Here is a 116596-nt window from a genome sequence, read left to right as displayed (position 1 = left end):
TGGTCAGGTCTAGGTTCAGCAACAGTATGTGCTCAAAGAATGAGGTCAACTGACTACCTGAATATACTGAATGACCAGGTTATTCCATCAATGGACTTTTTCTTTCCTGATGGCACAGGCATATTCCAAGATGACAATGCCATGATTCATTGGGCTCAAATTGTGAAAGACTGGTTCAGGGAGCATGACACGTCATTTTCACACATGGATTGGCCACCACAGAGTCCAGACCTCAACCCCATTGAGAATCTTTGGGATGTGCTAGAGAGGGCTTTGCGCAGCGGTCAGACTCTACCATCATCAATGCAAGATCTTGGTGAAAAATCAATGCAACACTGAATGGAAATAAATCTTTTGACATTGCAGAAGCTTATCGAAACAATGCCACAGCGAATGCGTGCCGTAATAAAAGCTAAAGGCGGTCCAACAACTTATTAGATTGAATAACCTTTTTTTTTGGTGGCAAATTTTTTTTTGGCCAGGCAGTGTATTTACAGTTCTAAGATGTCAGTTGTTTTATTTATTTGTTTTTATTAATTAATTAATCAAGGACCGAGGCTTTCATACAACGGTTGCGTAATTTACAGAGGAGGGTAGAGCACCCAGAAACTTTACTTTTCAAGTAAGAGTAAAAAGTAGCCATACAATAAATTACTTAATTAGTATTTTATAAAAAAAAAAAATAAGCTACTCAAGAGCTGAGTAATTGATCATAACATATTATATTCAAAATAATGTGATACATACCATGCAAAGTTTTGTGGATATTCTGGTATTCTAAACAATATAATAAACAAATTTAAATTAATAATGTGATTGAAAAATAAAAATTTCTTTGTTAGTTTTTATTTGGATCCCCATTAGCTTCAGAATAAATTAAAAGCTGTTCTTCCTACAATTTATTACATTACTACACACTATACGCACAAGACATTTAGACAAAATTTCATACATATGTTACAATTAATGCCAATGATGATTAAAATAATACTAAAATTTATAATAAACATAATTAAAATAAAATATTGCTACTCCAAATAGATCTATATCAAAGAACAAGCAAACAAGAAGTATATCTCCTGAATTAAATTAACATTAACTATCTAAATTTCTTTGAAGGTAATACTTCTTAAGTGAAGAATGTTTTGTTGATTGGTCATATCATTCACACATTGCCTTGTACCAACCTCAACATTTAATTGAATTAGTTTAATCTCTAGGTAAAATAAAACTACCTCATAAATTATTTCTCGTTGGATAATGATTCCGTAAAAATTCAAAAAAATATCCACTGAACTTGGTTTTCAAGATTTGAAGACGTTTCGCCACCTCTCCAGGAAGCTTTCTCAATTCAAATGTCTGGATCCGCAGTGAGTTTGAGTCTTATATAGACAACGCCTTGTATCGCTTGGAAACATGCAATGGAAACCGATGAATGGGTCGTTAGTTCCATCGTTAGCCTGTAATATCTGAACCTGTCTATGATTCTAGGGGTCGGTCGTTAAAGGGGGGATTGTCATTAAGGGGGGGATATTTTTTTGTGGATATTTTTTTGAATTTTTACGGAATGACTATGACCTGGATGACTGAGAACCTTCATCAGCATGTTGGATAATGATGTGTATCAAATTAAAGGGGGAATAAAAATTTCCTTTTTATGATAAAACTTATCAAAACCAGTACATCCAGTGACAAAAATCACTCTTTATTAGTTTTAAGTCAAAAAGGCACAGTAGGTTTATATAAGCTTTTGTACAAATATAGAGCTCTCACTTTGACATAAACATGATCTGAGGGGTGCATTAACTACATGAAACTGTTGGTTATTTAATGAAGTTACGCATCGGGGATGGAGTACCCAAACACTTTACTTAAATAATATTTAATTAAGTTAAGGCAATTTTATTTGTATATCACAATTCAGTACAAAAATCTATTTAAAATTATTTGCATAAATTAAACAATAAAAAATAGGAAGAATATCAAAGCAGAATAAAAGTAATTTCATATAAACATAAGTAAAACCAATAAAACAGTTGGACCACAAACTTAAATTCCCTATACCTCAGTGAACAGTTCAACTTTAAACAGTCAAAAATTTTAACTTTGACTTAAAAGAACTCAGGCTTTAAGCACTTTTACAGTCTTCTGGGAGTTTTTTACAGATCAGTGGAGCATAGAACTAAATGCTGCTTTTCTTCGTTTGGTTCTAGTTCTCGGTGGACAAAGTAGACTGGAACTAGAAGACCTGAGTGGTCTGGGAGGTTGATACACTGAAAACAAATAAATAAAATTATAAATAAGGAGGAGCAGTAAAAGTGCAGTAAAACTACTCCTAAAAGGGGCGGATCCATTTGTCCATTTCAATTTTCCTATTCTAAGCCAAACCAAAACTTTTTTAATGGTCCACTCTATAAAGCCTCAAACTCAAGACTATTTCTGACATTTTGAATTGAAAAAGCTTCCTGAATGGGAGCGAAACGTCTTCAAACTTGTAAACAAAGTCCAATGGATTGTTTGTTTTTTTTTTACTTTTTGGAAGTACTCCTAAAGGCAGATTTTTGTCAACAAGATACTCAACCCCTCTCTAACCACTTATTACCCACCTATGGTGCTTTATCCTCTGTGCCACCCCCGTGCCTCACCAGTGTCCTTCAAAACCTCCCCACCACAGTATATATGACCAGAGAAGATAGAGCAAACAGAGCTTTACTCAACCTCCATCCTTTATATCGACTGCTCTGAAAATGTGCTCCTACTCTTACTCAAAATATCATTCTGTCAACTCAGAGTTGAGCAAAAATGCTCCTGAACCTGAAAAAATACTCTCTATTCTTATTATTTTCTAATGCTAGAGTTTAGGAACAGTACTTAGTAAGATAAGGCTGTTGGTCTGGTGTGGTACTGATAGTTATGTTAATAGAATATATGACCAAACTGAATTTGTTTAGGAAAAAGTGTAAGAAATTCAACCTTTGTGAAAAGGTGAATGCATATAGTCGCAGCTGACATTTTATTAAGTGCATATGATAAATAACTACGCTTTAGGAATAATGGTAAGTTTTTGTTTGCTTTTATCACTTTGTGAGTTATACACTTAGATTTGCACTTAAAAATGTATTCTCTGAATCATAGCACAATCCCGCCCCCTGGTGGGAAAGTCATGAAAGTATCCTTACTACCACCTTCATAAACAAAGCTAAAGCTGTCAAATATGAAGGACCAACTCTGCCATATTTAAAAATAAATACAGAAATAAATAAATGCTCAATAAATGTATAAGCATACAATTAATTGCCAACAAAAAAGTGAGACATAAATGTATATAACTCTTAATTAGCTTCTTTATTTATTTGCCTTTGTAATATTTACCTTATTTATTTTTCTGTCCTTTATAATCTTCAACTTTATTTTTTAATTACTTATATTTTTAGGTATTTATTTATGTGCATGTTATAATATTTTTGTCTGTTTTATTCTTCCTTTGTATTTTTTTACCTTAGTTATTTCTTCGCCGCTGTTTATTTCTCTCTGCCCTTTTGACATTTCTGCCTGTCATATTAACATTTCTGTATGCATTTCTGTCTCATTATGCAAATGAGGAGGGGGGGTGTCCTAGAGAGTCAACTTCTGCTCATTGGTTGGCTTGGCGGTCCATCTTCTTAACTCACAGAGCTCAGAGTACTAAGTTAAATGTTCTCTTTTCTGTTGCTGTTGTTCAATAAAAGTATGTTTTAAGATCATTGGAGGCGAGAATCTTAAACTTTTAAGCATCACCATATGGCCCCTTCACAGATTTAATGCGTAATTTAAAAGAAAATGTGACGAACTTGAGAGGACTGCGGCAACCAGCAAAGCTCCGAAGCTGACGGCAGCCAGGTCTAACCACAGCCCATCTGCAGCGGCCCTCTCTCGAAATAGCCGTGTGTGAAGCGTGTTGGTTAGCATTTTACTACATCGGTCGAATCTACAGGAGGAGAGTCTGATGTCGAGTCTGAAGTCATTAGAACTTGAGTAGGGACTTTGCCAAACTTTGCCAAATACAAAAAAAAATCGCCATCATAGCCTGGCTATAGACCTGGCTGCCGTCAGCTTCGGAGCTCCGCTGGTTGCCACGGTCCTCTCAAGTTCGTCACATTTTCTTTTAAATTACGCAGCTCTGTGAGTTAAGAAGATGGGCCGCCAAGCCAACCAATGAGCAGAAGTTGACTCTCTAGGACACACCCCCTCCTCATTTGCATAATGAGGCAGAAATGCATAGAGAAATGTAAAAAGGGCAGAGAGAAATGTAAAAAGGGCAGACAGAAATGTAAAAAGGGCAGAGAGAAATGTAAAAAGGGCAGACAGAAATGTAAAAAGGGCAGAGAGAAATGTAAAAAGGGCAGACAGAAATGTAAAAAGGGCAGAGAGAAATGTAAAAAGGGCAGAGAGAAATGTAAAAAGGCAGACAGAAATGTAAAAAGGGCAGAGAGAAATGTAAAAAGGGCAGACAGAAATGTAAAAAGGGCAGAGAGAAATGTAAAAAGGGCAGACAGAAATGTAAAAAGGGCAGACAGAAATGTAAAAAGGGCAGAGAGAAATGTAAAAAGGGCAGACAGAAATGTAAAAAGGGCAGACAGAAATGTAAAAAGGGCAGACAGAAATAAACAGCGGCGAAGAAATAACTAAGGTAAAAAAAATACAAAGGAAGAATAAAACAGACAAAAATATTATAACATGCACATAAATAAATACTTAAAAATATAAGTAATTAAAAAATAAAGTTGAAGATTATAAAGGACAGAAAAATAAATAAGGTAAATATTACAAAGGCAAATAAATAAAGAAGCTAATTAAGAGTTATATATACATTTATGTCTCACTTTGTTGTTGGCAATTAATTGTATGCTTATACATTTATTGAGCATTTATTTATTTCTGTATTTATTTTTAAATATGGCAGAGTTGGTCCTTCATAGTCAAAGGCATTTTCAGTTAAATTAAAACGAAAAAACTGTATTGCTTACAAAGACAAATAAAATGTAGCTTATTTTACAACTATAACGTTGTTGTAGATGTTTATATCTGTGCAGGAAGGTCTGTCTGCATCAGGAGAAGCTTTTTTAACCAAAGACCTGGTTGCAGTTTTCTGAATAGGATGCTCACAGTTATCCATAATGTTCTTAGTTTTATGCAGATTAAGCAATACCTCTGTGAAATCATCATCTTCAGATGTTCTGGAGGAGTTCATAGAATAGAGGCAGCCTTCAGCAGCTTGCTGAGCTTTTTTAGGTCATTTGCTCTGATGCTTTTATCCAAGCAGGAGATGTCAGTGAACATTACACTCTCTACAACAGATAGATCAGCATAGCGCAGACACTGAAGAAACTAAGGTTCCTTAAATGCAGTCTGCTCTGCTCATTGTAGACAGCTTCACATACATACTGTCATACCAACAAAATCTATCTGCATGAGCAGAAGCTCATTATTTAATTCAAATTTAGGCAAATACGAAAGTAAAACAATAATAAAAAGAAAAACTTTTGCCAAATTGTTTTAGGACAAGCATTGCCTGGAGTTGAGAGCTGACAACCACTTGGGGGCGCAAGAGAACAGGGGAACTAATCCCACCATTTGCACACAATCATGTTTCTTTGGGGTTAAAACAACTACAGTTTTTCAGGAAGGAATGGAATATAGTTAAATTAAATATCAAAATTATTGTATAATATTTACATTTAATTTATTTTTGTTTATTTTGACTAGAGAGAATATGGATGCTTATTGGTAATTAATGTAAATCATGAAAGCCTGTGGTGCTACTTAAATGCAAATAGACCATTCAGGCCAAGGCATCCTAATTACTCTGATTAACTGAGGCTGCTATATCACCTCAACAGGTGCAGCACAGTAGTCCTCTGCATTTGCTTCTTTTTGTATCTCTGCTTCTGTCTCCTTGAACCCCAGTCGGCCTCGGCAGATGGCCGTCACACTGAGACTGGTTCTGCTGGAGGTTCCTTCCTGTTAAAAGGGAGTTTTTCCTCTTCACTGTTACTACAAGCATGCTTAGTGTGTGGGATTGCTCTCGAGTCAATGAGTCGATGGAATGAGTTGGTTTTCTTAGATAGAAAAGTTTAAATCCATCTGCCTGTATGATCTCTGTAAAGTTCCTTGAGATTACATGTGTTGTGAATTGGTGCTATGTAAATAAACTGAATTGAAATGAAATTGAATTGCAAGTAATGGCTGAAAAAAAGATATCTGTGGGGATCCACAGTTTCATATTGCGGCTGGTCAGCCATACCTAATCTTTAGGTTTCAATGGTGATATTCATAGTATTACCTAAACCATAAAGCACTATTAATACACATTGTGAAAAGTGTAGGAGGAAACTGAATGATGTCAAAGAAGACCTCTTACCTGGTGCAAACAGTGAAAAAAAATCCTAGGCTCACCACAAAGGCCATCATGTAGAGCATTAGTCTAGCTGGTAGAAATTAACACAGACAGTTCAGTGAAAACTGCACACCAAGCATGAAAGCACTTCTCACAAATAGCCTTAACCACGTTTGCAAAATCCTAAAGTAATTACAAGTTATATAACAATATTTTATAGATCTAACCCTTAAATGAGCACCTTTATACCCAGAGTAACTCTGGAGGAGCTGCAGAGTTGCAAAGCCATGCATTAGCATGTTTAGCCTAGATAAAAAAAAACAAAGTGTGGTGGAAAACTACCAGTGTGCATCATTCGAGACACTATTGACAAAGTAAAACTTGACGGCTGTGCGGGTCTTTTCTGGAAGCCAGTCAGACTTGATAGGTAAGTGGTTAGACATAGAAAAGATGCCAGCCCAGGTGGAAAAGCTGTTTGAGGCTACAAAACATTTAGGTCTGGAAGAGGGGGGTCACAGTGATAAGATGAATGTTAAAGCTCACCCAATGATCCTTAGCAAGTACAAATCTGAAAACTGAGGCCTTCATTTAGGCTCAGCACTTGATGGGGCTAAATTCAAATACAAGAGCTTTGCACAATTTTTATTTAAAACAAATTTTAAGAAAAAAATTTAACTTTTGCTTTGGATTTCAAACTATGGTCGTCTCTTACATAAAATTAATTTAAAGGCAGCTATGTATTTAGCTGTAGAAAAAGAACGAAGAAAGGCCTTCTGTTGTAGAACATGTTCAAAAGATCTTAATTTAAAAAATTTTAAACTTCAATTTTTTTAAAGGGTACCTTTTTGGATTTCTGTCTTCTGTATCATTTCTGATAGCAGCAGACACAAACCCTTTGCCCAATCCTGCTGTGTTATCCAACCTAACCTGCTGGGAGGACCCCTGCCAGCCACTCCACCCCTTCCTGCCTGTGGATGCTGTTTGGCATTTTAAAATGGGTGGAGTTCAAAACAAAGCTAAGCAGCTGGAGCTGATGAATAATGCCAACCTGTGAGGGGGGCAGGGCAGGCTGGGTCAGCCACATCAAATAGGGATATGTCACAGGAAGTCCTCCTGAGCAGAACATTACCAATTCTCCGCCACATGTAGATCCACCTGTAGAGACAATGTCAAGGTGTGTGTGTGGCTGAATTCAACTAAGACATAGTTAACATTTATTAGAATCATAGTACTAGTTGTAGCGGATTGATTAGGTGCTGTTTGATGATTATGACTGCAGTATCATGAAGGTAGAAAAAAAATACAGGCTAAATTAAGAGTAAGCATATCAAGCACACAAGCTCCTCCTATATTTTCCTTTTGGAAGCATCAACAGAAGGGCTTATGTTAATAAAACCAGGAAACCACATATTCTTAAACCTCTGGGCCCATAACTCCATGTATTGTTTTCTCTGTGATTATGTGAAAAGATCACAGATTTAAAAGCTTGATCCAAAATACAGCAAATCAGTTGCAGTTACTTTCCTCAGGCCATCAGACTGCTCTTAATACAATTTGCCAAACACCGGAAATTGTTTTCATTTTGCTTTTTTTTCCCTTGCACTAGTTTACATATATACATATATATAAAAATTGTTTAAAGTATTTATCAGCATGTCAGTGCTTCTCAATTTTTAATTCTGTGTAGTTTGGTTGCTAAGCAACATCATTTTGCTGCAAGATTCATCACTGTTGTGTTTTTTTGTACAATGACAATAAAAGAAAGCCTGAAGTCTAAGTCGTACTAAAGTGAAAATGAGACGAAGATGGGAGGAAGAGTTTGGTCATGTTTTACCAGAAACATCAATGCTGGTTAGCTCAACACTAAGTGGGAAAGATACTTTCAACAGATAAGATAAAGAATATCTGGAAAAAGTGGTTAAATCATTTTTTCCACAGATACACCATTTGGATTGGGTCTACACTTTGACTGGCCCAATTAATCTGAATGCAGTGTGCTACTGTTGTTCAGAATTGCTGTCGTGTTATGCAGTGCAACCCTGCCCCATTCTCAAATCATTTTAACAAGTTTTCTTTTAAGATGGCAGATTCGTGCTGGTTTGGGGTCCCTAAGCAGCAGTTTGGTGCAGTTATGCCTGGGGTCAGCTCAAATTCTACTTCCAGTGGCATTCACAAGATATGAGGACTTGAAGACATCATGAAAAACATACAGAGGCATATTGTCCTTGTTTTTTCACTTTGATGCATCCACAGAATTAAGATTTTAAACTTAAATAGGGGATAGATTTTATGCTGGACACAGGACGACATCTTTACATCATAAGCTCAAGCACAACATGTTAGTTTCACCGTTAATCCAAGATATAACGGAGAATCTCCATAGTTCCTTCTTTAATCCAGAGATTATCTAGTCAGCTCCTGTATTTTTTTTTTCCAATTTACTGGGGGATATTAATACAATTCAATTCTGTGCAGTGTAGTTAATAGAACAGAGAAGCTCATAACTCCTAAATAAATAAAGCTTTGATTCTGACTGTGGGTGATGTTTCTGCGACAAAAATCAATTAATAATTTTTTTCCCTCAACTAGATACACAGTGCATGTCTGAATGAGGACAATCTCCGTTGGGTCTCATGTGCAGCTTTAAATGTTCCTTTATTAAGTGGAAGACACTGGGTATCCAGCATTGATCCAGTAATAACAGGGTACTTTTAATTCAACAGGGTTTTCAATATGAACCCTTTTCTATGGCACATGCAAAGTTACATTTGTTGTTTGGTACTTACTTTTAAGCAGGTACCATCATAAAATATAAAAAAAATTTTTTGTTCGTTTGTTTTGAATGTATTTAAACACAACACATGCCACAATTAAGGAGGAATGTTGAACATTATTTGTGTTACACCATGTTGCTCAGGATTTACATGTTGGATGTGTCTCATGGCTGCAGAAGTTCATGGAGTAACAGTGCAGGAAGTCAACAAGTATCATCCTGTTAAATTAAACAAAAACATATAGTAGTAGGTTTCTATATACCGTAGGTAAAAAAAAATTGTTCCTAAGTCAGATGAGCAAATTTCTATCAGAAATGTTGATGTTTGACACTAACCTGCATAATGAAGCAGACATAATCCTTTGCACATTATACAGAAAAAAATCTTTCAATGTGTATTAAACCTGATCTAAAAAGTGAAGCTAAAAAGTGAAATCACCAAATTAATCACTTCCTCTGCTGACGTCCAAATAACTCAGCCGCTTTTCTGCAAAGTTACCATTCTGTTCTCAGAGTCACAAGGTTTCAAGTTAAACTCTGAATAAAAGGGTGAACTACTGACTGAAAAGACTTTCCAAAAGTTTGAACAAATATCACATGAGATTTTCTCATGCAGCATCCTTAAGGGACCCCCAATCCACATCATTTTTATTCTTTGCCTTTTGGCAGTGAGGTTTCTAGACTTTCTGCTCTAATTTCAGCTGTCAACTTTTCTCTTAGACAGAATGCACATTGAAATTTTTAATTACCCTTAAAATGAGGTTGGTAGAAATGTCTCAATACATAAAATACATGACAAATCTGTACTTTAAAAGACAAAATGCTAAAAACAGATACCCTCAGCTGTCCAAAATTCATCTTATCCTAGGTATTTATCTCTTCTACAAACTATCTTGTGTTTCTTTTGTGTTGGCTGTTTGATGCTTTGCAAAAAAAAAAGAAGGTGGTCAGTTATGAGCATCTTTCAAAAATTGGCCACTCACACCGAGCCTGGTTCAAGTAAAGGTTACTTCCTGTTAAAAGGGAGTTTCTGCTCTCCATTGTCGCTGCATTCATGCTTGGTGTGAGGGATTGCTGTCGAGTCTATGGCAAAATTTAATATCGTTACCACAAACTCATCCAGGAGGAATGTGTCCTGCAAGTCGTTGACTCAATGCAGAGAGCTGGATTCCTTGAAATAAACGTTTTATCAACTGACTGTACCTTTTTACATTTTATCTGTAAAGTGCCTTGATGTGACTTGTTGTGAATTGGTGGTGTATCAATAAACTGAATTGAAGCTAAAAAAAAAAAAAAAAAGAGTTCTCTGGTCAAATCAAACCTAAATTGTACCTGACCTACATACAAAAAGCTATTTGTGTCAGAAAAGCTCTGATAACATTATCCTGGTGAAAGGTTTTACTTTTTTATTGAGACAAAAGTGTAAACATACAGCCAGAGCAACAGTTTAGGTTGTAGCATGTTGGTGTGTTTTATGTCCAAGTAAAACATCAGCAATACAACCATCTGAAAACCTGTGATGATACTTAAAAATGTTAGTTTATCAGATGTTATTGTAGGAATATTTATTTTCAAAGAATGACTTAAAAAATCTGTTCCAGATGTGCAAAGTTTATTTAGATATGCCCCCTATATATTTTTTTACAACTCTTGTAATAGGTTACAGGGTAAATCATTCACATATCCAGTTATAACAGTGAGCTTGTTCACTTATCTTTGAGCCGGGGTCATATTTAATTGATTATGGCCATATTAGAAAACCACCACTTCACAAGCAAATCTGTTTGTTTGGCAAGGATTACAAGGCATAACATGTTGGTTTGTAGTTTTTGACCCACGTGCATTATCATATGGAGAACTTGTGAATTGTATAATTTTATTTAAAAAAGCAAAAAAGGATCTGGAAGTGGGAGAATTGCAGGAAGTCAGTTGAACTTTCTGGTTGGTCTGAGGAGAGAAAGCAGACTGATCCGGAAGGAGTTGGATGATGACAACTGGAGGCTGATTGATTTGGTTACTTGAGAGATGGAGGGAGGTAGCAAGGATCTGAAGGGGTTTGATTCAGCGGGTTTTGCAGACTGAACTTCAGAAGTCCGGGAGAATATGAGCGAGATCCGAGGGAGGTGGTACTTAAAAGAGAGGATGATTTCAATACAAACCTATCAAATAAACCTTAGATGATCCATATTCATTTGCAATTAATTAATATTGACTGGCAAAGAGACTGGTAAATTAATAAAGCTTATTTATTTGAAATAAAAAATTTTTTTTTATTTACTTAACATTAATGAAGCATACTTACGGTACTCAAAATTGATACTAATGAGTGTATTTATTTCAGATCTATAATTTATTGTGTGAAATGCATTAAGGTAACCTGATTATTATGCAATTAAAATAAAATAAACTTTTTGATAATGAGTGACTGCACCACTTTATTCTAAATACATAAACCTGAAAATCAAATAAACCATAATAAACTAAGCATGCATCATGTAAGGTTTATTTCATCGATTTTAGGGCTGCAACTAACAATTATTTTTGTAATCGATTAATCTGTTGATTATCATATCATAATCAATAGAAAAAAGTTCCGTAAAGAAGATTTTTACAGAATAAAACAGGATGAAACTAAAACTTCCCACTTGTGGAATTCTGTATACAGCAAATTGACCGGCAAAAGTTTTTTTTATTATCCTAAATGCTAAATATTTCTTTTTTTGTTGTTGTAATTTTGTTATAATTACTGCTCTAAGAGGGTTGTTTTTATAGTTAATGACTTATTTTAGAGTCTCTATACTACAGTAACCAATAAATCAATTACTAAATTAGTTCAATAATTGATTCATTGTGATTAATCTTATTGTTTTAGCCCTAATAGATTTGTGTAAAAATTTTCTTTAAAAAGTATATTAGAATTTGCAATAAAATTGCATAGCTAAATCTTAAAATTTGGGTGAAATATTTTTGAGTGTACATAAGCCCTTCTATACTTGGGTGGAGCTAGATGGGGGGACAGGGGTGGCCATGGCCACCCTTAGCCATTTTCCCCCTCTAATACAGACAATGGCAGCAGTAATACTCTCAAGGGGCACATTAAAAACATTAAAATTTTTCACATACTAACATTTACTTGACAACAAAAAGCACTGTGGCTAATTATGCACATCAATATACTAACATTAAAGATAATAAGTACAGAATTCATGTTCTTTCCATAACTAGATTGTATGTTTCATGGGGTAAAGAGAAAATGATGTGTCTCTGTAAGTCATCTAGGAGTCTTCAGTGCAATTATAGATACATAAGTATTTTAATAAAAACGTATTACATTATCAATGCATGTAAATATTAGTACTTGTAAATATCAATTTTATCCATAAGGATTGTTGATAAACATAGGTAAGTAAAGACAATGGAAAAGATGTGCCCCAGAACTCAAACCTGAAAGGATTTTATCCACTATACCTTTTATCTAGAAAGCATGGATGTTTAAATGTATGCCCCTATTTGTTAGCAAAGGCTGTAGGAAAGTAAAGTTTGTCTTTATTTAGAAAATATGAATGTTTTGCTCATTAACTTTCTTGTTGGAAGAGTGTAGATTGACTCTGAGGTTCTGGTGCCACCCCTCAGTGTATATTGGTTATAGCCTGGCCCCCCTAACAAACATTTTCTGGCTACGCCTCTGCTTCTATAGCTAAAACCTTATAGCCTTCTTTATCTATTGCAATAAAATTTGATTGATTCAGACACATTTTTAAGACATTAAACTTATCAGTGATAAAACGTGGAACATTTTGTTGATATTACCAAAGATTATGTTTATTTCTGAACCTTTCCAAACTTGTGCAACGTTTGCTTAAATGATAACAGCGATCAAATGTCTTTTGATAGCGAGCCTTGTGTTGCGTTCAAACACATCAGAGTTTGGACCAACAAACATTTGTTAACTAAAAACCGGTATGATTTAATTGCAAGTAAGCCAGTTGTTCTAGTGATTAGAGTAAAATTTGTATCATATTTTTGAACGAAGTTAAAATATAACATATGTTTATCTCCTCCTATGTTTGTGTATTCTGATTACCGTGTGTTTTTCACGCACCGTGAACGCGCAGAGCTGGAATAAAGTCATCCCGGTGACACTCCCCTCCCTCACTACACCCAGGGCTGGAGATAAAGTAGACCGAGCCTCTCTCCTCCCACCTTTTAGTGCAGCTAGCCGGAGTACAGGACGTATCCCTGCTCAAACCCACGGAAAGAGAGGCAGACGGAGGAGTCAGCCACGCTGAAAGCAGGACGGCTATTTTTCGCTTACTCCAAACCAGCCCAGTAGCTCGCTGTTTTTTCTTTTGTTCTCGTTGTAAAACTTCGGCTTTGTCAGCAGTTTGTCCCCGTTTGGGCTCAACTTTTTACCGAGCGGACAGAAAACAAATGAACGTTCCCTCAGAAACACAGGTGAGTGTTGGCTGATTGGAGCTGATTTCACATTATTTCCACCTGTATACGTTATTTTCCAATAACGTACAAGGACTTGTGTAGTGCTGGCAAATTCATTGTAACCATGGTAACATGGGCTAACATTCCTGTAACTTTATACGGTGAGTTAAGTCTAATCCTAACCTTGCAGACTACAGGCATAGTTGTACTGGTAACCCTATCAATCAAAACAGAATTGCAGGGCTTTGAATCCATAATGGTGTGTCACTAAGTGCTTCCCATTTAGACTGATCCATAAAATTAGAGAAACCAATCATTGTTTATCATCGATTAGCATTCCTTTAACAGCTTCTGCACAGTTGAAAGCCATCGGTTTCTGCATTATTTTAATCACAGGAAGAAACTTGCAGAAGGGTCCACTTGAGTCCAAGTTTGAACTGGTTATCAGTTTCATAATATTTCAAGGTTTTATATTACAATTTCTGCTTTCTGCTTGTTTTTAGCATTAGGATAGTATTTACTTTAAACATTTTTCAAAATTGTTTATCTTCTAAAAAAATTGAATTTTTTATGGAATTTATCTAAACTCTTTTATATATATATATATATATATATATATATATATATATATATATATATATATATATATATATATATAAAATATAATTTATTTTTTTTTTGTTTGAAAGCTGCCAATTATTTTCATCCAATCTTGCATGACAAGCTCAAAGGGATCAAACGGTAACTTGGCTGTGAGGTGGTTAGCCTTCCTGTTATCAGCTGCAGTTAAGTTTCCTGTTCAAACTAGCAGCCTCAGAGCAACATAGACATACCTCTGCACATTTTAATTTTTTTTTAAATAAAGCTCCTTTGGCATTTTTGCGTTTTTTTTTTTTTTTTTTCTTGACTTCATTTTAAATTTTTCATTTTTAGGGCTGTTATTAATGACATTTCCTTACTTTCTACCCTCAGGAATTAGTGGTAGGATGAAGAGGAATGTTTTGCCTTTTAAGGGATGTGTGAAAATGGCAACACCTGAGACAGTGATAAAAGTACATAACATCTGCTAACACATTTATTTCAGTTTCACATACTTTTGTATATAGTTGCTTAGCAAACAGGCATGTCCTTGCGACAACTATTTGTTTTAGTTCTGGAAGTCAGCGGGAAACCACATCCACTCCTCCTGTCCTCAGCATATTATTTCCAAATTCAGATCTTTTGTAATCTAAACTTCTGATGACTTGTTAATTCACTTATTGATAGACTTGATAATGATGGTGGTTTTTTCTATCATTGCCTGTTGGCTCTGGTTAACATTCCAAAGCTAAATGGTGGTAATTTTACTCTCGGAACACTGGATGCTTTGATTTGGCATCTTTGTTAGTTCACAACCTAAGCTCAGTCTAAAGGAACATTCATTAAATCAGGGGTGCTTGTGGGGTAATTATTTTAACAATCTAATCAGTTTTCTAAAGAAATCTGATTGGTTTTCGTTATGATTGTCTAAATTTCTTGTTTTTGTTCATTTTTTCCCCCAAATATCCTTATGGTCAAAGTGAAGCCATCCCCAAATTGTTCTGTTTAGAAAGCTTACATTTTTAGCTTAGGTTAAATCTTTAGTGCTTATTAAGAAAGCAGTTTGGATTCTGGTGGCACACGTTCCTTTCTTTCCTTGTCCAGCCTGCAGGCACGGTGGAGGACAGAGAGGACTGTGATGTCAACACACAGATGGTGGTGCAGGGCCCTCATGCAGACATACAGATGGCACCTTTTTTTTTTTTTTTTCTCAAACTATCCTTGTCCAAACAATTTTTCATTCCCTCTGGCCTTAAGGACAACAAAACATAGGGCACTAAAGTGCGAGGATGAGGTGGTTGGTTTGTCCATGACCTCCAAATCTCCCACCTCATCTTGACATGCCATGATTGCTTTTAGATTTTAAATTTAATTTAAAACCAAAACAGAATAATTGAGGTAAAAATTGTCTGAACTCCCGACTAGGTCTCATGCTCCTCTTCTCTTATTAAAACATCTGCTAGCACACAGAAGTTTTACACCAAACCTTTTGGAGGGTGTTCTGGAGAGTATAGCGTCAATGTTAACCCATTCCAGAACCCAGAAGCAATTGAAACTATTTGGATTTTCGGGTAAACTATTCCAACAATAACAACACAGGATGGCTGTCTTTTTAAAGCAATACATTTGGAGAGAAGGATGTGGGCAAGCATCAAGGTGGATCACAGGTTTATAGGTAAATGGGTATTGAAGAGAAGCAAGAAGCTACATTGCTGATAGCTGACGTAAAGCCTTCAATGTAGTTCACAAGGCTAGTTTTAATATGTATTAATAGGTCAAAGCTACAGGCTTATATAGGTATCATTAAATATTGCTTACTTCCACAAAGTCTTTTGACTTTTCTCCATATTCCAAAACGTTTTTCTTCTTCCATGTCTCCTAATAAACAATATAAAGCTAATGGCTTTCCTGTCTTCTCAGTGTTTGGAGCTGGTCATGTTACAGTAAACAATGGGCTGCTCTTCCCCGCCAAAATCCCCCCACTTCAACAAGCAATAAAAATTCATTTCATTTTTACGTCACAGAAAAGGATTTCTAAATGTTTGTTGGAAGTCATTTGGTAAATGGTATTCATGCTATTTCATTATGTGCACATTTTATTTCTTTTAAACTTAATGTTTTATGCATATGTTGCTATAAAACGTACCTCTCTAATACGGTGGATCATTGTGACAAAAACAGAAATTAAATGTTGACAGAAAAGAATAAAGCCCCTGTGTAGTATCTATTATACTGGCAGTATAATGAGTTGATCTTTCTGACATCTTGTCAGAAAAAGTTCAGCTACATGACATGAACAGGTGTATGTATTATAAAAAGTAATTATCATTTAACATCAACATTGTCCCTCTTTCTTATACACTAGATAAGAGGATTGTTGATTTAAAAATATATATAGTTGGTAAATCGGCAAAAAAAAAAAAAAAAAAAAAAAAAAACCTGAGAGCTTGAATCAGTAGATTAGACATCAACAATGATGCCCAGCTAGTGCATGTTTGTCCATGTCCAGGAGAAAATCTTTGGAGTTTAAAGTAGAGTATTATGGAAAATAAGCACCATTAATATAAAAGCACTTATCTCTCAACTATTACCTGCTTGAACCGCTTTGTGACCATGTTGGTCAAATAATTGCTATGTTCTCCTGCGGCAGCTAAATGTGGGGGGGGGAAAGCTGGCAGTCAAAGAGAGAGAGGGCACTAAGGCCCAAAGCTTAGCTGTTCTTGTTATGAAAGCCTGAACAAACAGTTTGAAGGATCTTCAAATCCAGAGGAAAGTGAAGCCTCAAATTCTAAGAAACCTCTTTATTTTAGGCACTGATGTTGGGGCACAGTTTTACACCCAAGTTTTTATTTTATTTTTATATGTATATATATTTTTTAAAGGAGGACAACAGTGGCTGAGTTTGGGAACCAAAACTAGAAAAGTGATTGCACACAATGGCTTTACTTTAGTAGATTATAGTGCTATTAACCTCTTGTCTCAAGCACACAGTTATTTACGGACCTTTTCTAAACGGTTTGGTCAGAGATGCTTAATTTAAGCTGGCCACCTCCGGATATGATTTTGAATTTACAAATGTACCCGGTATTGAATAATCAGAGTCACAGCAGTTTTCCTGGTTGTAAACCGTGCAGCTGGTTATGTTACTTATTACCTTGGCCCCTCCGGAGTAAAACTGTGGAACATAAGATCAAATCTCCACAGGACTGGTAGATAGTGCTGTTTACACCCATTGGCCGTATCCGAACGTCCGTCCTAACTCTCATTCACTATATGGAGCGGGGACTATATAGTGGACTTTATTGTGAACTCTGTTAACTGTCCGTTTGGACAGATGATCTTACTTTTCACTTCCCATTGGTCACGTGAGTCCGCCTCCCCGCACTGTTCCTTGTGCCATCTTTATTTGTCACTGCTGTTGGGAAGAGACAGCACGCCACTGTGAGAGCCAGTCGCATGATGGAGAACCTTCCGGTATATATCTACTCATCTAGTGACCAGAGATGATCACTACTTTAAAGGTGCACTGTGGGAAATTTCCACTACTTTTTCATTCACTAGACGTTCGGACACTGATCTAAAATGGTATAACCACTACACAGTGCACTATATAGTGAGTAGGGCAAACATTGGGACACAGCCATTGTTTTCTCTGTTTCTAAATAGATGCTGTATCAGTTTGCCAAGACTCAAGGCTAGATCAGTCAGTCCTGCAGTTGATGTAGCCCTCTAATCCAAAATGAACAACTCATATGAAATTAATCAAGACTGTTCTTGTGTTTACAGAATTCGACCTGCTAATTTTAGGGACTCCCAGGGCTTTACTTGGTGCTCTCTATAATTCTGACAATATTTAACAGGACCTCGGTGGTTAGACTTAAATTTCATGAAGGAAAAATTTAAATTGGAATTTCTGAACTCTGAGATGGAAGTTTACAGTGTAATTTCAGCCTGAATTAAACTTCCGTATTGAAGATGGGGAGCTGCTCACATCAACAGTAGATACACCTACCTGTTTTCAGATTTCTTAACATGGCTCATCTGGAAGTACAATCTTGTCTCTTTAGAAACATAATCCTGAAATCCTTTTCAAATTAATATTTTCATCTTCAAATAACAAATCTAAGTCTCTGTCCCAATAGTGCTTACATAGTGATTTTTAGGCCTAAAGAGACAGCTTTAATTTAGTTCTAGAAGCACTGCTCGTCCTCCTCCCTTACCTCCAGCACAGACCCAGGTCTGTCTGCACACTACCCAGCATTGGTGCTTTCTGTGGGGGTGGATTTATATGGAGGTTTCACCAAATCCGACAGATCAAGACGCAGCTCTGGATGAACCAAAGTGGAAAAAAAATTTCAGAGCTTTTGGGGCTTTTCCAAAAACTGATGGTCTTCCCGAGACAATTCAAAAGTTGTTCATAAGAAAAAATTTAGCAGCAGTCCGTGATGTTAGGTTTCACCTGTGCTTTTATTGTTAAAATCCAGACAGTGAGACCTTGACAGGAAATGCTATGGGGTTGCCTGGGGTAACGGTGGCTCTAAAGTGAAGAGTCTTGGAGTTAATTTACTAAATATTAAACAATCATTCCAGCCATTAAATAAGATTGCCCACTGTTATATTCAATACCAGCACAGGAATGACATGTAATGTTATGCAATAACTTTATATGTGGAAACAAGCACAGCACTAAAGTCTGCTGGAATGGCAACGTCATCAGCCTCAAATCTTAAAAACCGAATTGGTACCAGCGATAGTTTTACCTGCACAAATCATGTAGCACTGAAAATGTGGACTAGATCATTTTGATTCAGTTCAGAGCTTAATGGGGGGATTGTTGACCTCTTGGTGACCTAAAGATAATCTTGAATATCTCTGAAACAATAGGACACATCATCTTTTTATTTTTATTTTTTTTTATTAATCATTTTAACCTGCTGTAGTTAAGCAAAAATCATGTAGTCTATTTGTTGGTTTTTATTCTAATTCATGGGTGGGGTGTCACAGTCGTGCAGGTGAAGCTCCTCCTATTTGGTGATGTGGTTCAGGGTGTAAACAATTGGTGTAAACACTCTGCATCTGAAATGCAGAATGGGGAACTTCGCATGGGGCTTGCAAATATCACAGCGCACACAGTTTGCTTTAAACGCTGAAATACAAAATAAGCCAACAGGATGTGATAATGTAATAAGTCTTTGTGTAAAATTCATAAAGTCATAGATGACCTAGCACCTCTTTGATGCAGGTACCTTTCTCTCAGTTGAGAATTGTGACATCTGCCCCCACAAGCCACATTTACTGTTTGAACCAGCTCTATGTTGTTTTTGTTGTTGTTGTTGTTGTTTATTGAATTCATTGAAGGTCTTTTGTTTTGAGGTTATTAAATGGTTTTCACTTTCAACTCTGGCCTTTAACTTTGCACACTCTAGAAAGGTCACTGAAGTCAGTTGAGTGGATGCTCCAGGGTGTACCACAGAGCAGAATACAGGCGCGAGGGGATCTAGCTTTAAATCTTGGAGCTCTTGTTTTTAGTCCTGGGAAATCATATTTTATTTTCCCATGAGATCTAGACCTCCGTACACACATGCCCTTATCCAAGTTGAATGGAAGGCGTACAAATGTACAATGAATGGAAGACTGTGTTCCACTCATTAGGGTTTATAACCATCATTAGCTGCAGCAACATTTGGCATGATGGTTGAAAGGGTCACCCTGTCAGCTCACACAAGAAGTCTCAAGGTTCTTCTCCTGTAAAGCTGCTGTGGCTGATGATTTCTGGAGGTTTTAGGCTTTGCTTCCACAGTTCCACCAACGGACTCGCTGAATAATGTCCTTGATTACTCGTCTTGAGGATCAGAAATTCATCTTCTTTCTGATACACTGCTGCTTGTTAGATAAATTAGCTGTTGATAACTGAGAGACTGTGGCTCTTGCTAAAAATGAAATGGCTTAAACCGCCCCAAGGGCAATGTGATGGTGTTTTGTTTTAGCGGCTTCAAGTAGGAGTGCACTATTTCCACTCATAACATGACCCATTTACACCCCATTGTTTTGCCTGTGTTAAAAATGGTTTCATGGCTTCTTCTCTCTTTTGTTTTTGTGGTTCTGTTCTGATAATGGAAATAAATTACAGTAATGTTGCTTCCTTTTCCTGCTGTCATTGATGCACTGGCTAAATGAAATTTTCTTGGATTATTGCTGAGTCATGTATTTTCAGATTGATTAGCAGTCAGTTTGAAGAGAAAATTGTCAGATTGTTTACTGTCTGCCCAACTCCATAAGATGGGCTTACTTCTGCTGTTTGCTATTTTTAGTGTAGCCTAAAGAAGTAGCTGTATCGGTAACAGAGATTTGAGACTTAAACTGTCCAAATGCAGCGTGTGTTAGAGTTGGAAAAAATCAAAACTTTTGCAGCTTGATGCTTTGCCTCAACCATTTAGAAACGCTGATCCAGGGGCTGGCTGGGGGACAGTCACTTCTCCTTCAGAGTTGCCAGCATAAACCAATAAAAGGGAACAATAAAATCATAAGAGCGCATAATTTTAGCTAATACATTTGGTTATGTTACAGCGTCTTATTTTATGACAAACATTGTTTACATGTATATTTTTGTGTAGTTTTGGTTTAATTATTGCTTTGTTAGGTTTGTTTTTCAGTTTTGAGTCATTTTTCAATTTGTCATTTTTAGTCTATACCCCAGTTAAGACTTATTCAATCACTAAATTTCATGATTAATTTGATTAAATTTGCTTTACAGCAAACTGAAGTTTGCCCTTTGTTACACTGGCTTGGAAGACCATTCATACCCTCTAAAGTTTTATATATTCATGTAAATTGTTAAGTAACACAAAAAGGCGATGATTTTTTTTAGAAATGTTTAACAAGGCAAATCTAAAATTTGGTTAATTTGGTTTTCTGAAGGCCACTTGAAAAACCTGGCCATGAAAAATAAATCTTGCTCTGGAAAAATAAAAGTCTTATTTTCCACAAGTTATAGTGGATATAAACATGCCCAAGAGACCAGCAAGAATTTAGATTATTTGATGTGTGAAGCTGGTAGAGGCATACCAAAAAAGACCTACAGCTGAACTCTTCAGTTTTTTTATTTACAAAAAAACAACTATTTACTACTCTGTATTGTCCCATTGTAGCATTAAAGTTTGTAGTTTTTATATGACTGAAAGAGAATAGTCTGCAAATACCTCTGCAAGCTTTTTATTTCTATGGTTTGGATGCTTCAAACACTCCCCGATGTTAAATTTAAATGTAGGTCATTATCTAAACACTCAATATAAACTAATAAATCAAATATTGAGTAGAATGACCTAACTTGAAATATGAAATTGTCTGTGCATAATTTCCATCAGGTGTACTGGTTTGTGCTTGTTTTTCATTGTTTTAACTGGTGGAGTTCATGCAGCTTTTTAATGGAAGCTGAAAGGAGGTGTTTCATTAGTGCTTTAACTTTACCTTTCTGCCATTTTTATAAACCACGTTATCAAAAAGAGTTTGCAAAGTATGTTGAAAGTCAGTCAGTCTGGGTTGGACAGAACACCTCTGATGTCATCACCCTAAGCACAGGTTCCCCTCAGGGCTGCGTCCTGAGAACCTTCCTGTTCACTCTGATGACACACAACAGAATGTAGAGAAGATCATGTTCGACTTCAGGAAGAACCGTCCTAGCCGCGCTCCAATGCTTATCAAAGGCTCAGCTGTAGAGGTGGTCGGTAGCACCAAATCCCTGGGCTGTGCACATCAGACAATCTCACCTTGTCTGCGAACACCACCTCTCTGATCAAAAGTGCACAGAAGTGCATGTACTATCTGCGGAGGATGAGGAGAGCCCACCTGCCCCCACGTTTCCTCACAACCTTCTACAGAAGTACCATAGAGAGCGCTCTGACCAGCTGTCTCACTGTGTGATGTGGAGGCTGCAGCTCCTCAGACTGGAAGAAAGTGAGAAGAGAATCAGACTGCTGAACTGTTGGGGGGGGGGAGATTTAAAAAAACTCCAATTTAAGTCACAGACTCGGCATCACACTGATAACACCAAACCAAACTGGTGCATATTTGCACCATATACATCTGTCTTGAAATGCCCTGAACCTCCATATCAATGCGTTTTTGCGTTGATAACTAAAACTGTTTACAGTTGATCTCTGCTGCACTTTCTGGGATAGAAATGTTAATTTCACTGCCAAGCTTCTGCTTATTCTCTGTCCAAAAGCTGTTCAAAACGAAATTTACTCTGTGTATACAAAATGACAATGAAAGTTGTCTAAGAAAACAACAAAAAGTTTAAAACCACTCATGTGCAACCTAACAAACATGTATAAATTGTTTTTCTCTTGAGGCGGCAGGGATTTTTCAAAGGGGGAGGTGTAGCTTTTTTTTCCACTGATAATTTGACATGTTTGTTGTGAGACATGGAGTCATGTAGGTGAATGACTGTTGGGTGTTTGCTTTAGCCCTTAAAATGTTGCCTTGTTGCAAATGGTATTGTATTTGTAATTTGTCGGTTTTTCCCCTTTTGCACCTGCTGTTGAAGGACCATTTGCATATGCCATCAAACTGAACACACACACGTCTTTTATGTTGTCATTAGACCGGTTCAAACTTGTCTGAAGATTTTTAGTTTCCCAGGAAACTCATCCAGTCTTGGTGAGAGGGCTGGAATAAATGCATAAAAGAAGGAAAGGATGGCTTGGATTTGCATGTGCAAACCTGTGTTTATCCTAACCCTCTTCAGATACCAGGGAATTGGTTTTCTGTGTGAGCTTGTCAACATGCTTTACTACATTGTTTGTCTTTCAACAAATTTGATAAGATAAATAGTCCTATCGGTAAATAGAGAAGTACTGTCCTGATTGCTTTGGTCAATTTGCTTCATTACCATGTTGGGCCCTAATTTTGACATTTTATACTTCAACTTTGCAATCATGTTTTGCCACTTTCTTCCACCTTTATAGTTTTTGTTTGGTGCCCATGTATGTACTTTCTGTAAGCAATGTATTGTTTTCTTAATAGGGTAAACCTTTTAATGAAATGATCTGAAGGAAATATTGAAAACTAATCCAACCTCATGTGGAATGATTTTTAAATGACAATACATGCTTGCTTGGATATTTGATGTAATGTTTCGCCGTTGCTTTTGGCTCTAATAGTGTGGCATTATAAACCAGAAATGAACATGGTCCACTCTGAAAGACCTATGACATTTCCTTAAAGCTGAGTAGATTGTAATAAAACACTTCCTCTGTTATTAAAGCAGGAGCAAATTATCCCTGTAGCAGTTTTAATTTTGTTCACGCAAATTGTTTTTTTCATGGAGGCTCCTTGTTACCCCACAAAGTCTGTTACAGGACCACCAAACATACAATAAAGCAAAAGGCCAAAGTTGGTTAGCAACTAATTCCTCTGTCAAATCTGGCCATGTGCTGAGGAGACAGTCCTGCCGTTCGTTCTGGGTTAGTTGGAACGTGGATGCAACAGAAGTAGATTATCACCCAACCCATTGATTTAGTTTGTTTTTGAAGAAAAAAATTAAATCTTGATCTCTCTTTGAACCAATATAAACCTTTCAGATGCTTTAAGGCATTAATCTTTTACTGCAATGTTTTTGAAAGTAAAGGATGTTGACCTTTGGTATAAAGGTTCTCTGCAGCTTACCCTTCCCATGGCTCTCGGGTCAGAAAAAGTTCTCTAATCTGGAACTGCTGAAGCATTTCCTCTTTCACAGACAGTTTTTGCCTGGCTCTGATTGTGATTGAAGGAAATGAGGCAGCAGAAAAGGATGACAAAGGCTTTTTCAAAGAGCTTTCATGCATCCTCTTGTTTCTTCACCAAACTTCCAACACATTCTGACTGAAGTTATGAGGGTTGCTTCCCTTGCTGAGGAAAGCTTTAATCTGCTGTTGACTTTTCATTTTTAAGTGTTTCATGAAAGAAAGTAGATGGCATGACGGACAAGACAAAACACATCCAACATATTTGGGTTAAACCTAATTAACTTTTGGTTAAATTGAAGCTTGTCTAATAAGTGTCTGTACACGAGCTTGTTTTCAGACCCACACTTTCCACACCCTTGATAATTGTCACATCTTTGCACCTACCGTAGTCACAGGTGCCACAGTCGTCTTGGGGGGGGGGCGATGGGTTAGTATGACAGTAAATGTTGGACGATGCAAGATTGCATTGGTTTGGGTGTGGTAAATGTTACTTAACACCATATTCACTGGGTTGTGCTTTGCTGATTAACTTCTGGTTAGACATCAGGCTGATAAATGGATTAATCTAGAGTAATTACATTTAGCTCTTGGGCAATTTTCCTGCTGGCATGGAGCTAATTAAAGAAGTACAAACTGTTTCACCCTACATCTTCCAGGTGACATATCCACATCTCAGTGCCGCTCTTTATAATTAGGGTTATATTGTGCTTTCTTGGTGTGTTTGATGTAGTGCAACACAGACCTAAAAGAGACATTTTATGGAAGAAAGAAACTTAAAGAACGGGAGCATAAAACACCCAGGCATAAGTGTTTTGTTAATAAGTGTCCTTGTCAGTAAAAGTTTAATATAGAGCCAGGTGCGGATCTAGAAAAATATTTATGGGGTGGCAAGAGGGGGGCAGGAATTTTTTAGGGGTGGCAACATATGGCATTTGTTTACACTGAATTTAATCACTGTTATCACAGTTTGGTGAGAATAGTATGTACAGTACTAGTGTTTCATGTGAAACAGTTCATATTAATAATGCATCGTACAATGTGATCTCACTTAATAGGAGATAGAAGAATGATAACACTACTTCTAGAGGGGCCTTATGACAGGAAAGGTATTAAGGTAACCACAGGTGCTGAGTCACAGATGTGTGAGATTGACTGTCAGAGAGGCAGCATTTGCACAAGAAGAAACGATAGAAAGAAAAAGTTACCTATCAGAGATCTATGGACTGAGCTGTACTAAAGTGAGCATTACTACACAGTAGAAATAAATGGGTCAAGGCACCCGAAGAAGGTACTGGACATCTATGTAATGTTTACTCTGAACACAGATTTACCCCATTTTTTCCTCAGTAACTTGACATACAGCATTTAAGGCAACATGAAAGGGACATTTCATGCATGTAAATATGCTGCAGATAGAGCTGTATATGGAGGACCAACTCCGCCATATTTAAAAATAAATACAGAAATAAATAAATGCTCAATAAATAAATAAGCATACAATTAATTGCCACCAAAAATACAATCAACAAATAAATGTAATTAGAAAGTATATTATAATGGCAGGCAGAAATGTTAAAAGGGCAGGCAGAAAGAAATAGCGGCGAAGAAATAACTAGGGTAAAAAAATACAAAGGAAGAATAAAACAGACAAAAATATGATAACATGCACATAAATACTTAAAAATATAAGTAATTAAAAAATGAAGTTGAAGATAATAAATGGCAAAAAAATAAATAAGGTAAATATTAAAAAGGCAAAGAAATAAAGAAGCCAAGTAAAAGAGTTATATACCTTTATGACTAGCTGTATAATTTAATTTCTACTTACATTTATTTGTTGTTTGTATTTTTGGTGGCAATTAATTGTATGCTTATTTATTTATTAAGCATTTATTTATTTCTGTATTTATTTTTAAATATGGCAGAGTTGGTCCTCCATACTGCTGTATCAACAAATCAACAAAAAGGCGGGTTCTGTATGTTACATCAAAATCTCCACAAATCTGAAAAGAAGCAACATAAAAATACATTTTGCTTGTGAGTAGGTTCATACGGGTAATTTCTGGATAGTTTCTTATTATATATACAAAAAAAGAAACAACAACACTGCTTCATATTAAGCAGGATTTACACCAGTATCACATTTTTAACTTTTAACACTTTTGGTTTTATTAAAGGAAATATCAGATTTTCTCAGGTGCCAAAACAAAATGTAACAGCTCTGTAAAGGCTCACCAGAGAGCAGAACATAAAGTTGACATGACTATAACAGCTGAATGCAGCGATTTCCATGTTGCTCAGCAAAACGCTTCACAACTTTATTTAGATCCAATGCCTTTGTGCGTTTTGATTTGAGTACAACCAAACTTGATAGTCTCTTTTCTGTCATAGTTGACCGCAAATATGTCTTTCTGAGCCTGAAACGTCAGGCCTAACTAACATCATAGATAGAGAAATAACGTTCTGCAACCTGATTTTTATCATCTCAAAATCAGCATTGCAGCTATGCTAGCAACATTGTGCTTTCATTATGATTTCATTTCTCGATAGATAGTTAATCAATTTTTACCTGTTTCATCCCGTTTCTCCTCTCCCCATCACCCCTGGCTCCCTCGCCTTGCCCCATTCGGTTTTCAAAACAATCAGTCTCATTCGCTCTTGCGTCATCTCGTGCTGCAGTCCGGCATTGGAAATTAGCGGTCGTAATTCTCAAATGATCCATAATTTATAAGCCTCGCCACCCCTACCGCCAACTGGGGTGGCAGCTGGGGTGGCAAGGCTGTCATTTAGGGTGGCATTTGCCACCCTATGCCACCCCAGTAAATCCGCCTATGCATAGAGCTAGTCCTAATCCAGTATTGCATTTAAATTCTCCTGTCTTGTGTTTTTCAAGAATGGAATAAAGGTAAAGCTATCACTACCTAATGCTGGCTTGGTATAGTGTTCATATACACAATAAGCCCAGCATAAAAGAACACAATTGTTGAAGAAATTGGTTTATTAGAATAATATTGCTAATAAGTGGTGACTTTGTAGCAAATCTGTGACCAGCAGTTTTCTGATGTCATATTTTCAACGCAGCTTGTTACTGTTGAAACTGCATCCTAGCAGGTACTACAAATAACAGTTCCATGTTAAAAAGTACTAATTGATAAGTTTAAAAAGTGAGTCGAGTCATAAAATGCAAAGAGATGTTGCTACAGGATAATGGCCATGGAAATTTTAGATGCAGAGTGCCTACCTTAAAGCAATCTCCTCCAAAGCTGGGCTCATAATGGCACATAATACATTTACTTCAACAGAAGTTACGCAGAGCAGAGAGATGGTGCTTTTTGAGAGCTTCTTACTCAATTTTGACATAATGCTATATGATTAAGTATTGTGAGCTCAGGATCCACTATAGTGCCTGGTATTGTGGCAACCTTTTTCTCGCGATGATGGAAATGCTTGCTAGATTGTGGAGAGAAAAGGAGAAAGGCCCAAGGAGCATGGTTTATATCATTCCAGTATCTAGGTTGAAGGACAGTAAGGATGTAGACACTCAGTAAACTGTTTCAGAGAATGATATACAATTAATTTGCTTTTCTTGATGTTCTGTTGGTAGAGCCTTCACTTTCAGTACCAATCAGTCTTTCTTTATCCTGCAAAGTTGGAGACCCTCAATGCTGCGTGTTATAGTCAAAATACTAGAAAAATCGAACAGGGTGCATTGCTCTGCATTTTGTACCTTGTGTTATTGCATGGTGGAAAAACGATCACTCTATTCTCTTTAGCTCACACTCCATGGCTAAGTCGATAAGGGCTTTGTGGTTCTGCCATTGTGAGTCAGATTCATTATAGGCCTTGGGTCGGGCCCACCTTCCTCAGAGCAGTTTTGGTAATAACAGGAAGTACGGCCACTGCTGCTCATGGTAATTAGCAGCTGTTCAGAACGCTAGACAGCCTGATTATAGCAGTGGCAGCGGACAAACACATGAACCGCTGAACTGCAAATCTCATGTCACAAAGCTGCGTGAGCAGAATAAAAGCTTCAAGAAACGCGCATTAAGATGCCTCAGGGAAATTTTTATCATCATGTGCACATTCATGATGCGCCATTTGTGTTTACACCAGCAAGTGTTGTGTTGCCCTAGCAGCTGCAGAGCAGGCTCCATCACGTCTGAAGAATGAGGTAAAGTTTTTATAACACAAGTCCCTTAAGCTTACTGGTGTGCTGATGCTGTTCTTACACACTGAGTGGGTTACATGCAGCTGGTATCTCCTCCCAGTACTTAGCAGAACCACAAACAGTCAAAGGGTGTAATAAAGCTGCACTTTTTATGTCTTTTTTTTTTTTTTTTCATTATTATGAAAAGCCTTGTAAGGACAACATGGAGAACAACTCCTGTGACAACATGCTGGCTTTCACAGCAGAACCAAATTGGTTCTGCTCTACTTAGGCATTTTAGGGCCGTGTTTTTTACCATTACAGCTTTACAACACTGTTTTCTTTTGTGTTTGCATTTAAAGTATAGTTTAATGAACACCCCAGTTATTTTTTTGTAAGGTTTTTTTTTTTTTTATGGATGTAACATAAAAGGAATAGATTAAGAAGACTTGGTAACTTTTGGTCCAGACATGCACCGCCTGGCTGGGCTATCGACGCGCTCTGCATTGTAATTGTGGTATTCAGTAGATGATTGCTCATCTAAACCTTTTTCCTTTTCACTGTTCTTGAACACATTGATGGAAGCTCATCACCGTCTCAGTTGTCATTGGAAACGGGGCCTCTGAAACAAGGTTGTAATTTAATTCAGGCCTTAGTGACAGAGACATGGTGCTTTTCAAAACTGTGCATGTTTTGTATCAAACTGCCAGGCATGTTGATGTCAAGATGGGTTTGTTGCAACACCCAGGCTTTATCATCACTGTTGGTTCTGTTTCCCTACAGGAGCATTTGGAACCAGTGGGATGTTAGCTGTGGCTGAGACAGCAGGAGTGCCTGAAGGAGCATGGTGAAACACCAACCCCTCCAAGTCTATGAGCGCCAGCTGTGCTTGTCATGCATCACTGGGATCTATGGGTGCAGGTGGAAACGTTATCAGAGGTCACATGATGACACCACCAAGGTTTGTTTATTTACTTCAAAGTATGCCACCTTTAACTTGGAAGAATAAGCCACCTCTTCTAGCACTGCTTTTTTTGGGGGGGGGGGTTTGTAGATGGTTTGTAGAGAGCATTTTCTTTATTGCCATGTTCTGGAATCTAAGTATTTATGCTAGACTGACATTACAATAAACATAGCATGGAAAAACTGTACTTGATTGTCACCATGTGCATAAAACACTCAATGCATCAGTGGTTCTAGATACTGACCGGTTCTGATGTAAGCTGGTGCAAGGAAAATGTTTTCCCCTGTTTAATGAACCCACAGGTGATATAAGATGGCATATTATGTTTTTATATTTTACAAACATATTGCCTTATTCCCACGTGCCAAGAACATGTCAAATGTTTTTCTTTATTTGTAAAACAAAGGATGTGAAACAATTTTGGGGCAGCATCCTCAGAGGGACACGAACCCTGAAGACCACAAAAAACAACGCAGGCAGGACTCGACCTGGGATAGCCTAGCTTCAGCAGCCGTCCCCGTCCTCACCTCAGTGTATATTTGGTCATCTACCAAACGTGACACCATGGGAGATAAGTCTATGAAGCTAATGTAGCCTGAACCTTTGCCTTTTAAACCTTTTTCCTGAAATAAATACAAATATCATCAAAGAGAAACTCCAATCTTACAAGCTACAAATAATGCCATGCACTTTATTTACGATTAGTCTACAAAATCCAAGGGGAGGGCCTCATCCACCATATGACTGAAGTTAAGGTAAAGCCTATGAATAATAATTGTTTGGATGAAAATGAGGGGTCTTGATTGATATTTTTTTTTTTTTTTTTTTTTTTTTTTTTTTTTATGCGACACGTCGTAAATCAGAGTATGTTGTGAGCATTTTTTGTTTGTAATATTTAAAAATAACCTAAGAAAAATGGTGTACCTTTTTAAAAGCAAACTTATAATATTTAAAAACGTATGTTTGTGTAGAAGGTGTTTTGCACGAACAATCAGGTTTATGAAAGTTAAAGTGCTAATCCACGTTAATAAGGCACATTATGCTTCTTGCTCAGATCTTCTTTCAATCCTTTAATTATTCATATCCTAATATCGTTCTCAATAGATTTAAATAAAATTATCTCATCTTGAAACTTAAATTAAATAAATTAGGGGAAAAATTTCTTCCCCAGCTGCTTTTTGTATCCTGGAACCAGTTTTCTTCCAGGGTTTCTCTCCATATAGCTCCCTCTCTTTTAGTCGGCTACGACCAGCTTCCCCGTCTCTGCTAAAGACGAGCATTCCCACAGGATCATTTGTCCAACACCATGTTTCACAATGAAAATAAAGTATCCTGGGTTGTGTTGGTCTGTTTTTTTGGACTTTTTTGACCAGGCCACCTTCTTCCTACATGACTTTTAACCGAACACAGTGGGTTCTTATGTTTTTTTTGTTTTTTTTTGTATGTATCACATACAGAAAGGCTGACAGAAGCTCCTAGTATCTAGGTATGTGTAATTTAGCTTCTCAAAGAACAAGAAAACAGTTGCCTCTTTTGCAGACTTTGAAATTTGTAACATATTTACTCTACCAAGTCACTATTTCTGAAATATAACCAACCTTACTGTATCATGCATTCATCTTATAGTATTATGTTTACCTATGGTATACTTATGTTCTTTGTGTGAGAAGTACATTGTTTGAAGGATTGCTTGCATTGTTGCTGTAATGGCGAGTGTCTGGAGAATGGTAGGAACGAGGTGAAGTTGTAGCTGCTTTCCAATGATTATCTCTGAAGATAATTAGGAGCTGTGCACACCCTCAGTTGTGCGCATTTTCTCCCATAGAGCTGGAAATGAATGAGCCCTGATTATCTTGTTGTGTCAGGAGGTTTTTTCACAATAGTTAGACAGCTGGCTTGTATGAGAAAGAAGGCTGTTAAGTGATATAGTTGTTTGTTTTTATTATGGCTTCTATTGAATGTTGTGTTTTACTGTGTTGACAAATCTTTGGGACTTTGCCATTAAGATTTAATGTGTTACGTCAATGTATATCTGTAGGTTTTTTTTTTTTTTGTTTGTTTGTTACAAACTAGCCGGAGACGACTTGCTAGTCAAAATATTTTGCTATGATTTTTACATGTTAAAAATGTAAAGCAAGCTTAACTCTATAGATTATATTAAGGATTGCTTATGAAATCTGCCCGAGCTCTTGTTCACCAATGCCTCTCTAGCACGATGCACCCCCAGTCTCCTCGTGTGCTACCTGCTACATTGGTAGGTTTCAGGCTCTGGTCCCAAACACTCCCATACTGGCTTGGTGCTTTAACTTGTCATAGTAAGGATTTTAGATTTCGCATCAACACCACTTCTTGGTAGTGTGTAATTTCTTGCCTGCTAGTATGTCCGGCTCCATTCCGTTAGGTTTCTTTGCTCACAAACAGAAAGAGTTTGCATGATGTGTATGCATCTGTATCGATTTAAAAACTCCACCCTGTTATAAAGAGAAATGAGGAATAGCAGCGGAAAACCTTTGATAAACAACTTTTCTGCCATGTTGGCTTTAGTTTTTCTCAGCTGCCAATCTTTTGTCTCCTAGAAAACCACATTCCACCCATCCTCAGTCTGTCAGTTCACTGGCTGCCTCCTTAGCATTCAACCATGCAGCCTGATTTCCATTTACAGCCATCTGTCACCTTCTGCCTCCAAAGGTTGTCCTTATATTCATTCAAAATTCATAAAAAAATGGGTTAGAGAATCATGAGGCAAAAACCAGAATGCATTTTCTGTAACAAAACGTAAGCCTAACAATGTAGCTACACCTCTTCTTAGCTTCACGTGTATTGTGTTCCACCTAAGCGCTAGTTTGGGTCAAATATATCCTCCCCGTTAGTGAACACACGCTACATTTCTTCTTTTAGAAACTGGCTTACCCGTTCACTGTGTTTGTGTGTTCTGAAACTTGAGTCAATTGATTTGGCCTGACTTTTCCCTTAAAGGAGAAGTTCGGTTTTTTACACTTTAAGCCCATTTTCTGTAGTGTCCAGGATGAAATCGAATGAAGGACACCAACATTTTGACAATTGCTCCTGTCTCTGCTTTTTGGCTCATTTAGAATCACCCCCTGGCTGCTTTAGAATGGCTAGCATAGAGCATGTCCGATAATGTCCTTAAAACAACCTTAAACGTTCTTTTTTTAAAACATGCTACTCACCGTGTCGTCAGCGCTGTTCAATGACGTTGCAAAAAAAGTTTCGTGAAGAAAAAACGTTCCTGTAGTGTTTTATTTAGCATTTTGTAAATCCCATTGAGTTCTGTAGGAATAGTCAATATTCCGCTGCCACCGGAAACGGAAATGGGGCCTGTTTACACAGTTGTAGTCTTTTCGCTTCACTCTGTGTACTCCGACGTCGAGGTGCTAACGTCTCTGTTAAACACTTTAAAAAACTCTGAAAATGGAATACGAAAGGTGGATTCTTGATTCTCGACGTCGGAGTACACAGAGTGAAGCGAAAAGACTACAACTGTGTAAACAGGCCCCATTTCCGTTTCCGGTGGCAGCGGAATATTGACTATTCCTACAGAACTCAATGGGATTTACAAAATGCTAAATAAAACACTACAGGAACGTTTTTTCTTCACGAAACTTTTTTTGGAACGTCATTGAACAGCGCTGACGACACGGTGAGTAGCATATTTTAAAAAAAGAACGTTTAAGGTTGTTTTAAGGACATTATCGGACATGCTCTATGCTAGCCATTCTAAAGCAGCCAGGGGTTGATTCTAAATGAGCCAAAAAGCAGAGACAGGAGCAATTGTCAAAATTTTGGTGTCCTTCATTCGATTTCATCCTGGACACTACAGAAAATGGGCTTAAAGTGTAAAAAACCGAGCTTCTCCTTTAAGAAACACACACAGGTTATGTCAGTGCAACAACTCTACGCATGGAAGAGGTGTATGTGGGGGTGTGTGTGCACTCAGACAGTGGATTGGATTATTTATTTATACCCACATACCATTCACTAGAACTACAGAAACCTTAACCATGAACATTAGTCATGTCAGATGGTAAACAAGCAACTCTACCAATGAAGTTGATGAACTAAAGTAGATAAAAAATTATGCATAAAGGGGCACAGGCAGGTTTGGTTCTGTAGCTTTTTCGGTTAGCCTGATAAAAATGTATCCATTTTTCCTACTTCCTCTATGGTTGAAACTGGACACCGCTTGGATCTTTTTCCTATCCTGTGTGGATAAGTGCTGCGTTGGCATTGTTTGTCCACTGTGCTCATCCTCTGCACAGGCCTGGTGCTGTTTGACAGCGCCCGTCTGCTAGATTGCGAGGAACAAAATCAGTCTGTACAAGCAAAGTGCGATCTGTTTCCTTCTACTAGATAAACAAGACCTTTTTTTCCTCAGTGTTTGCATGCCCTGCAGTAAACTAATGGGTTTCATTTTAGAATCATTAAAAACACAAGTTATGAGCTTTACCTTGTTTTTATGGATTTCAATAAGTTACTAAAAAGGATAAATAAACTGTTACTCGGTGATTCAAGATTAAAGAGGAATAAGAAAACATGGATTTCTTTTACTGTTAATAGTGGAAATATCCTCTGGTTTTAGAGTGGCTGGCCAACAAAGCTTGGTCTTGCTGCTGTGAATGGGATCTTGGCCGAAGCTGAGGTGATGTCATACAGGAGAGATTATTTAAGCATCCCTGTAAGTAAACTGTGACCAATCAAGGAGATGTATCATGTAGGTGTAACATTACCTGATCGAATCCCAGAGGCGTGAGAACTACTGTAAGACTCTCATGTTATAAAAGCTGATGGACTCATTCATAATCTATCAGCAGACCGTACAATACCTCTCTTCTTTTTTTATTTCTGTTCAGTATAGTGAGCTATTTAGACCAACCAGGTGTCAGCAGCGCTGCTTTTCTCTGTGTCTAAGGTGCATTGTAGGGAGACGGCTCACGTCACGCACTGCAAAACGATCTGGCCTCTCAGTAATAATTGAGAGAATTTCCATTTAGCCTGGCTTTACCATTCAATCGCACACAGGCAGCAAAAATAGCAGCAACGTTATGTGGTGGGCAGTGATCCTCTGGTTTCTATCAGATTGAGATTTGCAATCAACTTTTACTCATTTGCTTACAATATTGAAAATGCAAAATCATTTTCATTTGTTCGCTGTAGCAGACTTGTATGTAGTAGTACAATGAAAACAGCATATAAAGGTGGAGAAGTTAAAATAAAACATTGTTTTTTTTCTTCCTTTACTGGCATCTCTAGTTTGTCGCTTTGGTGTCAGTTTGATCTTTAATTTCTAAGCTTCATGGTTTAGCCCTCTCTAGATTACTGATGATAAAATGTGAATTCCTGTTTTACTGCAGTTTTGTGGGATCCAGGTTCTGTTGAGATTAGGGTGACCAAACGTCTGTATTTCCCGGAACATGTCCGTATTTCACGTCCTGTCCCGGATGTCCCGGATTTTTTTTAGAAAGTGAGGAAATGTCCTGTTTTTTAAATTACCTTCATTGGACCATTAAATTTACAGGCACTAGGGCACTGCACACGGCGCTGCGTGTGACGTAATCCCTGAGCTGCGTCAGTGCGGGCAGCCCTGTTCTTAATCAGAAGATAGATAGCGTGGCTGTCAGTACGCCAACAACATGCCAAAGCGCAAATGTATGTTTACCGACGATTTACAAAAGAGTTTCCCCGCTTTCAGACCGGGTCGAGACAAATGGAAGGCCTTGTGTACATACACTATATTGCCAAAAGTATTTGCTCACCCATCCAAATTATTGGAATCAGGTGTTCCAATCACTTCCATGGCCACAGGTGTATAAATTCAAGCACCTAGGCATGCAGACTGTTTTTACAAACATTTGTGAAAGAATGGGTCGCTCTCAGGAGCTCAGTGAATTCCAGCGTGGAACTGTGATAGGATGCCACCTGTGCAACAAATCCAGTCGTGAAATTTCCTCGCTCCTAAATATTCCACAGTCAACTGTCAGCTGTATTATAAGAAAATGGAAGTGTTTGGGAACGACAGCAACTCAGCCACGAAGTGGTAGGCCACGTAAACTGACGGAGCGGGGTCAGCGGATGCTGACGCGCATAGTGCGAAGAGGTCGCCAACTTTCTGCAGAGTCAATCACTACAGACCTCCAAACTTCATGTGGCCTTCAGATTAGCTCAAGAACAGTGCGCAGAGAGCTTCATGGAATGGGTTTCCATGGTCGAGCAGCTGCATCCAAGCCATACATCACCAAGTGCAATGCAAAGCGTCGGATGCGGTGGTGTAAAGCACGCCGCCACTGGACTCTAGAGCAGTGGAGACGCGTTCTCTGGAGTGACGAATCGCGCTTCTCCATCTGGCAATCTGATGGACGGGTCTGGGTTTGGCGGTTGCCAGGAGAACGGTACTTGTCTGACTGCATTGTGCCAAGTGTAAAGTTTGGTGGAGGGGGGATTATGGTGTGGGGTTGTTTTTCAGGAGCTGGGCTTGGCCCCTTAGTTCCAGTGAAAGGAACTCTGAATGCTTCAGCATACCAAGACATTTTGGACAATTCCATGCTCCCAACTTTGTGGGAACAGTTTGGAGCTGGCCCCTTCCTCTTCCAACATGACTGTGCACCAGTGCACAAAGCAAGGTCCATAAAGACATGGATGACAGAGTCTGGTGTGGATGAACTTGACTGGCCTGCACAGAGTCCTGACCTCAACCCGATAGAACACCTTTGGGATGAATTAGAGCGGAGACTGAGAGCCAGGCCTTCTCGTCCAACATCAGTGTGCGACCTCACAAATGCGCTTCTGGAAGAATGGTCAAAAATTCCCATAAACACACTCCTAAACCTTGTGGACAGCCTTCCCAGAAGAGTTGAAGCTGTTCTAGCTGCAAAGGGTGGACCGACGTCATATTGAACCCTATGGATTAGGAACGGGATGTCACTTAAGCTCATATGTGAGTCAAGGCAGGTGAGCAAATACTTTTGGCAATATAGTGTATGTCTCGGTGTCCAATGGAGGTGCAAGGGATCTGAAAAGCCACCTGGACACCGAAAGTAAAGATAGTCTATTGATATGTTTGTTCGTTTTTGGTACATTTTGAGTTATTTTTGCTACAAAAGAGGTATTTTTTGTTAATTAGCGCATTTGTTAATTTATTTTTTCCAATAGCCTACAGAACAGACATTATTTCTTTCATTGCTGAGGCTGAGTTATTGGGAGGTACAAACTGAAACTTGTTTTAAAATGCCCACACTGACGCAGCTCAGGAATTACAGTACGTCACACGCAGCGCCGTGTGCAGTGCCCTAGTACCTGTAAATTGAATGGTCCAATGAAGGTAATTTAAAAAACAGGAATTTTCCTCACTTTCTAAAAAAAACCCGGGACGTCCGGGACAGGACTTGAAATACGGACATGTCCCGGGAAATACAGACGTTTGGTCACCCTAATCTAAACTGAACCTGGATCCCACAAAACTGCAGTAAAACATGAATGCACATTTTATCATCAGTAATCTAGTGAGGTAAAATAGTCTTTCCGTCTTATCTGCTTATCCGGGCATCTTGTTGTCTGGAATGTGGCCTAAATTTGTGATAAACCTTCCATTACATGTGGCCTTTTGGTTAAAAAAGTGAAAGTGAAGTTTGGTATGGACACTTTTTTTGTTGTCGTTGGTGGTTATTTTTTTAGGATATGAAAGTTTTTGAGGCTGATCACATTTTGTTTCTATGCAGCTGAACTCCTGTCTTGCAGGACAGCTTTGAAAAAAGCCTGCGATTTATCTGGATATGCACAGGAATCTGACAAGTGGCTGATGTGTTAAGTCCAGAGAAGATGGAGATAAAGAAAGGCATGTGAGGTTCTTCTTTACAGAGATCATCTGCCTGTATTGGTCCTAGGCTGGAGATTAAAATCCAAGGACACCCCACAATGTTTGCATGTTGATAGAGGCCAAGAAAAGCCACCACGCTTTAGTTAATTTCCTGTACAGCAGCAGAATGTAATCTGTAACAAGAGATCAGAGAGAACAGGGATGGTTTGCAGATTTATTTCAGAATCCTGAATGTCTTCTCGTTGTTGACCTAACCCTCTTTGCATGTGACACAATGTTATAGCCTTTAACTAGAAATAGTGCTGGGATGTGATTAAAATTTTAATCGATTACAGGATCTGTAATTAATTTACTGCAGTTAATCTAGTTTTAATCAAAAAACATATTGGTAAGAGAAACAACCTTTTCATTCTCAAACCTTTTTTTCTCAATTATTGAATACATAATCAATTATTGAATACATATAAGCACAAATGTATGCATTTGTTTTTATCCAACTATTTCATGCATGGGATTGGTTGAAAAGGTTATATTTTAGCTTTTGTTAGAAATCCTGATATTTTTTGTAGTTTCTTTTAAAAACTACTTCTATAGAAGTAGGTGAAAAATACATGAACATTGGTTATAGCACAATTCTTTCCAGTACATATGGCACAAAACATATCTAGCAATAAGGCATACAATTTTGGCTGTAAACGGATGATAAAGTTTTATTTCTAATACTGAAAGAACTTTGACAGTTCAGCTCTGCATAAATCATTGCTTGGTTCTAGTATCTTCCTAACAACCGTCACTATTCAGATGGCAGTTGTTATGGCGACTAAGGACGCACTTCTGCCGGAGCTAATATGTACATACAGGTTTGAGGTTTTTGAAACTTGGAATCCCCCCAGTGAACCAACGCCTGTGATGCCGCTTGTGCATCAGATTTATGGCTGTACAAGAAATGGGAACTTTAGTATGCATGTATATAAGAAAATCAAAAGCATTCATATCGCCAGGGCAACCTCAGTTAGTATTGCTGACAATTATCTGCAAGTCTTAAGTGGAAAACAAGCTGATTAATCCATTAATTCTTGCTGTTAAAAATTATATAAACTGCAAAGACGGCGTGTGCATTCCCCCAATGCAAGTTATTAAATTCACTGAGGACCAAGGAACATTTGGCAAACACTGGTCTCTGAAGGGGGCAAGTTATTATTGACATAACTGTTGCAAATTTTTTAAACACATCTAAAGTTTTTTGTGATTTAAAGGCAAAAAACACACACTGCAAAAACTGATCCAAATAAGAGTATGTTCCTTAAAATAATTGTATTTGCCCTTTATTTGAGCAGACAAATACAATGATCTGCTTATAATTCTGTCCTTAAATTAGATAATTTGATTTTTAACAATTTTAGTAAGATTAGTCTTTTTTCCTATTTTCTAGGTAACTTAACTACTTCCATTGGAAAAATGACTTGAATACCTGCTCTTACTGATTGACTTGGCTGAGTCTTTGAAAAAATAGTAATTATAAATGTATAAATTCTAGCAAGTTAGTTAAAGTAAATTAAGATACAGTAGGTTAAGCATACCCCTCTCTTGACTAACATAGAGCCTTTCTAATAATCTGGTGCAGGTTTAAGACATAGATTACCATAAGGTTGTTAACGGTTGCTTTTTGCATTTTTAGTCAGGTTGATGCTTTAGATCTATGCAGGATTTTACCATTTTATTTCCTTGCTTATCAACCTTTGGTAAAGTCTTTTCTAAAAGCAGGATTATAACCTAGTGCTTCATCTTCATATCTAACATTTAAACACAGCTCAGATCCTTCTGGCTTAAAAACTCCTGAGAGGAAAAAAGTTGTTCTTTGAGTTTCTATGTTGCTGCGGATGTGGAGCTCCAATCCAATAAGCTTCTTTAATAAATGCAATATTGCTCGCTTCTGAAACAATCTGCTGCACTGGACTTGGTCCCAAAAGACAAATAGATATTTTCAGACAGAAAGCCAAACAAAAGTAGGAATGCCATGTCAGTTTATTGGAATCTTGGTCCTTGTGTGTTGTTGCCGTTCATGGTGGCTATAAAGCATCACTTTGTCAGATGAGCTTCATAAAAAAGCTCAATGTTGTCCCACTACTAAAGCAACCTCTGTCTTAATAAAAAATACTTTGTTAAAATAGAAATTTCCCCAGATGAAGCGTTTGGCTGGGATACCGTATGCTTTATTTTCTTCTTAACAGATTAACCCACTGGTGGAGACCTAGAGTTGTGTTCGTTTGTTTTTAAGCAAACACAGCACCTGACTCTTACTAAATTATTAAAACTGCATTTTATTAGATTATTCAGTCAGACTATCTGTTCTGAGAGCTTCTTTACGGGAATAACCATGTTTGCTTCCTATCAATACTTTACAATAAGTTTTGCCCAAATAACAAGGATGGACTCCTTCGGTTTGCATACAGTACAGTAACTTTCCAACATTTCCTGCCTTTAAAGGAAGAGAGGTGTTTGGCAGTGTGCAGAAACAGAAGGGGAGGGGCATTAAGAAACAACCAGCTACCTTGATTAAATTATAAGCTTTTTTTTTTTCTAGATGGCATACTTTCACAGTAGTAACGGTCCAACCATACTGCTCATCAATCATTCTAATATAATTATCAGGGTTATTAAGTCATTAAAAGTCATTCAATAATTATTTTTAAAATTAAAGCCTGAATTGGCATTAAAATTCATTAAATGTGATTATTTTGGCATTTAAAATGCTTTATTTAGAAAAAAAATGTTTATAAAAAAATTTCTTAAATGGTATATATATTTGTAAATGTAACGCGATTTATTTGCGCGGAACTGTTTCCTGCTGATCGTCAAGCCGTATGTTCAGAAAAGAAGTTCAAAGCGGAGAAAAAGCTATAGAATGGGGGGGAAATGCTAATTTCAACAAAACTGGCTGAAAATCGAGGAATTGCAGCCTGCCGACAGTAAAGATTGAGAAGGAATTTGCTGTGTATATATGAGTCATGGGTACTTGTTACATTAAAATTATTTTTAAGAGCTTTAAAAGAGCATTAAAAAGCATTAAATTAAAGTTTCTCATTCCTGTATAAACCCTGATTATTTTCTATATTGTTTCTGTAGCTTTCAAATTGAAGTGCAAAAATCTATAAGCTTCTAAACTTCCTTATCTGCAGTGTTAACAAGTACCACATCAGCAAAACCATAATGCATTTGATGCAGTCATGAATAATAGATTTCAAATGTGGTGCACTCATATTATCTTAATACTTTGGGTTTATAGATAGGTATTTTTGGATATTTTAAACTTTTCAGTTGTAAAAGAAACCTAGTCTAGAATAGATGATTGCAGTCTCCAAATTATTTGAAAATAACCTTTCATTACCTTGATACATTTAATCTTATAATTTTTGTATAACAATCAGAACCATAGTTTATATTATGGTCGGAATATACTTCTTTTTATAATATATTGTTGCTCTGACAGTGCCATGTATTTGTTCCAGTAATGGAATAAAGAGCCATTCATGCAGAAAGTTGATGTGAAATAACTGAGGCAGATCAAATCATGTCAGCCTGCCTAGGCTTTACCGCTGAGTGTGGGAGAAAAAAAAAATTTAAAGAACAAGAGGTTTTTTTACAGTTTAACAAAACGTGTCTGTTGTCATGCAGAAATAAAATGGGAATGATGAGAATACTATAAGTTTTTTGTTTTGTTTTTTTTAGTTCTTAGATCAGAGGCCTGAACTCAAAGGGTTTCCTTTGCTTCATCTAATGCAACACAGTTACTCTAAACCTATAAATTGATTTTATTTTTATATTTAACTTTCTATATTGATCAGACCCTAAATGAAGTTCCTAATTATAATCCACACGTTTCTGTTTTCCTAGTGTAGAAATATGTTTGGACATGTAGGGCAGTTTCTATAATTCTCCAAATTAGAAAGAAAGAACATAGCATTCAAGTTTGATATGAGATTGTTCATTTTAACGAGTCTGGAAACATTTCGAGCTTGCCCATATTTACCGTCAGAGTAACTGGTAAATTTTTTTTTACAATGGGGACTGTGGAGAACAGTGAAGATTGATGAGAATACAGGTTTAGCTCACCTCAGGACTCTGCAAGCAGGAGGAGGAGGTAGCAAGGGGCCTTTAATATGCTCAGCAGTAAATGGTAACATCTTGGCTCATCAATTTTTCTCAACAAATATTGATTTTAAAGCTTTAACATTTTTATTTATTTTTTTTATTTTTTTTGTAGTAGTAGCAGTAGTAACTGTGTCAATAATTGAAGGCTGGTTTTGGTTAGACCCCAAATCCCTAAAATAAAAGGGTTTTACTATAGATCAGAGTGTTTTGGGCCATCTGTATTGACTGAAGCATCATAGATTTCCCAGGTGTCCTCTATCTTTATCCAGAGGAAATCATGTGCTTGGAGGGTTGAAAGGGAGAACAATGTCCTCTCTGGGAACAAGGTCGCCTGTCCAGTTGTGATTAAGGATCATGGAAACTGGTGCTGATGTAGAGGGAGGCTGTCACCGACAGTCTTGTAGTCTCACTGTGACAAAAACTGGACTGTTTCTTTTAGTAAGAGGGCCTTTATTTTAAGCAATGTCTTTCTGATTGCAGATTTTTTTTTTCTTGTCTTTTAGGTATGATAAATAACTGCTAAAAAAAACTCAATCTAGATTGGACATTTAAGTTTTGCAATTTAAACATTAAGAAATAATTTTTAAAAATCAAAGAAACCACAGTAACAATGGGGAGCAATTGGAGGGAGCATCAATGCATGCACCCCACTTGATCTCAAGAAATGGCTGCTGAATGCACTAATGAATTGGTGAATGCATGCAAATATATACTAGTAAGGATATGAGGAATATTCATAGGAGGACCATATTGTGGTTTAAATTCTAAGAAATGTAATCCTGTTTCTTACAAACTCCCCTCCTATTTCCCTTTTTGTATAAAACATTGTGCCGTTGGACCACAAACATTCTTTCATTACCTCATTTAAAAGCTGAAGTGAGAGGCAGGCCTTGATCACTTTTATTTCCCGATTTAGGTAAACAATCAAATAAAAACCCTAATAATCCCTCATTCAACGTGCAGAAACACACACACACACACATACATTTTGGGTTTAATACCGAATAAAAGCAGGCCAGACAGGCTGTGTTACCTGGGTGTTACTTCAGCTGTCTGAGGATATAAGGATCAGATCCTCAGCACTCAGCAGAGCTCTGCCCATATGGTTGGCCTGCTTAACTGAGTGACTTTATCTTGACACTGCAGTCAGAGCTGCCCATAAACATTGAATCGGATAAGATTATGAATTCATTTGGGGGATTGTGCATGCTCCAAAGGAAATGACAGGCTTTTTTTTTTTTTTTTGTTCCCCTTGTATGAAAAAGGGGTCAAAAGATTAGCAAGTTATAAACATCATGTATTTAATGTAAATAAAAATGCCCGCATGCACGTGTCTTCTCAAGTTTGGCCCCTATGTTGAATTCTTTCTGTTTATATCCAAAGATGAGGCAAAAGAGGACGTTTTCCAATGTCCACAGTGCAACAGTGATAAGGACAGCAATAAGTTGGGGCAGTGTGTGAGGTTATTAAAAGTTTTTCTTTTAATAATGAGCAGAGTGTAGAAGGGAATACTCTCAGCATAGGTCTGTTATCAGACTGACTTTATGTTCTAATCAAAATAGCAATTAACTTCAAGTGTTGCATATTCCTCTGTAAAGTTTAAGCTGCATATCTCATTAGGATGAATATACCCAATGTCGCATATGTGTCGCAAACTGAAGATCCACCAATCAGAGATTTTTGTGCTGGATCTCCAGTCGAAGCAAATTGTTCAGTTCTGACCTGCAAAGCTGCTTCAAGAACTATATATGAAGAACTTTTTTTTCCCTATCCTGTGAATAGATCAAATCACTATAAAACACTATAGATCGGAGGTCTGCAACACCCGCAATGGTACTGCATCTGGGCGCGGTTTGGTTGATTAGACTTTTTTTATATTCCCTTCTGCAATTTTTTCCACTAATTGAAATGTCTTTAAATACACATTAACGTGAATTCAACACACTCTAGTAAACAGATAAATGGAGGCAGAAGATGTCTTTCAGTCATCAATGCATACATTCAGTGACACACAGGAGCTCTTTCAAGCTGGGCACCGTTTCCTTAACAACACCTGTCCCATCAACCAGAAATCTGAATCAGACATACTTTAATAATCTCGGGGTGAAATTACTTTTGTTACATTATTCCATATGTAAAAGAGTGACTAACAGACCAGTTTGCTATAACACAATTTCATACAATATATATAATTAGGGGGTCCCTGCTCCATCTCGCCATCAATTTGGGGGTCCTTGGCCTGGAAAACGTTGAAGACCCCTGCTATAGATGTATCCATACAAATAAAACCCAAATAAGCTAAATTACAGAGGTCCTTATTTACTGCTCAACAGGACAGATTACAGGTGCTGGTCATAAAATTAGAATATCATGAAAAAGTAGATTGATTTCAGTAATTCCATTTAAAAAGTGAAACTTGTATATTATATTCATACATTACATACAAACTCATATATTTCAGATGTTTATTTTGTTTAATTTTGATGATTACAAATGACAACAAATGAAAATCTCAAATTCATCATATCAGAAAATTAGAATATTACTGAAGACCAATAAAAACAAAGGATTTATAGAAGTGTTGGCCAACTGAAAAGTATGAACATGAAAAGTATGAGCATGTACAGCACTCAGTATTTAGTTGGGCCTCCTTTGGCCTGTATTACTGCAGCAATGCGGCGTGGCATGGAGTCGATCAGTCTGTGGCACTGCTCAGGTGTTATGATAGCCCAGGTTGCTCTAATAGTGGCTTTTAGCTCTTCTGAATTGTTGGGTCTGGTGTATTGCATCTTCTTCTTCACAATACCCCATAGATTTTCTATGGGGTTAAGGTCAGGAGAGTTTGCTGGCCAATTAAGAACAGGGATACCATGGTCCTTCAACCAGGTACTGGTAGCTTTGGCACTGTGTGCAGGTGCCAAGTCCTGTTGGAAAATGAAATCTGCATCTCCAAAAAGTTGGTCAGCTGCAGGAAGCATGAAGTGCTCTAAAACTTCCTGGTATGTGGCTGCGTTGACCCTGGACCTCAGAAAACACAATGGACCAACACCAGCAGATGACATGGCACCCCAAACCATCACTGACTGTGGAAACTTTACACTGGACTTCAGGCAACGTGGATGAAGTGCCTCTCTTCTTTTCCTCCAGACTCCGGGACCTTGATTTCCAAAGGAAATGCAAAATTTACTTTCATCAGAGAACATGACTTTGGACCACTCACCAGCAGTCCAGTCCTGTTTCTCTTTAGCCCAGGCAAGACGCTTCTGACGCTGTCTGTGGTTCAAGAGTGGCTTGACACAAGGAATGCGACAGCAGAAACCCATGTCTTTCATACGTCTGTGTGTGGTGGTTCTTGAAGCACTCACTCCAGCTGCAGTCCACTCTTTGTGAATCTCCCCCACATTTTTGAATGGGTTTTGTTTCACAATCCTCTCCAGGGTGCGGTTATCTCTCTTGCTTGTACACTTTTTTTCGACCACATCTTTTCCTTCCCTTCGCCTCTCTATTAATGTGCTTGGACACTGAGCTCTGTGAACAGCCAGCCTCTTTAGCGATGACCTTTTGTGTCTTGCCCTCCTTGTGCAAGGTGTCGATGGTCGTCTTTTGGACAACTGTCAAGTCAGCAGTCTTCCCCATGATTGTGTAGCCTATAGAACTAGACTGAAAGACCATTTAAAGGCTTTTGCAGGTGGTTTGAGTTAATTAGCTGATTAGAGTGTGGCACCAGGGGCAATCAATTTTGAACCTTTTCACAATATTCTAATTTTCTGATATGATGAATTTGAGATTTTCATTTGTCATTTGTAATCATCAAAATTAAACAAAATAAACATCTGAAATATATGAGTTTGTATGTAATGTATGAATATAATATACAAGTTTCACTTTTTAAATGGAATTACTGAAATCAATCTACTTTTTCATGATATTCTAATTTTATGACCAGCACCTGTATATAGCTCACTAATGCTTGTAATGTGCTTTACGTTCAGGATATGCAATATCTTGACAGAATCTGTGAAAAAAACGGAGAACAGCTGTGTCCAATTTTGCCTTTAAGAGGAGAAAAAAAGCCTTCATAAATAATTATTTATATTCGGACCAAAGGCGACGTCACGCCGTGTGTGCGTGAGACAGCACCCCTGTTAGTCAGCTCTGCAGTTAACACTTTTTATTTTGTAATAAAGATAAATGCTGTCTCCAGTATCCTGCTTGAGGGATCAACATGGCTGACAGTACTAACAATAAATATAGGACAAAACTAAAAAGCCATTCCACTACATATCGCAAAAAGGATTTTATTCCATAACAAAATGACCTCCCTAATATTTTAATGTATATTACAACCAATGATTATAGCTTATGTCTCTGTCTGATGTTCGGGGTTTTATATATTTTTTATGTGTTCTGTTTTTAAAAGCAAATATTTCTAAAATGTTATTTGAGTAGTTTTATAAACATGCCAAAATAATTGTGATTTTGTTATCACAATTTGCTCTAGGCATTCCTACAAGTTTAGTCATAGTTTTTTTTTTTCTGTTTATGTTTATATGGAAATGAAATCATAGCGACTAAAATAAAAAAAAAATAAAAAAAAAGTCATAATAAAATCTTTGGCTATATCGTCAAGCCCTAACTAAACATCACATTCTGAGGTGTAGCTACAGCCTGATCTAGTTTTCCAACATTTTCTGATCTAGAATAACTCCTTACTCGTAGATGTGGTCCGTTCAAGAGCATAAAAAAAAAATGACATTGCTGTACATAAGAAGAGTCATGTTATTTGTTGATTTCTTACTGCATTTTCATATGTCTTCCTTTCTAGAAGTTTCCTACATCCTCTTTGCTTTATTGCATTTTAATTTTAAAGATGTTGTTGAAAACAAATTTCAGGGCTGCCATATCAGTGCATATAATTACTAATATTGTTAGTTGTTACCTGAAACAACGTGGCAGAAGTCCAAGAATGATTGTGTATTTTTTTTTCTTCTTTAACAAACAGTGGGAGCTTCTGTGGTCTCTCATCCTCCTCCTCACCTTCTTCCTGCTGTTCGTCTGGTCCTACTTCTGGTGGGAGGCGGACAATGACTACAACGAGTTCAACTGGTGAGTTCTCCATAAGCCTTTTCGCTCCTTGGTTTATTAGGTCCTACTTTAAGCCAGGAGCCTGCCAGCATATTGTTTTGACTTGGAACATTCTGGTCATACTTTCTGACTGGGGATTTCCTAAATCAAGGGGTTAATCTCTGTAATCTATGGAGGGCTGGGTGGTCTCTGCTCAGATTAAACCTTACATAAGAGGCGCGACTCATCCAACACTTCCTGTGCTGCACATCCCTCAGCCTGACATTTAGTTAAACAAATACCTTTTATACAATGACATATGAACTAGTTTTTCTTGCACCTTTCAATAAGCCTTCATATAAGCACATTTATTAAGTTTTTTGTTATTTTTGTTGGTATAATAAATGCATTAATAAATCTTCAAAATGTACTCCTTGTAGAGCATCTGCTACAGTATATTGATTTCTAACTAGTTGTGATTTCTTTATATTTATGACCCATGACCTATTCACACTTTTAATTCCATTCCAACCTGCAGTTTAAATGTTTTTAAGCAGATTTTATGTGATGCATCTGCAGAAAATACTGATGTGAATTCACAAAATACATGTTTATTAAAAGAAAAAATTAAGAACCAAAGCCCAGACAGCTGGTATGTAGATTTGTACCAACACATTTGCTAGGAATCCCTAAAAGGTTCTGGTCTAACCAGTTGCCATTTGAAGTCCTGTTATCATTGGTCACTTGTTGGAGTGGCGTACGATTAACCAATATAAGCCCACTTTTTCTGAAAGGCCCCAGAAGCTGCACAGCCACTAAGCTGGAGGCATCACAGAAAAAAACAACAACAAAGGAGCTCCCTATACATGTCAGGGAGAAAGTTAATGGGATGTAAAAGTGAGGGTGGGGTTATAAACAAATATCCAGGTCTAAGATGCTCTCATAGTGCCATCCAATCAATCACCTCCTCAGAGGAAGATCACGGTACCATAACTAACCTGCCAACAGACATGGGTTAGGATGTCCTTAATCAAGTTGGTAGCTCAGGAACAAGGGCAACCCTTAGAAGGGTTACCTTGTACCTGTAGGCTTTTAGTGTTATCTGTTAGAATGTAGGCTCTATAGTTAATTGATTTTTAAATGAATTTTGACCTTGTTACATGATCTATGCCATTCAGTTTTTTATTGAATTAGCATTGTATTGAAATACTTTATTAGTAACATTGTGTGGTCCTTAAATTTGAGAGGATTTGTCCTAAAAGTCCTTGAGTTGTTGAATTTGATGGTAACCAGGATTTAGGAAACCTTACTTATTATTATTATTATTATTATTATTATTATTATTATGGTCAGATGATACTCAAATAAAACGTTTTCTTTGACACTAAGGCATGTTCTTTGAATGAAATTGTTGAAAGGGGGGAAGCAAAACCATGATAAGAGTGATGAATACTATTTCAAGCCTGTGTATTTTATAATAGATTTATCATCCTGTGGTGGACAATGGTTACTACTCATTCGTCCTCTCCCAACCCCCAGCCTCCCACCCTCAGGGACATCTGCAAAGTCACTTTCTCTCTCCAATAACGTCCTTCCTTTCTATTCCATTATTTGGTGCTGCATGTACATCCTATTATTGTAGTAGGTGAAATTTCCTCCAATGTTGACCTTTTTTTTTTTTCGGTTTTTCCTACTTCTTTTTTTCAAGGTTCCCAAATCGATGCTTGGGGACTTTTCATCATCAGTGACTCAGCGTTTTCAGTTTCTATCGCTTCCTCTTTTTTTCTTTTTTTTTTTTCTTCCAATTTTCTTTTCTTCCCTCAGATAATCGGAGCAATGACATCTCTGCTTCATTGTATGTTCTATGGAGACTCCCTTCAGGGAGACTCCCAGCCCATCTGCAGCAGCTTCCATATGAGGCCTTGTTCCTCTTAAATCACTGATAAGGCTTTACATGCGATTAATACTTAGAGCTTTGGCTGATATGACCGAACACACGCCTGTGCCTTTTTATTTAGCAGCTATGTGTGTATTTTCACTGGCTGTAACAGTCTGGAGCTTTACAGCTGTGAGCAAAATATATTTATGTGTGACGTGTGTATAAGAGAACAGGATTAAAATTAAAATAGTTCTATAAATAAAGGGAAAGGAGTGTTTTGTTACCCTATTAAAGCTCTAAAAGTGTCTCATTTGCAAGGAAATTATCAAGAACTAATGAAACTGTGGCCTCCAGAGTTGTATAATTTGCTTATAATAGCCTTAAAAAGGAACTTGCCTTGAGAGATAATTTAACACCAGAACTCCCACCTAAGAGAATCACTTATAGCATTAATAAAACCCCAAAATACTGCAGTAGAAATAACTTTTATGATCTAAGAGATCTTTAATGAAATAACAGAAAATCACTTTCACTACCCTCTCTAGGTTTAAGCTTTGTGAGATTACCAAGCACATACCATCCAATTATGCTACTTTAGGCTTATTAGATAAAGGCTGATTATAAAAGAGGCCATTTTGACTGTTGCTTTAAATGAAATCAATAAAAAGCAATAAAATTTCATACTTATTTGTTTTTCTTTCTTTTTAACGAACCTTAACTCTTTTGGTTCTGCAGGTTTCTGTACAACCGCTCTGGGGAGTGGACTGATGGAACTGTTCCCATCCTAGCCACAACTGCTGCCGGCTTCACCTATGTTTCATTTTTAATGGTCAGTACATTCTCTTTAAGACTGTTGAACTCATAAGGCCTAGTTTCATATGGTTTTATTCAATGTGGGTCTGCCTTGTTCTTCCTTTCTTTTCAGGTTTTAGCACTTTGCCATGTTGCACTTGGGCAACAGTTGAATTTGCACTGGCTTCATAAGGTACTTTGAGATTTGAAGTCAAATGTAAAGTGCATTATAAATAAAATTCATTATTATTATTGTGCAAAACACGAGACTGGGCGAGTGTATATTTATGTGTAACTGTGAAAAGCTGCATGGGGGTGGATGATTTTTGCATATGCTTATCTGAGTTGTGACTTGCGTAGGTTTGTGTTTTCATCTTGTTTTTCCAAATGTTTTAATTTATTTCAATTTAACTTATTGGCTCATCCTAAACTCTCAATCTTAGCTGCGGACTTGGAGTTCAGTGAACTGGCTGTAAACAAGTTCAAAAAATTTAGCAGATGCTACATACAGGTGCTGGTCATAAAATTAGAATATCATGAAAAAGTAGATTGATTTCAGTAATTCCATTTCAAAAGTGAAACTTGTATATTATATTCATACATTACATACAAACTCATATATTTCAGATGTTTATTTTGTTTAATTTTGATGATTACAAATGACAACAAATGAAAATCTCAAATTCATCATATCAGAAAATTAGAATATTACTGAAGACCAATAAAAACAAAGGATTTATAGAAATGTTGGCCAACTGAAAAGTATGAACATGAAAAGTATGAGCATGTACAGCACTCAGTATTTAGTTGGGCCTCCTTTGGCCTGTATTACTGCAGCAATGCGGCGTGGCATGGAGTCGATCAGTCTGTGGCACTGCTCAGGTGTTATGATAGCCCAGGTTGCTCTAATAGTGGCTTTTAGCTCTTCTGAATTGTTGGGTCTGGTGTATTGCATCTTCTTCTTCACAATACCCCATAGATTTTCTATGGGGTTAAGGTCAGGAGAGTTTGCTGGCCAATTAAGAACAGGGATACCATGGTCCTTCAACCAGGTACTGGTAGCTTTGGCACTGTGTGCAGGTGCCAAGTCCTGTTGGAAAATGAAATCTGCATCTCCAAAAAGTTGGTCAGCTGCAGGAAGCATGAAGTGCTCTAAAACTTCCTGGTATGTGGCTGCGTTGACCCTGGACCTCAGAAAACACAATGGACCAACACCAGCAGATGACATGGCACCCCAAACCATCACTGACTGTGGAAACTTTACACTGGACTTCAAGCAACGTGGATGAAGTGCCTCTCTTCTTTTCCTCCAGACTCTGGGACCTTGATTTCCAAAGGAAATGCAAAATTTACTTTCATCAGAGAACATGACTTTGGACCACTCACCAGCAGTCCAGTCCTGTTTCTCTTTAGCCCAGGCAAGACGCTTCTGACGCTGTCTGTGGTTCAAGAGTGGCTTGACACAAGGAATGCGACAGCAGAAACCCATGTCTTTCATACGTCTGTGTGTGGTGGTTCTTGAAGCACTCACTCCAGCTGCAGTCCACTCTTTGTGAATCTCCCCCACATTTTTGAATGGGTTTTGTTTCACAATCCTCTCCAGGGTGCGGTTATCTCTCTTGCTTGTACACTTTTTTCGACCACATCTTTTCCTTCCCTTCGCCTCTCTATTAATGTGCTTGGACACTGAGCTCTTTGAACAGCCAGCCTCTTTAGCGATGACCTTTTGTGTCTTGCCCTCCTTGTGCAAGGTGTCGATGGTCGTCTTTTGGACAACTGTCAAGTCAGCAGTCTTCCCCATGATTGTGTAGCCTATAGAACTAGACTGAAAGACCATTTAAAGGCTTTTGCAGGTGGTTTGAGTTAATTAGCTGATTAGAGTGTGGCACCAGGGGCCATCAATTTTGAACCTTTTCACAATATTCTAATTTTCTGATATGATGAATTTGAGATTTTCATTTGTTGTCATTTGTAATCATCAAAATTAAACAAAATAAACATCTGAAATATATGAGTTTGTATGTAATGTATGAATATAATATACAAGTTTCACTTTTTAAATGGAATTACTGAAATCAATCTACTTTTTCATGATATTCTAATTTTATGACCAGCACCTGTATATAATTTAGCTGTTATCTTTGTTTGTTTTTCCTCTCTCATTTTGTGTGCACAGATAGGAGTAACTGCAGCTTTGCTTACCACCATTATTGGGATCGTATCAGTCAATCAAACATGGGGACAAGAGTGGGATGTCGTCCCCATCTCGCTGCAGGTCAGATATAATTCCCTAAAGAGCTTTGTTGATTGTTATTCTATAAAATCTGATGAGGTATTTCAGTGCAAAGGTAAATTTGTGATGCAAAATGTTAATAGAAAAGACACGAAGAGGTTTTTTATTGTTTACGGCATTGCAATTAGTAGTGACAGGAAAGATGTAATGTTTGATCTTTATGACATTTGATCCACATGATGTTCAATAACTTATTCCCATCAATATCATATGACAAGCTTGTTAGTTTTAATTAATTATCAAGTTTTAGACATGCATGGATATATATGTATTAGATATAAATCTTCCTTGGTTACTGTAGTATTTACACTGCAAAGACTCATCTAAAATTATTCTTTCTGAAAATAAGTGTTTTTCCCCCTTCATTTGAGCAGGTAAATAAAATCATTTTAAAATACAATTAGTATTTTACCCTTGAAATGAGAAGTAGGTGTGCTCTCAAATTAAGATATTGGAGCTGTTTTTATTTAATTCAAACTTATTCATCTTATTTTATTGGCAAAATGTCTTTTTTACTGACTAACTTTAGTGTAGTGTAAGAGTGAATGTCTTTACAAATGATCTGTCATTGTTTGGCTGGAGTTGATAATGGTTATTTCATTCCTGACGGCCTTGTCCAGCTTTGTCTCTTGTTAAACCCACTACTTGTTTTGCCTCCATTTGTCTGTATCCTGTTTTCCGTCCAGGCTACGGGTCCCTTCCTGCACATAGGGGCCCTGGCTGCAGCCACAGCTCTGTCATGGATTGTAGCTGGACAAGTCGCTAGAGCAGAAAAAACAAGTACGTTTTTACCCTGCACAACACACGATTCCCATATGATAGAAAATGGCTGAGCTGTGGATAAATCCTTTTTTTTAATGACATTAAATTGATTTTTTCATTTCAAGGCTTTGGACACATTTTTCCTAGCCTGACGTAGTCCGACTCAATTCTAGTCAGAATATGAGTCTGATACTGCTCCATAGAGCTGTGATTATGGGGCGTGTTTCGAACGAACCAGGAAAAAAAATGCCTCTGCACTCAATTGGATAGAGCTACAACCAATAAGAGCAACGGAGTGCGTGACGTATGTTAAGCGAGGCATAGTTGTTGTCCACAAAAATCAAAGCGTGCAGTTTCACGCCTAGAATAAGAAGATGAGACTTGATCGCGTTTCTCTGTTCCTCTTTTAAAATTAATTTGCTGTCGATATCTTCTAGAACAGACCTAATAGCAGAATCTACTCACCCAAACTCTCCAGCGGCAGCCATTATTGTTGTCACCGTAGCGCGCTTTGGTCACGTGGTTGATTACGTTACTCTTGATCATCTGTCCATCATCGTATAAAGTCCGCCCTGACAATTTGATTGGATCGCCTGACAGTGGACGATAATACTCGCGCTAATATGGAGCAGAGCCAGACCGAACTTCCCCGAACTCAAACCTTGTGGGCGGGGCTAAGTTCTGACTGGCACCCAGGCTACATTTTTCCCCAGAGGTGGCAGAAATTTTATAGGGGTGCTTTGTTTTAATATCATGAAGTGACTGTCTGCTGTAATACTCACACACTCATAATAGTGAATGATTAATTATGTGCAGACAGAGGCCAGAGTCTGAATCTATGGTGTGCGAGGAAAAAATTATTTAGTCTCTTCTGATGTTCTCCATAGAGACACAGGTTGAGTCTATTACTTTACTTTATTACTTTCTATCTGTAGAACAAAACAAGATGTGATGCAAAAGATAACTTTAGTTCCTTACATGACTTTTTTTTATCCTTTTGCTCCCTTAATGGAATCACAATCACGCCCTGTTAAGGGCCTAGATCATGCAGAATCTGTTAATTGGTGAAAATCAGTTTTTTTGCTTGCAAGAGGTCTTTTTCAGCCTTTAGGAGTGGTATATTATGATATAATGAAGTGGGTGGCACTGAGACAAGGAGAATCAGCTTCACTTGGATGAATAAGGGTTTTCTTAAAGTTTGGAAGAAATTGATATTTAATAACAAATCCATGCTCAGTAGAGTCCTAGATACATTATTACATCCTGTATTTGCCTATAGATGATTTTGAAATGCTTAATTCAGTGGATGTTTAATTGTTGTGTATTTTTTTGTGTTTTGGGGCCATTTGCTGATCTAGAAGTAACTTAGTCTAGTTATCTAACTTGGCGTTGCTGTTTATTCAGAGTGTTTAAAAAGCAAAGATGTGCCTGTGGCTGAAGGCCGTCCACCAGTCCCCTGTGTGTAATAGGAGTTGACCACTCGGCTCTGCCCCACACCTGACCTTGAAACAAATACATTCTCCAGAGTGTTGGTGTAGGTTTGTGTGGGTGCCCACATTCACAGCCATCATCGCTCTCTCACTCAGAGCTGAATCCTGAGGGCTATCTTCTTGGCTGCAGCATAATAGTTAATATTCATAGCATTGCTGCAGCTTCTTCATACAATAACAAGTCTTGGCACAAAAAACTATTGATTGTTTTACTCTGATTTCTGTGCAGACTAAAGAGAAGATTTGAAGGATGCTAACAGGTTAGCTTTGGTGGAGCAACCGCACACTGGAAGGCATTTTATTAGGATTTTATGTAGAAATCAGCACAAAGTTATGTATTATAGTGAGAGGAAGGGGAACAAATCGATTGGGTCAAGAGCATCCAAAGACAAAATGGCAGTTCTCACCTTAATGCTGATTTAAACTTGGATTTAGGTCTGGGCTTTGACTAGAACAATGTTTTTCCACATTAGCATTACTTTTGGTGTCAGCATTGTTAAAAAGTAAAACTACGCCCCAAGTTAAAGTTGTCTATAATAAGTTTAATTCAAGGATAACCCTACCTTTACAGTAGCTGCGTCTTGCATGTCTGAACAGAGTAATCAGGCATTTCTCAAAGCCATATTTATATTAAACTGTCAGATTATCTCAACTGAGCTGTTGACCTCTGTGAGACCACCATGACTGATCCTCTGAATAAATGTCCTTGTTGCTTTACTGTACATCCAAAGGATTGAACAGTGCTCTGTAAGCACTTCACTGCTCCTTTATTCATGCATTGTTTTAACAAGACTTTGCTGTGAGTGAAAAATCTACAGCTGAAATGTCTGGATGATCCTTCTTTACTAATCTACTCTAGCCTCCAAAGGCCTTGACAGAACACCTGGATTTATACTCGATGTTAAATTACACAGAGCTTGGTTCTGTTTACGAATTATGTGACGCACACAAAGGCCAATTTTTTTACATTTCATTTAAAATGAAATAAATGGGAAACCATTAAGAATGCTCTACTATGTTGTTGTATTACATAAATTAATAAAAGACTTGAAATTTGTTATTGTAATGTGATAAAATAAAAAATACATACCTTAATGTGAGACATTTAAGATGTTTCCAGTTATGACAGAAATTTCTATTTTCTTTTCAACTCTTGTAAAATAATCCTTTATGTAGTTAAAATATGGTCGACATCTATAACTGCTGCTGCTCTGCTCTGTCTGCCAGTCTTTCAGGTGGTGGTTGTGCTGCTGTACCTCAGTATGTTACTAGGACTCTATTTTCTGCCACTTTACATCACCTCCCCGTGCATTATGGACCCCAGCTCACTTAAACCGCGGCCGGAGGTTTTCGGGCATCAAGGAGACCCCATGGTTAGTCGGCTCCGTTTTGGCTCATAGATTGTGACAAAGCAAAACAAAACTTGTTATTCAACAAACAAAAAATAATATTTTTTTACTTTGAATAATTTATTCTTTTTATTTTTCGTTCAGTAAAACGGCCAGTAAGTGAGGATTTGTTTATTTATTGAAAAATTAAACACTGAGGTGAATTTATCTTTATAGAAAATCTACAATCACTTTGTTATTTTAAAGCAATCATAAACAGATTTAACATTTAATACTTTAAAGGCCTTAGAGGAATTTATTGAAAATACGTCTATTAAATGAGATTCATGTAAAACAAAGCCCAGTATTAGATTTATAATCAGTTCTTCACACATTGATTTATTGCTGCTGAAGGATTTACACCCTGGAGTGCCACTGACGGTTATGCAACACTCAAAAATAAAAATAAAGAAACAGGTTAGCTAAAGCGGTTACTCCTGTTAGGACACACCAGGCTTTCTGGGGTATTTCTGCAGAGATCAATCCTGTCAGTGGAAGCTAAAATAAGGAGTGTCTCTGCAAGGCTAGGAGATAATAATAATAAAAGATGGGGAGGTAAAAAACGGCTCACATCACAGGACTCTGCTTCCCAGAATGACTCATTATTGATTCCAGCGGCATTCCTATCCCATGCTTCACAGCCAGTAGCTGGCGCTCCCAGGGTCTCAAAGGGAGGGGCCATTCTAGTAAGTGATGTTTTAGTATCGATCATAACATTGACCTGAGTTAAAGAGCAATCCCTGGCACACATTCCCACAAGTTCAGGGCAAGAATTCTGTATTATAATGCATTTTTATGCCTGCATAATAACATTGTGAAAATAAGGTTTTTCTATTTTCTGAACTGTATGTTATTAACTGACAGCAGACATTGTTATGTCTTTTTGGTGACTCTATTCAGCTGGCTCCAGAGAACACACTGCTGTCCTTCCAGCGAGCACTGCAAATGAACGTCACTGGACTGGAGGCTGATGTAACCATAAGGTAAACACTTCAAATGATCAATACACAGCAGCACAATGAAGCCAAACACACCAATGTGCCTAGATTCTGGTTCCCTGTGTTTTGAGGTCATAAACCACTAAAAATGTCCCCAAGATTAATTGGAGGATACAGCAGCTAAAGCCAAGCCTTCCTCCTGCAGCTTTCACACCAAAGAGAATGAGAACTCCAATTTTTTTGTTTCTGACCTTCACCAGTCTCAGCCAATCAAGCTCAAATTGCCCAATTCTACTCACCAGCCAATTTCTCAGTGCTTTTCTACTCAATGATGGTTGCATAACAACACCAACATAATAGAAGTTGCCTGGCTGAGCTCAGACATTTGGATGAACTGGGTTGATACTTGCCTGACAATTTGTGAAGAGTGGCTGCACATGTCTACTCATGCATGTGCAGAGTTGGAGGCAGAGGTTGGTTGAGTGTTCCTAGCTTGTTCCGGGTGCAGGGTTGTGCACTAATGCTGCATTTTGCTGCACTGTTTTTGAAGGACGTCGTTCATTATCTGCAATGCAATACAGCTTGACTGTTTATTTCCTATACTCATCTCCAGATGGCAGTTTGTGTCGATACGATTTTGTGGGAGGTGAATAAGTGTGATTAGTGCAGGCTTCTGAAAAGGTGGCGGGGGGGTCATTATTCTGGAAAACGACCAGAGAAAAGACTTTTCTCTTACAGGACACCAGAGGGGGCAGGCCCTGCATCAGAATGCACACATAATTGAGATGCACTATATTGATTTGGTTGTGGAAGTATTTCACCTGTAGTAGTAATTGTGACCCATTAGCTTCCTATTTTGGTTTTCTTTTACCAAACTGATTCCAGTTTTATTTTGACAATATTTGAAATTCTAATTTGAGAGATTCCCCCCCCCCCCCCCCCCCCCCCCCCCCAAAGAATTTGGATAGGAAATAATACAGACCAGGAAGTCAGATTTTTATTTTTGCATTTTATTTAAGCTTGTACAGTATCTACTGGTTTGCCAACAGATGAGAAATATTTCCCACCTATAAAGTAAAGAGGTCAAACAGGAATAAAACAATTTCAGTTTTAAATTTGACAAATGATAGGAATTCCAAACAAATAAGTCCCTAATCTTTATTGGATTGTATTTTTTGTATAATTAGTATAAAGATGATTCTCTGAATGATTTTAAAAGAAAAAAAAAGGAAAATGGAAAAATATGCTTAAAAAGGGGTTTTATTAGAGATGCTAAAAGTGTTTTGTTTTCTTTGTCTCACTAGTATGGACGGCGTACCCTTCCTTATGCGTGACCTTACCCTGCGGAGAACCACAGATGTGGAAAAGCTTTTCCCTGACAGGGAGAGAAATAAAGCTTCACAGTTTAACTGGACAGATCTGCAGCAGCTCAATGCAGGACAGTGGTTCCTCAAGGTAGTTCCTGGTTGCTGATATTTAGCTGAATAAGATTTTTTTTTTTTTTTTTTTTTTAAGTCATTATGTTTATTTGAAACCCTTTTGTCTTTGTTGTGTGGTAAAAGGCATAATTCAGCTGTTAATAGTACAAAGTGTCCCATCTCACTGATTCATCATGTGCCCTTTAAGGTTTATGGAAAGTGCAATATTTAGTTAAGCGTTAATGTGGAATACATTTTGGAAAATCACTGCTTTGAAACTGAGATTTTTTTTCCACGTGAAATTATTGCCAGTACAGCTTATTTAGCCATCCATCTGTTATTGGCTGCATATTAAACCAATGAGTAATTAATTTAAGAACTTTTATTTTTATTCAGTCATTTTAACCTGACTCCAAATCAATCTGTTTTCTACAAAACATCAACTGCATGCTGAACAGTTTCTCAAAAAGAATTCATTGCTCTCTGACAGTTGTAAATAAACCCAATATAAAAGTGTAGCTCCACCCCCAAAAAAGATTTGAAACATGTCCAATTAGGTGGTGCCACAACACAGTGAAATGTAGGGATGAGTGCAGAGAGTTAAGTATAGGTGTAGTCAGGATACGAAAATGTTATGCTTCACATGTTTAATGGTTTGGTTTCAGGGATTTTATAACGAAAACATTAATGTTGTTATTTTTTCATTTTTCAAATTATTAGAATACATTATAATATAACCAATATAATTATTGTAAATATATGCATAGTAAAGCTATAACATTCATACAGTGTGCAAAACAATTACAAATTAAGAAATGAATGACAGGCCACGCAAGGAAAATGTATTTATGTTGCACATTTTAGCAGGAAAACTATTCAAAGAATTGTGCATGAGAGGAAATAAAAGTACATTGCAGTGGCATAAAGGAAACACAAATGATTAAAGAGAATAAAAGTGAATGGTTGGAATAAGATGATTATATAAAAAAATAGATCAAATGTTTTTTGTTTTTTTTTTAGTAAAATTGGACTCAAAATCGTAACTTACAGTTTTGATAGTTGGAGTGGATACCACTCAGAGCTCTCACCCCATCTCTTCGTTTCAGTATGATCCCTTCTGGACTGTAAACAAAATGTCGCTACGGGAGAAGAATCTAACCGCCAAGCAGAGCGTGTGCAGCCTGGAGCAGCTTCTAAGGCTGGCCTCCTTTCACAACAGTACAGTTGTTTTCAGGTTGCGAAGGCCTCCTCCGGAGCATCCCTGCTACACCACATGGATCAATGATACGCTGCAAGTAGTGCAGCAATCTGGAGTTCCTCAAAGCCTGGTAGGAGGGAAATATCTGGGCGAATTATTTTATATATTCTTCACTATATCGTTCTGTATCTTGAAAATGCTAATCTTAGAAACTCAAAGCTTTAGATATAACCTATACTCTTCTCTGTTGCCAGTTTATATAATTTTTGGATTGCTTATTGCGCTATTTCTCACACCCCTCTTAGGTGATGTGGACACCTGATGATGAAAGAGCTCAGGTGAAAAGGTTTGCTCCTGGTTTCATCCAAACGTCGTTGGTTAAACGTACACCTAAAGATCTGCAAAGTTCCGGCATCAGCAGGCTGCTGCTTAGATACAACCAAGTCAACACCAATGACATCACGTAGGTGCACACGCAGTACCCTGATTAGTTATCATTTGCCAAAGAGAATGAACTGTACAGGTGCTGGTCATAAAATTAGAATATCATGAAAAAGTAGATTGATTTCAGTAATTCCATTTAAAAAGTGAAACTTGTATATTATATTCATACATTACATACAAACTCATATATTTCAGATGTTTATTTTGTTTAATTTTGATGATTACAAATGACAACAAATGAAAATCTCAAATTCATCATATCAGAAAATTAGAATATTACTGAAGACCAATAAAAACAAAGGATTTATAGAAATGTTGGCCAACTGAAAAGTATGAACATGAAAAGTATGAGCATGTACAGCACTCAGTATTTAGTTGGGCCTCCTTTGGCCTGTATTACTGCAGCAATGCGGCGTGGCATGGAGTCGATCAGTCTGTGGCACTGCTCAGGTGTTATGATAGCCCAGGTTGCTCTAATAGTGGCTTTTAGCTCTTCTGAATTGTTGGGTCTGGTGTATTGCATCTTCTTCTTCACAATACCCCATAGATTTTCTATGGGGTTAAGGTCAGGAGAGTTTGCTGGCCAATTAAGAACAGGGATACCATGGTCCTTCAACCAGGTACTGGTAGCTTTGGCACTGTGTGCAGGTGCCAAGTCCTGTTGGAAAATGAAATCTGCATCTCCAAAAAGTTGGTCAGCTGCAGGAAGCATGAAGTGCTCTAAAACTTCCTGGTATGTGGCTGCGTTGACCCTGGACCTCAGAAAACACAATGGACCAACACCAGCAGATGACATGGCACCCCAAACCATCACTGACTGTGGAAACTTTACACTGGACTTCAAGCAACGTGGATGAAGTGCCTCTCTTCTTTTCCTCCAGACTCTGGGACCTTGATTTCCAAAGGAAATGCAAAATTTACTTTCATCAGAGAACATGACTTTGGACCACTCACCAGCAGTCCAGTCCTGTTTCTCTTTAGCCCAGGCAAGACGCTTCTGACGCTGTCTGTGGTTCAAGAGTGGCTTGACACAAGGAATGCGACAGCAGAAACCCATGTCTTTCATACGTCTGTGTGTGGTGGTTCTTGAAGCACTCACTCCAGCTGCAGTCCACTCTTTGTGAATCTCCCCCACATTTTTGAAGGGGTTTTGTTTCACAATCCTCTCCAGGGTGCGGTTATCTCTCTTGCTTGTACACTTTTTTCGACCACATCTTTTCCTTCCCTTTGCCTCTCTATTAATGTGCTTGGACACTGAGCTCTGTGAACAGCCAGCCTCTTTAGCGATGACCTTTTGTGTCTTGCCCTCCTTGTGCAAGGTGTCGATGGTCGTCTTTTGGACAACTGTCAAGTCAGCAGTCTTCCCCATGATTGTGTAGCCTATAGAACTAGACTGAAAGACCATTTAAAGACTTTTGCAGGTGGTTTGAGTTAATTAGCTGATTAGAGTGTGGCACCAGGGGCCATCAATTTTGAACCTTTTCACAATATTCTAATTTTCTGATATGATGAATTTGAGATTTTCATTTGTTGTCATTTGTAATCATCAAAATTAAACAAAATAAACATCTGAAATATATGAGTTTGTATGTAATGTATGAATATAATATACAAGTTTCACTTTTTAAATGGAATTACTGAAATCAATCTACTTTTTCATGATATTCTAATTTTATGACCAGCACCTGTATGTCAGTGAAGTGTCTAAAATGTTTGCTACTGCCCACAGAGATTACTCCAGGAACAACATCAGCCTTACTTTGTACACTGTCAACGAGCCGTGGCTCTACTCAGTGCTGTGGTGCAGCGGGGTGGCATCGGTCTCCTCAGAGGCCCCACATATCCTCAAAAAGGTGCCTTATCCCATCTGGCTATTGGTAAGAATTGTTCATTGGGTTTTATATAGCCATACATTTACATTGTAGAGAAATACAAGATTTTGATTTTTTTATGTGTATGGATGGATGGCTGGATGGATTTATTATGGATATATATATATATAGATTAGATTAATTGGGGAATAAAAACAATTACTGCCAATAACTGATGTTTAGCACAACTGTAAGTACACCTATTCCTTAATTCTAAAGATGAGTAGCGGGTATATTTTAATTGATAACTATTGGTAATAGGGCTGGGTAAAAAAAATTATTTTAATCGATTTTGAATCGATCCCTTCACATTTTTGCAAAATCGATGTCTAGGGAATGAGATCGATTAGTTTTATAGTGACGCGCGGGACGTTCACATTCAAATGAGCAGGAAAGATGCACTCAAGATGACTTCAAGCCAGATAGATGCAAATATAGCCAATAGGTTGACTGAAGACATTAACAAATGGGGGCGGACCAGCAAACACCCTGTAGTTGTTACAGACAACGCTGCAAATATGGTTCATGCAGTGGAGATAATGCAGCTCATGCATGTCTGCTGTGTCCCCTCTGTGTCACATCTGCTTGCTCATGTGAGGCTTATTTCAGTTTAAACGGTCTGTTTTACAAGTTTGCACTTTGCGTTTAATGTGACAGGAAAAGATAAAATACATGAGTATTTTGAATTAATCGATTTAGAACTGAATGAATCAAAATCGAATCGATTCAGGTCTTTGGCAAAAATACCCTAACTAGTAAGATATGACTTTCTGTCAGTAAGATATTGATAGAACAGGATGCAGAGTAGCATTCCTCTTGGTCACTGGTTTGGAGGTTCGACCAAACCTACAGCACAGATGTCTGCCACAAACACAGAGATGAAAATATGAGATTTTCTACTAAAAGTAATCCTGAGAAATTAGCTTTAAAACAAAGAATATACATGAGGGAAGGCACCTTGGTTCTCATGCAGGTCTCACTGCTCCCAATGGGAGTCTGGTAGGAGGCCTCATATGGGTAAAATGTTTGTCTTTATTAGGCTGGAGATTTAAATTGAAAATCATCACAGCTGATTGTTTTTTCCAATTAATGTTTAAAGAGTTTGACACAAATAGGTGTGAATTTATGATGTAGAATTGATACACACTTTCAATTTAGGTAAGAAAGTAAGAATATTATAATCAAATCATCTTGACTGAATCATTTCTAATGACTAATGTGATTTGTTGTTTTTTTATTTTAACATTGTTCTATAGAGTAAACCTGCCATTAATCTTTCAGCTAAAACTGCCCAGTTTGTTTATTTCCTGTTCTCGGCATGCTACCCTATCAGTTTTTAACACTCATTTAAAGTCTCTGAGAGGAGGGGTCCCTGTAGCGTACCCCTGAGCTGCTCAAACCCTGGGTTTCTCGATCATATATCTACTGAAGCTTTTTTACACACCATCATGCCTCTGGCTGTGAAGCTCTGGTCAGGCCTGGCATCTAAGGTGTCACTTAATTGATAAGTAACTTATATGATTACACGTTCACAACAACACTGCACACAAGGTTAAAAAAAAAAAAAAAAAAACCCAAAAAGCCTAAAACATACGCAGCTTGAATCTTTATAATACTGAACAAGTTACAAAAGGAAACAATCAAAAATGACGAAAAAAAGTGAATATATATCCTATACACTAATATAAAAAGCAATTTATTTTATATTCACATATTTAAAGGAACTCCTAAACTTCCTATTCCCCTGTTTGAATAACAGCTTGCAATTGTTTGAAAAGTATTAATATCCTTTAGCCTTCTTCCCTATTTTCTGATATTACAACCTCAAATTTCAATGTATTTTATTATAGTTTTATGTGATAAACCATCTAAAAACAGTACATATTATGTTATTCATTTGGATTTATTCTGATGCCTCTCAATAAATTTGAATGCAGCTAACTGCATTTAGAAGCTAATAGGTTGTTGTTAAAAGCGTGCATTGAGATAAAAAAAAATCCAACTTTGCCTTTCTTAAGCAGGGAAAGAGAACTTAAATAGGACAATCCTGGAAGAAAACCTGGTGGTAAAATGACTCAATGCTTGACAAACACTATTTTACAAGCATTCTTGTTGCTTGAATTTATTGCCTTCTAAATTTAGGTCACACACCAAAGGGGATGATTGATATAGAAGCATTTTTTTTTTTTATTAATGTATGCAATTTTTCAATTTTATTATGAAACTTAAGGGAGGCAAAAAAACTCTGTTGATCCAATTTGGTAGGAAAAAGTCAGATTTAATTTTTAAGCGATATGCCCAGCCCTAGTTTGTGCAGATGTTTTAGAAATATGGCTCCATCTGGTGGTGGACTGTCCACATTGCAATTGTATCATTCCAGTATGCATGTGCTTTCAGAGGCCAAATGAATACTGCCTGATGTGGGTGTCTGCAGACCTAATTTCCTTCGCTGTCGTCATCGGAATATTTATTTTGCAAAAGTAAGTTCGCAAACTGTATGATTGTCAAACTGTTAGGGTAAGTGAACATACAGAAGTTCATGTCTTTACTACATTATGACAATTAAAGTATATTTGTACCGATAACATCACTCTTTTCTAAATGTACAGTTTAATTGACACTACTCTGGTTTTTCTCTTGAAAGATGGTTTTTGTTTGTTTTGCTGATAACTCTTCCTAACCCCCTTGGATGGAGAGCTTTGGTGCCCCTCCTCTCTGTCCTTGTAACCATCCGGTACAAGTGTGTTTTCTTCCCAGCTTGTGCCGCCATCTAAACTGACCTCTCTTTTCTTCTGCCCTCTTTTGTCCTTTTTTTGTCTTTCTGCCTTTTCCCCTGTTCTCTCTCTTTTTCTCCTCCTGCCATGCATGCTCTCCTCCTCTGCCTCCTATTCTTCTGCTGCATTCTGGCATCTTCCCTCAGCTATCACACGATCAGGTAACTGGGTCGCCTCCTCTGGCCCAAAAATCTTCTCCACTTTTACCCCCTTTCTGTTTGCGACCTTTGAACTTTTGTTCTCTTTATTTTTTCCCCCTTTGTTCACATCAAGTCTTATTTAGTTTTCTCACCATCTCCACATCCACAGTCTTTCTGTATTCATTCTCATCTGTATATCAGCTCTTTTACATCCAAACCTTTTTATTGTATTGCTGCCTTTTTCTCAACCACTCATTCCTCAAATGGATCTAGAATCAATGTGCGCAAACCGCAAAATACCTTTAGAAGCCATAACACTTAGCAATTATCAGTCTAACTCACAAACCATAATGGCTAAATAAAGGATAAGCATTTTATTAATCTTGATTTGTTTGAAAGGACCCACAAATTTTATTTGTTAATGCTGATAATCTAAATTATATTCAATTCTCTAACCTCTGCTCATTAGTTGCACTTCATTATGAGTAATACCCTTTAAGTTAATTAAATTTGTTAGAAAAAGCTCTTTTCATTACTGTAAAGGCCATGTTTCCCCACATGACTGCTAATCCTTAGTAAAACAGGAAGAGCTATAAACTGCAGCTGCACAGATCTTCTCATTAAAATGTTCAGCGCTGCTGGATAATGTAGTGTATTCTCAGTAGATGCATGGCATTATTAATTGCTTTGCTGGCAAAAAGCCCTTTCCTTAATTGTTGCTTAATCAAGCAGGAGCTCTGTAAATTAGAAACCATAGTGTGGATGAAAAAAAATCTCTTTGAAGAGCCTGGACACTTATCTGCTGAATGGAAGCAGCACTGGATGTGCTACAAATCGCATTAATTAAAAATCTCATAAGTATGTATTTATTAGTTAGTCTTTGAAAAACAGAGAGGACACTTGGTACTGATGTTTATAAAGTATTTCTTCAGTACCTTGGCAACGACTTGGTCATTAAGAGTGTTTCATCTTATAACTAGAGAACACTGAGAGCAAAGATCTTGTCAAGCAGGTTATTTCCCTTTTTCACAATCTTAAAAAAATTTTGATCCAGATAAACACAAAGATGGAAGGGCTTCTGAATACGGCTAAGACACACCTGTGTTTACAAAAAACGACAACAAAACAAGCATTTTTAGTAATCCATTGTGTCCTTGGTTTAGTTTTTAGTTTGCAAAATCAAAAAAAAAAGCTAACACTTAAGAAAAAAGCTAGCTTCTCTGTGCAGGTTATTGTTGAAGAATAAATGCTGTTTCTGCATTCAAGCAGGTATGTAGATGTGAATGGGATTAGTAGAGTTTTTTTTTTTTTTTTTTTACAAAGTGGGGAAATTTAGTCTCCACAGATGTGGAGAAGCTTAAATTGGCTGTAGTTACTCTTTCTAGGGCTCTGGTGGAATCCACTACAAATATTCCTAAACCTGGATACCAACCAAAGTTTAGTGGGTTCTAAATTGAGCGAAAACACCTGTGATAAAAATTTCATTCAATAAATATTCTTGCTAACCAGCAAAGAGCCTATCACTACCTCCTAGATCGGGTAAATATCTCCTTACATTGACAAAAAATTTTAATTGTCATGTTGGTCAAACATTTTCACAATCTTAACGTCTCAGAATGATTACCTGAGTGAATACAACCTGTGTGGAAACTCTCTATTCTGCATTGTAGCAGAAAATCTTCGAGGATAAAATTAGATTGAAGGATGAAGCAAAATTGGGTAAAGCAGTAACGATTGAACACAAAGCTAGCAATTCTACCTCTACATGACTGTAAAAATCAAATAAATAATTAATCTAGTCAGTCTTTTCTCAAATACAGTTAAGATGTTGTTAAACAAGCTGCTTATTCTCTAGAACCATTTCAGTTTTAGAAGACTGATTGGCAGGGATGCATTTATTTTATTGGACTATGTTAATTTGGAAATGAAGAACTGCCCTTTTTATTTGCCCAAGTTACTTTTGTTCGTTTGTAGATCTGAGGGTTCTTAAGATAGGTTTTTCTACTTGACAAATGCCTATTACCACATACAGATTCTTGTAAAGGGGCTGTGGACACTTTTAAAACGTATATTGGGACTTTATGTAAAGGTGCAACATCACTTCACACAACATAGTGGGGAGTGGTGGCCTAGTGGTTAATGCTTGGAATCCAGAGGTTCTGAGTTCAAGCCCCACTCCCACAGACTGCCACTCTGGCTCCCTGAGCAAGACCCTTAACCCCACACTGCTCCCCGGGCGCCGCACGATGGCATGCACTGCTCCCCAAGGGGATGGGTTAAATGCAGAGAGTTCAATTTGTTGCTCTGTACTTGTTAGAGTGTAATGACAATGAAAAAAAGCTTAAAAAAAAACAAAACCTATGTGAAAGCAAAGAAGGAAAAAAAAAAGGATACAGGGACCTAAATTAGACCAAAATGGAAATTGTTGTCTCTCAGGTGGCAATAAATCCAACTGAAGACTTCAGAAGTAACGGGGCAAAATGTGAGATGGTTGAAGGAGTTTAATTAATAACCGATATTGTAGGGTAAGACTGTTAAAGTTGACATTCTTACCTGTAAGAGCTAATTCAGTTGATTAGAATATAAAATTAGCATGAGGGTTTTTATCTGTTGCAGGTTTAAAATTCATTTATGATTTTGGAGAAGGATCCTATGCATTTTTTATTTTATTAAGCTTACTCCCTCCTCTTCACCAACAGTCAGATCAAACTGAGAGCAGGTGCTTACCTTTGCTTACCTTTTGTCAAACCTGTCGTTAGATAACATTCTGAACAAAAGAAACTGACCCTAGCTCAGTGGTCATTTCAAAGCAATTTGAAGTTTTCTCCCAAATCATTTCCCTCAGAAGGAGGCAAAGTACTCCAAGCTGATTATAAATCGTCTGTGATTACTAAGCGGAGTTTGTGACCTGTGTAGGTATCGAATGAGTGGCATGCGCAGCTACAATCCGGAGCAGATCATGCTGAGCGCAGCGGTCAGGACGTCCAGCCGAGACATCAACGTCATGAAGGAGAAACTCATCTTCTCAGGTAAGAGTCTTACTTTGGTTTTGTTTAGTCGTTCATTTGAGTTCCTGGACTTAAAGCCACCAGTAGCAAAGCACTATGAACCCCTGTCAGTCTGCATGTGTGTGTGATTTATGTCGCTGCTCTCCTCGTCTCTTCCATGTCGCAGTTCAACCCCAGTAATGGGTCACCCTCCAGCATCCTTTGTGTGACGTGTCGCCTGACCATCCTACCTCATCCGTTCTCTTCGCAGGCAGTGACTGTCTCTTTTCCACCCATACATTTTCCATTGCTTTTTAAACCTGTCCGCCCACTTTGCCTGCTGTTTCCCTTTAATCCATGCCTCCATCCTTCCATGTCTGTTCGCCTCCCCAAACCTCCTACTGCAACATAGTGTAGGAGATGTTTTTGTCTAGAGAAGCTCTAGTCCCGGGGAACAAAAGTAAGTCCATGATTTTTGTAGGATTAAAAGGTTGCTGTAGTTATTGCATGCTGACTTTCTTTTTGGTTTTGCTCTTGCTCTGTCGCCCTCTAGAGGAGAGGAACGGTGGCAGCGCGGAGGAGCTGTTTGAGGAGCATGGCTTCGACTCCTACACTAATCAGAGCATCAGCCAGTGACTCTCAGCCCGGTTCTCTAGTGTGATGAGAAGTCTCCCCTCTGGCCTACTGATGAACTGTTGTATTAAAAAAAAAAAAAAACATCCAGTTGCTCTGTGTACACTGTAAATAATGTTTCTGTTTCTTCTCACGGACTACAGGTTTATCAAGCTCTAATTTCAAACTGAATTGTCTAATCTGATGATTTCTCCTTTAGCATCTAAACATTCAGGGCCCCCTTATCTGCTTCTTTACTTAAAGCAAAATTTCCAAAGTGGCGGATTATTATTATTATTTGAAGCTCAGTGAAAGTTTTTGCAGCATGATGCTCCTGCCTGTAGTTCAAGAAACGAATATTTATATTTAAAGATATAAACCTGAAACTGTTTACAGATGTCTTGCCTTCTCCTCCAGATGGATTATTCTCACGGTGCATGTAAAGTATTTTGCTACCTGTCTGCCTGTCGTACTTATGATCACTTGATCCAAATGTATGAAACTTCTGGACTTTATGTGAGCTGTGCTCCCAGTTAAACCAGAAGAGCAGGTGAAAATGGTTATAGGATTTAGATTCACTGTTTTTGTTGTTTATTTTTGATTGTTTCCTTTTGTAACTTCTTCAGTATCATAAGGATTGTGCGTATTTTTATTTTTGGAGGTGGGTTGTTTTTTTTGTTTGTTTTTTTACCTTGTGTGCAGTGTTGTGATGAATGTGTAATCAAAAGTAATTTATCAACAAAGTGACACTTTAGTGATTACAGGATGAATAAGCAGGCCTATAGATTTGCTCTCATTCTGTTGTATTTTCATGTTGGGGAAAGATGCATGTAAGGAAAGATGCATGTAAGGTGCATGTAACTGTCGGTGTAAATACTGTTGAACTCGGGGGAACATGGCCGGGAATGTAAAGTGAAGCTCGTTGACGGGATGCTGCAGGTAAAAAGGGGCAGAACATACCAGGAAACTGGTCGCCTTTTGTTTTTATTTTATTACATTGTGTATTAGTGTGCCTGAGAATTAAAGTTGCATTATTCAAACACAGAAGGCGTCATTGGTGTATTTCTCTCTGCTTAGGAGTCCTGACCCCCCCCCCCCCAAAAAAAAACCAAAATATTCTTTCATTTCTGACCAGAAATAAGACATTCACATTTGTGCAGATGATCTCCAGAGATTTGTTGTGACATCATCTAGATGCAAAATTGATGAGTTTTGGTTTGAGGTTTTATGATCACAATAATGCATTTATTTTAATACAATTATTGTAGCTTTTGATGCAAATTTATTGCATTTGTTACTTGCTACTTGAGTGTAAATTTGTTATTAACCTCAAACTACAAAGTACATTACCCTTTTCAGTTTTGTTTGTTCATGATCAAGCTGCCTTTGACAATCATCACCACTCTGCATATTCAAATATGACTGTTCTTTTTCAATTTTTTTATTTGTAAAGTGCATGTAAAATGTCACAAATGGCTCCTCAGCCCGTTGCTCCACGTGGCAGTACTCAGAGGTTCCAAAGCCTCAACTCCATGCCTGCAAATATTTCCTTTGTCACTGTCCTGCTGCAAGACAGAGGACATCTGACCTCTACATGAGAACAAATGGAAACATTAAGGTTTATTATTTCTTTATTACTCTTTACACTTTCTATTTATTGAAGCATAAAATTATGAACTGGGAGTACCACTGGTGTTGCTGCAGCTTAGTTATTAGAAACCTGGACACCCTCATGGTATTCCCTAATGATCCCATCTCAAATGCTGCTAAAGTTCACAAAAATTTCAAATAGAAACTATTATGCCAGCAACTTACCGATCATGTGCAACTTTCTAAAGGAGATTTATGCATGTATTTCAGTCATGCTCTGTATGAATGTGTGTAGGTAAAATAAAACTGTTCGCCCAATTCTTTAATTCTGTTTAAATCTCCAATATCAAATCTAATGGCAAAGCATTACAAATACAATATTTCTACAGCAGGCTAACAAGAAATGGAGAAAAGGAAGGAAGAGGTGACATAAATTAAGGGAGAAAAGGATGGACCCAGCAGGATGGGAAACAAAATGTTGCTTTCATCCTTATGACCTAAAAAAGTTTAAAGGCAGTACTAGACAGCACGGAAACCCTGGGCGCAATCATTCCACTGGAAAACCTACAGTTTGCAGAAATCTTCCAAATCCCCAAAATGAAGGTGGGCATCTTTTAGTGATTGTAGATAAACTTCTCAGTAGATCTTTATGAGCCTTCAAAGGACGTTTAACTTCTTCCACTGCATCAGAATTAAGCTAGAATAACAGACGTGTGGGATGCAAGCTGCACGGATGACATTTAAGAATAAAGACTCAAGAATAGATGAAGAATCACATTTTAATATGTGGAAAAGTAGAACACAGCACTTTCCCTTCTTTATCATGTCTGGTTTGATCCCGAAAACCTCCAGTACAAAAATAGCTCTAAGGTCTATAGGGAAATATGAGCTTTACAGGTTTTATACTAAAGCATATTTTACACATTTGTTCTAAACTACATTTGGCACAAAAAAGCAGGGAAATGTTACAGAAGGAATGTTGGGTGATTTCTGAGGTCATGTTTTTAAAGGCAAAGCAGACAGTGAAGGTTTGACTAAAGATAAATTAAATGCAGATGGAGCCTAAGTATAGTTCTTAATATGAATGTCTGTAAAAGATCTAAAAGTATTGTACAAACAAGGCACTGATGAACAACACTTTGGTCACTGTAGGAATGTCAGAACCCAGCTTCAGCATCCACTCCTATGACATGGTGATTTCTTTAAATACAGTTCTATTATTGCACAAAAGTCCAAACAGGTTTGAGTCCTTAAAGTGCATCACTGAGCGTGTTTATCGATTCTACTTCACATAGTGGCAAATAACCCGTGGCACTAAAAGTAAAGATCCCAAATGGTTCCCTGAAAACCATCAGAACCCTGAAGTTACGACCGCTCTGCAGAGGGGGGTTAAATTAAAATAAATGCCTTCATATATTACAGTAAGTTCCAGTGAAATCCATTAAATCCGTTTGTGAAGCGGCAATATGAAGTGAGGCATTTCAAACAGATTGGCAGCTTTCTGAAGGCTCCGACAAAATGGAATAGCGCAGATCTGTAAAAAACTAAAACAAACTCATGGAAAAAAAAAAACAGAATAAATAAATAAATAGAAACGTTCTGACTGGTATTTAACTGCTCCCTGAATGACGGTTAAGATGCTACAGAGCAGTAAAAACAGACACACCATTTAATCAAACCTGATCAAACTGTTATTACTGCTAGAGCAAAGTGTGCAGCAAAAGCAAATGTTTTGAGTCACTTTGGCTGGAATCATGTTTTGTTCGTCACCGACAATATTTCCCGATGACGGTGGAAGCACAAAGCTGAATAAGCTTCCAGGCATTCAGAAGATGGTGCTATGTTGCGCTGTTCTCTCCCACAGTAACAGGAATCAGAAGTCCTCTCTCTGACTCTGGATTAGCTGAAGTTCGTCTTTCGCAGGTGTCTGTTGGGGATTTCTATCGCGCTCACCTGCAGCGGCCAGGAGCCGCCCATGATGCCCGCCTGGATGGCCACGCCCGTCACCACAGCCAGGTCAGGGTCCACTGAAGTGTTGGGCTCCTTCTCAAAGTACTCGCTGATCAGCTTTCTGATCCGCGGTATCCTGGTGGAGCCCCCGACCAGAACTATCTCGTCCACGTCCTCTTTCTCAAGGTGGCCCTCAGCCAGCACCGTCTTCACCGGCACCAGGATCTTCTGGAAGAGGTCCTCGTTCAGCTCTTCGAACAGCTCGCGAGTGACCACCGCCTGAAAGCGAACTGAAGGGGGAGCGGGGCCCTCTGAGGCATCGTGGGCGTGAAGGTGCAGCGGAACGTTGATCGAGGCACTGGGGTGGAGGGTGAGGTTGAGTTTGGCAGCTTCCACAGCCTGTCGGAGATGGTGGATGTCCTCCTTGAGGACGGGGGTGATGCCAAACTGCTGCCGGACACGCTCAGTGGTGTACTGGAACAACCGCTGGCTGAAGTCTTGACCTCCCAGCTTGTTATTTCCTATAACAAAAAATGGTTGTTTTTGTAATTTGAGGTCAATTTCTTTTTTCATTCTGCATTTTTTTTTTTAAGTGTGTGTTTTTTTGCCTTGTTTCCTATTTGGTTGCTGTGATCTAGTTAAAGGTCTAATACTTCCACTGAAACAAATAATGTTGCAGTATTATATGTAAAGATCTTTAAGCTGGTTAAAATAAAATGTTTCAAATTTAAAATAAAAAGCTGAATGATCAGTGCAATTCTGCACACTATTATTATTGAAGCAAATTTAAACATATCGTGATATATATTGTGTATCGCGATTATAGCCCATATATATCTTGATATTGGGTTTTCTTCAGCGCTGCCACCGCTCTTCCAAAACCCAGTAATACAAGTAATAGTTTAGCAATTTTTTTTCCCACCATCTCCTTTTCCGTATCATCTGCTGAATTATCCAACTACTTCCACTGCTTAACAGCTTTAAATCCATCGACAATGACTTCTGACATGTTTTGTTATTTTTCTTCTGCACATGCTGGTCACTTCTGAGATAAATTAATAATAAATTAAAAAAATATCGGACAAAAAAGAAAATAAAAAACTGAATTTAACATTATGACCTGCCATGTGAAAGTAGCCTATGTTTCAAGGCATTTTCCTGTCTGAATAATGCAACAAAAATATTTTTAAACTTTATCAGCTTTAAGCTGAATGTTTTTGTGAACCCATTTACCTGCCATTGCCCTGGTTAGAAACATGCCTCCCTGTTTGTTGAGCAGAGACACATCCAGTGTGCCCCCCCCAAGGTCCACCACCAGCACATTGAACACGTCCACTTTGTGCAGGCCGTAGGCCATGGCCGCAGCCGTGGGCTCGTTGATCACGCGCAGGATCTCCAAACCTGTCAAGTCATGCCGAGAAAAGGTGGTGTTGCAATTTTAAATAACGTTAAGGTTGGAGATTAAACCAGACTCTTCCGGCCCTATTTTAATCTTCCGCACAGAAATAAAGCAAGGAGGTGCCTTGCGTAACTCTGAAGCCTCCTTCTAAAGCCGCTCACCTGCGAGGTTAGCAGCCCGGACGGTGTAATTCCTCTGCCTCTCGTCGAACTCTGCAGGCACAGAGATGACTGCCTTTTGGATGGGTACTCCCAGCTGCCGCTCTGCCATCTTCTTTAACCTCATCAGCAGCCTAGAGCCGATAAACTCTGGGCTCACTGTAAAGGTGTGGTTAGTGGAGATCACAAATTCTGCACTTCCGTTGTTGTTTATCACCTGAAGGACAAAGCAAAGGAGAGGGAGGAGATAAAAAAAGGTTTTAGAGAAAAAAGCAAAAAGCAGAAGCAGTTTTCGGAACTAAAGTCATCTTGACGATGATATGGACGATAACAGGCCATTTCTTCAGTACAGTTTGATACTAATTTATCTGATAATGACTTGCAAAGCACAAATATGCCATCATTTTTTTCCCCTTTTAATATTTTGTTGTTTTATACTTCATATTTTGCTTCGATTTGGATTTTATTAGATAAACCAATAAGAAAAAAGCACAGACATGAAGCGTGGGAGTAAAAACATTTTCAAATTCCTAAATCTTTATAGATTAAAAAACAGAAAATGAAAAGAGAGCCTGAGAAAAGCATCCCCACATTATGATGCTACCACCACCATTTTCCAAATAATAATAATTCAACTTTATTTATCTCACATTGGGGAAATTTACCTCTGCATTTAACCCATTCCCTCTGAGGAGCAGTGGGCTGCACAGATGCTCCCCCAAATTAAATATGCTACTGTGATAACAGACAGTTTGACCCACCTGAAACGGGTACCTGGTGCTCTCCTGCTCCAGGAGTCCAGCTTCAAAAATCTTCCCAATGAATCTCTTGGAATCGTAGACGGTGTTCTGGGGGTTGCTGTCCGCCACATTTATGGCTTCGTACCCGGCTAACACCGCGGTGTTGGTGAAGGAAACGGCGCTAGGGATGCTCTTCCTCCCCTCCTCATCCTCTATCACCTCCACCTTCCCGCTGCCCGGGAGGAAGACCCCCACTGAGCAGAAGGTGGTGCCCAGGTCCAGGCCGATAACTTTGGGTTTTGGGGGAGGCAAATACTGCTGGCCCAGATACCCGGCCAGAAACAGGGCCAGAATTACCGAACCTAAAGCACCGAAACCGAAATTAATCACAAGTGAACCAACAGGCTAATCTTCTGATGTGTTTCAGCTTATAAAACGGTTAACTATGAAACTTACCGATCATGGAAATCTCCCCGGACATCGTTACAAACAGCTAAAGCTTACTGCGGAGTCCAAAAATGTCGCTAAAATGGAAACCCCGGCTTCAACTAGTTGATGTAGAGAACTAAAATACACGTCAACGTTCCATTACTCGCTATGGGTTGTGGGTAATGTAGTCAAAATGTATTACCAACTGCTAGGAGTACAGTTCAGCTCATGGTAGCTTTCGACTACAAATTCCACCATAACTGCTGCATAGAAATAAAATACGACGACATCTTCCGTGTTCTCGGCCAATCAGATACAGAAATAAGAGTCGTATGAAATATTTGCCTTTACAAAACCTCGGAAATTAGACTTTCGTCATCTTATCCATGTTAACAGACAAATATGGACATATACAAAAACAATGTAGTGACATGTCAAAATTCTGGCTTTTGATTCAGCAAAATGCTAAAGTTAACGTGATGTAAGGAAGTGTCTTGTTGCAGAATGAGTCTGTTTTTAAATGTTTCTTTTTTCCTACGTTTTGTAAGTTTCCATTGGTTGTAACATTACTGCCATTTATTTATTTATTTATTTATTTATTTATTTATTTATTTATTTATTCATTCATTCATTCATTCATCTCTTTTGCTTTGCAATATCTAAGTTTATAATATATCATATATTATAAACTTAGATCCTTCTAAGTTCTTCTTTACCGGTGTATTTTATTCTTCTAATAAAAAAGTATTCTCTTTTTTATGTAAGAAAGAAAAGTGGTGATTCCTACTTGAAAATTAAAATATTTTTTTGTTCAATAAAAAAAAAAAAAGGAAATGAGACTTTTTGAGGAATGGGGGTTTCTTTTTTATGTCTTTGTATTTGCTTAGATATTGAATATGTTAAATCGCCTTTCAATCACTACTTTGACTGTTCTGAACATGCCAAATATGTCACACAGTGTACACATTTAAATTTAAGTATTTGAGTTTCTCTGTAGGTACCTGTGCACTCTAACAGTACTGATCACACAATGGACTCATTTACAATCTTTTATGACCTGGAGTTCTTCATTGAAAAGGGAACATTTTTCAAAGATATGGATTCTTTTTTCCAGAGAAAAAAAGTAAAAAGGATGTCTTTACATTTTCTATTTACAGGTTAAAAAAAAATTCGAGGTAAATTTAAATTTGATGAACTAGTCAGAAATCATTTATTTGTTATATATGTGTTTAGTCTGCAAGTTTAAAAATTTTTCAATTTTAATGTTTAAAAAACAATAATACAATTTTATTGTCCCATGGAAAGCAGTGTTTTCCATTTTAAGTCAAATCTAGAATTTTACACATATAAGACGATTATGTTCTTTATTTTACTTATTTTTTATTCTGACAGGCACCTTACAGTAAAAGTGTAAAAATATATATTAAAAATGTTAAAAACGACAATATTTTAGAATTTTAAATATGTATTTCTATTATTATTATTTATTTTGTGATTATTGGCTCACCATCACAAAGGATGTTGATGATTGGGTAATTAAAAAATGGTCACACAAGGGTACCTTAGAAAAATGTGTTAGAATAACTTAATAGTGAAGAGTTAAAAGATAAACAATAAAATACAGAGCAGTAGGCCATAAATACACTCACCGGCCACTTTATTAGGTACCCCATGCTAGTAACGGGTTGGACCCCCTTTTGCCTTCAGAACTGCCTCAATTCTTCATGGCATAGATTCAACAAGGTGCTGGAAGCATTCCTCAGGGAGTTTGGTCCATATTGACATGATGGCATCACACAGTTGCCGCAGATTTGTCGGCTGCACATCCATGATGCGAATCTCCCGTTCCACCACATCCCAAAGATGCTCTATTGGATTGAGATCTGGTGACTGTGGAGGCCATTTGAGTACAGTGAACTCATTGTCATGTTCAAGAAACCAGTCTGAGATAATTCCAGCTTTATGACATGGCGCATTATCCTGCTGAAAGTAGCCATCAGAAGTTGGGTACATTGTGGTCATAAAGGGATGGACATGGTCAGCAACAATACTCAGGTAGGCTGTGGCGTTGCAACGATGCTCAATTGGTACCAAGGGGCCCAAAGAGTGCCAAGAAAATATTCCCCACACCATGACACCACCCCCACCAGCCTGAACCGTTGATACAAGGCAGGATGGATCCATGCTTTCATGTTGTAGACGCCAAATTCTGACCCTACCATCCGAATGTCGCAGCAGAAATCGAGACTCATCAGACCAGGCAACGTTTTTCCAATCTTCTATTGTCCAATTTCGATGAGCTTGTGCAAATTGTAGCCTCAGTTTCCTGTTCTGAGCTGAAAGGAGTGGCACCCGGTGTGGTCTTCTGCTGCTGTTGCCCATCTGCCTCAAAGTTCGACGTACTGTGCGTTCAGAGATGCTCTTCTACCCACCTTGGTTGTAACGGGTGGTTATTTGAGTCACTGTTGCCCTTCTATCAGCTCGAACCAGTCTGGCCATTCTCCTCTGACCTCGGGCATCAACAAGGCATTTCCGCCCACAGAACTGCCGCTCACTGGATGTTTTTTCTTTTTCGGACCATTCTCTGTAAACCCTAGAGATGGTTGTGCGTGAAAATCCCAGTAGATCAGCAGTTTCTGAAATACTCAGACCAGCCCTTCTGGCACCAACAATCATGCCACGTTCAAAGTCACTCAAATCACCTTTCTTCCCCATACTGATGCTCGGTTTGAACTGCAGGAGATTGTCTTGACCATGTCTACATGCCTAAATGCACTGAGTTGCCGCCATGTGATTGGCTGCTTAGAAATTAAGTGTTAACGAGCAGTTGGACAGGTGTACCTAATAAAGTGGCCGGTGAGTGTATATTTTCGGTTGGTAAAGACTGATGGAGAAGTAGCGCCCCCTGATGTCTGATCAAGAGTACTACCCACAAGTCACATCATTTTTACCATTGTGACATTTGTGTTAAAAGTAAAAATGAAGGCGTGACTGGAAAAGTTGAATTTGTGACTCACAGCAGCAGATTCGTGCAGATGTATTCATTAATTTGTATTTGTGTTAAGGATATTTTTGGACACCTTGCTATTTTGCTAGTTCTCACAGAAATCATGGAGGGGACTGAAACTGTCACTGTAGAGACACTGAGAGATGCAATCTAAAAAATATATCAAGAAATCACAAGTTATGATTTTTTTTTTTAAAAACTGCTTATTTGTATGATACAGCTGCAAATAAATATTTGAACACCTATCTATCCGCTAGAATTCTGACCCTCAAAGACCTGTTAGTCTGCCTTCAAAACATCCACCTCCACTACATTGATTATCTTAAATTAGATGCACCTGTTTGAGGTCATTAGCTGCATAAAGACACCTGTTCAACCCATACAACCAATAAGAACCCTATTACTTACATGACCAAAACCAAAGAGCTGCCAAAATACACTAGAGACAAAATTGTACCCCTCCACAAGGCTGGAAAGGGCTACAGGGAAATTGCCAAGCAGCTTGGTGAAAAAAGATCCACTGTTAGACCAATCATTAGAAAATGGAAGAAGCTAAACATGACTGTCAATCTTCCTTGGACTGAAGCTCCTTGCAAGATGTCACCTCGTGGGGCCTCCATGATCCTAAGAAAGGTGAGAAATCAGCCCAGAACTACTCGGAAGGAGCAGGACAATGACCTGAAAAGAGCTGGGACCACTGTTTCCAAGGTTACTGTTGGTAATACACTGTATTATACAGCTGTAATAGACAAATAGTAAAAAAAATAATATATTGTGGTTTCTGATTTTATTTTCTTTCATATTATATCTCCCAGTGGACATGCACCCACAATGATAATTTCAGACGGCAATAACTAAGCGGGAGAACTTGCAAAATAGAAGGGTGTTCAAATACTTTCCTCCTATATATATATATATATATATATATATATATATATATATATATATATATATATATATATATATATACTTAGCCAACATTATTTTAAGGTTGAGATAGGATCCTTCTGCACTAGACATGTTCCTCCATAAGGATGTGCTGTTTCACTGTGTATTTATCTTTCACCAGGAGACTTGATGATTATTGATATTAATGGCCTTTATTTTTTTAATGCTCACATTTTTACATTAGGTTTAAAATACTTTTGGAAAAAAATTTCTAAGGAACATTGGCAATTTCTCAGCCACTGGTTGTAACTAAGATATGGCATTAGTATTAGAAATGTTATGCTGGAAGAGAGGAAAATGCAAAACTACAACAGATACAAACTGAATTCCAAACAGAATAGTCGCATAATCTGGTGTACCACTACCTTGTCCCATACTGGTATATTTAATGTGTTCAACTACCGTCTGAAGCGTCAATCAAACCTGGGAAGTTTGGTACTTGTACATGAAACTTGATTGAAAATTTTTTATGGAGTAAAATTGTACAAGGAGATGTCAAGGGGGGTAAGAAAGAGGCGATATGAACTAAGGGGAATGAGAAATTAGACAGAGACAAGAAAGAACGCATTAAAACAGAGAATATACAAAAACAGCAAAAATAGACAACACAGAAGATATGCAGTAACCCCTATAAGTGTTTTTCCACACCTGTTTGACATGAGAGGAACACAAAACAGAGAGCATAACAGCAAAAATTCGACAACACACAACCAAAGTAAACATCAAATAAAGCTTCAAGAGCAGCAGGTATCCCTTAGATATCCGTGTGTCGAAGGCAAAACCTATGGTGATTACACAATATATCTGTAGCTGCAGCTGAATATTTAGTATCGCTGTGTATCTGTGAAAACCTGGAACCGAATTCCAGTGTTATGTATGCATGTGCATGCTCATGTATACAGGGTTTACAAAGCTTCTTCTGAAGACAAATCAAAAGCAGGTGGGGGTGGCCAAAGAATCGCTTTACAGAGCCTCTGGATTGATTACGAGGAGACATGAGCCCAAGATATCCAGATCACTGTGACAGAAGGAGGGCAGACATAGGGATGGCTGCATCCACCAGCGAAGGGCAGACAAGAGCACCCGGATCCCGACCCCCCGAAGTCCAAACCCCAACCATAGAGGAAATAGTTCCTAGGTTCCACTGCCACGCCAAAGGTGAACCCAACTGAGAACCCAGAGGTTCGAGATCCAGGGGTACAGCACCCCCCCAGTGGGGTCCCCCCAGGTCCACAAGGCCCAAGCAAGGCCTGACAGCCACCAGTAATTTGACAGCGCCCACTGAAGTGCCCAACCCAGCACCTAACGAACCATCGGCTTGCCAGCTGACAAAGGCTACGTTCACACTGTAGGCCTTGATGCTCAATTCTGATTTTTTTGTGAAATCCGATTTTGTTTTGCGTTTCTGTTCACATTTCCAAATATATGCCACTTGTATGTGATCTCATGTGTGAACTGCAAGCATACAATGCAAGTGTCCCGCATGCGCAGTAGAGGACGCAGTGACATCACAGGCCAGCATGCTCTGTGTTTACAGAAGTAAACATGGATGGTAGTGCCGGAGCGCATCTAGTGATGTTTCCCAACCATAAAAACACAATCTTTTCCAGATGGTTAAACATAAATACTGCTCTGCTTATCATCATCTGCCATCCACAAGTAGACTATTCATCCAGTCATATTTACCAGATCCATCCCTTACATCCATACAGGTATACCAGCACTCAACAGAGACATACACAGAGGCAGACACTAAACATATTCTTACACTCCTCATACATACACTATTCTACTGGGTCTGGGGGCCAAGCTCCCTAGGGGGAATAAGTTATGTGTAGGAAAGGGACAGACAACAAAATGAGGGGCTGGGACGAGGCGTAGCAGGAACACAGGGAATGAAGATATTTTTTCTTTTGTTTTATTTCTTATCAGCAGACCTATTCTTGTTGGTTTTCAGAAAACCCCATCAGGGATGTCTAAATGTGTCCCTGTTCTGTCATCCTCCTTCTGTGGTCACCCCAAAGACAGCACACCCGGAAAAAAGACCAACAACGTGGTTTACGCCGTTCAGTTTACTGAAGAGTGCACAGACCTGCACATTGTAGATACCAAGCAACCGCTGCACAAGTGCATGGCTCAGCACAGAAGGGCCAACTCCTAAGGACAGGACTTAACGGTTCAGCTACACCTAAAGACTAAAGGGCACTCGTTTGAGGACACCAACGTCCATATTCCTGCAAAGGAAGAGATGGTTTGAAAGAGGCGTTAAGGAAGCCAGCTTTGTCAACCTGGAAAAACAGAGGAGGTAAAGGTGATCACAGACATAACCTTTCACCCACCTACAAAGCACTTTTAGGAACAATAACCAGAAGATTCCCCTCACATCCGCCCTTACCTGACTCACATTTAAATGAGGCATGTCACCGAAAACTTTTTTGAGGAAGGAGTAAACGACCCATCAGAACCCCCCATCTGACCTCCTTGGCCAATCTAGAGGGAGGGATCAAAGCCACCTTCTGTCCGCCCTAATTATTTGTTAGACCTAAAGTATATTAATCTCAGCCCCAGTACCCCACCAGTAGTTAGAAGAGAAGACACCATTTAGATGAGAGGCAAAATGTCTTCTAGAAAACTTCACATCTAGTTGCCTAAATTGAATTTTTTAAAGCATGATATAAATGCATCAGAAGTCGCTGGTTTTCGAACCTGCTGTTTTTCCATAACCTGTAGTGGATACTTTAACCCATCTCTTTGTGAGATTCATTTAGAATGAGGATCATTGGAAAGAGGAAATAAAATATAAGTTTTGTCTTTATCGTTTAGCACTAATTGAACAGTTATCTTCTGAAATGTAGTTTCTTCTAGCAAACTAACCAATTTTGTCATTGCTTCTATGACCAGCAGGGCTTGTGGGGACCGAAGGCTGTTCCCAATGTGGTGAACCTCCATTTTTAATAAATCAGTCCAGAGGTATGGTGTAAATTAACTTTTATGTTAGGGTTAGGCATGACTTAAGTAAGGTCTTAATATTGGTTGAAATATTAATATAATACTCTATAATACTTAACTGATTCTTTGGAATCAGTTAGGTATTATAGAGATGGATTTTATTGAATATTATTAAATATTAAATCCTGAGCAACTATTATTCACCCAGTGTTTGAGTAGTTTTGTTTACAAAGCCCTTATTTGAGTAATTTATTAGGTGGCAAATTTTTACTTAATTTCACAATACTATGTTGAGGCAGTGATTCTTACTCCACCCACGTCTGCATGTAATTTAGGTTCCACCTCAGCCACGGGTTACACCTAAATACAGAAAAGTGGGGGGAAAATCGTGCTTTGAAGTCCTGGAAAAAAATGATGTAAAGCTAATTATGGAAATGTTACTAATTGGGAATCATTCTTTCATTTTTGAGGGGAAACATATTTTAATGCTTTCCTCTTGTCTTTGAACGTTGCAATATTGTTGAGTTCTATTCGCCATATTTAAAAAAAAAAACATATTTTGGTTGCTTTTGAACACCTGCAACCACTACAAACCTACACTACATCTCCCCTGCCTTTTCCTGCTATGATTAATACTACGATTCATAGTAATAATTATTGATACAATATTAATGCAGTCAGTCATTATAACTATTATTTCAATTAAATTATCAAACGTTCAATAATAATAGTAATTAATAACAATTATGTTTTGTGTTTTAAAATCAGAAAGCAAGCTACAGGAAAAGTGAATCACAAGTTCATATAGTATAGGTAACTGTTTTATTTATTTATATACAGACGGTTTTGAAATTAGATAAATACAGATGTCTTAAGTAGCGTATTGGGTTTACTCTTTTACAGATACATAAACACACTCTCTCATTCAAAGTCTTGCTCAGAAAAAAAACACTTGTTAATATGTACAGTGTATATATATATATATATATATATATATATATATATATATATATATATATATATATATATATATATATATATATATATATATATATATATACATATATATATATGCCGTCATCCAAACATCTTCACTCGAACCACTACATACAGAGGAAAGAAAAACTGAGAGGGGAAATATAAAAGTGATGCATCTGTGATAAATAAAGGCTTTAAGAATTGCAAAGAAAATATTGGATCATTTGGAATGTAATAAATATAACTGACTCAAATTAATACTGTAATTTGTTTAAAATCTAAATCAACAAACTTTGGAACATTTACTTTTATAAAGCAACAAAAGGATGAGATAATATTTAGCATTTTGGTGACGTTATCCTCCTTAAGGGATCTTTGAAGGAGTTCTCACGTTATACAAACTTCGAGTCAGAGTAGGGGGTGTAAACATTACATGTTGAGAGGATTCTTATAATTCATCATCAGAATCATTGTGAAACTGTGCGATAAGATGAGCGCCTCATGCATCCGCTGTGTCTACAGGCTGCTCTACGTCCTCCTTAGTGTCCGAACACTCTGACGGGATGAAGCAGCCCGAGTCTCTGGGACAGTCGCTGTCTTCTTCTTGCTGGCCGTGGGAGGATTTGTGCTCCTCTGCATTGCTCGTATCATCACCTGCATCCGCAAATAAAAACAAATTAGTGAAAAAACATGTTAGAGATAACGTTTTCTGCCCACATAGGAGGAGATAACAACTGTGGCAAGTGAGTGGAAACTGATCGCTAATCTCTAACTTTTCATTTGAGCTTTTTCTCAGTAGAAACATAATTCTTTTTCAAATAAAGAAAATAAATACCCCGAAAGTATGTTGATTGGTCTTTGACTGAAGAAAAATCCAAATAAATCTTGCATCAGCAATCCTATCCCCCTCTTTCTTTTTTTTTTCTTCTTCTCAAACAGGGACCATTCCTCCACTTTTTAGTTTGTCAGAAGCTCCTATAATCCCCCTGACCACAGCGCTAACCTAATGGAGCACAGCTTGATTAAATTAGTGCCCTCTCATCCACATCAGCAGGCTTGGCAGGGTCATTTCTGCAGCAGCCGCCATCTGTTGGGGCTCAATCTCTCACCCAAACAAACATGCAAACAAACAACCAGCAGCAGCTTCCAGTCTGCTTCATTCACATCTTCTCTGCATCACATTCAATGCATCTCCATCAGGATGCCACGACCCCCCACTAGTGAATGTTCTAGTTCTCTGATTCAGCAGCAGTGATGGGACTAACGGCGTTGAAACTAACGGCGTTACTAACGCCGTTACCTTGTTTTAGTAACGAGTAATCTAACTAATTACTTTGACTGTAACTATAACGCAGTTACCATTGCAGGCACCCCGTTACTGCGCGTTACTCAGGTCACACAATGAACCTTTTTTCATGATAGGACTCGTGCGCAGCTGCGTGAAGCTGACACCCCACCCACGTCAAAAAACTCTGCAAATAGACTGAATGGTTAGTGCAACGTTAGTGCAGATTTGTGCAGAAAAAAATATTGTTTGTTCTACTTTTGTTTAAGAGATATTAAAGATTATTTTTTTAGGTCATCCAGAGGTGCGCGCCTTGTCATGAGAGAGGGGAGGATGAGATTCCGTCTGTCAGTTGAATAGGTGGGTGTTTCTGCTGGTGGGTGTTAACGTACAGCACAGACAGAGAGATGGAGAGTGAGGATGACTCCAGCAGCAAAACAGCGTTTTCCACATGGAAATACCGGTGTTACGTCGAGCTGCGTTTCCCCATCACATAACGGTTTCCTCTGCATCTCCACACAGCGCAGGCGGCAAGAGTCACCGCGCAAGCGACAGGAAACGCGCATGCTCGCTAAAGGCGCGCAACAGTCGCTCTGTGCTCGCGCCACAGGAGAACTATGGAGAGCGTGAACGATCAAATGAACCTGACAACAGCCAGAAATGATAGCCTATATGGAGAAAGGGAGAAATCTGGATGGATGGATGGATGGATGGATGGATGGATGGATGGATGGATGGATGGATGGATACTCTGCCTTCTCAACCTACTGTATTTTTTATTTTAAACATTATTTGATGGCCTTTGTGGCAGGGATGGAGATCCATATTTTATGTCACACACAGAGTATACATCTAGATAGATAGATAGATAGATAGATAGATAGATAGATAGATAGATAGATAGATAGATAGATAGATAGATAGATAGATAGATAGATAGATAGATAGATAGATAGATGTTGCAGTATCTATAACAACCCAAACACACAGGATTTCAGAATTAGACATCCCCAGTTATTAATTTCATATACTCACCGGACCTGAATGTCCTGTTATAAAACTTCACATCGCGTTCCCTCTGATGTCATTTACGTTGAGTTGCAATAAATGCTAAACTGTCTGCAGGTTCTTGTCTTTGTCGTCCGCTCTATTCAGCTGGCTTTGGAAACACAGGCGAGAAGGTGGGAGCCGGGTGGTGAGGTTTACGGGGGCGAGAAACGCAAAAGTAACGCAATAGTTACTTTTACTAGTAACTAGTTACTTTTATTGTGGAGTAACTCAGTTAGTAACTCAGTTAGGCCTACTTTTTGGGAGAAGTAACTAGTAACTATAACTAATTACTTTTTCAAAGTAACGTGCCCAACACTGTTCAGCAGTGAGTGCAAGTTCAGCTCTCATTCAAAGCTGGGCGATAATCAGCCCTCCTGGCTTGAGATGGCAGATTACAGGAACACCTTCTGTCCTGTTAAGCACTTTCTGTCTGACTGACAGGAAATCACCGGTAAGCTGTGTGCAGAGTGGCACGCAGGCCGGGGCATGGTCTAAGCTAGAGATGATTAAAACATGGAATTTTTTTCAGTTCTTCTCCCGAAACAAAACAGTTTCTGATAAGGTAATGAGAACCTTGGTGTCGTGCAAAGGCTGGTCAAAGGCATAAACACTGAAACTGCATGAACTCTTGCTTGTTTTCCAAACATACTAAATATATTTGAATCATTGCCTTGGAGATTTACACTCTTTTTTTCTCTTTTTTTACAGCTTTGTAAAAAAAAAGCTTTTTCTAATTAAGGAGTAGTTTCCCCTTATTCTCTGTTAGTAAGTCTAATTACTGTAAATTTCACCTTTAACAAGCTAAGATTGTTAAAACCAAAACACTAAAGGGAGAATATCTTAGAATTACTTTTGATAATTCATCCCTATGACTCTTATGCTCTAGAACTGCAAGGTTACCGGCGATGTTGTTGAGCTCTATGGTGACTGTGTAAACAAAAATGTTTTATTAACAGGAATAAAAGAAACCAGCCGTTTGCTGATTTCAATACGGTTTTTGCCATCCCCAAATCATCTTTTTATTTTTATTTTTATTTTTATTTTTATTCTTAAATAACCAGTATAGATGGATGTCTTATAATGCTGTCAACATTTCCAGGTCAATATTTTTACCATTTGCTGCACATTTATTTTAAGCCTCCTTTTTTGTCTTGAATAGTATATGTGGCGCCGCCCTCATGCCTAACTGTAGTACTGCATTTGATTTTTGATTCACTGCTGGTTTTAGCTCCAAACTTTGTAACATCAACCAAAAAACTGACGTCAGCAGCTGAGGTATAAAAGCACCTCTGTCTAATACATGGCACTGTAGAGGGTTTGAGTTGCGCTGTCGCTAAACTTTTTAATGATTTTCAGGTTTGCGATTTATTAGCTTAGCGTTCAGTTCTTTGTTTTGCGTTTATTTACTGCGGACAACATAGACCACGTCCAGCCCTCACATCCCACAGATTCCCTGGTCTGCCAGGCGTCACCTCCTTTACCTGCAGTTTTCAAACATTGGATGTGGGCGGAGTAAGGCTCTGAAGGTTAGGAGGTCTTTAAGATCAGTGAGTCATGTTGAGGTGATGAATGCGTGGGCTGCTCCTGACCTTCTACATAGCGGCACTCGGCTGCGGCCAGAAGCTTTCGCCTGTGTTCGGGGTCCTTGACATTCAGCTCTATCAGGTGCTTCTCCTGCAGGTGCAGCAGGTCCTCCACTGTCTGGTAGCCATTCAGCAGCAGGGCAGAGGCGTACTCCTGAAACAAAACAAGCAATTGATGGGATATTTCAAAGGGAGCTTATAAGTAGTTTGCAGATGATAACCCAAATGACTTCTTTAGCATAAATCCAGATTAGTTAGTTAGTACTAAAGTCTAAAACAAATTGATAGTCTGAGGCAAATCCATAAGGCAAACCTCTGACATTTACACATTTTAGTTTAGTACACTTATTATATTTGGGGGCCCTCAATTGTACTTTATGATGAAGTACTAATCTAGGGCATGGTATTGATACGGTAGTGAGAAGGAGAACAGTAACTCTACATTCATAATCCGTTCTCAAAACATGTTTCATACCCAAGGATTGCTGTGAGTAAGTATTAGTTTCTGTTAACTATTTATAAATGGTCATGGTTAAAAAGATTCATAAGATTTTTCACATCAGGGTTGTTCTAAAACAGTGTGTTGCTAAGGCTAGCTAGAAGCCTGGTCGTTTTATGTGACTTTCCTCAAACATGTAAATATCTGTAGCATCTGTGAACAATCATCCGATGCAAACCTAACAAAGGTTCAAAGATTCATAAAAAATCCTTTCTTTAAGCTGCAATGAGTAGGAGTACTTTTAATGTGGTAAACGTTTGCTTTGGTCTCACGCTTTCAGCCTCAGGGACAAAGACATAAGAAATCTCTTTATTATGCAATTAGGAAAGTTCAAAAATCTAGATTCATATTAAATAAGGTGGTTGATGGAGTCATTTGCTTCCTAAACCTTTTTGACAGCCATGGAAATTCCAAAAAACTCCCTTAATGTCTTTGTGATTCAAATTAAAAGTTGTGAGATCAAGCTTTGATTTTACTTGTTTCTGAAAAGTCTGGTTTAATCTCCTAAGCTAAAATCCATAATTTAGTTTTGGCTCATCATAACAAACTTCCTTAGAACCTGTCCTAACCTCTAGGTTCAGCCGCTCCAGTAACTCCAGCAGTGTTTTGGGTCGTGGCCTCCTGCACAGCTTCTGCTGTCTGATCTTTGGAGTTTCTTCCTCAGCCTCCTTTTCCTTCTCCTCCTCCAAAACATCCACGTAGATAAACTTAAAGTTCCCCACTTTGTTGTTGAGCATGCCAGTCCAGATGCCCATCGGAGGCTTGCTGATAATGTGGATGATGTCACCAGCCTGTAAAATACCAGTTAAGATCAGAAAGTTATTTTCTGTTCCAATCTCAACATCTGTTGGTCAAAACTGGAGAATTTAACAGGAATCTACCTTCAGCTTCAGCGAGTCTGTATCATACGGACTGGGAACGAAATCGGTGTGGACCCGAGCCCGACCACAGAACTGGCCCTGATAAGAGCCGTCCTCCTCCAGCTTCAGACTGTCTCTCTGACCGGAGCCGTTGGACTCGCTGGTGATGCCACCTGAAAGGGAAAACACATGATTAAAACACAGCTCAGGTTCTTAAGCATCATGTTATGATGATCAGATGCAGACACTCACTGGAGGAGCTCTGGCCGCTGCAAAGACTCTCCAATGAGTTGCTTGTGTTTGCAGAGCTTTTTTCCACCTGTGGACTACTGTCTGTTTCTGCCTCTGGGTCTTTGTCTGTGTCATCCCCCTGGATCAAACCGAATGACAAAAGAAATCAGAAGGAGCTCAGAGTAGAAACACACTAAAATGATCACATAAAGACAGAGGTTGTGCAACTGTTCTCATCTCATAATCTGCGTAACAGTGAAACTTGCGGAAAGAGGATATTTTTTTTCTCTAGTTTTGCGAAGGTCAGAATAAAAAGCTGCATTTTACTGTTGACAAGGTTGGCGTCACGCGTGAGGATGTGGGTTTGTACGAGATGAGGATGATAAAAAACACTGCAGGGCTGCGTAAATGCAGCAGGTACGAGGGTTTTTTTTGGTTATGTGTCAGCTGAACCCCTAATATACATGAAATCAAAGGCATCTTAGCTAGTGAAAGTTAGTTAAAAGTGACTCACTGTCTCCTCTGAAAGAGACTTGATGTGCTTTCTGCCCATTTTTCTCCTCATGGTTAGTGAGATCTCTTTCATCTTTTTGCCGAGCCCTGCTGATCTTGCAGGGTCTGGACCATCAGACTCTTCTCTGACCTGCGAGGGTTAAGGTGAACAGACAAAAAACGGAAATTTAACAAACCACTTGTGTTTCTGGTCCTTAAACACACATTATTTTCCTGATTGAAAAGAATGACTTGCAAATAAAAAAAAAGCTGTGCAATAATATCTATATCTATATTTTTTCTGTATTATTAGTATTATTACGGTTTAAAATATGAATGCAGAGAAAAACAAAGTCGTCCACCAACCGTGTTTGTCCCATTTTCCTCTGTTTTGGCATGTGAAGAGTGGTGTCTGAGGCCCTCGAATCTGCCAAAGCTCGTAGAACGCTAAAAGAAAAAAACAAACAAACCTGTTTGTGAATCTATTTCCTATGATTGTCTGGCTAGCAAAAGGCTGGATTATTTTTTTTAAAGATATGCATATAAGACATTTAGGTTTTTCTTTTTACATCATTTGTTTTTACGTGTTTCTTTGAAGAAGTATTTGCAGATTTAAAACAAACAGTTGTTCATACAGTCTCTGGCCCTCAAAATTTTTCATAAAACTAATAGTCATCATAATCTCTTCCAAAACTATCCCGCTGGCACACATCATCCCCTGACCACAGCACCAAAATAATTATATAAATGATTAATCCTTGAAAATCCTGGTTAAATATGAGCTCTACCCTCCTAGACAGCCGTCCGGGAGATTGAGTTAACAACGGATTGAAACTGCTTAGATCTGTGCAGCGATGACATGAACAGAACAAATTGTTTTCACAAAGGACCCATTCTTAAAATCTGTTTGTCAATAATTGTTCACATCTTGATTTGACAGCAAAACAGACAATGCTTGATTGTAAATACATTTTTTAACGGTGAGATAAAAAATTGCACTGGAAGAAATGTAAATCTAAATAAGTCATTTTTATTTTTTAAATAAGTGTATTTTGATTTGAATTGAGGAGGTAAGTGAGACACTTTGCCAATGGAATAAGACAATTTACATTTCAAAGGAGAAAAAAGAATTGTATTTTCTTATTTAAAGTGAATATTATCTAATTATTTTATTTGAGTAAAAGTACTCATTTCATTGGCACATCATCTTATTTACCTACTCAAATAAAGGGTAATACACTTGATTTAAGAAACGTTGACTTATTTCTAGATCTTTTTTGCAGTGTGTTACTAAGTTGATGTAAAAGTAGATTTTTTTTTTTACTCATGTTTTTCCACCAGCATTCTAAGCAAGGTTTAGTGTGTTTAACCTACCTTTGGTTTGTTGCTCCTTGCTTTGTCTGACACATTTGATGCTGCTCTTTGTAACATTTTCAGCTGTTTGTTTTCTTGCTGTTGCAGCCAGTCCCTGCTCTTTTCTCGCCTTCACCTCACTGATCTGACAACGATGTGTTAACTAACTCTCAGACTGACTGGCTGATGAGCTGACTAGTCCACTTCCTCACAAAACACAGGATGTGAGGCAACTGGCTGTGTCTTTTGCTGCAGTATCGCTTTGAAAGGGAAAAATACAAATGCTTAAGTGTGCATTTTGTGGCCATCTTAAAAAACACAACAGCGAAGCACTTCCAGGAACAGCTCAGTTTAGGGTTTGTAATATAAATGTTGTTTGATATCATCTCCGACAGTTTAATGAGAATGATGTTACATCACATCAGCAACCAGTGTAGAGTAGACGCGGTTAATCCAGGCAGTGCTGGGTCAGTAATTTCAATGAGTAAAAGCCAGTCACGTAATGTTGCTGGTCATTTTGGTAATAATGGGATTATTCCCTCGGTGCCAATATATCTCAGGCAATATCATTTCAGTGAAGGTGAAAGTAAAAAAATATAAGAAAATGTAGAAAAAAATAAAATCCTGAAAATATCCCTTTTTCATCAACAATGAGGAAGTGGATTATGGTAAATGATGCTTGAGTTACAAATCATTTCTTCATGTGGGGTGAGGACTTTAGAGGAAGTGCTCACGTATGACAGAGGAACAGCTCAAAGTGGTAACTTTGTCATGTTGAAACAATTTCCGGTTTCTCTGACAACAGGTATCATATCCTAGCTTGGAAACAAATTAGATGCACAATCCTGATTTCAGTTGCTAGTTTCAAATGATTAAATTTAACCAAACAGAGGGACCTTCTGCTGAATGCAAGACAGCTTGCATTTTACAAAGGAATCGGCATCTGTCAGTAACCGGGGATTTGTTCCTGTGTTAAGTTGCAGCTGGTTTCATTTGATCGCTTATACAAAAGGAAATTCCACAGACAAAGCTGGGGCCTAATCCAGCTGCCCTCAACCATTGAACCTCTGGCTATTCAGATTAGGATTTCTTATCTAAGATGTCTCAGACTTCTTGCTCCATTTTGATGCAATTGTTCATCTTTCTGCAAAATGGGAAACACTTTACTATCTGCTCCGAGTAAAATTATCTGAATTATTCAATCTTTCTGTACCTTTAAAGATCAAATAAATGACCATGACTTTAAAGCTAGCATTTAAAAAATAGTCAGGATGTAGACGCAGAAAGATGGAACAAAATGGAACCTTTTACACAGATACGCTGAGGTTTTACAGTTTGACCAAAACTGTGCCAAAGGGCAACATTAGGGCATAAGACTGAAGGAAATTATGTTTCTATTTTTTTTATAAAGAATTGTATACTTTTAAAATTGGGAGATAATATCATGCCAAATGTTGCTAAAGAAGCATCTAAGAAAATAAAATACTGTCCATGTATGTATAATAAAAACAGGTTATTAGTTTTAAACTTAACATTTCCTGTTTTGGCTCAATGTTTTAGATCTATTTGTCATCCAGAACTGGTTTCTCTAAGGCTTCATAACCAGCTCCAAATCTCTACACAGGATCATGTATTAATCTTTGATTGTTTTCTCCAATAAAATGTTAAGCTTTGACCCCTGCTTTGTGTGACACATGATGAATCCCGCACGTGTTTACTGGCCGTCATCAAGGGTCACACTCTAAGAACTGTCTATTGTTTGCAAAAGCAATACCCTTCCAGCTCCGTCTGGTCCACTATGTGGTATTATCAGCAAGTAATCACCATACAGAGGCAGAATCCAGTCAATGCTTCATTTGAAATGGATAACAAGTCCAGCTAAGATTTCTATATGGTAACATCAAAAATAAGCAGCATTTTGCGGCACTGCAATAAAATAATACGTCATTGATACTTTCAATGAGGTGAAAAGAAAGTAGTACATAAAAGCTAAGTGGGAAGAATGGTTTCAGGTCTCTAACAGGTCTTCCCTGCTTTTGCTGACTTTTTATGTTGGCCCAAAAAGCTCAATTTTGGTTAATCTGACGGAAGAACTTCTAAGTGTTTTGTGTTCTCTACATACTTTGTAATAAACTGCAAAGAAAACGTATTGCAGCCTTCCTTCCTGTTTTGACACTTTTAAAAAAGACGAGTTGCTTTGAAAGAGTCTCACCTGATGTGTGGATTTCAGCAGCTCTAACTGACACCACTTCTTCTGTTGACATGCATGTTTTAATCGCTGTAACATTATTTAATGACAGCTGCCTTTTCTAGTTAGGTTGTTCCAAATTCTGTTTCTAATTCTGGATAATATAATAATGGATGATATAGAGATATTGTTTAATGATTTAACCCTGCTGATTTCTCTGCTGTATTCTTTGGTCTTCATAGTGCCTTATGGCAGTTCAGTTCCCACCAATTTTACACACAGATACTCTGTAGTTACTAATCAGTTGGGTTTTAAAGTTAACTGTTTACCAGATTTTATTGAGGGGTTGCAGAGTAAAGTGGTTGGAATACAAAAGCCAGAAAAACCTTTGATTAAAATAAAATACAATATTAACAGATTGCTGTATGTATTACTTTCCTTCCATCATGTATTACATCCATGTATTACTTTCCTTCCCATCAGGATTATTCACTTATTTGGTTGGGTCTACCTTAAAAAATCCCTTAGATATTTTGGGTTGTACCCTGAAATGCATATTTGCAGAACACCTTTAGTTTATTCAGATTTATTTTTTAACTTCAAGGAGTTGTCACCTAGAAACACGTTTTCATCCTAAAATGTCTATGTTGGTGTTGGGCTTTACCTAAAGCCTTTTGGAAAATCCATAGTGTGAGCGCTGCATGTGTTTTTTCGTGTTGGCAGGTTATGCAATTTAGGAAAGGCCACGAGTGCGGGTTTCCATGAAGTACGATTATGTTCTCGTATCGACGTCAATACTGGAATGCCGCTAACATTAGTCCACCTTGCTATCACTATACCTATTCCTATATCAAAAGTGGTGATTCCATTCGTCAGTGACTGACTGCAAAGCTGCTAATGTTGCTTATTCTACATCCACAAGAACACGCATACACACAGGGCAAATTCTCACATGTACCCTTGCGAGGAAAAAAAAGGGCTCTCAATGAGCCCAATTTGATACATTTTTTTTCTCCTAAAAATGATTAAACATGAATTTTGGAAGGGCTATAAAAGCCAAACACCAGGTTATGACTCCTTTTTGAAGATTTTATGGTTTAGAGGTTTCCCTGCACCACCACAGCTGATTATCATTGATTGCTAATTAACAGGCTTTTGCTGAACTGCAATAATCAGAATCAGCTGTGCTAAAGCAGGGAAACCTCCAAAACCTGTAGGACAGCGGCCCTCGAGGTGCGACTTTGGGCATGCTTTGGTGGTTAAAACATCCCACCCTGTTACAAAGATTAATGTAACTGGTCCTTAATCTTCTTTGGGGAAACATCCCCAAAACCTAAAGACTCTAATACATGGAGGTCCACCATCATAGAGGGAGCATTTAAAGTAAACCAGCCTCCAAATGAGAGGCTCCCGTGGTATCATTTGGTCATTATGGGACCATGTTAAGGCACAGCACAGAGTGAAGGGGAAAACAAAAATCCAAGGATGTACTGTGTCAAACCTTTATGTAAAGTTTAAGGGAACACGTCTGCATGTCTATAGTTAAATGATTGTTTAATAATTGTCCTTTTTTGGGGGGTTTGAAGAAGAATAGTCATTGCTTACATTGGACTCTGACAGATCCACCTCAGTGATAGATCGTGGCACCTTAGGGAGAAGGTGGCAGTTCCGATTTAGGCTTCCATTCTGGTCTATCTCCAACTGGTGTCTCCCACACCATTCCTTTTCATGTAACAGTGCAGACTCATGGGAAAGCAAGCAGTACTCTGTGAGGGGCCGGCGGCAGGTGTGCTCTACGGTCCCCCAGGCATGGCTACTGTCCGCTGAGTTACTCCACTGCTGATGGTGGGTAGGTGTTGCTCCTCCAGGTAGACTAACCATGTCAGCACAGCGGCTTGAAGTTGTGTGTTCCTGAGTGGGGAGGGTGGAGGATTTGCCAATGTACAGCCTTCTGTCTGACCTGGATGTGTAAGGCAAGTCCAAATAGTGCAGTCCTAAAGGTGGACTCATTGTTCGTGGTGGTGAACACACTGAAAGAGAAGGAGGAAAGTTTGCAAAAGTATCAAGAGTTACAAGGAGCAGAGCAGACAGGGTAAGGATGAAATTGCTGGAGAAGTTTCAAACATAGTTTGGTTTTAAACATCACTAGATTTTTAACATCTTCTGATAAGTGTTTAATCAGTCAGGTTCTTATATTGTTTAGATCAGATCATTGTTTAGATCAGAGCACCTTCATACTCTGTCATATTACTCAGTTAAGTCAAGGCCTAAAACTGACATGTGACCGAGAAGAGCTGATTAACCCTAGTTGCTCTCAATCGATTCAAAGCTGGAGCTGTTTTATAAAGAAGAATGAACTAAATGGTTTGTCCATAGCTTAACATAGCTGCTAGTGGCTTATCCAAATTTTTTATAGATATAACTGCAACAAAAGATGATTCTTCAAAGAGGATGGCTGAATTCAGACATACAGTTGGCAGCAGTTTTCTGATATTAATGAAAAAAGACAAATTGCTTTTGTTGTACTGCTTTGTTCAACTGTGAGGTAGAAAGGTTCAATTGGAACAAAATAATTGACAATGCACTCTGTGTAAGAAAGATATATTTAAAGATATCTGGTAATGGGTTAGAGGAGACTCGGCAGGAAGGCTTCATGTCCCCAAGAAACATCAGAAAAAGAGGAAATATTGCAATGATCTAATGGATGAGTCAGTTTTTGTTGTGCTTTTATTTGATGACTGTTTCTTCTCCACTGAAAATGTGGCAACAGGTTAAAAATCCTGAACTCAAGTGACCCGCTCACATGCACATGTGTTTCTCTCTCAAATGGTAGCGAAGAAGTTGCAGATGGCAGAAATGTTTTTGTCAGAGAAGTAACACTCCTTACCTCTGTTGTTGTGAGTTTTTTTAGACCCATCTTTCACAATTCTTCCACCTGGCTTTTTTCCATTCCGTTGGTTCTTTCTGACAGCAGGTTTGGACTCAATCAACCCGTTGTTATGGACACCCTAAAATGACAGAGCCGTTTAAAACGATTCCAAAAACCCTCAATTATTCCCCCTTCTCACAATTTCTATTCCGGGTGCTATTACTTTTATGTACGCATACATTTCTGAGTCTGCCTCTGAGGCCTGCTGTTACCATATACAGAAAGTTAGGAGCACTATCGCTGCAGCCAGACGGGCTCTTAGCGAGGCAGTGAAAACAGCATCTGATCCAGTACTGGCAAGCTCTGCTTTGTTTACTTCTCACTATGATGGGCATTAATCATACTGGGCACAGCCTGACCGGGTATATAAACCTTCATCCCGCCCACACACATCCCTGCAAAGAGTCCCTGTCATTATAATAAGAGCAGGGCCTCCATTAGGACCATCTGTGTCGTATTAAAACCTGATCACTGTGCGCTTCAGAAAACCGGGTCACAAGCAGATGGAACTCCCTGCTAAGTCAACTGATTCTCTGTTTTACACACAGTCCAACATCATGAGGTCAGTGAAGATCTGTGGTGAATTATTGTTGCTTTATCATCATCTATGTCTACAGACATGTCTACTTTCTAAGGATTTCAAGGGAAAAGAACGTTAGAAAAACAAGAATTGATTCGATAGAGTAATGAAAGCTCCTGTTCTGTTGGCAATTGATAGTTTTCTTTTACCTGATTGGCTTGTTGTTTCTCTCTTTTCTTTGTGCCAGTATGATGTCCTCCTTTACCTCCTTTTTTATCTGTCTGGTGTTTAGGCTTTCGCATTTCTATAAAGGACAAAAATAGAAATATGGAGGTGGAAAGGTATGAAAAAAAACTGTTTCTAAAATTTGAGGTAAACAAACAATCCCTGGAATAAATCTTTCATATTATGCCTTTTCTACACCAGTAAGTAGTGGCAACATCAGCATTAACAGCTCACAAGTTCAAAAGTTAAAGAACTGGACTTTGGGTCATGCTGCGCTTAGCTTCTTAAAGACAGCTGTTTGAATTTATAAGTAATGTTGCACAGGAAAGGAGCCCGAGTTTATACTGAAAACCAGTAGGACTGGCTAATTGCAATGTTTCCAAGTACTAGCTGAAATGTAATCCCCTGGTTTTGAACAGGAACATGGTCAAAATTGAGTTTTTATTGTCTGCAGCTGATTAAATGAAATGAACACCATCAAATTCAAATAAATATTCTTACCTACATTTTAAACTATATGTTTTACCTTAATGTGGCAGCCATATTGGATACTGCACTAGGGGCTTTTAAGAGGGCCCCTTCTTTCCTTGACAGAATTAAATAGCTCATAATTAAAATCGACTCGAATTAGCAGAGAAAAAACAGAAAAGATGAAATTGTGCAACAATACATTAAAATTATTCCAATGCTTTTGTTGTTTCTAACCTTAAAAGTTTAATTATTGAATATTATGTTATGTTGAACTGTTGCTGAATGTTAAGAAAGGCCTGTGAGTTACTTCAACAATTAAATTATCTTTGGGATTAATAAAGTGTTTTGATTAAATCAAATTATCCTCAGTATCCTCCCTTTTGAAAATCTCTGTCTGACTTCATGTAACAACTGTAATGTTTTTAAAATGAAGGAATTTTCAGAGTATGACCTTTGTGTCACCAGAAAATAGATAAAAGGACAGACGTGTGGAGCTCAAAACACAGCAGAAAACCTCAGTCTGTGTTTGTGTATAGATTCTTCTCTTATTCCCAATCATGACAATCTCACCGATGACCAGATTGCCCCCTGGCTGTTAACTTTCCCAAATGCTGTTCACTGTTTCCTTTTCCACATACTGATAGATGCCAGCATGACATGAACTATTTTCATATCATTGTATCTAAAGAAGCAGTTTATAAAAAAATCATAAATCCTATATTTGTGATTTGGTGCATCACCGTAAATACTTTTCTGATTTATTTGTACAAAGCTATTTTAAAAGGAGGCTTAACAGACACACTGTGTAGTTTGCATGTTTTGACTATTTTTTAATACTTTGCTACATATAAATAAAAGTGAACTATCACCTGACAGTCCATTAAAATTTGATACAAATGTCAGGTACTTTTTAAATCATTTTTCAAATCTGAATGTGAAGCTTTCTGTCTGACTGAATGCTAAGATAAACTTTGGGAAGCTTAACCTATATTTTGCTCACCTTCATTGTGATTGTTGGTGATGTGGATTAAATCTTCTTTGCTCCTGGCATGCTGCCACGTCACAGTATTACAGGCGGGGTTATCTGCGGTAGAGAGCGGCAGAAGCCAAGGACTTTGTATAAAAAATGGCCACCAGCCTGAATGGGCTCCAACTAGACAAGCAGCCAAGGTTACAACACTGCATACATGGTTATAGTTCAGATAAAACACATCACATTTTTCTTTACTCCTATCGTTTATTGCATTTTCTTCATCATTTAAATTGTTTTCTGTTCTTCCACACTGCAAAAAAAAAATGAAATCTAAATAAGTCATTTCTTCTTAAATTAAATGCATTTTTTCTTGAATTAAGGATTTAAGTGAGACACTTTGCCAATGGAACAAGACAATTTACACTTAAAATAAGAAAAAACAATTGCATTGTCTTATTTCAAGTGCATTTTATCTAGATACCTTATTTCAAGAGTAAAAACACTACTTCCATTGGCAAATCATCTTATTTACCTGCTCAAATTAAGGGTAAATACCCTTAATTTAAGACATTTTTACTCATTTTGAGATCATTTTTGCAGTGCAGTTTTTAGTTTGAGTACATTTATTCAGTCTGAAAAGAAAGCCTAGATGAAAAAAATAATACTTTTTACTAAATCACCACTAGCCTACTACAAATATTAAGAACCCTTCTGTCAATTTGTTGCTCAACCCATGATACGGATATGATAGTATTTGGTCTTCATTACCATTCCCTTAATGTGGAGCACAAAGAGCTGCATTTTTATAATCTCACAATCCAGAGTCATAGGTTCTCACATCAGAACTTTTTGTACTATTTGGGTCCGGAGCCTGAGAGCATCATGATGCCAGCTATCCAACGATAGGAGCCATTATTGCCTTATTAAGTGCCAATATAGCACTGGTTGCTCTATTTTACTTCTTTGATTGTGTGTGGGACAAAAAAATATTTTTGGCATCTTAAAATCTTTGTTTGTGATGTTTTTTATTGTTTGTTTTGTTTTTTCTAGTATTACATTTAAAAGCTGCAGTAGGGAATTGCCCACTGTAAAAAACAAAACAAACAAAACATGGATTTAGCCTCAAAATGTTAAACAAATACATTTTACAGGTCCCTCCAACTCTCTGCTGTGCTGCAGCTCTCCCTAAAAAGCTTCTTCCCCCCTCAGAGGTGCTTGTAAATGTGCAAGTTGGTGAGCAGGGTAACAATTGAGTGATAAACAGTTATGGCACATTCACTGGTAGAGACCAAATATCCAGGTTTTGCGTTACATAGAACAGCTGCAGCACACTTCAATAAGCTTGAACAACTCTATGCATTTTGTGGTGGGGAGGGCATGAGCGGCATGTATACGAGTGTGATTGACACTAATAAGACATTCTTAATTGGTTGTTGTCCATCAGGAAATTAGTGACAGTTTCTCGAAATTTGTAAAACACAAAATGTACCTACTTTCTCGTAGCTTTTAGCTCTAGCTACAAGTTCATTTCGGGGAGGGCATTGGTTATTTTCTTGTATCCATTTCTTAATATACATAAACAGTTGTACACATACCTTTCTTACATATGTTAGATGTGCTCCTATCTTTCCTATCTTAAAAAGTAGCTAAGCTAATTATACCTCTATCATGTTCATACAACAGCAAAACAGAAAGTTGTAGATTACAAATTAAAGTTAAGGTTTCGAGATGATCTGATCAAGTTAAGACACTAATTTTTATAGGAAAGGTCCGGTCATATTCAGAACTCAAACGTCTGAAAGTATTTTAACTAAAAAATTATTACATACTGTTCAATAAATGATAAGTGTTTTTAATTAAGAGTAATTTCATTTGAGACATCCATGTTTTTCAAAGAACACTACTGCCAACTACCGGTTTGTGAGGTCTTGGTGCGGTATCGGATGTTGAGCAAGTCCCAGTGCTGTATCGGGTGATTGTCACAAAGCGCTATTATTCTGAAAACATTCTTCTTTAAAATGTTGGCAACTTATGAAGTGTTTTTCTCTGACCAGAAGTTTGATGGTAAATCCTTCCTCTTCACGCAGGCGATTCAACGACGAACCCGTGGAGGATCATGAATCGGAAAGGTGGATTAACAAATTTTTTTTTTCACTTTACCTGATGTATTACAACATCCAACTACCATGCACATGGGAATTGTCAGTTTAACTATAGCTCTCGCAAATTTTATTGAAGTACACTTGTATTACAACATCCAACTACCATGCACGTGGGAATTGTCAGTTTAAGTATAGCTCTCGCGAATTTTACTGAAGTACACTTGTAATCTTAACTGCCGGAAGAGCAGGAGTGAGGTGTTACCATATTTGGGCAAAAATTGCCGCTCTCGGACTCAATGATTATTTTTTTTTACTGATTAATGCTAAATTCATTAAATCACTGCAAATGTATTAGTTTTAGGTATGGATAATGATCCATTGATTATTCCTTGCTGACAGGACTTTTCCTTTAAATGTCAAACCTGCTTTATTAACATGCCTGTACTCAATCGTGCATTTTTCAATTTGGGATCCTTTTCAGGCCTTTTAAAATAATTACTAAAATTAAAGGTTTGTAGTGAAAGTAAGTGCTTGAATCATTAGTACTCACCCAGTGTTTCGTTGTCTGACAGAGACTTTGATATATTTGAACTGAAAGGAAAGGAGATGGAATATTAAACAATCCAACGATTTTTGTAATGTTTTACACTACTTGCACAAATCCATATAAATATAAGAAGAAGGAGTATAAAATGTTATCACCAGAGTGGATAGTCAGGTTTTTATATATGGTATCAATATTATAAAGAGGGAACAGTATGAAAACAGAGTAATGTGTCTTTGAAAACCAAAGCCAAAGAAGTAAAGGTAGTGAGGCAACTGGGACCTTGAATCCGCTTAGTTTAACTGGCCCAAAGCCCCATAATCTACCTCCTGCTGGCCCGACAATCTGCAGGGTCTTTCTTCTAAAAAAATAAATAATAATAAATAAAATAAAAAAAAAGGCAAAAGCTTCCCGCGAAGCTCAAAAATGAATATTAAGCTTCCAATTTCAAATGTGCTGTCAATCCCTATAGTTGAAGTGGGGCAGTGTTTGAAATAGTGAGAATCAAGAGGAAGAACCCTGCAAAGGATCTGATCTGTTTTTGCTGCAGAGGGGATTTATAGAATTAAGCTCTCAGTGAAAATAAACAGGGGAGCTTCTCAGGCTCTATTGTTTCTCAATGAGAAGGTCCTTTCAATTGCAGGGCGGGCCTTTTTTGGCATGTGCATTCTGAGGGAGAGTAGGAAATAGACGCAAGCCTAAATGAGCAGCAGGATTAGACTACTTTCATTCCCGTTTCAATCTGTGTGTGATAGAATGTTATAAATATAGAAAAAATAGACCAAAGATATAAAAAGATATTAGGAAGAGCATGTAGTATGATGTTGGACGTTCTTCCTGATGAGCTTACCTTTTTTTCTTTTTATTGGAGTTCGCCTCATGTCTCTGTGGCATATCCTGTTGGAAAATAAAACCCTTTTGTGTTTAAAGGTCATTAAACAACTGTATTGTTACATTTTCAACTGATTTGTTCAATAAATAGTATTTTATAGACCTTAATCTCTAAGGTTTACTTTAAACATAGGAGGAATATTTGATTCATTTCTACATTGAGGAAGATCTGGCCTCAGAAGCAGCTGTCAGGTCGATGCTGCATCTTCATCATTTGATAATCAGCTGTTTTGATGCAGTTTTACATGTTGGGACTCCACAAAAGCCAGTAAGACATGGATTTGACCCACACTTTGTTCTCATCCTGCCCTGTTGTAGGTAGGTTGAAGTTTTCATGGATCCTTGCCCTGCTCACCATGGATATAGACCTTCCAGAGCCTCTCCACCTGGCGTTGTCATCCAGCAGGACGGCTGGACTGCCAGAGCGGCTGCAGGAGCGGCTGGACGAGCGACTGGGGATGGGCGCGGGCGGGCCATCGGCAGAGCTCTGCACCGCCTCATACAGGCTGTCCATAGAGCCCTCCTGATGACAGGTGGACACAAAAAAGAAATGATTGATTAATTTGGGTTTTTTAAGCTATGATCGATACAGTAAAGATTTTTTTTCATGTCGTATCGAAAAACTTATCAAACAGAGAACTGAGTCAAATTTATAAACAAACCGCCAAGGCTCTGGACTCTGTTACATTTCTGGATTTATTATTAAAAGATTGTAATGGATGTAGTGAATATAATTTCAATATAATATCTACAATACAAGCTAATAGAAATTATAAACCCTTTACTGTCCAGGGAAGAATGAAATGCAAACACTTTCCAGTGCAGGGTGGATAGTTCTTCAGGCACCTTCTTATCTCGTTTGTACCTGTTTTTTGCATCCTGTGTTCTCCCATCTCAGGGCATCTACCTTCTAAAAGATCCGACAGCTAGAAGAAACTACTGAGGGCTGTGTTTTGACTTTTTCCTTCCTCATGGTTGTGGAACAACCTCTCTCAAGATGTCAAGCAAATTTCAGAGTGATATCCATTCTGAGTCTAAAACATTATGTTTTACTCTACAACACTTGGCTCTTTTCATACCCTAAATGCTGAGTGTAGAAAAGAGAAATACACCAATGGCAGAACACACTCCTGATACAAACCCTCCAGCAGATTGAGTCCCTGTTTTGAATTGTTTTCCTCTCTTTCATTTATATTTCTCAGATGTTTAAATTATAGGAAGTTGAAGAAAACATTTTCTACTTATTCCTATCGTTTATTTTTTGTCCTAGTTGTAATATGTGTCATGATTCTGCACTTTTTTGTTCTGTTTAAGTTTTCTTTTTGAGTTACACTTTGATTCATGTCATTCTGTGTTTTCTAGCTAATTGGTTTCATTTCCATTTTACGTCATTCTAGTTGTTTTCTGGTTGTATTTGAGTTCTTATGTATTTCTTTTTTACTTTCTGTTGCCCCGTTGTGTCAGTCTGCATTCCCCTAGCTCCCTTCTAGATCCCTTTGCCCACACCTGCTCCCATTCAGTTAATTACCATAGTCTTTGTTTTGTTTGGCATTTATACTCCTCCTGCAGTTACTGTTGGCTAGATGCTCTTGATTCCCTCTTTAACCCATGTGTTCCCCTTTGTTCTGGTTCCTGTGTTCCTTAATCAGTTATTTTTGCATTTATGCTTCTATTGCCACTGCTCCTTATTAAATCTGCAAGTAACCACCTCTAAATCCTCCACACAACCTGACAGATGGATCCAGCCAAAAATGGACCCTGAAGACTCGGTCTAAAAAAAAATATTGTACTCTATAAGACTTGGTTCGTTTCATGTCCTAAACACTGAGTGTAGAAAAGAGAAATACATTGCCTATATCAGTTTTTATTATTATTATTATTTTTTTTTTTCTTAATAGACAGCATTGTTTGTCTTTATGGTTGAGTAAAAAAAATCATGATTAGAATTTGCTACCCTGTAATTTCCCTTTGAAGATTTAAACTGAAATTATCATTGAGATTTCTTTACCCTCAGTATTACTCTTCTATTGTTCTTCCTTTGGGATTATTAAATAATGCTGGATTAAACCTCTGAAATATGACTGAATCTAATTACTGTTTCAGCAGCGCAGTTTGCTATACTGTATAATATCCCTCTTTAATATTGGGTCAGTCTTATTTTTAGGCCTGTGTTTGATGTAATAGCTAAACAATTTTCAATACTTTATATCATCAATAATAGTAAAAACAGAAAGTATAAAACAAGAAATACATATTAATATATGTATATAATGATGCATAAGTATATGTAAGTAATACATATGCCCATGCTATCCATTGGTTTGTGTTGCCATTTATGGCAGATTACAAAGCCAGAGATCTAGATCTAGCATGACCACATTTAAATATTCATAAATATGGAACATGACACATTAACCTACCTTTCAGTTTGTTGCATTTAAATTGTTCTAGGGTTAGGGTTTTTCTGAGGATCTAACACATGTGAAACAGATTCAAATCCATTTTTAACTGTGCTTGTCAATAATAAATGTAGCAGAGGATTGAGTTTCATCTGAGCAGATTTTTAGATGGATTAAAATTGTTGGCCATGTTCTGATTCCTTCTAAGAACAAACATCCAACGTCCCTCCTCAGCTTTCCTGTCCATCCTGTGATTTTCCACTGTCGTGGTATAAACACTGACGGTTTTTAGAGAGGTTTCTTTTTAACTTAAATTGCACCTTAACATGCACTTGAGAAACAAAAAGGAAAAGATTATTCTGTACAAGTGTTTAACCAGTTGCACTATGACAGCTGGGACAAACTGAGGTCGTACTGTGTGATCAATCTTTGTGCCTTTACTTATCAAAGATTTCTTTGTTCGCTGCTTAAGCAACAGACCTCACCTAGATACACAATTGCAGGCTTGAATGTACGTGCAAACATATTATATTTCTTTGTGGAGAAGAATCAAGAGGCATTTTGGAAGAAAGCCAAAGAAAACAAATGAGCTTAAACTGGTATTTAAAACTTCTCCATCAGCTGAGCTGAGGACTTATTGGAAAGCGAAACTGACTTCAGACTTTTTTTAACTTAGAGAAATCACATGACTATCTAAACAGGGACAGTTTCATCCTTCTAGAGTCACTGTTAGATGATTTTGGATGTCTAGCTCTGGAGAAAAGTTCACGTCATTTGCAAATACCATGGGTTGCCTTCTAACAAAATTCAACTCCTTGCTCCTAACCTCCTTGCTTCAGCATAACATTTACATTTCTGAGCAGTTTGGTCATAAAGTAAGAAGAGTGTCTTACCAGTGAAAAGCAGAAAAGGTTCATTTTGGCTGCGATGTGCCCTGCACTGTTCGGGGAGTCGGATGGAGCAGAAACAGCCTGCTGACAGACAGAGGCTGAGAGACACAACAGCTCAGAGTGAGCCCAGCCCGGGTCGCCTGCTGTCTTCACAGATTAATACCACAGAGAAATCCCTGACCTAATCCAATAGATGGACCACCATTACGTTATCAGCTGTGGCAGAGCACACTCATGACAACAAACCCTCGCTGCTGCGGGGGCAACAGATTGCGTCGCTGTTTTGAATCATTTTCCTCTCTTTCATTTATATTTCTCAAAGTCTCATTTCCATTTTGTGTGATTCTAGTTGTTTTCTGGTTGTATTTGAGTTCTTATGTATTTCTTTTGAAAACTACAGATAGGAATCAGCATCCCTCACGACCCCAGCTTGGATAAAGGCAAACCGAAAATTGATGTCTTTCTTGTTTACTCTCTGTTGCATCCTTGTGTCAGTCACCTCCCCCTAGCTCCCTTCTAGATCCTTCTGTCCACACCTGCTCCCTATCAGTTGATCACTTCATTCTTTGTTCTGTTTGGCATATCTATTCTCCTTCTCTGCAGTTACTCAGTGCTGCATTCTCTTCATTTCTTCATTCCCTCCTTAACCCATGTGTTCCCATTTGTTCTGGTTCCTCTGTTCCTTGATCGTTTTTTTCTGAAATTATCCTTCTGTTGCCATTGCTCCTTAATAAATCTGAAAGTAACCACCTCAGCTTCCGTCTCTGCATTTGGGTCCTCTAAAAATCTCCACATAACCTAACAACATGCCTGTACAGTTAACTTATGTAGAACCCAATGTAGCTTTAATAAGTAGAATTGACCTTTTATCATTAGTAAAGTTTGCTGTTAGAGATAAATTGTTCAAAAACTTGAAGTTCAACATGTCAAAGATTTTATAATGGACAGTTTATAATCCACAAAAAGGTTCTGTTGTTTTGAAGTCCAGTTAAGGAATAATGGGAGAATTTGCTGTTGTGATGTGAATGTTTTAATGACTGTACACTTGAGAAACACAACATCTTTAATATTTACCATCTGTTGCTGTGCACTGCTGGTCAGTTGGCTGAATACATAGGAAGCTAAAGGAGAGCCACTAATCACCCTTGTTTGGGTAAACAGCTAATATCAGACTACATTCTGGCTGTACTTCATGAAAAAATATAAGAATTAAAAAAAGAAAGAATAATATTCTGCACGCGTGCATTGGCTGTTAATTTTTTAAACATTCGCTTAGTTTATTTTTTCCTAAATCAAAATAGATACAAAACGAAACACAAAAACAATAACTTTATTAGAATTGTAATTATCAAAAAGATAATACATTCAATGCAATAGAAACTACATTTATAATGCTATCTCTTGTTGACCCTTGTTATTTTATTCTTTATGTATAAACAAAGAAACTGTCATATTCTTTGTCTATAGCTGCTTACCCACTGAAAACCCGGGTTTTTCAAAACTGGGTTAACCCGCTAACAATCAGCTTTTGGCTCTTTTCCCATTTGACCAAAAAGTAGAGTCTGACTTCCTGCTGAAAAGCTGCGTGGCCTCTGTCCCCACTGACCCCTCACTGCCTGTCTGATGGCGGCATCACCGTGGGGAAGCATTAATGATGATGTCAGTGCGATGGAAATCAGGGAATTAAACAATGGAGAGCAGCATGGATGGAAGCCAGAGTGTGCTCAGTATTCTTTATTGTTTTGCCCTTTTGTCCGTCCGAATCCCTCCCACAAGCCCTGCGCCATGTTCATCGAATATAAACAGAGTTGCATCGGCTTGTTGGAGCAGACGCGACTGGCGAGGTGTGTTGGGTGGCGACGTTTGTGCCTTGCGTTGATTGGTGTCACGTAATTTAACTGGTTAACCCGGGTCTGGTGTTCTCACCGCTGATCTCTATTTATTCATGTGATCAGAGCCGGGGCGATTTTAACGCTGGTCACTGGCCGAGTCATTTGACCTGGGTACACACTGCCACTAAAAACAGAATGTACCCCGGTTTAAACTTGTGTTCCGGCCAGTGTGAAATGGGTATTAGTCGAAATACTATGAGAACCTCCTTCTGGGCCACAAATATTACCAATAGTAAGAATGAAAGGTGTCATATGATTATTTGGTGATGACCAAAGCCTTTGAATTAACACCAAAGCTTCGTCAAACTTTTTTGGTCAATTTTTTTTACATCAATGTGGGGGAAAATGGAACATGAAATAATCACAACATATATAATACCTGGAGATTTCTCAGTGGTCACTATTCATCAGCACAATGACATGTTTATAATGAAGTGTGACTAATTATAAAACAACCTATATAGTAAAACTTGTTTAGTTTGCAGCTCAATGTTCCACATTTAACAGAACATTTCAAGACCTCCTTTCTATTTCATATTATCTTCAAAACAGATTTGCTGTGCATGTCTCAAAGGTGCAACACATAACCTTGGCTACTGTTGGGGTCATCTGCATGATTTGCCATCTTGTCAGAAGTTGAAAGTGGTAAGATATAAACAGGTGTAGAGCTACCTTGGCAGAGTTTGAGGCTGTGACCTCAAACTCTACAAGTAGCAGGTGAAAACAGAAGTTAGTGGGTAACACCTAACTCAAGATATAAATAACATCCACTGAAGTTTAAATCCTGAAAGTCTCCCACGGTTACCTAAGAAAGATTCAGTTCAGAAAATAACTTTTCTTGAAGCAATTTAAAAAGCAAAAGAAAAAAAAACAAAGGCCGCCTTCATTCTTCATTTTGAGTCATCAAAATAATGAGTGAAATGTTTAATCACTGCATTCAGCCCAGATTATTAGGAGGGTATTACATAAACAAAACAGTGTTACGCAATCAAGGCTCTTACGTGCATATTAAATTACCAAAATTAAATTTCCAAATCCCTTCCTGTGAGCTCACTGCACTCTGCAGCTTTTCTGTTTCATTACTAAAAACCAGAACCATTGTATTAAGTGTGAAGGTATAATTTACTTTATTTCCCTTAACTAACACCTGCATTTCCCTAAACTTAACACTTAAATTATTCGACAAAAGAGAGTGTTGTTCTGTTATTGCAGAACTAAATTAGTTGAAAAACACTCGCAATAATAAGGGAAAATTGCAACCAAAAGAGCAGTCAATGAGTTAGGGGAAGTCTGTGTAGAAGTGCATTAAGATTTAATGGTACTGTAGGTTTTCTGAAGCACCCTTCAACTAATGAAACAGTAAATGCTAGTCCAAATGAGTCAAAGATGTCTCTAAAGACATGATTTGGCCTCACGCAGCCAAAAAATGTTCTTGAATTCTAATTATTTTAATGACAAACCTTTACCATAAGATTTATTGAGCCCCTGTAAAAAAATATGGAACATTCCATTAATTTTTATGGATGCTTCAAATTGAATACTTTTATCCTGTTTATATTTACTTTGTTCATGTTTTTGTTTGTTTTCTGTGCCTAGGAATTCTAAATGACTAATCTTCATTTTTATTTGGGATTTAATTTCACTTTGAACAGAGGCTAATCCTTCAGCCACTGAGAGACGAATGAGGAAAGGTGCAACACCTTTGGATCCCACAACCACAGGACGAATTATTTGTTTATGGCTATTGCTACATGGACTTAAACTGGGACTATGTTCTCGGTTCAGAAGAGAAAGTATACATTTCTCTGCAAATTCAGTTAGGTTTGGCATGAAAATAACACATTTATTTTGAAAATTCCACCATGCCTCCTGATAAGTATAGTGGAGGATTATTGATACTGTGGGCCTGTTTGTCCGAGGCAAGAATCACAGTAGAGTAGGTTGCAGTTTGAACCCTGCTAATGCTAATAGGTTGTACTTTTTTTTTAGAACTTAATTGCATTAGAAGTGAAGGTTCAACATTATATTCTTTGAAAAGCTTTAATGCTGTAGATGTTTATGCTCTGTAGATGAACTTTACAAAACCTTTCAGTTAATATATATTCAATATTTGTTGCTGTCAGATAAAGGAGGAGGCTTTTAACCCATGATAAAAGGAAAACGTAAACAAAGAAAAAAAGCTCTTGAGATGCTGGGTAAATATACCTGCATATCCTGTCAGCCAAGTGGAGAGAAGAAAAAAAAATGCAAACTAATAATAAAAGAATGTGCTTACAAGAAAGCAATTCACCTACAGCAACCATGCGCTTATCTATATATCATATGTCACGATCTTGAAGAAAAACAAACACACAGAGCACAGAGCACATTCGTTTGCACCACAGCTCTTTCCTGTGTGGGCAGCCCATGTGGGTTATACTTTTTCCCCGACTTAAAACTGTGGCTCAGCTTACTCTGAAAAACACAATAATTTTCCAACACAATGGAAAGAACTGCATAGATTTGAATTACAGCTCACTAGTGCACAGACATAGTTTCAGGTACAGTCATTGGATCTGCTTGAGTGGTTTTCCTTTTTTTTTTTTTTAGCAGAAAGCTGTAGTTAGTGGTATTTAGGTGATGCCGCATACAGTGTGAAGGTTCTCCCTTAATACACCCCCTCTGGATAAATCAGGCTGAAAATTACCTGGAGTTTCACAGAGGTGGCATATGACTTTTGCCTCTTTGATCATGTAGCTAATTTAGTTCAGTTGCTATATTCAGCTTCGTAAGTGTACCTTTGTATGATTATGCATTTAAAAGTGATGAGCTTCCAGAAAAAGATTTAAAAATAATTTTATTAATCTTTTAATGTCAATAAGGCCAACTCTAGACATTCACTCTGATAGTTCAGATTCACACTGTTCTTTTCCTCATGCTTCACCTGAGTGAAACTCTGCTCTTTAGTTTTGGTTTACAGGAAACCAATCTGCAGAGAACAGGGTGTGAAAGCATTTAAAAACAAAGAACAATGTGGGAATACTGCCAGGTAACAGCCCAGCAGCTCTAGGTGATGGTTTCTGGGAAGTTTTGTCTACATAGGGTCAAAATTAAACTGGAAATATTTATTTACCCATGAGAGTGACCAACACCTTGAGGCCATTTGTCAAACTACTGCACACCAACAGTACTTCTCATGTAAGAGTCCTAAACAACGTTTGACTTTTCATCATTGAAAAAAGTCAATTCAACTGCTTTAAGGTTTACACTGAGTTCAGATTAGAGACGGACAGTGACCCATATAGCTGCAACCTGTTCCAGTTAAGCATTATGTGACATCATGACAGATTTAAGAGGCTGTGAAAAAGTGAGTGGCCTGCTTTTTAACACCCACTGCATTGCTCAGTTTAAGAAGGCTGCTGAAGCATAAATGAAGCTAAACAGCTCTTGGTCATCATTAGTGATCTTTTATTTAAGAGTAGAAACAAGTACAGGATTAATCACAGGATTCTGAAACGTAAACAAATCATCTTGTACTTTAGTAGCTTTTATCTCATTTCTTTCATTATTAGGTTTTGTAGACATAAGGGAGTAAGACATTTTTAAGCCATGCTTCAGCTTTAGCAGAGGTCCTCTTGGCAGCAGACTGTGAAGAAATCCTCCGCACAGAACTCCTCACAGCTTCGGGAAAGTTTGTCACCTGAAAAGAAACATAAATAAAACTTCCATCACTAAAACTGTTCCTCTACCTTGGCACAGCTATTCTCACAATAGACTAAATGATTGAAGCAACAGTAAAAATTCGACAAACCTTTTTGGTAGGTCTTGCAGTACCCGTTTGAGCTGTGGCACTCTGACACCGTCTTACAGACAGTGTCGTTCTCATCCTGGCATGTGTAGCATTTTAGTGAGAGCACTATAGAAAAAAAAGAGATAACATGTAAAAAGGAATTAAACACAACCCTCCTATATGAATGAGACATATTTGGACATTTATCAATACTGTAAAGAAGGCAGCAGAGGTAGCCTCTCCTTACCTTGTGTGCTACACAGCAGCAGGATCACCATGGAGAGCAGCAGGACCTTCATGTTGTCGGATGGTATGTGGATAAACTGAGCAGCTCTTTTATACCTCCTCCTCTACCTCCTCCCAAAGCAGAGCCGAGGTATGCACTTCCTCCTAGAAAATATTCCAGTAAATAACCTGTCTTTCATTCCACGTCAACAGGTGAATTCAGCTGTACTGTATTCAACATTATCGTGCTAAAAATGGATGATGTTTATTAAATTTTAGTTTTCTATTGACATCTCGGATTAACTACCAAATAATCTCCTAATACAACTCAATGTGTTTATGGAATTTAACTTAGTAAATCTTTCAGACTTTAGTCCGAAAGTTTGTGTTTTCTATTCTTAAAGCTTGGGTCTGTGCCAGAACTGCACCTGCAGCTCTGAGTGACTCAACAAAAAAACAAACACCAGATTTACTGTGCTTAATTTCTGGTATTCATAGCTCTTTCTTAAGGCTTTCAAACTATAACAGTGTAATGTATAACATCAAAGTTATTTTAAATAGGTTATCTCCCGCTTTAATGCTTTCACATGTGGCCAGATTAACAGTTCTGTGAATTTCTGCATCTCCTGCAGAAATAGATGATTTAGAAAATGAACATCAGCATGTAAAGCTGTTGTTTGAGTTCTGTGAAATCATAACAAAGTCTGACTGGATTTATTTCTATCTGACGTGGGAACGCGATGCAGAGTACATTTAATACTTTCACTTTTATTTCTATCACTGATGGTCATATCTTAAATGGAGAGAGACAGCTGCCATTTTTAAGCAGGTTCTGTTTATTTTTGCTTGTCCATATTTGTCTTATTTCTCTTTCAATTTTTTAACCTGGGATTAAAATGCTGGTATTAACCTTTTCATGAACAATGTGAACTAAAGTGAGAAAGTTGAAGAACCACAAAACAGGCTTATAGGGGCAACTAAATAATCCTATAATGTGGTTGCTGTGACCCAGATGACTGAGAATTTGCAAAGGCAATGATGAAGAAGTAAAGTTTGGTTGGTGGTTGAGCCATTAAGGTGGGTACAGATCCGTCCTCAAGGCTAACATGTTTTTGTTTTTTTGTTCTTTTTGACCAAATGTGCAGTAGCAGCCATTCAAAATGTCCCTTTCCAGTCAAAAACCAGCTGAATGGCAGCAAAATCCCCTCCAACTTACAGCCACTGGCCTTCTCATGGGCATGCATATTTTTTTCTTTAGAACTTAATTTCCACAAATCATGACATAAAGCCTATGTTTAAGAAGGAATTGTAGGTTATTAGCCAAGGACCAATGACTAATAACGGCTACTACTAATGGCTACTACAGTAGGAGAGAAAAAAGAAATTTCAGAAAATCATTCCGGTTCTTTCACAGGTTTCTTCAATGGAAAAAAAAAAAAAAAAACACCAACACCAGACTGGTGTGCTTTTGGTTTTCAGTGATTTCATAACATGGTCTCCCACTCCAACAGAACCCTCTTATTCAACGTATTTAATGCATTTTATTCATAAGGCGTCATTAATAAAAAATTTTACCCTATAACACAGTCAAGTTCAGAGTCAGTAACATATATTCCAAGTTGATCCTAATTATCCAATGAGATATGTCAGCTTATTTTTTTGTTACACTGTTTTGTACCAACTGTTTACTTACTTATATCACTTTCTGTTCTCTTCCCATGTGCTATTTTAGGATTACTATTAAAAAGGGAATAAATTGAATTTATTATCTTTTGTGTCATGATTCATGTTCTGGGCTGTTTGTTTGTATTACTTCCTTTTATGAATGCATAAATATCTCCATCTGTGCTTATACGATTATGTACAGATCCTTGCAGACGACTTCCAATCAAGTCGCAGAAATCTTCACCCTGTTTTCTTTCTTTTTAACCCTTTTTCTTTTTCTGCCCCAGCCTAGTTACACCTGCAGTGGCTAATTCAATAGTTTTGACCATCTCATTATGCTTCAGCTCTCCACAGGGTCATTCTGTCATAAAGCACTAGATTTGTGGTTTAAAATAAAGATGGTTCACCATCTCTTTTTTAGGTTTTCCTGGATATTTTAGGTTTAAATAAAATGAAACTCTTGCCAAATGAACCATAAATGTATTTCACTTAATATCTTTCTATGTTTTCATAAGATAAAACTTACTTTTGAATTGTTTCAACAGTTCTATTTCATATATTTTTTTCTTTTTTTTTTTACCAACAAAGCGATTAACCTCCACAGAGATGGATTTTCTCAGCATTTCTCCCTTACGAATAAATTGCCAGCCTTTACATTAGATTAATGAGATTTTTTTCATTTTCTATAAGAGCCACTAAGTAGAGTGTAGGTTTAAAGTCTTAGTTCAAAATAACCACCAGCTTATAGAAATGTAAAAATAGGACAATGTAAGGTGAACTGAACAATATATAGATATTAGATATTTTGTAAACAATAGTTTCATGTTCAGAACTTTTCGCAAATAAAATTTATAATTCAGACACATTAGAAGGCAGCTAAATATAAATAAACTGGTTTATGAAAAAACAACAATAACTTAACAAGAAACAATAGAGAGTGAAACACAGAGAGTCCATATGTGAAGAGGGAGTGACATTTAGCAAATAGAAAAACAGCTATGATGGGAAGAGAAGAGAAACAAGAAACAAGTAACTCATTTCCACAGGAATGGAGATCAGGACAAATAAATAAGTTGCCGAACATAATCATACAATCCGGAAATTTATAAAGAGAACAAAAAAACACAAGTTGGCTAAACTAAAAGTATCACAAACTCTAAGGACCACATCATCACTTACAAACCAGTTCTGCCACTTTGAAAACAAAAGCTGTTCAACAAGCTGTCAAAGAAAAATGTATACATGAAAGCTGAACCTGTTTTATGTTGCCTTTTTTAGCCTTTTGTCAGGACCAAGGAGTGGTTTCAGGAAGGTGAACAGGTTAGAGACTCTTAACAGAGCCCTTTTTGTAAGAATGTTTAAAGATCTAAAACATCCATCCATCCATTTTCTGCCAAGCTTATTTATCACGTGGGGTGTTGGTGAAAATACAGAGGTTTACAAACAAAATCCATTATTTTAGTGAAGTAAAATAATTTATTTTAATGAAGTAATTTAGATTTATAAAAGAAGACTTTATATTTGCAATTTTGAATCTGAATTCTTATAAATAAATAATTTAAGACACCAAGGCTAAACTTTTGCAACATATTTTTGTAGATCATTTATGAAACTTTTGCCTTATTTTTGTCCTGGTGCAACTTTTTTGATGTATACTGACAATATATTATTTTATTACTGATAGAGACTTTAGCTATTGATATTTGAAGTCCAATGTATTAATTCAATTCAATTCAATTCAGTTTATTTATATAGCGCCAAATTCACAACACATGTCATCTCAAGGCACTTTACAGTTCAACCAGATCAAATTGATACAAAGTTTTCTATCTAAGGAAAACCAGTTGATTGCATTGACTCATTGACTCAAATACAATCCCCCACACTAAGCATGCTTGTAGCGACAGTGGAGAGGAAAAACTCCCTTTTAACAGGAAGAAACCTCCAGCAGAACCAGGCTCAGTGTGAGCGGCCATCTGCCGAGGCCGACTGGGGTTCAAGGAGACAGAAGCAGAGATACAAAAAGCAGCTGTAAAAGGCGGCCCCGTCCAGGAAACACACAGCCAGGCAGACGAGCTCCAAGGCAGCTCCCATGCCAGAGGACGAAGAAAGCACATCCACTCAGTCACGGTCAGAGAAACAGGACCACACTGGAAAACAGGCCGATCTCCAACATCTATAAACAAGGGTGTTGATAGAAGCAGCACAGCTGATGTTTCTTTCCAGGATGACGTCACAGCCAAACAGGAACAGACGAGGCAAAGCTACTCTGAGGAAAAGCAGAGAGAGCAGAAGGTTAGAGATTGAACTAACAGATTCTGCAGAATAGGAGAACAGAGAGAGAATGAAGCAGAATGATGAAATGGGGGTCCCTATGTCCTCCAAAAGTCTAAGCCTATAGCAGCATAACTATAGAGATAGCTCAGGATAACCTGAGCCACTCTAACTATAAGCTTTATCAAAAAGGAAAGTTTTAAGCCTAGCCTTAAAAGTAGACAGGGTGTCTGCCTCACGGACTAAAACTGGTAGTTGGTTCCACAGGAGAGGAGCCTGATAACTAAAAGATCTGCCTCCCATTCTACTTTTAGAAATTCTAGGAACCACTAGTAAACCTGCAGATTGAGAGCGAAGTGCTCTGTTAGGAACATAAGGAACAATCAGATCTCTGATATAAGATGGAGCTTGGCCATTTAAGGCTTTATATGTGAGAAGGAGGATTTTAAATTCTATTCTTGATTTAACAGGAAGCCAATGAAGAGAAGCCAGGATAGGCGAGATATGATCTCTCTTTTTAATTTTCATTAGAACTCTGGCTGCAGCATTTTGGATCAGCTGAAGGCTTTTAACTACAGTTTGTGGACTTCCTGATAGTAAAGAATTACAATAGTCCAGCCTTGAAGTAACAAATGCATGGACTAGTTTCTCAGCATCACCCCTGGACAGGATATTTCTAATTTTTGCAATGTTCCTCAGATGAAAGAAGGAAATTCTAGAAACCTCCTTGATATGGGACCTAAATGACAGGTCCTGATCAAAAACAACACCAAGATTTTTTACTTTATTATCTGAAATCAGTTTAATCCCATCCAAATGAAGTGACTGGCTAATCAGTTTCTTTTTCAGAGACTCTGGTCCAAAGACTATAACTTCTGTTTTGTCTGCATTCAGAAGCAGAAAGTTAAGAGTCATCCAGGTTTTTATGTCTTCAAGACATGCCTGTAATCTATGTAATGGGTTAGCTTCATCTGGATTTATAGACAGATATAGCTGGGTATCATCAGCATAACAGTGGAAATTAATCCCATGCTGTCTAATAATTCTACCAATTGGGAGCATGTATAAAGTAAAGAGAATTGGTCCTAGCACTGATCCCTATGGTACTCCACAGGTAACCTTTGAGCGTGTTGAAGATCTATCATTAACATGAACAAACTGAATTCGATCAGATAGATAAGATTTAAACCAGTCTAGTGCTGTTCCTTTAATTCCAACAAAATATTCAAGTCTTTCTAAAAGAATATTATGGTCAACTGTATCAAATGCAGCACTAAGATCCAACAGGACGAGCACAGATACAAGTCCATTATCTGAGGCCATGAGAATATCATTAGTGACTTTCACCAGAGCTGTTTCAGTGCTATGATGAGCTCTAAAGCCAGACTGAAACTCTTCAAAAAGTTCATTATGGTGGAAGTGATCGCAAACTTGTTTGGCAACTACTTTCTCAAGAATTTTGGATAAGAAAGGAAGATTGGATATAGGTCTATAATTGACCAAGTCATCTGGGTCAAGAGACGGTTTCTTAAGCAGAGGTTTAATTACAGCAACCTTAAAAGCTTTAGGTACATATCCCTGTAACAGAGATAGATTAATTACATCTAAAATGGAGGAGGAGATCAAAGGGAATACCTCCTTAAATAACCTGGTTGGAACTGGATCTAACATACAAGTTGAAGGCTTAGATGAAGACAATAATTTTGCTAATTCAGAGAGTTCAACTGGATCAAAGCAGTCTAAACCCAGTTCAGATTCCATGACTACCTCAGGTACAGTCGCGGATAGAGGAGTGCTTATGATCTTATTTTTAATAAGATCAATCTTATTTATAAAGAATCCCATAAAGTCATTGCTGCTAAGAGCAGGTGGAATGGACGGTTCAACAGAGCTATGGCTCTGGGTGAGTTTGGCAACTGTATTAAAAAGAAATCTAGGATTATTCTTATTCTCCTCTATTAATGAGGAGAAGTATGCTGCTCTTGCTTTACAAAGGGTCCTCTTATACAGCAGTAAACCATTTTTCCAGACTAGGAAGGACTCTCGCAGGCCTGTGGAGCGATATTTTCTCTCCAGTTTCCTAGCATTTTGCTTCAAAGTACGCAGCTCTGCATTAAACCAAGGAGCAAGCTTTCTATTTTTAACGGTTTTCATTTTCAAAGGAGCTGCGTTGTCTAAGGCAATACGCAGAGAACTAGCAACCCCATCAACAAAATCATCAACCTGTGAAGGGGAATAAGCTAAACTTTTGCACTCTGCAGCACTGCTCAGTGACACAGAGGAGAGAGAAAGTGAAGCAGATTCTTTAAAATTTATAACTGCACTATCTGATAAAGATCTACTAAAATTGAACCTTCTTTTGGGGGAGGAGAACTCTGTTAAAGTAATCCTGAAGGTTATTAGAAAGTGGTCAGAGAGGACAGGGTTGTGAGGAAATACTGTTATTTCTTCACATTCTATGCCGTATGTCAGCACAAGATCCAAAGTATGAAGATGAGAATGCGTGGGACTATTCACATTTTGAACAAAGCCAATAGTGTCTAAGATAGCATTAAAGGCTGCTCTTAAGCTATCGCCTTCAATGTCAGCATGGATGTTAAAATCTCCCACTATGATGACCCTGTCAGTATTTAATACCAAATCAGAAAGGAACTCTGAAAACTCATCTAAAAATTCAGAGTAAGGACCTGGTGGACGATACAAAGTTACAAAAAGAAGAGGTTTTCTTGCCTTGAAATTTGGATCAGGGAAATTAAGGGTTAAATGTTCAAAAGAGTTGTAGGTATTAACTGTTTTGGGAGTAATCAGTAAGTCAGACTGGAAGATTGTTGCTACTCCTCCTCCTCGCCCAGAACTTCTGGGGATGTGAAAATTTAAATAGCTTGAAGGAGTTGCCTCATTTATGCTCACATAATCCTCTTGCTGCAGCCAGGTTTCTGTAAGGCAAAACAAGTCAATTTGATTATCACAAATCAAGTCATTAACTAGTAGACTTTTAGAGGAAAGCGATCTTATGTTAAACAGACCGCATTTAATTGTTTTAACTTTTTCCCCAATTTGAGTTATTTTGATTTTAATTAGATTATCATGATTTACTCCTTTGGGAATCTTTGCTAATTTATTAGATTTTGGTCGTGGGCAAGACACTGTCTGGATGGAGTAAAGAGTGGGTAACAGTAGAGAAGCTGCAGAGATGTGTGTTAAACTACAACTCTGCTTCCTGGTCTGCACCCTGGGTGGTCAGGGTTTTGGAGGACTAATAAATGTGGCCAGATTCCTAGAAAGAAGAGCTGCACCATCCAAAGTGGGATGGATGCCGTCTCTCCGAATCAGACCAGGCTTTCCCCAAAAGGATTGCCAATTATTAATGTAGCCCACGTTGTTTTCAGGGCACCACCTAGACAACCAGCGGTTGAATGACGACATGCGGCTAAACATGTCATCACTGGTCAGATCAGGGAGGGGACCAGAGAAAATTACGGAGTCCGACATTTTTTTGGCAAACTTACACACCGAAGCAACACTAATTTTAGTGACCTCCGATCGGCGTAACCGGGTGTCATTACCACCAGCGTGAATAACAATCTTACTGTATTTAACCTTATCCTTAGCCAGTAGTTTCAGGTAGGATTTGATGTCGCCCGTTCTGGCCCCCGGCAAACATTTGACTATGGTCCCTGGTGTCTCTAATGCCACGTTTCTGACTATGGAGCTGCCAATCACCAGAGTGGGCTTCTCAGTGGGTGTGTCACTGAGTGGGGAAAACCAGTTAGAAACGTGAACGGGTTGGTGGTGACCAGTGGGCAGAGATCCACGACTACGCTTTCTGCGTACAGTTACCCAATCGCCTGGCTGCTCAGGCACTTTTGGAGGACAGCTACGTGGGGGGCCTACTTTAACTCCTGGATGTTCAACAGCCTGAAGCCTGGATTCTAACTCTGACACCCTCGCCTCCAAAGCTACAAAAATACTACACTTATTACACATCCCATTATCACTAAAGGAGGCAGAGGAATAACTGAACATCTGACACAGAGAGCAGGAGAGAGGAGAGGAAGAAGGAAGAGTTGGAAAAGAGTCAAGGGAGGGAGAGAGAGAAGCCAT

The 116596-nt window shown here is 37.9% G+C and overlaps 4 protein-coding genes across 9 annotated transcripts; 1 reads left to right on the top strand and 3 right to left on the bottom strand.

The window, feature by feature from the left end:
* The first annotated feature begins 13297 nt into the window (after positions 1-13297).
* On the top strand, positions 13298-67161 carry gdpd5b (glycerophosphodiester phosphodiesterase domain containing 5b). Of its 4 annotated transcripts, none has more exons than XM_038267994.1 (17): positions 13298-13604; positions 28821-28998; positions 45987-46090; positions 48663-48756; positions 48853-48912; positions 50896-50994; positions 51699-51792; positions 54492-54637; positions 55553-55635; positions 56895-57045; positions 58115-58336; positions 58512-58669; positions 60380-60527; positions 62919-63001; positions 63442-63456; positions 66352-66464; positions 66976-67161. In XM_038267994.1, the coding sequence occupies exons 2-17, from the start codon at positions 28882-28884 to the stop codon at positions 67056-67058; spliced, it is 1770 nt and encodes a 589-aa protein (XP_038123922.1). In that variant the 5' UTR covers positions 13298-13604; positions 28821-28881; the 3' UTR covers positions 67059-67161. The 4 variants fall into 4 exon arrangements, with proteins under 4 accessions (XP_038123922.1, XP_038123924.1, XP_038123923.1 ...); XM_038267996.1 differs by lacking the exon at positions 66976-67161 and adding an exon at positions 66610-66869; XM_038267995.1 differs by lacking the exon at positions 63442-63456 and having other exon boundaries at positions 66976-67110.
* Positions 67162-69998: 2837 nt separating this feature from the next.
* hspa13 (heat shock protein 70 family, member 13) lies at positions 69999-73549 on the bottom strand. Its single transcript, XM_038268020.1, has 5 exons — positions 73328-73549; positions 72893-73233; positions 72135-72348; positions 71808-71975; positions 69999-71095 (listed from the first exon to the last, which is right to left on the bottom strand). Exons 1-5 carry the CDS (start codon positions 73350-73352, stop codon positions 70524-70526), a joined length of 1320 nt encoding a protein of 439 aa, XP_038123948.1. The 5' UTR covers positions 73353-73549; the 3' UTR covers positions 69999-70523.
* A 7728-nt stretch (positions 73550-81277) lies between these two features.
* On the bottom strand, positions 81278-102811 carry samsn1a (SAM domain, SH3 domain and nuclear localisation signals 1a). 3 transcript variants are annotated; one of them, XM_038268016.1, is made up of 15 exons: positions 102671-102811; positions 99734-99901; positions 99338-99384; positions 98494-98534; positions 95869-95952; positions 94382-94476; positions 93611-93731; positions 92329-92753; positions 87549-87629; positions 87205-87333; positions 86712-86829; positions 86481-86632; positions 86169-86390; positions 85107-85254; positions 81278-81836 (listed from the first exon to the last, which is right to left on the bottom strand). In XM_038268016.1, exons 1-15 carry the CDS (start codon positions 102692-102694, stop codon positions 81682-81684), a joined length of 2010 nt encoding a protein of 669 aa, XP_038123944.1. In that variant the 5' UTR covers positions 102695-102811; the 3' UTR covers positions 81278-81681. The 3 variants fall into 3 exon arrangements, with proteins under 3 accessions (XP_038123944.1, XP_038123946.1, XP_038123945.1); XM_038268017.1 differs by lacking the exons at positions 99734-99901; positions 102671-102811 and having other exon boundaries at positions 81703-81836; positions 84999-85254; XM_038268018.1 differs by lacking the exons at positions 92329-92753; positions 93611-93731; positions 94382-94476; ... (3 more) ...; positions 99734-99901; positions 102671-102811 and adding an exon at positions 88557-88816.
* Positions 102812-107983: 5172 nt separating this feature from the next.
* On the bottom strand, positions 107984-108732 carry ly6d (lymphocyte antigen 6 family member D). Its single transcript, XM_038267988.1, has 3 exons — positions 108576-108732; positions 108350-108454; positions 107984-108238 (listed from the first exon to the last, which is right to left on the bottom strand). The coding sequence occupies exons 1-3, from the start codon at positions 108625-108627 to the stop codon at positions 108159-108161; spliced, it is 237 nt and encodes a 78-aa protein (XP_038123916.1). The 5' UTR covers positions 108628-108732; the 3' UTR covers positions 107984-108158.
* Positions 108733-116596: the final 7864 nt, after the last annotated feature.

This window comes from Cyprinodon tularosa, unplaced genomic scaffold (genome assembly GCF_016077235.1).
Source record: "Cyprinodon tularosa strain WSP-4 unplaced genomic scaffold, ASM1607723v1 ctg69, whole genome shotgun sequence".
Lineage (NCBI taxonomy): Eukaryota > Metazoa > Chordata > Actinopteri > Cyprinodontiformes > Cyprinodontidae > Cyprinodon > Cyprinodon tularosa.
The sequence above is the reverse complement of the archived record's forward strand: the minus strand, read 5'-3'. Positions and strand labels throughout refer to the sequence as shown.

Coding starts and splice junctions, on each gene's coding strand:
- hspa13 (XM_038268020.1), bottom strand. CDS start 73,352: ATGTCCGGGGAGATTTCCATGATCG. Junction 72,349..72,892: donor GCACCAGGTACCCGTTTCAG/GTGGGTCAAACT, acceptor TTTGTCCTTCAG/GTGATAAACAACAACGGAAG. Junction 71,976..72,134: donor CCGGGCTGCTAACCTCGCAG/GTGAGCGGCTTT, acceptor ATGACTTGACAG/GTTTGGAGATCCTGCGCGTG.
- ly6d (XM_038267988.1), bottom strand. CDS start 108,627: ATGAAGGTCCTGCTGCTCTCCATGGTGATCCTGCTGCTGTGTAGCACA. Junction 108,455..108,575: donor GCTGCTGTGTAGCACACAAG/GTAAGGAGAGGC, acceptor TTTTTTCTATAG/TGCTCTCACTAAAATGCTAC. Junction 108,239..108,349: donor CTGCAAGACCTACCAAAAAG/GTTTGTCGAATT, acceptor GTTTCTTTTCAG/GTGACAAACTTTCCCGAAGC.
- gdpd5b (XM_038267994.1), top strand. CDS start 28,882: ATGGTGAAACACCAACCCCTCCAAGTCTATGAGCGCCAGCTGTGCTTG. Junction 48,913..50,895: donor ATTTGCACTGGCTTCATAAG/GTACTTTGAGAT, acceptor TTGTGTGCACAG/ATAGGAGTAACTGCAGCTTT. Junction 54,638..55,552: donor GGCATCAAGGAGACCCCATG/GTTAGTCGGCTC, acceptor GACTCTATTCAG/CTGGCTCCAGAGAACACACT.
- samsn1a (XM_038268016.1), bottom strand. CDS start 102,694: ATGAACCTTTTCTGCTTTTCACTG. Junction 98,535..99,337: donor TCCAATAAAAAGAAAAAAAG/GTAAGCTCATCA, acceptor CTTTCCTTTCAG/TTCAAATATATCAAAGTCTC. Junction 93,732..94,381: donor AGAAACAACAAGCCAATCAG/GTAAAAGAAAAC, acceptor CTGTCATTTTAG/GGTGTCCATAACAACGGGTT.